General features: G+C 40.3%; 7 protein-coding genes and 2 pseudogenes across 7 annotated transcripts; 8 read left to right on the forward strand and 1 right to left on the reverse strand.

The window, feature by feature from the left end:
- The first annotated feature begins 1,203 nt into the window (after positions 1–1,203).
- LOC115524492 (tripartite motif-containing protein 34-like) lies at positions 1,204–21,458 on the forward strand. Its single transcript, XM_030330818.1, is given in 11 exon segments — positions 1,204–1,379; positions 7,708–8,197; positions 8,800–8,895; positions 9,703–9,933; positions 15,665–15,676; positions 15,678–15,688; positions 17,146–17,246; positions 17,551–17,577; positions 18,017–18,021; positions 18,023–18,135; positions 18,137–21,458. Coding segments are annotated over 10 exon segments (1,461 nt in total). The 5' UTR covers positions 1,204–1,379; positions 7,708–7,777; the 3' UTR covers positions 18,582–21,458.
- A 3,049-nt stretch (positions 21,459–24,507) lies between these two features.
- LOC115524494 (tripartite motif-containing protein 5-like) lies at positions 24,508–39,117 on the forward strand. Its single transcript, XM_030330821.2, is given in 8 exon segments — positions 24,508–24,580; positions 29,566–30,027; positions 30,659–30,754; positions 31,399–31,506; positions 31,508–31,630; positions 36,062–36,084; positions 37,131–37,234; positions 37,836–39,117. Coding segments are annotated over 7 exon segments (897 nt in total). The 5' UTR covers positions 24,508–24,580; positions 29,566–29,604; the 3' UTR covers positions 37,856–39,117.
- LOC115524491 lies at positions 24,514–61,993 on the forward strand (annotated as a pseudogene).
- Positions 61,994–79,045: 17,052 nt separating this feature from the next.
- LOC115525356 (olfactory receptor 52H1-like) lies at positions 79,046–79,998 on the forward strand. The gene has a single exon (XM_030332508.1). The coding sequence runs from the start codon at positions 79,057–79,059 to the stop codon at positions 79,996–79,998; it is 942 nt and encodes a 313-aa protein (XP_030188368.1). The 5' UTR covers positions 79,046–79,056.
- A 9,518-nt stretch (positions 79,999–89,516) lies between these two features.
- On the forward strand, positions 89,517–90,464 carry LOC115525354 (olfactory receptor 52H1-like). Its single transcript, XM_030332507.1, has one exon. It carries the CDS (start codon positions 89,517–89,519, stop codon positions 90,462–90,464), a length of 948 nt encoding a protein of 315 aa, XP_030188367.1.
- A 13,562-nt stretch (positions 90,465–104,026) lies between these two features.
- On the forward strand, positions 104,027–104,977 carry LOC115526033 (olfactory receptor 52D1-like). Its single transcript, XM_030333491.1, has one exon. The coding sequence runs from the start codon at positions 104,027–104,029 to the stop codon at positions 104,975–104,977; it is 951 nt and encodes a 316-aa protein (XP_030189351.1).
- A 10,246-nt stretch (positions 104,978–115,223) lies between these two features.
- Positions 115,224–116,201, forward strand: LOC115524919 (putative olfactory receptor 52P1). The gene has a single exon (XM_030331698.1). It carries the CDS (start codon positions 115,224–115,226, stop codon positions 116,199–116,201), a length of 978 nt encoding a protein of 325 aa, XP_030187558.1.
- Positions 116,202–130,014: 13,813 nt separating this feature from the next.
- On the forward strand, positions 130,015–130,992 carry LOC115524918 (putative olfactory receptor 52P1). The gene has a single exon (XM_030331697.1). It carries the CDS (start codon positions 130,015–130,017, stop codon positions 130,990–130,992), a length of 978 nt encoding a protein of 325 aa, XP_030187557.1.
- A 6,349-nt stretch (positions 130,993–137,341) lies between these two features.
- Positions 137,342–138,274, reverse strand: LOC115526298 (annotated as a pseudogene).
- Positions 138,275–144,179: the final 5,905 nt, after the last annotated feature.

A 144,179-nucleotide genomic window follows, 5' to 3' on the forward strand; every position in this document is an offset into this window, starting at 1 on the left:
CTGCCTGTGGAAATGAGTCTTGATGACGTGACGCTTGTCCACATCTTGTGGCCTTCTTCTGCTTACCTAGAGCTCCAAGTAGTGTCCCATGAAACTATTGGAGATTCCCAAACACAGCAAACTTGCTCCTCCTTCCATCCAAGGTGGGGATGGGTTAAATAAGTGATGGAGATTAGGAGTGCACTTGTTGGGATGAGCACTGGGTGATGTATGGTATTGTTGAGTCACTATATTGTACACCTGAAACTAATATTACACTGTATGCTAACTAACTGGAATTAAAATAAAAATTAAAAAATCAAAAAAATAATGAAACAGAAAACAATTTTCTTTTGAAATCCATGTTGTTGGGGTATGTGTTATGGGTATAACATACACCCTTTTAGAGTATGCAATTTGAGGGGCGCCTGGGTGGCTCAGTCGCTTAAGCTTCCGACTTCGGCTCAGGTCACGATCTCACGGCTTGTGAGTTCCAGCCCCGCGTTGGACTCTGTGCTGACAGCTCAGAGCCTGGAGCCTCTTCGGATTCTGTCTTTCTCTCTCTCTGCCCCTCCCCCACTCACACTCTTGTCTCTCAAAAGGTAAATAAACATTAAAAAAAATAATATAGAGTATGCAGTTTGATTAGTTTTGACAAAGTTTTTACACCTGTGTGACTACTACACAAATAGACTTCAGAGAATTTCTAATACTCCAAAAAGCTCTTCTGGTCCTTTGTAGCCAACTCTTCCAGAACCCTCCATCCCTCGTCTGCCCAGTCCCATCTATTTCCTAGGATGTGGTGGTGTGCTCTTTGGGGGCAAATGGAACATGGTACCTGAAGGGATAGTTCAAATTGGAAGGCCAAACTGAGGGCCTGTGCACATCCATGAAAGGGGTAGGAGACCCTTGGTTCTAGCTGGCCCAGGAAGCAGAGAGGGTTAAAACAGACTCTCAGCCTCACACTGTAGACATTTTGGACTGGATGTTTCTTTGCTGTGGGAGCTGTCTTGTGCATTGCAGAGTGGTTAGCAGTGCCTCTGGCCTCTACCCACTAGATGGCAGTAGCATCCCCCAGTTATGACAGCCAAATTTGTCCTCTGAGTTGGTTAAATGTCCCTTAGGGCAAACCCTCCCTCCCCACTAGAGAACCACTGAGGTAAAACATTTCATACCCAGTGGCCCTACAGGACTGTAGCCCCTTGGGCCCAGAAGCTCCTTCCCCTTCCTTCTCCTGCCAGCCCTGAGGTTCACTTTCACTTCCAGCCGGCTGGTCAGGAGCTGCTACATGCAGGCCCAGCGCCTGTTCCCTGTTCAGTCAGTAAATGCTGACCACGCCCGCCCTGGCTTTGCTTCGCCACTAAAATCAGGAGTCAAGACTTCTCCGCTGGGGCCTCAAGGTGCGTGGGGAGGTTGGGGGGAGGGGCAGAGGGTGGGAGACGCCAGAAGGAAGGTGCTACGCAAAGGTGTGTGAGTTCAGTATGTGGCTCAGACTTGCTCTGAAAGGAAGAAAAACCAGTCTTCAGGCTTCCTGCTCTGAGCGCAGACAGACTGAAGCCAAGATTCTGGAGACGGACGGCCTGGAGAGAAAGGAGTTCTCAAGAGGCGGAGGGCATTGTTTCTTTCCTGGAGGGGCCCTTCTTTCTCTGGGCTGTGTCCATCCTCACTCGTCCCTTTCCTATTCTATAATTTTAATTGTCTACCTTGCTGAGGAGAATTGGAATCCTCTCCCTTTCTCTCTCTTTCTCCACGATGAATAGAAAGTGTCTTCTCCTCTGCCCACCACTACCTCCTTGAAGAAAAGCTGGCAAAAGAGGTCCCTGTTTTCCAAACGTATAGAAACCCAAGCTCCTAGAGTGAGTGGGGCAGGAGACAGAATGGAGTTTTGGAGACATGGCTGGGATAATATTGAAGAGGAGGATTCTTTCACTCCCTTACGGAGAACCAGCTGCGGGGTGGTCTGCGGCCTTCCTGAATCTCAGCTGTTGGCCTGCCACCTGCCTCTGTGGCCCCCTTTTATCCCGTGTCCTTTGAAGTTCAGTCTCAGGAGTCTCCTGGCGCTTCCCTGAAGAGCGTACACTTCCTTCCAGTAGTCCACTGACCCCACATCCTTACCTGCCTGAGAGCTCTTTCTTCCTCATTCTTCTCTGAAGACACACCTTTGCATGCTTACCTCAATTCTCACTATTGTTCTTTGCTCAGAGCTAATTAATAGGAGCTGATTATTGCTCAGAAGGAGCCCAGAGATCCAATGATCTTGCTAAGAAATTTGCTCCATGACTGATGGTGACTGTGTCCCACCTTGAGCTCACCTGTGAGCAATTTGCACACTGATGGATTTGTTACATACCTTCTGACACACCCATTCTGTCCTGTATTCCCACTTTTCAGGAGTCATGGTTATGGTCTTCCTGGGAGCCTATGCTTTGCTCCTGAAATGGGTCCATTTTTGCCCAGACACTGATTGTCTCCCCAGGGTCCAAAACAAGGCTCAATCCATAGGATGAAATGGATTTATTTATTTATTCACTTAAACAGTTAATTCATAGGAACCAAAGCTGCTGTTGTAAAAAAAAAAAAAAAAAGTGCAATGAATATGCATTCAACTTGCAGTAAATGTTAAATACATATAAGAACTTACAGTCTGGTTGGGGAGAGATTGTAAACAAACAGATAACTGATATGTACACAAGAAGGTGACTAATATTACTGGGGAACAGTTTTTAAGTGTTGAATGTAGTGACATGGTAAAGGCCTTGCAAATTTAAGTAGTTTTCATGAAGGCTTCATTGTGAGGAGATATTTGAGTAGAATCTTAAGAATGTGAGGGATTTAAAGGCTTTAGCATGGGTTTCTTCCTGGGATTGAAAGGAGGCCAGTGTGGGCTGGGGTGGAGTATGCAGGGGGAAGAGAAGGAGGTGGCTTTGGGAAAGAGTAGGACAGTAGGAGGAGGTGTCTAATGTGGCCTTACCTAGAGCATAATGATGACCAGCTGATATTGGACGACATGCATTTGAATAGACAGGACTGGTGTCTGCTTTGAAGGGCACTCTGGTCCGTGATATAAGAACAGCCATGGCAGCACACTGAAGAAGGGCAATCAATGATAGTTTCAGGGAGAGCAATTTTCCAGAATTCAGGCAGGAGACACAGGTGGCTCCTTCCAGGATGATGGCAGTGGAAATGATTGGAACTAACTTGAAGAAAACACTCTTAGCAACTTTTTAAAAAAATTTTTGTTAATGTTTATTTTATTTTTGAGAGAGAGAGAGAGAGAGAGAGAGTGAGCAAGGGAAGGGCAGAGAGAGAGGGAGACACAGAATCCAAAGCAGGTTTCAGGCTCTGAGCTGTCAGAACAGAGCCCCATGCAGGGCTTGAACTCATGAACTGTGATATCATGATCTGAGCTGAAGCTGGACACTGAACCGACTGAGCCACCCAGGCGCCCCACTCTTAGCAACTTCTGATGAACTAATGAGGCCAGAAGCAATTTTATAAACAGTGGTCCTATGCTACAAAATGACTTTTTAAAAATATGATTTTTCAAAAACATATTTACCAGAGAGCTAGAGCTCTTGAAGAGAGGGTCATGAATAGTGTGGATTGGTGACATATTTAGTTCTGGATTCTAAGGAGTTCCTGAAGTAGGAACTCTGAATACAGAGGAATGGGGAGAGAGGATTGCATTATTTCTGAGTTGCCCAGGTCTCTCCATGTCAAAAACAGGTTCTGCTTTGTCCACTGGCAGTTTCTGGCCTAGGAAACCAAGGGAAGTGTCTAGGATGCCATCTGGAAACTTTAAGGAACATCCTTCCCTGCACTCCACTTCTTGGAGATATTTTATTTTACTATACAACCTGCAAAGAGGTGCAGAGTTGCATTATCAGAGTCCAGATGTTAGAAGAATCAAGTGTAGGATACGATCATCTGACACTTGTGGCAGTCAGCTGACCTGGGACTTCCATCAGGCAGATACTACTTGTACTCCCTTCCTATCTCCCTGATTGCTGCTGGGCTCTCGGGTCACTCTTGGACATTGGAGAGGTCCCTGCCTATGCATGGGGGCTTTTCCTCCTTCTGTGGCCAGTGTGGTGGCAACTGCTTTGATATCAACTTCTTATAGCCCCACTGCGATAAGAAGGTTTATAGCCCCATGGTAGAATCCATGATCCACACCCCTGTAGACTCTAGGTATTTCTCAGCATTGATTTGATACTGTGAAAGATAGCAGAGAACCCCACTCCTATAGCCCCACTTTTGGCTAATAGCTTCAGTTGCAAGCAGGGGTGGACATTATGTTGTGTAAACCTCTGGTCTTGCCAGTCATTAGAGCCTTGATCTGACCATTGTCACTGGAGCTAGGAGCTAAAATATGGTCTTTGGACAATTTTCAGTATCTGTACCATTGGCTAGATTACATTGGTCAGCCCACAGTTAGCTTTCTGTTTCACTTTATGGATGATTGGAGAAGTGAGTATATTTCTAGACCTAAATTTATCTCCACACAGCTTTCATTATGCCCTTATTCTCTCTTTTTAGAGCAAAGGTAAGATTATAGTTTGTTACAAACCTCGTCATCAGACCTTTCCAAATTATTTTCCGAAGGCTGTTGTAACAAATTATGGCTGGAATAATTTATTCTTTCACAGTTCAGGAGGCCAGAAGTCCAAAATCAAGGTGTTGGCAGAGTTGGTTTCTTCTGTAGGTATTGAGGGAGAACCTCTTCTACGTCTCTCACCTAGCTTCTGGTGGTTTCCAGCAATCCTTGGCATTCTTTGCCTTGTTGCTGCATTGCTCTGGTCTCTGCCACCATTGTCAAATGGCTGCCCTCCCTGTGTGTGGTGTGCCCTCTCTTATTAAAGGACGTTGGTCATTGGATTTAGAACCCACCCTATTTAGTATTACCTCATCTTAATTTGATTACATCTGCAGAGGCTTATTTCCCAAACAAGATTACATTCACACCAGTGACATCAGCGTGGGGGATACAGTTCAATCTATGAGAACAAGTATCATGACAAAAATCTACTGAGATCTTCCTTTTTCTTTTCTTCTTTTCTTTTTTTTTTTTTTTTTTTTTTTTTTTTTTTTGCCTCATAGTTCCTTGTCTAGAATGAGAGTCCAGGTTCTAAGAATCAGCAACATCCCCATGCCACCACTCTGTGATATGCCTTCTGACCGACAACCAGCAATAGTTTTTGGCTTGGTTTGCCATTCCCACTCATGTGACTTGGCAGGACATAAAGCAGTCAGGTTCACTTAGCTTAGCTGGGGCATACAGCACAGGAGACACAGCATATCAGCATGGCTGCCTCAGGTGAGCTCTCAATGAGGGTCTGTACAGTGCTGCAGGTGGTACCGTATCCCCTTCATCAGGTCATTTGTAAGATCTGGTGGATATGTTTGAAACTAACATAGCGTAGGTAAGTCTTGGTCCAATAAGCTGATTGCCTTGTATGAGCCTTGAGCATAGCTTCCAGGCCCCAACCAGCACAAATTTCATTACAAGAGTCACAACCCACTTGTGGAAGCTGAGGTCTGTGCTTACTGAAAATAGTGAAAAATAAAACAAAACAAAGTGCTAGGAGAAGGTAATGCCAATGTCCTTTTTATGAGAAGAAAGGACTTAAGCCTGACGATGACCCTTTGTTCCCATACATTCAACCCAACCCCAGTCCTGTCCCTTTTATCTTACCTTTTCTCTCATCCTCATCTGCTTCTCTATTTCCTCTAGCAGCCTTTCCTCACTGATCCCTGATCTTTGGAAATAAGCTGTCTCTTTTACATCATTTAGGAAGTCACATTTTTGGTCCCTGCAGGCATAGTAATGCCAAAAGCCTAGAAACCCTCTGCACACCAGCCATACAGGCATTTTATTTTATTTTTAGTTTTTATTACAATTTTTTTAATGTTTATTCATTTTGAGAGACAGAAAAGACAGAACACGAGCTGGGGGAGGGAAAGAGAAAGAGAGACACGGAATCTGAAGAAGGCTCCATGCTCTGAGCTGACAGTACAGAGCCCGATGTGGGGCTTGAACCCATGAACTGTGAGATCATGACCTGAGCCGAAGTTGGATGCTTAACTGACTGAGCCACCCAGGCATCCCTATTTTTTTTTTTTTTTTTTTGGCTTACTTGTTTATTTTGAGAGAGGACCATGAGCAGGGAAGGACAGGGAAGAGAGAGAGAGAGGGATGGAGAAGGAATCCCAAGCATGCTTCATGCTGTCAGTGCAGAGCATGATGCAGGGCTCAATCTCATGAACCTTGAGGTCATGAATTGAGCTGAAATCATGAATCAGACATGCAACTGACTGAGCCACTCAGGCCCCAAGCCATATAAGCATTTAAAAAAATTTTTTAAGTTTATTTGTTTATTTTGAAAGAGACAGTGCAAACAGGGGGGGGCAGAGAGGGAGGGAGACAGAGGATCCGAAGTGGGCTCTGTGCTGACAGCAGAGAGCCTGACGTGGGACTCGAACTCACAAACCATGAGATCCTGACCTGAGTTGAAGCCAGACGCTTAACCGACAGAGCCACCCAGGTGCCCCATAGGCATTTTAAAAGCTATAGAAGATGTATCTTCCATCAACAAGACATTCATATAGGTGACTTCTTCTCTCTCTAAAATATATTTTTCCTCTTTCTCATTCCATATCCCTTCTCACACCTTTTAGGTCAACCTTTGCTTATTTAAAGGGAGATATCTTTGATATTCTCCTATTTGGGAAATTATTAGTTCCCCCAAAACATGCCCCTGGGTGGTAGTGTTTATCATACTTTCCAGACCTCTGAAAGAAGATCCTGAGGAATTGTATTCACCCCAAATCAACTTACTGGATGAAATAATCTTCATAAGCTACTTCATTCAATTTACACATTTCGATAAAGAAAGTACTCTGATTTCTCAAGGACTTTGGTATAAAGAATAAATAGGTCATGTGATTTACAAATTGTAACTGGTTCTAAAATTCTTAGTTGTAAACGTCTTCTCTGTCATAGCCCTCGCAGTTTCTGTAAGTGTCTCTGGGAGTGAATATGAGGGAATGGAGGGGTTCCGAATGGGACAGGCACATTTGGAGGTAAGCACTTACGTTGAAACCATATCTGTGGTCCCAAAGTTTACCCATTGGAGAACAGAGAATCAATGAAACAAAAAGACAAAGTGCTGATAAAAAAAAAGAAAGAAAAAGAAAAGTTTTAATCATCTATGGAGAAACGAGGAGGGTCCTTATGTATTGATCAAAGGTTATGTTCCTGTGTTCTAGGCACTAGGGATATGGCAGTGAACAAAAACAGTGTTGGATCTATGTGCAGATGACGTTTTCGGAGTAGGATATTTAAGGAAAAGATATTATATATTATATAGTGATAATAAGAAAAAGATGGCAAATGTACAACAGAGAATATGTTGGTAATTCTGTAGATAAAGTAATCATATTAGGTCCTTCTGATGAGATGATATTTAAAGAGGGCGTTGAATGAAGTATTAAGAGGAAGTCATGCAAAAATCAAGGGGAGGTCATTTCCAGGCTGAAAGGAGAACAAATGCAGAAGCCTGAAGCATTAGCAGCTTACCCAGGCTACTGAATTTCATTTCTGTTTTATTTTTCCCCTCTTCTTTTTTGTCCTTTAATATTTTAGTCTTGGCCGATCCCTAATATCTGCACAATTAGAATCTTTGCTATTCATGCCATTCTTACCTCATCCCCTTTCAATCTGCTCAGCCATCCAGGAGTCTTTTAAGCAAGAAGAGCCTCGGGAGTAAGGACAGGAAGAAGCCAGGGGACACGTACTATGGCTTTAAAAATCCTGAACATACAAGACGAGGTGTTCTGTCCCATCTGCCTGGAGCTTTTGACAGAATCCCTGAGCCTAGACTGTGGCCACAGCTTCTGTCAAGCTTGCATCACTGCAAACACCAAGGAGGCAGAGATCAGACTAGAAGGGGAAAACAGCTGTCCTGTATGTGGTGTCAGATACTCCCTTGAAAACCTATGGCCTAATCAGCATCTGGCTAACATAGTGGAGAAAATCAGAAAGGTCCAGTTGAACCCAGAGGAGGAGCTGAAGAGAGACCTCTGTGTGCGCCATAAAGAGAAACTCCTGCTCTTCTGTAAGGAAGATAGGAAGATCATTTGTTGGCTTTGCGAGCGGTCTCAGGAGCACCATGGTCACCACACATTCCTCGTGGAGGAAGTAGTCAAGGAATGTCAGGTAGGCCCCAGGACGGAGGGAGAGAGGTAGAAGATGGTACTTGGGAAATGTCACCCCTCGGTCCTTCTTTACTCACCTTGGCACCCTGTAATCTCTTTCCACGTGTATCTCTTACGCTGTGCTCAGCTTCCAATGCTTGAAGGACATTTCTGTATATTCCTTACACTTACATAAAGAATAAGCCTAGACTCTAGAGCCTAGACCCTTGGCCATGAGTGGGAGGTTTTCCTTTTTGCCCTTTTGTTATATGGATGGGGAATTCCTTTCGCAAGCTTGGCTCTCATTTTCCCCCTCAGCAGGATGGTTGCTATTTAACACCGTGGATTGGATGTAGAAAGAGTGCCAGTAAGTATAGGATTTTTCCTGCTGCAGCACAGTCGATCTCTTACGAAAAGAGAGTATTAGGCTACTTGTGGTGAGGAATGGTGACTTCTGTCGCCCAGGAACAAAGGATGTATTCTCCTTAGCTTTTCTCCCATATCCTAGATTCTAATCACAATTTCTGTAACCTGGTCTCTTCTGAGATCAGCCTGATTTCTTCCCCATTTATTCTTTGCTGAGAAAACTCATAGGTTGACTTTGATGTGACTTTTTCCTCATAGGAGAAGCTCCAGGCTGCTCTGGAGAGGTTGAAGACAGAGCAGCAGAAAGTTGAGAAGCTAGAAGCTGACATCAGAGAAGAGAGAACTTCCTGGAAGGTATGAGGAGACTCTTTCTGAGAGGTTTTGGACAAAAGAATCTTGGCAGGACCTTCAGTTCAAATCACAAGGAAGACCCTTCCTCTTTGTTCCCCGGCACAGAATGCATCCAGAAGCCATTTAATTAGTTCTCCTTTTGTCCTGTCTCTGTTGCAGTTGAGGGCTAGAGAGTGGATATGTTACAAGTACACACAGGTATTTGGAATTGAGCACAAAGACAGACTGTTTGGCAAGGAAGGGTGGAAAATTCTGTCTTCAATTCCTCTTTTCCAATGAGGCTCCAACACTTCCAGTGGAAGACACTAGGCAAAGGACCAAGATTTTCCCCCAGGTTCAAACTTGGGAACATGGTAATGCAGGGAGGCATGAGTGTTCAGTACAGCTGTCTCCAACATAAACCTCATTTAGTGTTTTGTTTTTGTTTTTTAAGTAGGCTGCATGCTCAGCACGAAGCCCGATTTGGGCCTTGAACTCACAACCCTGAGATCAAGATCTGAACTTAGATCAAGAGTTGGACACTTAACCCAGTGAGCCGCCCGGGTGCTCCTAAATGTAAAAACTCACTTGGGTTTTGCATTTCATCCCAGGGTTGGCCTAGATAAGACAGTCTGAGGCCTGTTTTGGTATGTACTGAAAGGAAAATAGTAGGAAAAATACCCAGCTTTCTCAAAATTTGCCCCTGTGCCCTTATTCTCCTATCGGTTAGAACTCAATGAAAAATATTTCTTTTACTGGCTTCTAATCCCTTCCATGGTAGGCTTTCAGGCTAATAGACTCTTTACCTCTCTTGTGTGTCCAACCTTGCAGTACCAGATACAGACTGAGAGACAAAGGATAAGAACAGAATTTAATCAGCTTAGAAGCATCCTGGACAGTGAAGAGCAGAGAGAACTGCAAAAATTGGAAGAAGAGGAGAAGAGAATACTGGATAACTTGGCTGAGGCTGAGGATGATCTGGCTCAGCAGAACCAACTGGTGAAAGAACTTATCTCAGATCTGGAGCATCGCAGTGAATGGCCAACAGTGGACCTGCTGCAGGTAAGAAGAATCCCTCAGTCTGGAATTCTTCAAACATAGTCTAAGTTACCTTCTTTTCTGTGTCCTTGGGCTCTAATCCTGGTGTTGACACTAAAAGGTTCCTTTGGTCTTCCGGAGCCTTTCTCCATTGGAGATATATATCATGGGCAGTTGAATATAAGCATTCCAGGGGAGTGTCCTACTTTATTATTTTATGAAGTAAGGGAATACATTTGACCTTGGAGAGAAGATCTATGGTATCCAGTGATATTCTCTAGGCTCCTATTATCTTTGATCTAGTGTTGGACATTTGTCTAGTTCTTTTCATTCATCTTAGCCACAGGCAAATACATGTATTTTCAGCTTTAAGAAATATCCTTTTTTAATTAAAAAGTATGTATTTATTATCACAAACTTCTCTTGTTAGATTTTTTTTAACACAAAGAGATAGAATACTGAGCCTTTTCTTGTGAGGATCGGCACATACATGCATAGAAAGTGTTATACTTGAGTCGTGTGAATCTCTGTGCAAGTGTGAATGTGTCTGTGCCAGGAAAGGTTGCTGGTGTCAGGAAAGCATGCTGGTGCAAATCTTTATTATTTTTTTAATTAAAAAAAATTTTTTTAATGTTTATTTTTGAGACAGAGAAAGAGACAGTGTGAGCAGGAGAGGGGCAGAGAGAGAGGGAGACACAGACTCTGAGGCAGGCTCCAGGTTCTGAGCAATCAGCCAGAGTCCATCACATGGCTGAACTTAAGAGCGGTGAGATCATGACCTGAGCTGAAGTGGGACACTTAACCGACTGAGACACCCAGGCACGCCATTTTTTTTTTAATTAAAAAAAGTGTATTTATTTATTTTGAGAAAGACTGAGAAAGCACAAGTGGGGGAGGGGCAGAGAGAGAGGAGAGACAGAATCCTAAGCAGGCCCTGTGCTGTCAGCTCAAAGTCCGACATGGTGCATGAAACCACTGGAGATCATGATCTGAGCCAAAATCAAGAGTCTGATGCTTAACAGACTGAGCCACCCAGGCACCCCCTACTATATATCTACAGACTTGAGGGAACAATTTGAACTAATGTTAAAATTTAGACAGGTTTTTTTTTTTTAAGCATTAATAGTCTGACTATGGTCCTGAGCATGATGTATGATGGTCATTCAGGGAATTACAGACTTTTCATATTTTTGCTTGACTTCCTGTATATCTTCTTGCCTTTCTTTGCTGGATTTCCAAACACTTCTTTTGTTTTATTCTTGATATCAAGCAGAAGGATAGTTGACTTTCATGTGTTGGCTGGTTTCCTTTGTCTCTGATGCTTGCATCATACCTTTTTTTTTTGTATCAGAATAACCTAGAGTGCTATAAATAAAAGTAAAAATAATAATAATAATAAAAATTTAAAAAAAATTAAAAAAACCTTAGCTCCTCAGGCCCATTGTAGTAAGATAGCTTTTGCATTTTTTTACCAGGTTCTCTAAGTGATTATGATACCAAACAAATTTTGGTAAAAACTGCAATAGGTCTTTTTAATAAGTTGGGCTGGGAAAATAGAATATCCACATGCAAAAAAATGAAGTTAAACTCTTACTTCACATCATATACAAAAATTAACTCAAAGCAGATCAAAAATCTAAATGTAAGGGCACAAATTATAAGACTCTTAGAAGAAAACATAGGTATAAATCTTTGTGACTTTTTACTAGGCAATAGCTTCACAGATATGGCACCCAGAATAGAAACAGCCAAAAGATAAAATAAATTGTAGTTCATCAAAATTAAAAACTGTTGTGTTTTAAAGGACACCGTGTAGAAAGTGAAAAAACATCCCACAGAATGGGAGAAAATATTCTCAAATCCTGGATCTGATAAGGCCTAGTATTCATGATGTATAAAAAACCTCTAACAGCTCAATAATCAAAAGACAACCCAATTTAAAATGGATAAAGGGCTTGAATAGATATTTCTCCAAAAAAAGATATATAAATAGTCAATAAGCACATGAAAAGATGATTGATATCATTAGCCATCAAGGAAATGTAAACTCAAAACCACAATGATAATACCACCAAAAAAAAAAAAAGAATGGACATTACCAAGGATTGACAAATGTGGAGAAATTGGAACTTTTATACATTGCTAGTGAAGATGTAAAATAGTGAAGCTACTTTTGGAAAACTGCTTGTCAGTTCCTCAAAAGGTTAAAGATAGTTACCATATGGCTCAGCAATTCCATTCCTAGGTACATACCTATGAAATGAAAACCTATGTCCACAACTAAACCTGTATACAGAAGTTCATGGCAGCACTGTTCGTAATAGCTCAAAAGTGGAAACAACCCAATTGTCCATTAAGCGAAGAATGCACAAGCAAAATGTGTTATATCCAAACAATGGAATTAAGCACTAGCGGATGCTACAACATGGATGTACCTTGAAAACATAAGTGAAAGAAGGCAGACCCAAAAGTTCCCTATTGTAGGATTCTGTTTATATAAAGTCTGTAGTTGACAAATCCAAAGACATAAAAATTAGATTACTGGTCAGGGGGCTCTGGAGAGGAGGCAATTATGAAATGGTTGCTAGTGAGTGTACAGTTTCATTTTGCAATAATGAAATTGTTCTGGAATTAAATAGTGGTGATGGTAAATATACATTATAAATGTACTAAACCCTACTAAATTGTGCACTATAAAAGATGAATTTTATGGTATTTAATTACATCTGAGTAAAACCAAAAACTTTGTAGGCTTATTTTACCTTTCCCTTGTTTATAATTCATCCACAAGCTCTTCACAACTCTTTCAATTTCCAACTTCACACAACTATTGTGTTTATGTTACTTGTCCAGGCATTTGTTTCACTTAAGCTAGTTTAAGTTGTATCTGTTTACTTGTAATAAAAACAATACTCAGTAGATAAACATTATAAATTTTGTGGGATTAACATCCCATATTTAGATAAAATCTTCAAAGAATGACAAATGGGCCAACCAGGAACTTACTCTTTTACTAGATTAGGGAATTTGGATGTTCTTTTTCCAAAATGTTAAGATATATACTATTGATTGTGGTGCTGTCCCCTCATACCTGTCTACTGAAGTTCTTATAACAGCTCTTTTTATCCAGATCTTCATTGTTGTTCTTTGGACATTATATGTCTATTGTTTGTTAGAGGGGCTGTTGTTTGCATGAGGGCTACATTCAATACTGACTGGGAAGAATGAGCTAACAGAGATATGCTGTATTTTGAAAATGGATGAAAAATTAGATGAGATTTAGGTTCTTTCCCTTAGGAAAGGAGGTACTTCTTAATATTTTTGTCATAGTTATTATATTAGGTCATTTTCGTTTTAGAAATTTTGTAGAATTACACATGTATGAATGATGATAGGCAATTAAATGATGGAGTGAAGATGGCACTTATTATTTATCTGCTTAGTATCCTTTCTCCTTTTCTCATAACAACACCTGGGATTTTTTTTCTGATGACACACCAATATGTCTATTTTTGTACATCTACTTGTTTGGGACTGAGAAAATCAACATTATCCAGGATGGATGGGTTAATCTTACCTAAATTAGTTTATCTAATTCCTATATTCCCACAAACCACGCAGTTGAGCATATGACCCAATTTTGGTCAGTGGCTTGGAGCATCAGAATGTATTGTCACAGTGAAGAAAGTTGTTCTTTTGCATGGGAATTATATCACTGAAACGAATGTAAACCAGGAGATTTTAAAGTTGCTCTCAATTACAGTCTGAGATAAAGTCAACAGAGAAGAAAGAGAATTATGAGACACAGAAAGACTAGATACATGATAGTATTTGAGCTTCAAGATCCATCTGTGACTGAAATAATACCTCTCTGGCCACATCTTTTTTTTGGGGGGGGTGGGGTGGGGTGAGGAGTTTAAGGCAATGTTAGTTGGCTTCTTTGTCATGTACGACCAAACTATACTAATACAGAGAAGCAAAGCTATTCCTCTGATTTCGTTGTAAACGCAGCTGGTGGCATTTAAAGGTAAGGCCAAATATATTGGTATATATTGTTGAAAACAAATCCATAGTGGTGATGATGTGGAAATGCAAATTAGTTGAAAGAAGTTAAGGATGTGGAATGGACTGGCTTGGTAGGGTGTTTTAGTGTTTGGGACAGGGAGTGAATGAATATTGGTACCGTATTTGACAATGGACATAAGAGAGAAAACAATTAGTTGGTGAATAGTAGGTTATATTTTAGATACTTTGAGATTCTAGTACCTGTTTCTTCTTCATTGTGTGATGTATTATCCTGTATACATGATTATAGACAATAGGCCATGATCAGATTATGTAAAGTTTGGGATCAGTGACACCTGCATGTGAGCTGAAATTTAAGAAGTGGAAGAGGTTACCAATAAGCAGTACCAATAAGTATGGAACAGAGTTTGCTGTATATGAACTATGTATTCTGCAGATAGAGCTAGTTTTACTTCTTTCCAACATAAATGCTTTTTTTTTGTTTGTTTTTATTGGCTAATTGCCTTGACTAGAACCTCTAGTACCATAGTGTTAGGGGCTTTTTTTTTTTTTTGCGTTTAAAAAAAAATTTTTTTTTGAGAGACAGAGTAGGGGAGGGGCAGAGAGAGAGAATCCCGTGCTGTCAGCATAGAGCCTGATGTGGGGCTCAATCCCATCAACCGTGAGAGCCTGACTTGAGCTGGTGAAGATCAGCTGACTGAACCACTCAGGAGTCCCTCTAGTACCACTTGAAATAGAAGTAGTAAGAGTAGACATTCTTGCACCTAATTTCAGGGAAAAAGCATTTAGTTCTTCATTAATTTTGAGTTTTTCATAGACTCCCTTTGTCAGGCTGAGGAAGTTCCCCACTATTTCTAGTGGGCTGTTTAACTATTCTTTTTTTTTTTTTTTCATGAAGGGATATTGAATTTTATCAAATGTTTTTTTCCTTGTGTCTATTCATGTGGCTTTTACTTTTATTCTATTAATATAATGAATTACATTAATTGTTGTGATGTGCAATCAACTTTGCATTTCTGGGATAAATCCTACTTGGCCATGGTGTATAGATAATTTTCCATATTTTGCTGGATTCAGTTTTTTAGTATTTTGGTGAAGTTTACATCTATACTCATAAGAAATGCTGGCCTGTAGTTCACTTTAATTCTGATGTTTGTCTCATTTTAGTATCATAGTAGTACTGGCTTCATAGAATGAGTTGGGAATTGTTCCCTTTTTTTTCTATTTTTTGGAAGAATTTGTGAAGTTTTTTTTTTTTTTTTTTTTTTTTTCTTCTTTAAACCTTTATTAGAATTCACCACTGGACCCATCTGGGCCTGACTTCTTTGTAGGAAGTTCTTGATTTCCAATCTAACCACTACATGTGTTAGGTCTATTCAGATTTTCTATTTCTTCTTGAATCAGTGTTGGCAGTTTCTGTGTTTTTAGGAATTTGCCCATTTCATCTAGATTATATGAGCTGTTGGCATATAATTGTTCATAGCCTTTATATTCTTATTAATTTTGCAAAAGTCAGTAGTGATGTCTTCCCTTTTATTCCTGATTTTAATAATTTCTCTTCTCTTTTTTCATGGTGTGTCTGTATAAAATCTGTGCAAATTTGTTGATATTTTTAAATAGTTCACTTTTGATTTCCCTGATTTTCTCTAGTGTTTTTTCTATTTTTTCTTTCATTAATCCTGCGTTACTCTTTATACTCCTTGACTCATGTTTTCTCTCTTCTCCCTAGGACATGAGTGGAAATCATGAAATGGTGCGTATGGGTGACCAGGAGTGGTACTTTTGTGTGCTGAAGAAAGGTTGTAGCCGTAAGAGTGATCTGAATGGTCAATCAGAATGAAAAATCTTCCAAATCAGGGAAATTTGGATTGTAGTATTTTTTAATTGCTGGTCATAGACAAGGATTTAAGTGTTCCTTATCTATTGAAAATAGACGAGATTCTATGCTAGTGAATCAGTGGCTGGAGGTCCAGAGGTAGGGCCAGTAAGGGTAATAGGATCAGGGATTTCACTATAGAGTCTTGTGACTTCACTTTGTCCTTGCTCTTCTTCCTGTACTCCACAGGGCTTGTCCTATCACATGGAGGGCTTCATCAAGTCCTAAATAGGTTATAAGGGCAGTTCCTTATAGTTACTTTGCTTACATGGGAATATAAAAGATTAGGTCATTTGGGGAGCCTGGGTGGCTCAATTGGTTAAGCGTCCAACTTTGGCTCAGGTCATGATCTCACGGTTTGTGGTTTGAGCCCCACATTGGGCTCTGTGCTGACAGCTCAGAGCCTGGAGCCTGCTTCGGATTCTGTCTCTGTCTCTCTCTGCCCCTCCTCTGCTCATGTTCTGTCTGTCTCTCTCTCAAAAATAAATAAACATTAAAAAATTTTTTAAATAAAAGATTAGGTCATTTTACAAGGTTCTCTTTAGATTTCCAAAAACAAACATGAGCCCCAGGGTTAGTGACTTTGACCTTACGGATATAATTAATTTTTTCCCGTTCACACACATTAGAGCTTCTATGGGAAAGTGTATTTCTTGTGGCTTAAGTTGCCAACCCACCTGACAGCATTAAATTCCCTACAAACACATGAAATACTAACCTTTGTAGTTTGGTGGTCATACTTCTCCTTTACCAAGGGTTTTTAACTTTTTTCAGAACACCAGAAATCTCCAATGTTATTTGTGGGTCATACATATGAACTGGGGTTCAGGCTTTGGACTAAGGCACAAGTTCACAGGCTCTCAAAAAGAGACCTATGGATCTCACATCATAGATAGGATCCTCAGCCTCACTACTGATCTATCTGCCTGGGAGCACACATCTATGAACTCTCCATGAAAGACCCACCATGATGATTTCCGACATATTGCATACCTTTTTTAGAGGTAGCTAAGGCTTTTTTCTATACATTATTTCATCAAATTTTCTATTATGTCCACGAGGTATCAAGAAAAGGTTAATTATTCCATTTTTAGAAGAAGAAACTGTTTCTTTGAGATGAAAACCTCCCAAGGTCACACAGATGGCAAATGGGAAGGGAGACGTGAGCACATTGCTTCTGGCTCCAGCATCAGGATTCTCCCTTCCCCCCAGGTCAGGCTTCTGAGGGAGGAGGGATCAAGGGCATCAGTGGCATGGAAGGAGAGAGGAAGGCAGCTGTGTTGTTAGGATACAAGGAAAGAGATACAGGAACAACTTTTTTTTGTCATGCCTAGGAGTGAGATCTGGACACTAAGGAAGCCAAAAACTGTTTCAAGAAGACTGAAGAGTTCCTTCCATGCTCCAGATCTGAGGGCAATGCTGCGCATACATAGAGGTGAGGAGAGCCAGGACAGGAGGGCGGGTATGGGAGCCCTGTGGTTTCAGGGACTTAACTGGGAGCTGGTATAGTTTCAAAGAGAGGATAGAAAGGAGGAGGGTTTTCAGAGAAGGAGGGATATTGCTTTAGGAGATGTGGTTATATCTAAGGGGGAATAGCTAGGTGTCCAGTTCATCATCTCAATTACCAGTTTATGGTCTACCAGGGCTCCCGTCTGCTGGCCCTTCTTTGGAGAAGAGATAGGTATTGGTGCTTAATCATTTGCTTCTAATCAACATCATTGAATCTTTTATCATTTCAGAGCTAACACATGTCCAGTGCTACTGGGGTAAGAAGTTCTGGTTCTTCAGATCCCTGGTTCTGATCCCCTTTCAGAAATTTGTGATTTCAGGGCACCTGGGTGGCTCAGTCAGTTAAGCGTCCAACTCTTAATCTCAGCTCAGGTCTTGATCTCAGGGTCGTGAGTTCAAGTCCCATGTTGGGCTCTGTGCTGGGTGTGAACCTTACTTTAAAGAATTTTTTTGTGATTTCAGAGATCTCATGATCTTAGCCCCATGTGTTTATATATATTATATATGTGTATAATATATATATAATATATATTTCTCTCTCTCTATATATATATATTAAATACATTTCTCCAGTGTTTTGCCCCCTTCCCCAACCCATAATACAAGCTCTACCTGGTCTCTTCCCATGGTCCCTCTTCACTAGATAAACCTATCTCATCTATCTTACCTGATCTTATAATTTTTTTTTCCCTACAGTGGATCATCACACTGAATCCAATCAACCTAAATTTAAACCTTGTCCTTTCAGAAGATCAGAGACAAGTAATGCCTATGCCAATTTGGCCTGTTAAATCTTATAATTATGGTATCTTGGCTCCAAAACTTCTCTTCAGGGAAACATTACTGGGAAATAGATGTGTCCAAGAAGACTGCTTGGATCCTAGGAGTATACTGTAGAACATGTTTCCGTAATATAAATATGCTGTTAGACAAGGTACAGATTATCAAAATGTTCTTCTCCAGATACAAACCTCAATTTGGCTACTGGGTTATTGGGTTACAGAATAAATTTGAGTATAAAGCCTTTGAGGAGTCTTACACATCTGATCCCAAGGTCTTGACTCTTTCCATGGCTGTTCCTCCCTGTCATGTTTGGGTTTTCCTAGACTATGAAGCAGGCATTGTCTCATTTTTCAATGTCACAAACCATGGATCACTCATCTACAAATTTTCTAAATGTTGCTTTTCTCAGACTGCTTATCCATATTTTAATCCTTTGAACTGTCCAGGCCCCATCACCCTGTGCCCACCGAGCTCCTGAACCTTCTTAGTCTCTCATCCACTTCTGTGTGGCACCTCTTGTCCTGGGCTCATCTACACCTGAGCTACCCGCTTCCATCCTTTCTCCTTTTATTTAGAATGCCTTTGTGCATGCTTTTCTGCATGTATGTAAAATGAATGTGCACTTTTTACCTTTTTGTTTCTCATTTAATTCAACTACCTTTATAGTTTTGTTATTGTTGTACTTTAGTAGTTGTCTGTGGTTTAAGCCTATGTCAGTACCTGATATTTTTTTTTCAAGATTATTGAGGCTCTGTTCATTGTTTTCATATTGGATAATTTGTATTAATCTACTTTGAAGTTCCACTTAGTCTTTCTTTTGTGATCTGGATTTCTCTTAAGCCAGTCCTACATATTTTTTGAGTGATTGTGGCTTTTAGTTTTAGAATTTCAAGTAACAAAACTATTTTTATTTGTCTTTTGACATTTCCTATTTGCTCATTAGTAGAACCATATTTTCTTTCATAACCTTAACCTTAGATTTGAGGACTGCTGTTAAGTCCTTGTCTTTTTTTGTTGTAAATCCTTGTAAATATGATATCTGGATTATCTTGGAGTTGATCTCATTGATTGCTTTTGCTCTTGAGTATGGACCATGTTTTCTATTTCTTTGTATGTTAAACAATTTTAACATGTACCTAAAATTCCCCCAGGGAATTGTGAATGGGATGTAAAGGACATCTGATTCAGTAATTTTTCTGAAGAATATTTGTTCTTCAGGTAGGTTAACTTGGTTGAACTCAAATCCTAAATTCTCCCCTGCATTTGCAGCAGGTGAACATTGAATCTCTAGTCAGTTCTTGTAGCTCTATTTGGGCTACTTGGTATCTGTCTCAAACATGTGTTGTCTGATTGTTGCTGAGTGGTACGTACAGTTTGGGATTCCTTCTCTCGATCTCTCTTTTACAGACATTCTTTTGCCATTTTTCAGCTGCAGGTACATCCTCAAATTATTCTTCTTGCTCTTCAAGTTAATAAGTCTGTATGTTGCTGAGTTTAATGTACTACTTACTACTAATGAGGTTTGCTTTCAAATAAAAAACCCACAAAACCAGGAAACTCCTCCAGTAGTATTCCCTTCTTCCATGGTCGATTACACTGTAGATTCTAGTGTTTTGTCACTCTCTAGTGCCTTCATGTTCTTGTTTTGTTCTTACAATTGTTCAAGGTTCATAGTGTTGACGTATAGGTAACGGGTACTGTTTTGTTAGAATAAATACCTCTGTTTGTGGGAAACAGAACAAGTTTTGTTTGTCCTGGGTATCCTAAGCTATAAGTTCAATTGTTGACTTTTAGTATTTTTTTTCTTTTTTATACAAACTTCCAGATTTGTTCAAAGTGGTTATACCATTTTGCATTCCCACATATTTCAGAAAGGGAATAATAGGATGGAGTAGGATGGTTAATGCAGACATAGTAGGAATAGATGGTGTTTTAGGTATATCTGGTTAAAACTGGAGGGGACTGGAGAGCTCAGAATCTCACTGTGTGACAAGTGCAGCATAGTGGTATTGATTGCAGTGTTCACAAGAAATGAGCTTCCTCACCCAAGGACCTCTTCTCTACCAGTACTTCTTCCTTTGCCAATCCTTGCACAGATCCAACATCCATGGTTTACTCCTCTTCATCTGAATCTCTGAAATGACCCCACATCCATGGTCAGTATCTTGGGACCTTTCTTAGGAAAACATTAGCTTTGCAGCTGAGAGAAATCAGTGGGGAAGTCAGGTCCTGTCAAGATACCTGAAAACTTGGGCAAGCAGAACATCTGAATTTACTATGCTTCTCTCACCAAACATATTTTCTCACCAGAGCGGAGTACGTGTCTATGTTCCACATTCCATCTTATTATCTTCTGTGTTACCGGGAAAAAGAAATCTTTCTTAGGGCTCTGTATTTCCCCTCCAGTCATTACATCTCCTGCTTGCAGAGGAATCTAATGAAATATCTCCCCTTTGGCCCATGGATTTTTAATACTTTTTGCATTTGAGAAATCTTAGGTAAATAAAGCAAAACTTAACGTGGTTAAAGTATATCGGTTGGAAACAGATATAAAACCACCAATCCACGTAACCGTTAGGAAGAAAAGAGGAGATGTGAAAAATTGATTAAAATTTGTCAAATGTGGAAACAAACCCAGAGCCCATCAGTGGCTGAATGGATTAAAAAAGATGTGAGATATATGCAATGGAATATACTCAGCCATAAAAAGAATGCAATCTTGACATTCAACAACACAGATGGGCCTCTTGAGGGTGTAATGCCTAAGTGAATTTAGACAGGAGAAAGACAAATACCATATGTTTTCACTTATATGTGTAATCTAAAAAACAAACAAGCAAATATAAACAAAATTCATAGATACAGAGATCAGATTGGTGGTTGCTAGAGATGGGGGTTTGGAGGGTGGCCCAAATGGATGAAGGGGATCAAAGAGGTAAAGACTCTCACTTATAAATAACTCATGTAACATACAGTCTGATGACTATAGCAAATACTACTGTGTTGCAAATTTGAACAGTTGCTACAAAAGTAAATCTTAATACGTTCTCATCACAGGAAAGAAAACATTTTCTTGATTCCCTATGGTGATAGATAGGAACTTGATTTATTGTGGTGAACATTTCACAATGTGTACAAATGTTGAAACATTATGTTGTACACCTAAAATAATATAATGTATGTCAATTATACTTCAATTAAAAATGATCAAAGGGGAATCCAATATATGTTATTGATACCAGAAGAGTAACTGAATTCTATGTGGCAGCAACTGTGTTCAGAGCAAGAACAGTGTATAGAAGCATGATTTATCATCAAAATGTTCCATTCAATTAAAAATGTGTTTTTAAAATTATATATCTGTGTATCTATCTATTTCTCATTCTTTATATGAAATGACTTCTAATATATCTGAGGCAATAAAGCAACAAAAATAGGGAAAGTCCCTGCCTAACCTCATGAAACTTGAAGTTGGGGGTGGCACTGATATTGCCACTGATAATATCAGTAATACAGTAGGTTTCCTGCTGCATTTTTCTCTGTGCTTTGCACTTTCTGCATATAAATTAATTTTTTTAATGTTTATTTTTTTTTGATAGAGAAACAGAGCACAAGCCGAGGAGGGGCAGAGAGAGAGAGAGAGAGAGAGAATCCAAAGCAGGCTCCAGGTTTTGAGCTGTCAGCATAGAGCCTGATGCGAGGCTCAAAGTCACAGACCATGAGATCATGGCCCAAGCTGAAGTCTGATGCTTAACCGACCTGAGCCACCCAGGCTCCCCTAATTTTTTAATGTTTATTTTTGAGAGACAGAGCACAAGCAGGGCAGGGGCAGAGAGAGAGAGGGAGACACAGAATCCGAAGCGGCTCCAGGCTCCGAGCTGTCAGCACAGAGCCCGATGCGGGGCTCAAAACCCGGTGTGAACCTTGAAATCGGCACTCACCTGACTGATCCACCCAGGCGCCCTGCATATTCATTTTCTAACTCAAGGTATAGTGGCTGAGTCCTCACCTCCAGGAGTAACCTTGTTTCAGCAAGGACTGCCAGAGAGAAATTCAAGCAAAGGAAGCCCTAGATAAAGAACTTATGGCATCTCTGTGGGCCATGGCCCAGGACTCTGGACCAGTTGTGCACTGAGTGCAACAGAAGAGAGAGAGAGGCCTGGTTTTGCTCAGGGATGCAAAAGATGCTATGAGGAAGACAGTAGGGTAAAGTCAGAAAGTTCTTTGAAGCTTAACAATTTTAACGCCTGTCAGTTTTAATCATGTAGGATGTCTGCAGTGCTCTCCACATAAATTCCTAACACCCTGTCCCTGGGTCTGGGAACCTTAATGGTTGTGACAGTCAGTCCCTCTACAGCTCCTTTGGTGTTTTCTAGTCCTACAAGTTTTCCAAATTCAAACTCCGAGATCTCCAGCAGCTCACACACACAAAATTACTAACTTTGCTCATCCTTCTCCTTGGGTCATTGCTGCCACCCAGAAACTGAGCTCACCTGGGAGATCAGCCAGAGCACATAGGAAGGATTTCCATAAGGGGCATCTTGACGACTGTTAATGAAACAAAATGAGATGCTTGTTTGGTGTTAAATAATATGAAAGGACATCAGAAGAAGGGGCATGTTAACAATATCCTAAGACCCATGAGAAAGAGAGAGTAGGAAAGCTTCTTTATTTTAACTACCTTTCCTCCTGTGAATGACAGCTGCATCCAGACTGACTCATTCAGACTGCAGATCCATCAAACTCCTTTTTTTTTTTTTTTTCTTATTTTTTTTTACAGTGACTTCCTCTTATCTGAGCAGGTCTTTTGGATTAAAGTTGACTTTTTAAACATTATCTGGGGCACCTGATGGCTCAGTCAGCTAAGCATCTGACTTCAGCTCAGGTCATGATCTCGTTCCTGGGTTCGAGCCGTCTGTCTGCCTCTGCCTCTGTGCTGACAGTTCAGAGCCTGGAGCCTGCTTCAGATTCTGTGTCTCCCTCTCTCTCTGCCCCTCCTCCGCTTGCACTCTGTCTCTCTCCTTTAAAAATAAACAAACAAAAAAAAAATGTTAAACATTATCACCCTTACAACACCCTCCTTGTTACAGTTGGCTCTCCTACATCACTGTTTGGCATGCATTCTTTGAAACTGCACAAGCTCCCCTGTTTTGTTATCATTGTCATTATCACACTTCACCAATGCCACTGACATAGAATTTTAGAATTGTTAGGGTTCTCCAGAGAACAGAACCAATATGAAGGAGATTTATTATGAGGAATTGGCTCACATGATTATTTGGGGCTGAGAAGTTCCAGGATCTGGTGTCTGCGAAGTGGAGACCTAGGAAAGCTGGTGATGTAATTCAGTCCGAGACCAAAGGCTTGAGAACTGGGTGGGTAATGGTTGTAAATTCCAGTCCAAGGACAGGAGAGGACCTGTATCCCGGCTCAAGCAGGCAGGCAAGAAATAAAAGGGATGAATCCCTTTTTCTTCTCAGGCCCCGCAACAAATTAAATGATGCCAACAACACTGGTGAAGACAACCTGAGTCGACAGATTTGAATAATCTCATCTAGAAACAACCACTTCCCAGACAGACCCAGAAATGTTTAATCCGGGCACCTCGGGGCCAGTCGAGTTGACACATGACATTAACCTTCACGATTATTTCCTGCTTCGTTTTATTATGCTAGGATTTTAGAGATTATATGCTGAAAGTATTAGATGCGTTGCCCACGTGACACTTGAAACAGCTCCATCTTCCCAGCCTCCGTAGAAAAAGCGTCATTTTTGGCCGTCTTGAATCCAAAATCTGAAGGTCAGCTTCGTTGTGTTACCACTCTGTGACAGCCCCTGACTGACCACCTGAGTGAGGTAACGCCAGATTTGCACAGTCCTGCCCTCTCACACGCCGATGAGGACACACACCGGTCAGATTCACAGGACCCCAGCGGGGGGATGGGAACTGTAGACAGCCTGCCCATGTGGCCGCCCCAGGCCAGCCTCAAGTGCGGGTCCTCCTTGTGGGAAAGGAGAAATTGTATTCCCTCCCCATGACAGCTCATTTGTAGCGGAAAAAGGCAAGGCGGGTGTGTGCGAAGTTACACTGCTCGGGTAAGCCTCCTTCTCCAAAGGCCACCTTAACCCTGGTAAAGCACGGGAGCAGCAGGAGCGCAATCCCGGACCCAACCGGCCGCGGCTCGGAAACCTGGTTCATTTTCCTGGGGGCGGGAGGGGGGGGGCGGGGGTTCCTATGCAGAGGTCTCCCATTGGTTGGTGGCCTCTCCTCCTGTCCTGCATTCCCCCAAGAATTCAACTTCCGTTTTCACTTTGCTCCTCCGGGTCTCAGCGGAGGTTAGCGCCTGGTTTGGGGGCAGGATCCTGACCACGTCGGCCTCTACTCTTCTTCGGGGAGGCACGACTTCTCCCCTGGTGTCGGAAGCTGTGTGCAGTAGTTTGCGGAGGACAGAGGTGGGGAGAAGAACCGAATTTTGGGTGGAGTCTAACGTGGGGTCTCGCAGCTGCTGTGAAGGGCGGGCAACGCCCAGCTTGCAGCCTTCCAGCTGAGAGTGCCCGGTAGGGGTGCAAGGTAGGGGGAGGGGGTGTGGGGGGCGGGGAGGGTGGGGAAGGCGGCTGGAGGAGGCGCAGTCCTCAAAGAAGGGAGCTGTGAAGACTGGAATGGAAGGGCTTTGTTCTTTCTTGGAAGGAACCTTCATTTCTCCAGGCAGAGTTACCCTGGAGATTCTCCTTCCCATTCTGCAAGTGTGAATTGCACCCTTGCTGAGGACAAGCCAGAATCCTCCATTTTTCAGAGGTAGAAAGTTCCTGCTCTCCACAGCAAGAGCGAGGGCCGAAGGATCTTTGAATCCTAACGTTTGAATGCCTATTGCCTAACAATAAAGTATTTCTGCATGACTCTAGATAAATTTTCACTACCTTGGCTGTCTGTGCCTAGGAGCTTGGTGGGGTGATAACCGGCAGGCCCTGCAGCCTTCATCTGTGAACTCGTCTAGAAGGTCCTTGAGAATGACCAACCTTACTCATCCTTCTCCCAGGCCATATCTGCCTCGGAAACAGGTGCCCGAGAGATCAGGAGTGAGGGGAGCATTCTCCAGATGTGGGGTCTTTTCTAACTTTTAATAAACAAAATGAGTTTGATTGTTGTTAACGATGTAAAAAGATGTGGGAAGAAGTATGTTACAGAATCCTGGGAGCCAGGAGGGAAGGGAGTTTACAGCAGGGGAGCCTCTGTTTACTCCACCCCCTTCCCATAGGAGGTACAGCTGCATCCCCCTTACAGCGGGATGGGGGACACCCGTCACGTCAGATCTCTTCTCCCACCCTGCCTGACTTTACTTCATCTGACCAAACGTCACTTTATCAAAGCTGATTTTGGAGGTTATTACCTCTGCTGCATATTCCTTGTGCCCCTCTCAGCCACTGGTCAGTGACTGGCACCTGACTTCTGAACTCAAATAGTACACCTCTTGTCCTGCCAATGATCACAGGGTTTTAGAATCGATTTGTTTACTTTTTTGCTTCCTTTTTCATTTTGCTAGTTTTATAAGGAGTTCATATTAAATAGTATTAGATGACTACCTGGCAAATGAAACAGCACAATTTTCTTTTCCCATTCTACTTAGGCAAAGTGACTCTTTCCCATATATGTCCATAACTCGTGGCTTCATCATACTTAGAGAAACAGTTTGGTTTAGTCACAAAAGAATCAAATTTTGTGTGTATCTTTACTGTTTGGACTTTTACATAGTTGTCTTTTTATGTCCTTTTGCTTGTCCTTAGCTCTCGCCTCTGGAACATGTCAAGTTTGCATTCTCACCAGCTCAGATGTATGGAGAAAGACCCATGAGTAGGGTCCTGACACCTGTGGCAGCCAGCTGACCTGGGAGTTCTATCAGGCAGATACCACTCATGTTCCCGTATCTATCTCCCAGATTGCCACAGAGCCCTTGGGTCACGGCTTAAGTAGTAGTGAGCTCCTCCCCCATGTATGGCAACTCCAGCCCCTTTGCCCATTCCTCCTCCTGTGTCAGTGGTGACAGCAGCTGCTTTGTCATTAGCTCCTTATAGCCCTAGTGTGAAAATAAACCCCACAGCCCTACAGCAGGATGCATTCGCTGTTGCTCCCTCCCGTAGAAGGCTCTTGATGCTTCTCTGCACTGGTTGTATCTTGAATGGGATGAGAAATAATTGGAGGCCTCACTCCATGTTCATAACATAGCTTGGCTAGATATTATCATGTAATAGGGGTAGATTTTATCGTGTAATAGGTACATATAATATAATATCTACCTCTGATAAGATACCTACCTCTGATCTTCCTGTTTGTCAGAGCCTCATCTGACCCATGGTCTCTCCAGCTGGGGGCTTACTTCATATGGTCTTTGAACTATTTTCAGTATCTTTACCATTAGCTGGATTATATTTGCAGTGCATGGCTGCCTATTCTCATCAGGTTTCCTTTATGCATGATGAACGTGGCATGAGTGGACAGTTTTAGTAGATTTAAATTGATCTCCATGGTGCCTTCATAGCTTTCCCCTCCCTTGTGTGGAGCAAAGGGAAACCTTATGGGTTGTCTCATACTGGAGATCGTTCTTTACCATCAAACCTTGGCAGCCATCAAAACTTTAATCATTACTGAGATCTTCCCTTTCTCTGTTTTTTGCCACATACCCCTGTTTGCCTGGAGCTCCTGACAGAACCCCTGAATCTAGACTGTGGCCACAGGGCCATCAGAGAATGAGTGTCATTGTGCTACCACTGTGGGACACCCACCAGCTGCAGTTGTGGTGACTGACCACTGGCGGTAGTTTCCACTTGGGTCACCATTTCCATCCATGCAACCTGACAAGACGCAAACCTCCAGGTTCGTTTAGCTTATCTGGGGGCTAGAGGGACAGGAGACACAGCATGCTGGCATGGCTGCTTTAGGTGAGCCATCAGTGATGGCCCTTACAGTGATACAGGAGGTATTTTAGTCCTGGTATCTCAGCTTGTTAAGAAACCAGACTAGGTAGATGTGGGGTGAACCTGCCATCCATAAGCCTAGCGCTACAAAGGGCTGATTACCTGGGGAAATCCCATGAGTACAGCTTCCAGGGGCCTAAACAAGACCTATTTGGCCCTAAGAGTCACAATCCCCTTGTGAAAAGTGAGTCTTTGCTTACCAGCCGGCATTTAAGGTCTGTATAAAGTCTTCCTAGTCCCAATGCACTTACACATCAAGCCATTTTTGCTGTTAATATTGTGGCCTTGCAAGACAGCTGACCTTCCACTTCATTGTAACCTGGTAGGTTTCCCAGAAAAACGAACAAGAAACTACCCGCCAGAAGAGTAAACCAGTGTTACCTTTACCAGAAGAAAGATCCCAAGCCTGATGTTAACCCCTTGTTCCCAACTCCAACCCTATCCTTTTACCTCATCTTATCTCTCACTCTTATCTGCTGCCCTCCGTTTCCTTCATCAACTTGTCCTTGAGCTATCGTCCTCCTTCTCCGAGTTGCTGTGTGGGCATCCCACTTGACCTTCCCAGTTCCACACTGGATCCACCTAATCTGTCACACAGCCTGAGTGCAGAGCTAAATATGCTCCTACTCATCTCTGATAAGAAAACCTTGATAACTTCTCCCTGCTCTTGGAAAAGATTCCCTAAACGTTGTGTAATTTGGGGAGTGTTCTATTTGATGGCCACTGAAGGCTCATGTGATGTCAAAGGCCCAGCAATTTTCTGCACCCCAGCCACACTGACCTTTTAAACTCATACAAGGTGACATGTTTTCTGTGACCAGATCACTTCCTCTACCAGTACATTGTGTCCCCTGTCTCATCCCATCTTTCCTTCATTTTCTTCAGCTTTCAATTCAACCCTTCTGTTTTCAAGTTGGAATTCTTGGATAACCCTTTATTTACCCCATTATTTGTTTTCCCAACAGTATGTGCATCTCTCTAGTAGTGTTTTCCACATCTTCTTGCACACGCTGTGTATGTGTGTGTGTGTGTATATGTGTGTGTGTGGTCTATTACTTAATTTATGAATGCCAAGTCCATAGTGGTTTAAACCCTCTGTTTTTAAAAATTTAGTTCCAATATGGTTCACGTATAGTGTTATATTAGTTTCAGGTGTACAATATAGTGATTCAGCGCTTCATATGACACATTATGCTCATCACAGCAAGTGCCCTCCTTAATCTTCCTTGCCTATTTAACCCATCCCCCACTCACATCCCCTCTGGTAACCATCAGTTTGTTCTCTATAGTTAAGAGTCTGTTTCTTGATTTCTCTCTCTCTCTCTCTCTCTCTCTCAGTCTTTCTCTTTCTCTCTCTCCCACCCCCCTTGCTCGTAAACACCCTCTGTTTAGACTTGTTTTGGTGTTTATGGGTATTAGTCAAGTTGCTGGCATTTAATTCATCATTAATGATAATTAATTGAATAAACTTGCCCAATATTTTGAGACTTCTTTGTCAAGACTAACATTTCATCTGTGTTTATTTTTTTTTTTCAGGTATTTGACTTATATGATCCTATGAGTATATACCATCTCCCCTACTGCCCCCCTACATACACACCTTTAGGTTCCTGTTAATGTCCCTGGTTTATTTCCTGGCCACGCTGAAATCTCACTGGTTATAAACACTGGACTTCCCAGAACCTCTCAGCTGGTCTGGATCTCTTCATCCCCACACCTTTCATTGTTCTGGGTGTTAATTGGGTCCTTTTGTTTGCCTTTGATTAGCTCATTGGGATAGGGGACAGACCTCTGTAGGAGGCTTTGAATACGTTAAGTTGATCCCAACTCTGTATTGGAGATAAATGACCTTTGTAAGTCACTTACCACCTCTGTTCACACGTCTGATGAAGGGTTTGCTTTTACCGTGTACACAAACATACTGTCATATATTATGTCATGATAAGAGAAATCATTGCAAACTTCTCGTAAGTGATGTCAATGGTTACACTGTAAGTTAGAGCAGGACTTTTTGATAAGAGAACTGTTGAGAGTTTACTGAAGTGTAAGAGTGAGTCATACTGATGTCAGGGGCAGTATCCATGCTGAGTGAAAGACAGGTATAAAAACCCAAAGGCATATGTGGATGGGTGCTTTTTGCAGTGGGGCTGTGTTTTGGAGATGGCAAAGAAAAAGCAAGAGAGATGGTAGGTCACACAAGGGTCTTGGTAGAGGAGGCCTCAGGTCATCTTTTTGTTAGTAAAATAAAAGGAAAATAATAGTCGTCGCAGATAAAGATGGGATTTGTCCTGTCACATGAACCAGGAGTAATGCACTTGAAATTATTAAGAAAAGTCCTGTTTACCAGGTCCCCACGCTCCTTTCTTGTTTCTCCACCTTTCTTTCTTGTCCTTCGATATTATGATTTTGGCCTGTCCTCGATTTCTGCGCAATTAGTGTAATTTTATTCCTACCTTTCTTATTCTGCCCCTTTTAACCTTCCCAATCATGCAGGGATCTGTGAGCAAGAAGAGCCACAGGGAGCAGCTGCTATGGCTTCTGAACTCCTGAAATGCTTACAGGAGGAAGTGACCTGCCCCATCTGCCTGGACATCCTGACACAGCCCCTGAGCCTAGACTGTGGCCACAGCTTCTGCCAGGCCTGCATCACTGCAAAGACCAAGGAGTCCACGACAAACCAAGGAGGGGAGAGCAGATGCCCTGTGTGCCGAATCAGGTACTGTACTGGGGAGCTGCGGCCTAACTGGCATGTGGCCAACATAGTGGAGAGGCTCAGAGAGGTCAAGGTGAGCCCCGAGGAGGGGCAGAAGATAAATCTCTGTGAGCGCCATGAAGAGAAACTCCTGCTTTTCTGTAAGACAGATGGGAAGGTCATTTGCTGGCTTTGCGAACGGTCTCAGGAGCACCGTGGTCACCACACGGTCCTCGTGGAGGAAATTGCCCAGGACTACCAGGTAAGAGACCAGGATGGAGGAAATACAGGGCAGAAAACGGTACTTGATGAGCAATCTCCACTTGTATTCAACTTCATTCCCTTGTCACCATAGACCCGAGGGCTGTCCCCAAGTCTGTGATTTTGTCTTTCTATTCTCACCTTCCAAGACCTGAAAGACAGTTTGTTTGTTTTTGTTTTTTGCCTAAAGAACATTTTGGCCATTCCATTCAATTGCAACTTTTTGTAACCCTACCACACAGGTTTAACCAAAAGTAGATACTTTTGTACCTTGCGCTAGATGGGTGGAGATTTTGTGCCCAAGAGAGGCTCTCATCACTCCGTTGAACAGTAGGGTAGATTGAGATGTAATTTCTTTCCTGGCTGCAGGATTCAGCTTGTTCTTCTGGTACAAAAAGAATCAGTCACTCTCTTTTGACAAGGGGATGGTGATGTCCATCACCTGAGTCTTAAAGAACACATTCACCACCACCTCAAGTTTTCTTCCAAGTCATGGATTCTAATTGCTGTTTTCACCAGTTCTGTAAACTCTTGTCTCTTTGGAGATCAGCCTGATTTTTCCCCTCATTTATCCCCTATGCTAATGCTGAGGAATCTCATAGCTTGACTATGGTGTGATTCCTGTCTCATAGGAGAAGCTCCAGGAAGCTCTATGGAAGCTGAGGGAAGACCAGCAGGAAGCTAGGATGTTGGAAGCTGGTATCGGAGAAGAGAGAACTTCCTGGAAGGTAGGAGATGTTTCCTGAGGGAGTTTGACAAAAATCTAGACAGGACCTTGGGCCTTACTAACAAAGAGCCTCCTTCCTTTTGTTCCCTGATAGTTTCTATGTCCAAAAGTCATTTGATTGGTCCTCTTCTTTCTTTATCCTTTCCCTGATAAGGGTTGGGGCTGAGAAGTGAACCTATTATAAATGAACACAGATGTTTAGAAGCAGGTATTCACATAGAAGATGGCTAGTCAATTCTGTGCTACATTCCTGTTGTGATTTTGAGTCTTTGATCTTTCTAGGGGAAGACATTTAGCAATGACTCATGGTTCTGTCCGCACCGTTCAGTTTTCAGCCAAGGGTGAAGGGGTGGGGGTCAAGAATAATATGAGGAGACTTGGTTGTCCTGGACAGCTGTGTGAAAGCTAAGCCACACCCAGGGATCCCATTGGGGCTCAGGGTTAGCCTCAATAATGCAAACTTGAGGCCATTATTTTGGAATGTGATGGAGAAAAGATGATAGGAAAAGTCAGCTTTCCCAAGAATTGCTCCCTGGCTTCTATTTCATTTCCCTGTGAGAACTTTCCAAAGAAAAGAGTTCTCTTTCTGGTTCCTAGTCTCGGCCTGATAGCCCAGGTACCTCTCTCTCTTTCTCATTCCTGAAGAAACAAATGCAAACTGAGAGACAAAGTATCCAGGCACAGTTTAAAAAACTGAAGGACATCCTGGAGTATGAGGAGCTGAGGGAGCTGCAGAATTTGGAAAACGAGGAGGAAAGCTGTTCTAGGCAGGCTGGCTGAAGCTGAGGATGAACTGGCCCAGCACAGCCAGCTGTTGACCGACCTCATCTCGGATCTGGAACATCGGCTGCAGGCGTCAACGATGGACATGCTGCAGGTAAGACTCGGGAAGAAGCGCCAGCACCTGAGATTTGAGAAAAATGAAGACCAAGTTTCCTTCTCTCCCGTGTTGCTTTGCTCTTCCTGGTGGTGACTCTAAGGTTCCTTTGGCCCCGCAAAGTACCCCTTTCCTGCATCTCTGTCAGAGCTTATAGGAATAAATAGCAAGGAACAATTGCATATTTATTTATCAAGTGCAGTGCAGAAATCTGACTGTGGAGAGAATTTGCTTTGTATCCAGGGATAGTCTATGGGCCTCTGTTATCTGTGATCTAGTGCTAAGGACTTATCTGGTACCTCTTCCCGATTCAGCTTGGTCACAGACAAATGAACTTCACATCCTGAGACTTGTTCTTCCCTCATAGAATGAACTAAGATTTTTCTTCTCCCTCCTTTTCTAGTTTCTGAAAAACAAACAAACAAAAAGTAGGTGGTGAAGACTAGTATTATTTATTCTTAAAACATTCAATAGAATTCACCCAGTGAAGCCATCTCATTCTGGGCTTTTCTTTTGTAAAAGACTTAAAATAATATTTAAAAATATGTATTAGGTTTATTTACATTTTGTTGAAGTTCTTTTTTTTTTTTTTTTTTTTCAATGTTTATTTATTTTTGGGACAGAGAGAGACAGAGCATGAACGGGGGAGGGGCAGAGTGAGAGGGAGACACAGAATCGGAAACAGGCTCCAGGCTCCGAGCCATCAGCCCGGAGCCTGACGCGGGGCTCGAACTCACGGACCGCGAGATCGTGACCTGGCTGAAGTCGGACGCTTAACCGACTGCGCCACCCAGGCGCCCCTTTGTTGAAGTTCTTAAGTCAGCTTTTGTAATATATGTCTTTGTAGGGATCATTCCACTCTAAGTTGCCTGATATATAGACATAAAGGTGGTCATAATAATCACTTATAATACCTCTAGCTTTTCCAACACTCACAGTAATGTCCCCTCTTTGATTCCTGATTTTGGTGGTGTGCTTTTTTCTTTTTCTTTCTTTCTTTTTTTTTTTTTTTTTTTGGTCAGTTTAGTTGTCTTTGGTCAATTTGTCTTTCTTGATTTTCTTCAAGAATCAACTATTATTTCATTGACTTTAGGTTTTTTTTTAACCTTTCTGTGTCATTTGTGTCTGCTTTTATCTTATTGTTTCCTTTGTGTATGTATGTGTATGCACGCATCAATGCGAGTATGTGTGTGTTGGGTTTAGTTGCCATCCTTTTTCTAGTTTCTTAAAGTAGAAACATTCATTACTTATTTGAGACCATCTTTTCTGATAATAGTATTTAATGATATAATGCATTGCATTTATTTCGTTTAGCATAATACTCTCTAGTTCCATCCATGTTGTTGCAAATGACAAGATTTCATTTTTTTTATGGCTGAGTAATATCCCGTTATATATAGATATCACATCTTTATCCATTCATCAGTCAGTGGACACTTGTGCTGTTACAATAATTTGGCCATTGTAGATAATGCAGCTCTAATGCTACATTAGGGTGCATGTATCCCTTTGAATTTGTATTTTTGTATTCTTTGGGTAAATCCCTAGAAAGTGTGCGTTTAATTTAATAATACTTGATTTCTCACTTTTTCTTCTGCCGCAGATTTCAAATTTAATTTCTTTGCAGTCAGAAAACACATATTTTATTATTTCAGTATTTGAATGTATTGATATTTGTCTCATGGACTAAAATAGTGTATGTCCACAAACTTTTTCTATATGAATTTGAGAAGAACGTATATTCTGCGTTTTGTTAGATATAATAGTCTATAGATGTCAGTTAGGTCAAGTTGGTTGATAGTATCATCCACGTCTTCTGTATCTGCAGATTTTCATACAAGTTATTCTGTCAGTTATTGAGAGTGAGCTATTGAAATCTACAACTACTAATTGTCTATTTTGTTTAATCCTTTCAGTTTTGCTTTGTGTATTTTGAAGCTCTGCTGTTAGGTACACATACGTTTATAATTGTTATATCCTTTCTTGACATACTGAACCTTTTATCATTCTGAAACTTCCCTCTCATTCTCTCATAATATTTATTGTCTTAAAGTCTATTTTGTCTAGTATTAATATAAATACTTGAGCTATCTTGTGATTACTGCTTGCATGGTATATATTTTTCTATCTTTTTACTGTATTTGTGTCTTTGGATCCAAAATATGGATCATGACCTGAGCCAAAGTTGGATGCTCAACCAACTGAGCCACCAAGCACCCGTATAATCATTGCCTTTTAATTGGGATGTTAAAACAATAACATTTAATGCAATTTTTGGTGTTGTTGTATTTAAATTTATCATATTGCTATTTTCTTTCCATATGTTGCCTGTAGTTTTCATTGTTGTTTTCCCTTGACTAGCTTTGTTTGAGTTAAACAAATATTTTAAGTTTAATTTTAAATTTTCCTATTTCTGTGGGGGTTTTGTTTTGTTTTGTTTTGTTTCATTGTTAGTTTTTTTTCCCCGTAGTGGTTATTCGAGTGATTACAGCATGCCTCTTACCCTATCATCATCTACCTCAGATTAATACTAATTTTAATACCAATTTTAATTATTGGATAAATGATTTAAAAAAATTTTTTAACGTTTATTTATTTTTGAGACGTAGAGAGACAGAGCACGAACATGGGAGGGGCAGAGAGAGGGAGGCACAGAATCTGAAGCAGGCTCCAGGCTCTGAGCTGTCAGCACAGATCCCAACGCGGGGCTTGAACCCACAAACCACAAGGTCATGACCTGAGCCAAAGTCAGACGCTTAACCGACTGAGCCACCCAGGCGCCCCTACAGTGATACTTTTCATATGGGCACCTGATCCAATGCAGGGCAGTGCCATGCAGCCATAAGAGGTTTTTTTTGCTTTAATTGGGAAGAGAAGTTCTTTTTTCTTCTGGAGTTTATATCAGGAGATTCATGTTTCCTTTATGAACTGAGAATAAAGTCAATTAAGAGGGAATAAGTAGAATTTGGAGAAAGACATAGGGTCCTGATGACAGGGTTTGAGCTTCAAAATTAAGCTTTCATTAAAGTTATAACTGCCCCCAGATCCTTTTCTCTACTTAATCTAGTTTTGATTTTTGTCATATACAACACAAAAGCCCTAATACAGAGAGCATTTATTTTTAATGGCCCTTGGAGACCCACCTGTTGGCCTAGTTTTTGGTGACATGAGGGACGTGAAGTCTGAGGTAGAGGACATCAAATATACTGGTAGATATTTGTTCAAACAAATGAAGCAATATCTGTGATGATAAAGAAAATCAGATGGCTAAAAACTTTAAGTGGACTAAACTGAACTCATACTATGTATGAGTTATGTATGTATGTATTATGAGTATGTATTATGTATGTATGTTAACCAAATGGAATTTTAAATAAAAACTTGGGGCGCCTCAGTAGCTCAGTTGGTTAAGTGTCCAGCTCTTGATTTCAGATCGGGTCATGATCTCAGTTTGTGAGATCGAGCCCCGTGTCAGGCTCTGCACTGACAGCATGGAGCCTCCTTGGGATTCTCTCTCTCCCTCTCTCTGCCTTTCTCCTGTACTCTCTCTCTCTCCCTCTCTCAAAAACATTTAAAAAATTAAAAATAATTAAATAAAAACTTGAAAAAATTAGACAAAGAATGTGGACTGAATTGCTTGGTGGAGACTGAAGTGCGTTGTAAATATTGTAATGTTTAGGACAGTGAGTGAATGGATACTGGCAACCTTATGAACAATGGAGTGTAAGGGAGGAGACGGTTTGGTTGGTGAATGGTAAGTTACATATTAGACATCCTAACCTACTTGTTTCTGTGGCCTGTTTACTACTGAAATCATTAACCTGCGTTTAAGAGACAAAACTGAGTAAAAACATAGGGTTGGAAATTAAGTGGACATGGATGTGTGTTGAACTTAAGAGAGTGGACAAGGTCACTTACAGATAGCGTGTAATGAGAAGAGAGACTTGAAAAATGCCTACCTTCGTATATTGCTCATATCCTCAGCAAAGGCATGGAAACCTCTTGAGGGATATTATGATTATTTACTCATCTTTGATTCTCCAAAGCCTGTCCTGATGTTTGGCAAATAATAGCAAATCCCTTTACGTTTCTATTGAATAAATGAAAGAGCCATGCATTATTCATATCATCTCATGCACTTGGGGAAAAAATTATGGAACTGTTGTTTTCCTCGTAAATATGTCTCCACTCCAGATACTAGAAGCTTCATGCTTTACTTCCACAAGGCTCAAAGCTGTTTCTACCTTTTAGGAAATCTGACAACCTCACATGAGTCTTCTGGAATGATTAGCCTGGGTCTTATCTTTACTTATTTGCTCTCACATTGGGACCATCTTTATTCCCACCGTAGGGTTGGTGGGGATGAGATGATGCTTTGTAAGTGGGGAGGGCCTGTTACCTCTTGACTCATGTTTTCCCTTTTCTCCCTAGGATGTGAATCACCTCATGGAAAGGTATGTGTGGGGGATCAGAGATGGTGAAAGAGGTTTAAAGGCATTAGATTTCTGTGGTGATCAGTTAGAATAAAACATTTCTCAGGGCCGGACAATTTGGATGCATAGTTTTATGTGAAATTTCTGTTCACAAATTGTGGTTTGAGTGTTCTGTAACTGTTGAGAATAGACCAGGCTCTGTGGTAGAGAATTTGGGTGGTGGGAAGTCACACAGTTTGGGTCAGTAGCAGTATCAAGGCTAAGGCGTGGCAGACCCTTGTGACATGATAGCTTTTATTCACCTTGCGTGCCCATATCTAACTCAGGTTCTCATATTTCTTAGGCGCTTGGCTTATCCTGGGAATGTCATATCTTCTTTATCTGTCAAGCACCCAGAGTTGGAGACAGCTCCCTTATATTTAAATTTCTGCCCTTGGAATGGAAGAGACCTTCTATGCAGCTCTGAGATTTCCAAAAACAGACTCGAATCTCAAGAAATATTTTGGCCCTAGTATACACAAGTGATCCATCTTGATCTCATACATTGGAAGCCAGATTGGAAAGGTGGCATCCTTGTGTCTCAATTTTGCACACCTATGTGACAGCATCGAGTTTTTTCCTAACACAGGAAATTCAGGCCATCGTTAGTTTGGTGCTCAAGTTCCAAGTGTTTGCAAACGTTCCCAGAAAACCTGAAAGCTCAGATGTTATTCTGAGGGCTTTCCTGCTGGGAAGCAGAGTTTAAGTTTTTTTTAAAGGTACCAAAGTTTTGTTTTGTTATATCCATTATTTCATGTAATTTTATATGATTTCTAGGATTTAGAGAGGGAGAGGTTCATGATTTAATTTTGGAAACTGTGCCTCTGAGAGGTCAAGACCTTCCTAAGGTCACACAGAAGGCAACTGAGAGAGGGTAGGTGTGAACACTTTTCCCTGACTCTAAGGTCACAAGTCTCCTGTTCTTCTCAGGGTATTCAGGGTTCAAGCGCTTCAATGGGGTGAAGATAAAAAGTTGTGTGGAGGGACAAAAAGTCAGAAGTGTGGGGTTCAATTTTTGTCATCCCTAGGAGCAGGGTCTTGAGTCTGAAGAAACCAAAAACTTTTCTCAAGGGACAAAGGAACACATTCCGAGCTCTTGATCTGCAAGAGATAATACAAGCCTTTAAAAAAGGTGAGGAGTGTTAGAGCAAGTGGGTGGCTGTGGGAGTCTGTGATGGCAGGGGCTAAATGGGGAAAAGGGCACAATTTCTGGGTATGGAGAGAGAAGACAAAGGAGACTGGATGTCCTGTGCTGATGATATGGTCATATTTCATTGGGTGTCTGGTTCATACTCTCCTTCACCAGTTCACTGTCTCACCATCATCCCCAGTCTTTCCCTTGATCTTCAGGGGAAAGAGATTTCAGGGCTGCCTCCCTTGCTTATGTTGATTGTGGGGTTTTGTTTTGTTTTGTTTTGTTTTGTTTTGTTTTGTTTTTTGAGAGCCGACACATGTTTAGCACTAGCAAGGTAAGGAGGTATCAGTATCATCAAACCACCTTGTACTTACCACCTTTCAGAGTTTTTCATTCCTAGTAGGTCTTATGTTCCGAGACCCATATTTTCCCCTGTAACACATAACGTACATATTGTGCTTCTTCAGTGTTATACCTCTCCCCAAAGACAGATTTTTCATAGTTCCCACTCCAGTTATTCCCAAGATCAGATCCCTCTCACAGGGTCACAAATAAAGCTACGTCATATCCCTCACCCAACCCTGTACTTTTTTTGCAGCTCACGTGATTCCACACTGACCCCAAAATACGACGTATTTTGGCATTTCTACGGGACGAAGACCAGTGAGATATATGTGCTGGTGGAAATCAAATAATGCATGTAACAGCGATTATGGTGTCCCGGGCTCCCTGGTTATCAGTTCGGGGAAACATTACTGGGGGTTTGATCTTGGGGGGTATATGATAGAACATGCCCAGAATCCAATATGAAATTTCATGTTAGACATACTTAAAATTACCAACATGTTTACTCTGGGTATCAACCTAATATGGCTATTGCGTTAAAGGGTTAAAGGGTTGAATATAATGCTTTGAGGAGTCCTCCTTCTCTGACCCCTTCGTCTTAATCCTGGCCTTGCCTGTTCCTCCCCATTGTGTTGGAGTTTTCCTAGACTACAAGGCTGGCACCGTCTCCTTTTTCAATGTCACAAACCATAGGTTTCTCATCTATAAATTCTCTTCATGTTCCTTTTCTCAGAAAGCTTTTCTGTATTTCAACCTTGGGAAATATACTGACCCCATGACTCGGGGGGGACTGACTCTAGACTCTAGACTGACTCTAGAGTCAGAGTAGTAGAGTCTAGACTACTAGACTACTAGAGTCTAGTTCTTGTACTCGCCAAGCTCTTGAACCTTCTTACACCCCTACTTATTTCTTTGTAGTTGCGCTTGCCTTAAGTACACCTAATGCATTGAGTCTGTCTCACCGTGTGTCCCTTGCTGCTTCCCTTTTCTCTACGTGAACACCTATATTCATCAGCAGGGTGTACAATTTGCCTTGAATAATGTTTTTCCCAGTATGATGTTTGCATTAGGAAAGAATCTCTGTTCATAATTTTCCATAGTCCCAACGGAAAAAAAAAAAGGGCTGATGCCTCATAAAGAAAGATCATTATTGAGGGAACAACTCTGCCAGATTGTTACAATCCCATTTCCTCTGTCATGACTGAAAAGATGAAGGAAAGCTTTTCAACAATTTTGATGTATTATCAAAGACCTAAGCGTAGGAATTATTCACTAAAGACTGAACCCTTAGTGGTGTGTCTGTTCTCATGATGCCTTTTACTCATCAAAGAGTTAGGGAGAAAATGAGAAAATATCATAAATAGTAAGAATGGAAGTTTATGTTCAGCATGTCTGAGTTCCTGTCTTCTCTCCACACGTAGCAAATGCAACCTTGAATGACATACATTAACGTTGTGTTTATTTTCTTAAAATAAGCTTGGTGTAAAAACTGCACTGTACTTAGGATCATCGTAAGAAAATAAATGTCATTAAAATAAAGCATCTAGGGGCACCAGGGTGGCTCAGTTGCTTAAGTGTCCGACTTTGGCTCAGGTCATGATCTTGCAGTTCATGGGTTTGAGCCCTTCGTCAGGCGCTGTGCTGACAGCTCAGAGCCTGGAGCCTGCTTCAGATTCTGTGTCTCCCTCTCTCTCAAAAAAAATTAAAAATAAATAAATAAAACATTAAAAAATAAAAATAAAGCATCTAAGTGTCTCAAATTATTAATAAATATTATAAATAATTGCTCTACTAATTCCTAAAAATATAAGCTGTGTCAGTGTCTCATGAAATTCTGTGGGATTCAGTTTTCTCATTTGTAAAAAGAAAAGAAAAAAAAAAAGTACCTGATGTAGAATTGTGAAAATTAACAAACAGAATGTTTTCTAGTACATACTCAGGATCCAATAAGGTGTCTATTCATTTTTTGGCTCCCTCTCACTGTGACCAAAATAAATGATCTTAAGAATACCTATTAGCTTTCTTTCAACATTAGTATCTTCGTTTTGTTTTAAGAAATAAAATAACTTCATTAAAGAATTTCAATTTTCTTTAAATTTTAGCTGATTGTAAAATAAATTAATTTTTTTTGCATAGGTACCTAGTCTTTTTTTTTTTATTTTTTCTGCAGTAATTCTGTTTCATTGAAGTTAAATATTCATTTGAGATGTTGGCCCAGCTTTAAAAGTTATTATTCACAGTGATACAGTACAAGAAGTACAATCATGGGATTTCTTAGCAATGGTGTAGGTAAGTGTTTTGCTTGCCTGGTCAGCTTTCCTTTTGCAGTGACTTGAAAGTTCTCAGGAAGAGGGAAATCCTGCTTTCCTCCTTCAGTGAGATAGGAGGGGAGTTATCTCTGCAGTGGATGTCCATTTGAGGCTTGGTGGGATCCCTGTGTCTTTTAGCATTTTCATTTCCAACTCTTTCTTAACTACGTTCAGAACTACAGAGAGAAAAAGTGGGCTGTTGGTTAAACAGGATCTGCTCTCATTTCTGCTTGTCCACAAAATCCCTATCTGCTTCATCTCTGGATGACCTTTGATAACACAAGGGATTCCAAGGTGAACATTTCTAGAACCTGTGTGTGTGTGTGTGTGTGTGTGTGTGTGTGTGCATTCACACATCTCTATCAGCACTCATCCATGGAAACTGGAGGAAATTGATCTTCTAAATTTTCCCTTTGACCTCTGTTTTCCTGTCACCCTATTGCTACAATGAGTAATCTGGGGAAATACAAAAATATCTTCTAGAAGTAGCAGAAACTTCATAGGATCATAATAACAAAAGTATGTGCAAAATATGAAATTACAAGTGTCCAAAGTGTATCAGGCAATCCTCCTTTTGATAGCCTCATCTGGGTCACTTCTGTAGTCAGGGACAGCAGATGATGTCTCTGCCCCTCTTCAGGACAGAAAAGGAAATGAGGAGACCTCATTATCATTTTTCCAGAGGGATCTAGGAAAGCCAATCCAATTGCTTCCTCTCCCTTACTCTTCACACTTGTAAATATATAGTGTGTTTGTGATCCTGTAGAGAAATTCTCAGTGCTTTCTGATGTGGAAACGTGTTGGGGTTTAGAGCCCAAGGTCAAGGAAGAGTTCTTGAGATGTCTTCGGTGTAAAAAGGGGGTTTTATTAAAGTACAGGGACATGGGGCACCTCGGTGGCTCAGTCGGTTAAGCATCCGACTTCAGCTCAGGTCATGATCTCACAGTTCATGAGTTTGAGCCCCGCATCGGGCTCTGTGCTGACAGCTCAGAGCCTGGCACCTGCTTTGGATTCTGTGCCTCCCTCTCTCTCTGCCCCTACCCTGCTCATGCTCTCTCTCTCTCCCTCTCTCTCTCTCTCTCTCTCTCTCAAGAATAAACATTTAAAAATTTTAAACAAGAAATAAGGCACAAGGACAGAAACTATGGGCAGAAAAAGTTGCCCTGGAGTTATGAGGAGTGATTGATTATATACTTGGCAGTTGGGGGAGGTAAAGTCAGGGGGAAGTTTCCAAAAGGACTTTCATATGCTAAGAAGACTCATAGGATCCTGGAGGCCTGGCTAATAAGCTCAGGGTTTTTTTCCCTCTAGCAAAGCATTAACCTTAAGGCAGTAGGGAGTTCTGGAGGAATGTTGTACTCTCCGGGCCTCAAGCGTTTGTCAATGGGCTGCAGGTTATAAGGAAATTTTATTTTATCTGTCATTTCCTTCAGCCTTTGTTCCCCTACATCACTCTCTTTACCTGTATAAAGGAGGCTTGATGACTGGACCCCTGCTCAGTTCTGCAATCTCTCCTCTCTTCACCCAGCTCTCTTGAGCCCAGTGTCCAGTCCTCTGGAAAAACCGACAGATTTCTGGATACTTGTGCCTCTGCCTGGGCCCTGCCCACCTGGAAGCAAAGCTCAGCTGAGGATACAAAACCGAAGGAAAACTTGTACCCTAGAGAAGAATTTCCAAAATTGTCAACTTTTTTTTTTTAATTTTTTTTTCAACGTTTATTTATTTTTTTTGGGACTGAGAGAGACAGAGCATGAATGGGGGAGGGGCAGAGAGAGAGGGAGACACAGAATCGGAAGCAGGCTCCAGGCTCTGAGCCATCAGCCCAGAGCCCGACGCGGGGCTCGAACTCACGGTCTGTGAGATCGTGACCTGAGCTGAAGTCGGACGCTTAACCGACTGAGCCACCCAGGCGCCCCTCAACTTTTTTTTTAAATGAAAGGTAACTGTAGCTTCACATACAGGTGTGAGAAATAACCCAGAGACATATCTTACACGCTTTTCTCAATTCCCCCATTTTTCAGATCCTTAATGCTACTGAGAAGACTCTTCCAGTTCTGCCTTTGATACGCACACACACACACACACACACACCTCATAGGCATACTTGTTTTCAGTTTTTTAACAGCTTTGAGATAGTGAGATGTTATTGACATAAACATTATAAACTTTTAAGCTGTACAGCTTGATATTTGAATACATGTATCTGTTGTGAAATGATCACCACAAGCAAGCTAATAAACCTGTTCATCACCTCTACATAGTTACCAGTGTGTGTGAGTGTGAGTGTGTGTGTGTTTCCCCATTTCCTCCCGCGCCCAGCCCTTGACAACCACTATCCTAATCTCTACTTCCTAGTGTAACATGTAAGTGAGATCATGCAGTATTTCTCTTTCTATATCACAGGTGGACTTTTATTATAATTCTGGTGTTGCCACATACTGGCCCTTATCAAATAAAGTAAATTTAATGAGATACTCTTTCTCATTTATAAAAAAAAAAAAAGTAATGAAAATTACTTGATGAGTTATTGTGAAAATTAGTAGAATATTTTTAATAATTGCTGCTGCCTCCTAACATAAGCAGCCATCTAGAATGATGTCTGTTATTTTTCTGGTTCCCTTTCATGAGGTAGCGTGGCGCGGGCAGAGGACAAAGTACAAACTGGCACACCCGCTCCCCCCAAGGTGGGATGTGTGTGACATTCTTTAGGCACTCCTGGCTGCCCAAGGACAAAGGAAAGGAAAGAAAACAAGTGGCCAACTGATAGAGATCGCAGTCATACAGGACATGGGTCTCCATCAGTTTACAAATACCTTGGTAAATTACAAGAAAAAGGCAATCTTAATAGCCTAATCTCGAGAAACTTGTAGCCCCACATCACCCTTCCACAGTGATATGGAGAAGAAGGAAATGCAGCCCATTGACAAATGTTTGAGGCAAATACAAGTATAACAGTTCTCCAGGAATGCCCTACCATCCTACTGTTAATGCCTTACAAGAGGGAAAACAACCTTAGCTTGACAATAGCAAGGCCTCAGGTATCTTAGGAGTTTCTTTAGCATATCAAAGGCCTTCCTTCTGACTTTACCCCCAACTCCATAGTATAAAACCAGCCATTCTTCACAACCCCAGAGCAACTCTTTCTGCCCATGGGTCCCGTCCCGTGCTTTAATAAAATCACCTTTTTGCACCAAAGATGTCTTCAAGAATTCATTCTTGATCGTCAGCTCTGGACCCCCCACCTTACCCCAAAACCTCATCACATTTACCTGTGACTTTGAAATAATTTTAAAAAGTACATATTAGTTTACTTTCAAAATTATTGCCTTAGCTTTGTTTAACTTGCTTAAATAAAGATTTTTTAAAGAATCTTATCCAATTGTAAAATAAATATTTAGCATTATAGGCATTTTTTTCTTATCACTTTTATAGCTGCCGATCTTATTTTACAATTATTAATAGCCTCTTTAACTGAATATACTAATGAAAAGTTAATATCCTCTCCTATTTCTGCAGTCATTCTATTTCATCAGAAATCCCTTTCTGTGTTTACCTGGCTTTACTCAATTATTATTCATGGAAATACAGGAAGAGTCCAGAGTACTTTGTGGGATTTCCCAACAATGTCCTAGGCCAAACGTTCCTTTCTCCTGGTTTGCCTCCTTCTTCCCAGTGAGTTCCTAGACTATGGGCAGTTCTCAGGAATGAAGAAAAGCCAGGTTTCCCTTCTGAGGGAGAAAAGTGGAAGTTTCTGTAGTGGATGCTCATGCAGGGCTTGGTGAGATCTCCCTGTCCACTCTTCTAAAAATACAAACCAGTCATCCCTCCTGAGTGCATAATATAAGTTGACTTACTGGCTTTTAGGGTTAAAGTATATTTTGTGTCATAGCAAACTGTCAGATGTTTTTCATAGTGGTTGTCCCATTTTTCATTCTCACAGGTCAGAAAAGAAAAGAGGGATGGTCAGGAGTGTGGCGGTGAGGCAGAGATTTACAGTAGATGTGACTTTGGTATAGTCTATTTTTGTTTTGTATATCTTGCTGGCTATTGGAGGGGAGTGCAGGGCTTTGTGTGTGTGTGGGGGGGGTTGTTTATGGGGTGTGAACAGGGGCAAGGTAAAGGCGAGACAATTGTGAGGACTGAAGGAGAGGAGTTCCTTTATCCAAGGGCCTCTTGTCTCTCTAATACTCTCCTTTCTCTTGCCTCCCACAAGTCCCATATCCATCCTTTTATTCCCTGTGAATCTCTGATCTGATCCCACATCCTGGGCCCCAGATGACTAATGGGTTCCCTCTAGACTTTGTGTGAGAAGATTGTATGAAATACAAGAGCTTCTGGAATGTGAAGAAAGTGATGTTTGGCAGTAGGGGGAGTCTAAAAGCTGACTTTTAAATCAGGATCCCTTCTCTTCACCTTTCAAGAACTCCCTTTCTTCCAAAACACAGATCCCAGTACCCATGATGCATATCTGAGGAAGTTTTGATGGGACAGCTTTGGGCTATAAAACCTTGGATCAATCTATCATTTGAAAATTACAGTTAACTATAAAGGACAGGAACTGAATTCTCCCAGTTATAGGATTGAGACTGAGAGAAGAACCCAAGAACCAAATGAGAAGGCAGTCTGACCAATACCTTCACTGCACTCTTATGAGACCCTGAGCTAAGCAGTACCTGAATTTCTGATCTGCAGAAATTGTGAGATAATAAATGATTGTTATTTTTTTTTTAAAAAAGAAAATTACAGTTAATAGAGAACCTGATGTTTTTGAGCATGTCTGAGAAGAGATAATAAAAAACTTATCTGGAAGATGTGGGAGGGAATCAGAGGCCCAAGAGAGGGTGGGAGGGTGGGAAGATGGCACTGATGCCCTGGGAACATCCCCTGAGACATCAGATTTAAGATGGGAGAAACCAGTGAGGAAATCTGAGCATGCCAGGTAAAGGAAACATGGGTTGGTAGGAAAGCTCAATGAGCCATGGTCCTCCTGCCACTCAAAGTCTATCTCTGATGCTAACCACATTGCTGTGATCCACTTTCCAGTTTACTATGCTCCCAAGGAGCAGGGAATAATAAATCCTCCTTAGGGCTCTGTGTCTCCCTCCAATTCCTGTATCTCCTGTTGCAGAGGGATACAAATGAAAGATCTCCCACTCTGGGCCCATGTTCTCAGCCTGAAAAAACCACAAGCCACAGGAAGTAATGTGGTTCAAGCGTACCGGTACAGAAAGATTAAACAACAGGCATTGAGGTAAGTATCTGAGTAAATCTTAGGAAGACACAGAGAAGATAAGAAAACCTGTTGGTTAGCATTTTTCAAAGGAGTTCATATAGATGTTAATACCAGAACTTCACATTCAGCACAGCAATTGTGTTAACTGCAAGACCAACAAATGAACAGAACCATGATTGTCGTCAGCACACTCAATGCAACTAAAATTATATCTATGGCTGGGTAACTACATATTTTTCTGTTTAAATGTCACTCCCTGTATGCAACACTTTGTAATAGATCTGAGGCAAGAAGGAACAACGTAGAAAAGTTTCCTTCCTGTCTTCATAGAACTTGTTGTTTGGTGCAGGGCTGCATGAGGAGGGATACTCATTGATTGTGTCATATGATAACAAAGGTGATAAAAAATGCTAGCTCTCCAAATGTAATGTGTACAAAATTTAGATGATTATTATTGTTCTTGAGAAGCATCATAAAATTTATTCGCTGTTAGCAAAAACTTACTTCATACCCAAGAAAGTGAAACTGTCAGTATGGCTTAGTGATTATGCCTATATGATTTTCAGTTCCTGCCTCATAGATAAAAGTGATTCAAGGAGTTTATTTATTTTTAATATTTTTGGTTATTTTTTTTAATGGTTACTTATTTTTGAGAGAGAGAGACAGAGCACGAGTGGGGGAGGAGCAGAGAGAGAGGGACACAGAATCTAAAGCAGGTGCCAGGCTCTGAGCTGTCAGCACAGAGCCCAATATGGGACTCAATCCCCCAATGAACCTTGAGATCATGACCTGAAGTTGGACACTCAACCGACTGAGCCACCCAGGTGCCCCTGATTCAGTGTTTAAAAGCCATGATTAGCTCACTTTTCTGTGTGATATGGACAATAACAAAATATCTGTGCCTTAGTTCAACAAACCAGCTTCTGAGTCATGCTACATGCCTCACACCATATAATGTGTGAAGTTTACTGTGCTCTCCAGTTCTGCCAGTCAGGGACCCGTGATGGAGCTTCCACCATCATGCAGTTGCCCCATGAAGAGCATGTAATCTGAACAAGAACTAGATAGACAACAAAGCACGAAACTGTGTACAAAGTATAAAATATTTCAGATCTGCCTTTGATTGATAGTGTAAAAAAGACCAAATTTTTCCCAAAGGAAGTGGGGTAAGGTGGAAAAATTATGAAGGTGTGTTACTCAGTAAAAGATTATACTTGAGGGGCGCCTGGGTGGCTCAGTTGGTTAAGCGACCAACTTTGGCTCAGCTCATGATCTCACAGTTCATGAGTTTGAGCCCTGCGCTGGGCCCTGTGCTGACAGCTCACAGCCTGGAGCCTGCTTCACATTCTGTCTCCCTGCCTCTCTGCCCCTTCCCCACTTGTGCTCACTCCCTCTCTCTCAAAAATAAATAAATAAACAAACACACATTAAAAAAAAAAAAGATTATACTTGAGAGCTTGCTTGGAGGTCCTAGCAGGAGAGTGCAGATACTTGTGTCCCCTTAACCAAAGAATGGCCCTCCTCTATTATAGGGGCAGGTCATCCTCTTCCACTGAGCTCGCAGCTGTAGCTTCTGGAGGGACACACACGGAGCGGTGAGGGAGGAAGGGGACACCTGCCTAGCCAGCCAGATCAGCCGAATCAATTCTGGCAATCAATGGCGTGAGAGATGTCACAGGCAGATCACCCTCACATCGAAGATTATACTTGAATAGCACCATGTATTAAACTCCATGTTCTCACCTGCTTCCTACTCATTAGGTAACAAGGCACTGACTCAGTTCTACCATGATTAATTTCTGGAAGCCTTCTGTTTTTGGCCTGCCTGGATAAGAAACAGAAACTGGTTTCAATGATATTTTGGAAAGATTTTTTCCATAGGCTCACACTGAAGAAACTTTTAAATTTTATTTTTGCCATTTACAATAATGGCTACTAATGCTTACTAGGTCTGCTCATATTTACAGAGCTTTATAACTGATTATCTTTCCCATCACCCTCTGCATTACAAAAGCTCAGGTGCCAAGACTTTCTGGATGATTATTTTATCCTTTGTGACTTGCTTAGGGCCTGAATATAGGATAAGCTCAACAAATAATTATAGGATTGAATTGAAATGCTGAATATTCAGGCTATATCACTGTAATTCACATTTTTTTTCTTACTCAGACATTCTTGCTGGAATAAGCTGGAGGAGGAATAAGAATGTTGTGATTGGGTGCTTAGTGGTGCAAGTCCTAGGGCATACCCTTCCCTGGTATCGGTGCCCTCCCACTGTTACTATCTTACAAGTTTCTGTTTTGCTTCCTTTGTTTCATTTCCCCTTCTAAGATTTTGACTTTCATTTCTCACCTGGAGGGAAACCCCCTCACTAAGACCAGTGCTTTGACTTGGTGAGTGAATTATTGACCATACCTGCATCTGATCTCTGCTGAGTCAAGACTTCTCCACTTCAGCCTGAAGGTGTGTGGGGCAGTCTGTGAAGGCAAAGGGCAGTAAGTTTGGGAGGAATCGATTGAGTATGTTTGGATGAGTTCAATTTGTGGTTCTGAAGCTGCTCTGAATTCACCAAAGAGCCAGCTTGTAGGTTTTCTGCAGAAGAGAGGTGCATTGAGTGTGGGGGAGGCATGACCACTAAAGAAGGGAGGCTTGAGAATGCAAAGAACCTTGTTTTTTTCTTGGAAGGATCATTACTTCTCCAGGCTGAATTACTCTCATCTTCTTTCTATTCTGTAGTTTTGACTTTTTTTGCCAAGGTGAGCCAGAATAACTTTTTTTTTTCAGAAACAGAAAATCCCTTCCTCTTTTCCTCCAGAGAAACCTGTGAGATGGAGCCCTGTTTTCCCTATTCATAAAAGCCCAAGTTCCTGGAGACAGTTGGCAGAGATGACGACACTCATCTAGACTTGTGGGAGGGAAAGGGATCTTAGGGGCTGTGCCAGGGATAAGACCCCTTGAAACCTATCATTTTATACTTCTTGTCCTTGTAACTTCTGGGAAATTGTCTGCAGCATTCCTGATAAATCACCAGAGTTTTGGCCAGGCTGATGAGACAGACTGGATGAGCAATCTGCTGCTCATCTCTACAGCTCCCGTGTGGTCACTTGTCTCTGGGGCTCCAGCCACAGGGAATTTGTTCTCTTCTGAGTGAGGACAGCTTACCCTCACCTCAGGACTCTCTGGAGTCCTCTCCTGCTTTAGAACTTGTCCTCCATTAGGGCACCTGGGTGGCTCAGTCAGTTAAGCATCTGACTTCAGCTCAGGTCATGATCTCACGGTTTGTGGGTTCAAGATCTGCATCAGGCTCTGTGCTGATTGCTCAGAGCCTGGATTCTGCTTTGGATTCTGTGTCTCCCTCTCTCTTTGCCCCTCCCCTGCTTGCTCTCTGTCTCTCAAAAAAATTTTTTTTAATTAAAAAAAAAATGACAGAACTCTGTCCTGTTAGACACACTTTTCCATTGCTTTTTAGCTCAACTCCTAACTCCTTTGTCCCTGCTCAGAGTAAGGAAAGGAGTTGGTAATTTTTCAGAAAGAACTCCATCTTAATCTCACCTCTGAACACCTTGTACCTTGATCTCTATGTTATTTAATATTTTGATGTGCACTTTCCTTTCCTATCACTTTTCAGAAGTCATTGTTCTATGTCTTACATCTAGACCAGGTTCGTAATTGGTGTATATTAATTGCTTACGCAGAGGGCTAGCACAGGGTCCAATAGATGGGAGAAAATGGTTTAAAAATTTTTAAAAATATTTTTGATTAAATTCACAAAGGCAAAAGCATATAGCTGTGATGAAAAAAAATGTATTAACATCTACTGGACATTCAGTAGATATTAAGCATCTCCAAAAAATTATATTCTGGGTGAATGGAGAGAAAGTAAACAGTAAAAGAGTAACACGGTATGAGAAAATATGAAAACAAAGAAACAAGAGCACTAGTAGATCAGAAGTCCCACCACAGGGCTAGGTATCTACGCTGTGCTTTGATAAAAGGATTTGCAATTTAGAACAGATTTCAGGCTAGGTCTAAGTGTGGAGAGGTGATTTTGAGCTGAGTTTTCAAGGAAGTGATGGATTGAGGATGGATTTTTGCTGAGAATGAGCAAGGCACATATAAGGCAGCCAGTGTAGGCTGGGGAGGAGTAGGAGCTGGGCTGAGAAGATGAGGCATAGGAAGGGATGTGTTACGTCAACCTAACTCGACCATGATAAAGACTGACTCCAGCTGAATGGCATGTATTTGAGCAGAGGAATGGCAAGATTGATGGATGCTTTAAAAAAATCATTCCTGCTGGGATGTGAACAGTGATGAGAGCAGACTGCATGAGATGGATGACAGTATCAGGGAGACTGGTGCAGAAGCTACTTCTGGAATCCAGGTAAAAGACTCAGTTGGAGGGGACATAATTTGAAGAGAATGCTTACAGGACCTTCTGATGAACCGATGGTGACAGACAGTGATGAGCCTGCCATAGCCTTATGGACATGGACTTCTGTGACAAAATGACTACTTTGAAACAGGTTGACCTCAGAGCTTGAGCTCTTGGGGGCAGTGTCATTAATGTGGGGCAGATTAAACCCTGGACTCTAAGGGGTGGTAGAAGAAGGAGGCTCTTCTACTCAGGAACAGGGGCAGGATCAAGTATATCTACATTCCTCATAGGACTTTCTCCCCTTATTGTGGAGACACTTTTCATTTTTCTCATCTGTGCAGACACAGAAAGCCTCCATACAATCAGGATGTAGGGAGATAAGGAAACTTAGGATCTAGTTGGCCCTTACCCTACTGTAAAAACTCCACATTTGTACCATCTCCAAGGGGAGTATACATTTGGGCTCTGTATCTGTCTGTCTGTTTAAGGTGGAGAGACTTTCAATGGTGTAACACTTCTTCAATGACAGAATAAAGAATATACGAAATAGGGACGCCTGAGTGCTCAGTTGGTTAAGCGCCTGATTTTGGCTCAGGTCATGATCTCACGGTTCGTTGGTTTGAGCCCCGTGTCAGGCTTTGTGCTGATAATTCAGAGTCTGGAGCCTGCTTTGGATTCTCTGTCTCCCTTTCTCTCTGTTCCTTTCCAGTTCTCTCTCTCTTGAGTGCATGCAAAATAAATAAATAAACATTAAAAAAACACATGAATAAGGAAACATAAGCACTTATATTGGTTTTCTGGGGCTGCCATAAAAAGATGCACCACAAATGGTTGGCTTAGGTGAAATTCATTTTCTCACAGTGCTGGAGGCTAAAAGTACAAGATCAACTTGTTGGCAGGGTTGGTTCCTTCCATGGGTGGTGACAGAGGATCTGTTCCATGTCTCTGCTTGCCTTTGATAGCTTTCTGGCAATCTTTGGTGTTCTCTGTAGATGCACCACCCTCATCTCAGCTCTTGTCTTTATGTGGCCTTCTCTATGTGTGCATGTCCATCTGTGTCCCCAAATTTCCCCATTTTATGAAGATGCAGTCATGTTGAATTAAGGCCCGTCATAATGACTTCACATTAACTTGATCATCTGCAAAGACACTATTTCCAAGTAAAGTTACATCTACACATACTGGGGGTTAGGACTTTGACATCTTTTGGGGGAATATAATTCAAACCATAATAGCACTCAATGTGTTTGAAACAGGACAGACTTTATCTTTCTATCTATGGCCTTCATTATATATTGATTCTTTTCTCCCATGACCAACAGCAACCAGCGGTTGCCTCACTGGAATTTATGTTTCCTGAGTCTCTATCTTCTCAGGTATAGGTTGTGACCCTATGAGTATATGAACCTGTTCTTTCCTCCCTAAAAACATATTCCTTTCTATGCCCATCGACCTCCTTGTTGTATGTCCAGGTCAAGGTGAAATTCCATCTACAAATACAAGACTCCCCAGACCACCCATCTGGTCTTGAGGTCTCTATTCCTATACCCCCAGAGCACTGTGTAGCTGTCTAGTTCATACAGCCTTCCCCTCTGTTTGTCTTTGTTAACATCTGTGCAGTAATGGAGAGAATTCTGAAAGAGGATCCTGAGGATTGTATGTCCACTCAACTCTACCTTTTATAATAGAATGACGTCTGTAAATAGAATGTTCTGTAAGCCATGTGATTCTATGTACACATGTGAAGAAAGATTCTATGTACACTCTTATTTCTCAGGGATTCTTATATAAGGAATAAACAGGTCAGAGTGACTTGTAAATGGTAATTGGTTATAAAACCATTAGTGACAAAATTACCTCCCTATTGTGATCCTTGCTGTTTCTGTAGGTGTCTCTGGGGAACGAATTTGAGGGCATGGGGAAGGCTCTATGTGGGACAGGTGTGTTAGGAGATAAATTCTTCTCAGTTATTAGAGAACTACTAATAGATAGGAAGAAAAGCTTAAGGGGTACCTGGGTGGCTCAGTCGGTTGAGTTTCTGACTGGCTCAAGTCATAATCTCACAGTTCATCAGTTTGAGCCCCGCAGCAGGCTGTCCGCTGTCAGCCTGGAGGCTGCTTCAAATCCTGTCCTCCTCTCTCTGCCCCTCCCCCACTTGCTAGTGCACTTTCTTCCTCTCTCTCCTTCTCTCTCTCTTTCAAAAATAAACATTTGGGGCGCCTGGGTGGCTCAGTTGGTTAAGCTCCGACTTCGGCTCAGGTCATGATCTCACGTTTGTGGGTTTGAGCCCCGCATCGGGCTCTGTGCTGACAGCTCAGAGCCTGGAGCCTGTTTCAGATTCTGTGTCTCCCTCTCTCTCTGCCCCTCCCCCACTTGCACTCTATCTCTCTCTGTCTCAAAAATAAATAAACATAAATAAATAAACATTAAAAAAAGGAAAAAAAAGCTGAAAAGTTGATGAGAAAGATCTAATCATCTATGGAGAGATGAGGAGATTCTAACTTTATATATTTATCACATATTGTGTTCCTGTGTATGATGTACTGTTCTAGGTACTCAGGATCCGTCAGTGAACAAAATCTATGGGTTACTTTTTAGGAGGAAGAGGCAGATATTTAAAGAAAGATGTTTTGTATTATGTAGTAAAAATAAAAGAAATATAGCGAATGTACAGCAAACGATAGTATCAGCAGTTTTGCTATAGAGAAGTTAACAAAGCAGGTCCTGATGAGAAGGCATAAAAAGGAGACTGAATGAAAACTAAGAGTCATGCTGATGTCGGAGGAGAGTGATTCTATGTAGAGAGACAAACAAGTGCAAAGTTTCTGAGGTAGCAGTGACTTCTGTGCTTTTGACATTGAGGAACTGGAGAGAAAGGCAGGGTGGATGAAGCTCAAAACCAGTATGCTAAGTGAAGAAGTCAGCCTCAAAAGATCATATATTATAATTCCATTCTTATTATACATTATAATATAAATACACAAGATTGTAAAATATAAAAACACAAGATTGATGGTTTCCTAAGGCTCAAGTTCAGAATGGGGTGACTACTAATGGCATGAGGTTTGTTTTCATGTGATAGAAATGTTCTAGAATTGGACTGTGGTGTTAGTTATCCAGTTCCATAAGTTTACTAGAATCATTGCATTGTACTCTTGAAATTAATGCATTTGATAGAAATATTACTTGATGAAATTGTTTTTTGAAAAAGGTCATGTAAATATCAAGAGTGGGATCACTCCACTCAGGAGAAGAGCAGTGCAAAAGCCCAGGGGCCACAGTGGGTTTAGTGTATTTAACAGGAAGGATGTGTTTTGGGATGGGCAAGTAAAGACTGGAAAAACTTATGGGTTGCACAAGGTTCTTGGTAGGAAGGGCTTCAGTTTGTCCATCTACCAGTAGAAGAAGACAAACTAGCAAGCTTGCCCTGATGGGGTGAAATTTATCATGCTACATAAACTGAGAGTGACGTGTTTAAAATTATTACAAAGAGTGCTTTTCATTCTGCTACTGACCTACTTCTCTTGTCCGTTTTCTTCTCTATATTGAATATTAATGGTTTGCCCAATTCCAAATCTCTACATAATCAGTATCCTTTCTATTTCTGCCTTTCTTATCATGTCCCCTTCAACATTCCAGCCCTACAGGAGTCTGTGAGCAAGAAGAGCCTCAGTTGTCAGGAAAGGAAGAAGCCAGGGGAGCACTGCAATGGATTTTCTAGCACAGGTAAACTTTAAGAGGGAGTTGACCTACCCCATCTGCCTGGAGCTTCTGACAGAGCCCCTGAGCCTGGACTGTGGCCACACCTTCTGCTGAGATTGCATCACTGCAAAGAACAGGGACTCACCAAGGAGGGGAGAGCAACTGTCCTGTGTGCCAGTGCAAATATCAGCTTCAGAATCTCTGACCTAACCACCCTCTGGCCGGCAATGTGGAGAGAGTCAGGGAAAATAGGAGCCCACAGAAGAAAAAGTTCTGTGAGAATCATGGAAAAACACTCTGTGTCTTCTGTAAGGAGCATGGGAAGGCTGGTTGCCAGCACACTGCAGTGTCTCAGGAGTATCACGGTCATCATGTATTCCTCACAGAGAAGGTGGTCAAGGAATGTCAGGTAGGCTCAAGGGTGAAAGAAGATGGGGCACTTTTTAAGCCTATGTTCCTCCCCTTGCCATCATAAAACTGAGCTCTGAAATCTCTTTTCCATACCCTTTTCTCAGCTTCTGAGACCTAAAGGATATTTCTGTGCATTCTTTCATCTGATCAGGAATGAGTCTAGATTAGAGACCCTTAGCAAAGAGAAGTTGGATGAATGGAGAAATGCTTCCCAAGATAAAATCTGATAGCCGCTTTGAGCAGAAGGGTTTTTTGGGGAACATGGCTGGTTGGATGTGGAGAATGCTGTCAATGAGAGGAAAGGAATTTCCTTGCTGCAGGATCACTTCTTCCTCTAGGAAAAGAGAGAATCAGGTTACTCTTGATCAAGGGGTGATAACTTGCAGCACACAGGGATAAAGAATACATTAACCTCTTCATATTTTTGTCTACATAGTAGATTCTAATCATCAGTTTCATTTCCGTAACCTAGTCTCTTCTGTGATGAGTCTTATTTCTTCCTTCTATCCAGGTGCTAAGAAAGCTCATAACTTGACTCTGGTGATTCTTTTTCTCATAGGAGAAACTCCAGGCAACTCTGAAGAAGCTGAGGAAGGAGCAGCAGAAAGTAGAAGAGCTTGAAGTTGACATCAGAGAGGAGAGAGATTCCTGGAGGCAGGAAAATATTTCCTGAGGGAGTTCTGAGGCAGGAAACAAGGCAGCATCTTAGTCCAGTCACAAGGAGGCCCCTTTCTCTTGGTTACCTCACAATTAATGAGTTCAGAAGATATTTGATTAGTCCTCATTTCATTCCTTCCTCATTTCATTTCAGTCCTCATTTCATTCCTCCTTTCATTCATTCAGTCCTTGGAATTGGGTTCCAGAGGGTAGACATATCACAAATAAAACCAAATATTTGGAGGTGAAGGCATAGGAGAAAGCCATGTAAAAATGACTAATGAATCTCATGTTCCATATCCATCATCAAGTTTGAGGCACTAATACTTCCAGAAAACATACTGAGAAAAGCCCAGTGTTTCCTATTTAGGTGGTGTGGGTGGAAGGTCTTACTATACAGTGTGGCATGATTATCCAGGACAGATATCTGCAAGCCAAGCCTCATCTAGGTGTCATATTGTGTCTGAGGGTGGGCCCTGCTAAAGTAGACTTTAATATATTCCTTTGGAAGAAACCCAAAGGAAAGTCATGGGGAAATGGCTTTCTCAGTAGTTGCTCACTACCTCATTGAGAAGTCCCTGAGGAAGATAATTCTTGTCTTGGCTCCCAGGCCCAGACAAAGTAGGCCCTTGGCCAAACAGACTGACTGCCTCTTTCTCTTCCCATCCCCAAAGAATCATATGCAGACTGAGAGACAAAGGATTCTGAAAGAGTTTAATGAAATGAAAGGCCTCCTGGACAGCAAGGAGAAGAGGGTGTTGCAAAAGCTGGAGGAAGACAAAGTAAATGTGTTGGATAACTTGGTAGTGGCCAGAGACCAGCTGGACTGGCAGAGGCAGTACTTGAGAGGGCTCATCTCACACATTGAGCATCAGATATGGGGGTCCTCAGAAGACATGCTGCAGGTAAGGCTTCGGTTGGAGCGATTACATGATGAGATTTAGGGGAAACAGAGAGTAAATTTCCTTCCTGCTTGGATTTCTTCATTTTCTTCCTTATGGTGACATTGAAAGGCTCTTGGGCCCCTCCATACCCCCTCTCTATCATTTCAAAGCTTGGAGGGATAATTCAAAGAATGGCAAAGAAAATTGCCATTGTTAGCAATTCATAAAAGGCAGTGCAAAAATTTGAAGACAAGATTCTTTTAACGTTTATTTATTTTTGAGACAGAGAGAGACAGAGCATGAACGGGGAAGGGGCAGAGAGAGAGAGGGAGACACAGAATCGGAAGCAGGCTCCAGGCTCTGAGCCATCAGCCCAGAGCCCGACGCAGGGCTCGAACTCACAGACCGCGAGATCGTGACCTGAGCTGAAGTCAGACGCTTAACTGACTGAGCCACCCAGGCACCCCGAAGACAAGATTCTTATAAGCTCCCCTTATCTATGATCTACCATTTGTAAGGCATCTCTTCATTAAGTTTGGTCAAATAACACAAATCTCTATTTACATTTGATTTTCTTGTTGTTGTTGAGTACTAGACTGTGCAATATTTGTAGTTTTGATTTTCATTTCCCTAATATAGACCAATAATGTTGTGCATCTTTTCATGGGTTTATTGTCCATTTGTATATTTTCTTTGGAGAAGTATCTATTCAAATTTTCCCCATTTTTGAATTGGCTTTTTGTTGTTGTTGCATTGTTGTAGTTTGTTGTATATTCTGTGACTAATACCTTATCAGATATATGATTTGCAAATATCATCTACCTTTTTGTGCATTGTCTCTTCATAGTGTTCTTTGCTGCATAGAAATTTTAACTTTGGTGTAGTTCAACTTAGCGGTTTTTCTTTTATCCTTGTGCTTTTTTTGTTGTTGTATCCAAGAAATCATTACCAAATCTAATATTGTGAATATTTTTCTTTGTTTTCTTCTAACAGTTATATAGTTTTATATCTCAAGTCTAGATCTTTTAATTCATCTTGATTTATAATTTATATGTGATGCAAGTCATCTATGTTTAATGTATTGTAACCATTGTATTATTTTGAGCCATTTTGGGGGGAAATAATTTGGTAAAAAGAATGAGGAGATGGCAATCAGTGAAGGGATGGACTGTATGGGACTTTTGTTTGTCCAACCTCAATTCAATTACCTCCCTCTTTCTTTCTTTCTTTCTTTCTTTCTTTCTTTCTTTCTTTCTTCTTTCTTTCTTTCCTTCCTTTCTAGAACTTCTTTAATTACTCTTGAAGAACCATTCTTACTCCCAGTCTATGTAGTTGGTTAGGGTTGATAAAATCAGTAGCTTTAGGGATGTGTCTCTAAATTCTAGGTAAGTCAGAATATCAGATTCTTATGTTTACTAATAATGCAGTAATTATTTTGACATATGCATCTGACCCAATTCAGGTCAAAGATTTTTATGCCTTTGAATTTTACTGTTATGACTAGGAAAGAGAAATTCTCTTTTCACTAGGTAGTATATAAGGGATTATCATTTAAACCAGGAGATTCAAGTTGATGCCACACAGAGCCTAAAAGAAAGTCAATATTGCAAGTAGAAAATAGAATTAGAATTTTGAGAATAACAGATTCTGATGACAAGATTTTCACTTAAAACCACCTATGATGAAATTTACACCTGCCCCTGAATTTATTCATCTTTCTTTTAAATTTAAACCAGTTTTATTTGAGTTTTTGTCATATACAATAACAAGAAAAAGCCTAATTCAGAGAGTAAAACTTTATCTGAAATGTAGAGTCAACTGAAGGCCAGGTCTTCATTGGTATAAAAGGGGTTGGGCTGGAAAGAGGGAAACCAAATATATTGGTACATTCTGTTCTATGATGGGAATAAAAGATGGCTAAAAGATTTGAGACCATGGACTGGATTGACAATACAATATTGAAATTCAGAGTAAGATATTATAGTTTCTAAGACTATGACTGAGTATGTATTGGTATCATTTGGGGCAATGGAATATAAACATTTGGGAAATAGTAAATTACATTTTAGACTTTCTCAGGTTCTGGTTCCTCTGGCTTATTTCATGCTCAAATATTGATGAGATTACCTATAGGTAACGGAGAGGAGGTATATAGAATGAGTGAAAGAAAGCCAGAGAAACATTCACTTGAAGTGTTTGTTTGCATGTACCCTCAGCAAAAGAAAGTATACTTTTGGAGAACTATTATTATTGATTATTCATCTTTGACTCTCCAGAGCCTGGAATGATGTCTGGCACATATGTGTTTCACCTTTATCTGTCTCTGGAATAAATAAAAGCATAATGAATTAATGAGGTCTTCTCATGTACGTATTTGTTTAAATGTCAAGCCTCTTCTCTTCTTTTAAATATATCCCATCTCCAAGCACTGGAACCATCTTTCTAACATCCTCACATGAGTCCTCAGGATGGTTGATCTGGGTCTTATATATTCTGTCCTCCACATTCTGATTATCTCTTTTTTTCACACCTTAGCAAAGGATGTTAGGGGTTTAAGGTGGATAAACTTTTAAGGTAGGAGGGCTATAACTCCTTGGAGGGTTGCCCAGATCAATCCAGGATGCATCAATAAATTTGAATTTCAGATAAATTATAAATCATTTTTTTAGTAGAAGGATATCCTAAATATTGCAGCAGTCTTGCTTAAGCTAAAGTATATTTTTACTTAAAATGAAAATTTAACTATCCATTTTTATTTTCTAAGTATACCAATCCTGTACTTGAATCATGTTTTCTCTCTTCTCCAGGATTTGATTAATGTCATGAGAAGGTATGTGTGGGAGACCAGGTATGGTCCTTTTTTATGTGAAGACAGAATTATAGCCATGAGAGTTATCTTGGGATGAATAAGAATTTAAAAAAACCACAGAGCTGGGGAATTGGAAATTATATCATTTTAAATTTTTGATCACAGGTGAAAGTTTTCAATGGAATTTGGGTGGTGGGAGGTCACAGAGTTAGGGCCAGTAAGAGCATGATTTCACTAATTTTAGTCAAACCTTAGTCTCTGCTTCAGCTTGTTTCCATATTTCATAGGTACCTGTCTTATTTCAGGGAGGATCCTATCCTCTATCTTCCAGACCCCCAAGTTTTCCTCAAAGGCAGCTCCTTTCATTTATTTTTCTTCCTGAAGATAGAAGAAACAAGGTCTTTCTAGTGGTTTCATTGGGGCTTTGGAAAAAAACAAAAAAAAAAACAAAAAAAACAAAACAAACAAAAAAACCCAACCCCTGTCTTGGAGAACAGTGGCTTTGGTCCTGGTGCCAATAATTAATTTCTACTTGCTTACACACTTTAGTATCTTATAGAAAATATGGCCTTTTGTGTCTAAAGTGGCCTATCCACATGGCAGCTTCAAGGTCTTCCCAAATACATGAAATTCAAACCACTATTCCATTTGGTTGTCATAACTTCTCCTTTCCACATGTGTGTAATGTTTCCCCAGAGAATGTAACCTCAAATGTTATTCTCTAGACATCTGTACTGGGATACCAGGCTTTGGAGACCCTTCAGACTCTTAACATAGAGCTCCATACTTCATAACCTAAATCCCTCTGTAGCCAGGTTCTGGAGCTTCTTTACTGACCACCTGTCTGGGAACTCACATCTCTGGCCTCTCACTGGTGGGACCCTTAGGGTGGCAGTGACTTCTTCATGTATCAAATACTTGATTTTTTTTAGAGGCATCAAATACCTGTTAATGCATCATTATTGTATTATAGTTTTATTATTTTAAGAGGTAGAGAGTATGGGGTTAGTTTCGCCATTTTAGAAGGAAGAACATGAGCTTCATTGAGGTGAAGACCCCTTCTGAAGATCACACAGAGGGCAAATGGAAAGGTAGATGTGAGCAGATATTTTTTCTGGTTGCAGCATCAGTCTCCCTGTTCCCCTCCTCAGGACCTTCAGTGGAGAGGATTCAAGTACATCAGTGGAGTGAAAAGTGGGGGGAAGCAGTGGTCTTGCAGAGGGTCAGACATGTGGGGTGACCAATTTTGTCTTCTCTAGGAGTGAGAGCTGGATTTTGAAGAGGCCAAACATTGTTCCAAGAAACCGAAGAGTACATCCAAATTCCAGATCTGAAAGGGACTCTGCAAGTGTTAAAGGTAAGGAGAGTCAGAGGAAGGGTGTGGGTGTCAAATTGTTGTAGTATTGGGGCAAAATGGGGAAAAGGATGTGGTTTCTAGATGAGGATAAAAGTGAGGATGTAGGCCTGACAAGCGGAGATAGATATATTGTGTGGAAGATGAGATCATATCTAAGGGGGAATGGTCAAGGTGTCTGACTCATCATTTCATTCACCAGTTGATAGCCACACAGGGCCTTGTGCCTCCATTCTAGTGAGAAGCCAAGTATCAGGGTTTAATCCCTTTGCTTTTAACAACATCATTGAAACTTTTGTCATTTCAGAGCTGACAGAGGTTCAACGCTACTGGGGTAAGAAGGAGTTACAGGTTGTTCAAACTGCCATGTTCTGATCCCTTTTAGAAGTTGTGGTTACTATCAGGTCCCATGATCTTAGCTTCATGTGCTCCTCCCCAAACATGCATGCATACAACAGTTCTTAAGTGTGCTACTCATCTCTGACCCATCAACTGAGTTCCTCCCAGTCAGTTCCTGATGTTCCACCTCAAATGTCACGAGACACACCTGCTCTGTATCCTTCACCCAACCCTGTCATTTTTCCCACAGTGGACGTGATGCTGAAGCCAGTCAATGCTATTTTGAATATTACCATTTCTGCAGATCAAAGGCAGGTAAAAGGCATACAAGATTCTCTCTTCAAAATATACATCTATGTAGTTTCTCTCTTTTTGATGTCTTGGGTTGCCAGCATTTCTCCTAAGGGAAGTAGATGTGTCTGAGAAGATCGCCTGGATCCTGGGGGCGCACAGTAAAGCAAGAAGCCCCAAGAGAAAAGGGAGTTCTGGGTTTGATACCCAGAATTTGATACCCGAATGTATATCTTCCAGATGTTTACTCCAGATACAACCCTCAAATTTGCCTTCTGGGTTATTGGGTTACAGAATGAATCTGGTTATAAGGTTTTTGAGGAGTCTTCCACCTTTGATCCCAAAGTCTTGCCTCTTTGCATGACTGTCCCTCCCCGTATTGGGGTTTTCCTAGACTATGAAGCAGGCATTGTCTCATTTTTCAATATCACAAACCATGGGTCACTCATCTACGAGTTTTCTAGATGTCAGTTTTTTCAGACTACTTATCCATATTTTAATCCTTGGAATTGTCCAGGCTTCATCATCCTGTGCCCACCAAGCTCCTGAACCTTCTTGGCACCCCCCCTCACTTTTGTGTAGTGCTCCTTGTCCTTGGGGCTCATCTCCTACACCTGAGCTCATCTGCACCATTCTGAAACCTCTTCCTTCTTTTCTCCATCTTTTATTTTAGAATGTCTTTGGAAGAGTCTGCTAGCACTGGTGTAACAAATTACCACAGAGTGGGTGGCTTAAACAACAGAAATTTCTTGTCTCACAGTTGTGGAGACTGGAAGTCTAACACCAAGGTGTCAGCAAAGTTGGCTTTTTTCTGAGGGCTGTGAGGGAAGGGTCTGTTCCTTGCATTGTAGGTGGCTGTCTTCTCTCTGTGTATATTCATATCATCTTCCCACTGTTGCATGCCTCTGTGTCTAAATCTCCCCTTTTCTAAGGACACTAATCAGATTGGAGCAAGGCCCATCCTAATTACATCATTTGACTTAATCACCCCTGTAAAGACCCTCTCTCCAAAAGATCACACTCTGAAATATTGGGGGTTAGGATTGTAACATATGAACTTAAGGGGAACACAAGTCAACTCAACAGTCTTTTGCATGTCTTTGCCATGCAGCGAAAGATTTAACCTTTTTCTACATGATATTTTGTTCTCACTAGGAAATAATTTTTTTTTCTTATTCGTTTTTGTTTATTATGAGGAGAGGATGCTTATTTGCAAAGGGAATACATGTAATCCTTTCTGTAGAAAGACCAGTATTGCTGTACCACATCTGACATCTCTTTTCCTCATTCCCTCTGCTGTTTAATGGAATTAACAAGGAAAACTTATCAATTCTACCCCTATACATAGGATTTAGGACAGTGCATAGGAATCTGTCATTTGGTAGTGAATCCTTCAGAGTGTGTTGCTTTACAATGGCACCCCTTTATATGACGGAGTTAAAGCAGAAGTGCACAAATAAAATATTTACCAAGAGTGGATTTTTGGTGCTCAGAGTTTCTGAGGTCAAATCTCATGTCTTTACTTACAAGTTGTGTAAACTTGAACAAGTTACTTAGCACCTCTTGGTCTTATTTTCCTAAAATAAAAAATTCATGTTAAAGATTGTACCTACTTCCTAGGGTCACTTTGAGAAACCAGATTTTATTAGATGTGAAGCACTTATCTAAGAGTCTTACATGAAAGAGTAAACATTTGTATTGCTGAAAAAATATAAGCTGTATTAATGAGGAACAATTTTTTGTTTTGTTCTGGTTTAGTTTTGCTTTAGTAAAATGATAATTGGCTCACTGAAGTCTCATTTCCCAGATTCCAAAACTCCACCGCAGACAATATGAGTTTTCATGTTGTGTCGTGTAGAGAGCGTCATGTCTAGGCTCAGCTGTGCTCATGAAAGACAGCCTTCTGGTGTTCAGTCCTGTCCTTGTGGTGAAACATCTGAGTATACCTCTGCATTTACCACCCTATGCACTCTTCTTCTCCTTCTCCTCCTCCTTCTCCTCTCCCTTCTCTTCCCACTCCCCATCTCCTTCCCCCCTCCTTCTTCCTCCTCCTCTTTCTCTTCCTCCCTCTCCCTCCTCCTTCTTCTCCTTCTTTTTCTTCTTCTTCCTCTTCTTTGTCAGAATTTGAAATGAAGAATAGAACTACCTAGGATAGTGAAGACACAGATTGCTCTTTGAGAAGCATGCATTATAAAATAGAGCAGACTATGCCACTGTACAAAATTTGAATCAAGATTCACAGGACTTTAGAGAAAGATGCATACCTTGGCCATGCTGGATGAAAATGAAAGTGTCTGGCGCGGGATCAATATTTATATGTCTGTCTATATACACACATGCATACACACGCATGTACACCTATGGGTATATATACCTGTAACCATTTGTATAAATACGTGAATATATATTAACATCATTTTGGTTAGTCTTTACAAATATCCTAAGAGGAAGAAATTTATATCAGGAGATTAAAAGGGTTTACAAACGGAAGAAAAAAATTCTAGAAGTTTGTAAGCTGTTAGAATTTTTCCCTAAGGTTTCAAGGCTAATGAGTGACAGAGGCAGGATTAGTACCAGCTGTGTGCTGTCCTCTGCACCACACCACAGAGAAGGCAGCAACTTGACTCCCAAGGATATGGGGAAGGAGGGAGAGCCAGAAAATGCTGTCTGCAGGAGGAGCCTGGCCATCTTAGGGCAAACCTTAGGTGCCATGAAATTCAATTTGATATGCTCAATCCATATAGCCCAAATGAGACAGTAATAGGTCATAGATAATATTATGCTGAGCTTCTTCATGGCCACCATGCCACTGTGGATGACATGAAGAAAATGTCCCCACCTTTTAGTGTAGACGGTGAACACTATAATTGGACAGTTACAAAGCTGGACTCTGAAAACAGACCAAATTTTGTGTAATGATGATATAATCCTTTTGTGGCCCTTATCAAATTAATTTTTATTGGATTCAATTTTTCATGTATAAAACAAATAAAAGTAGTAAAACTTTCCTGATGGGGATGTTGTAGAAATTAAATAATAGGTTAGTTGTAATAACCTGCTGTTTTCTAGCATGTAAGCATTGACCCAGAGTGTGCCTATTGATGCTTTTTATTGGTTTATTTTCCGACTTGAAATAAATGATTTTAAGAAAGCACATTCATTCATTTCAAAATAATTAACTTTGCTTTCAAGAAATAGGATAGTTTGAGTAAAGAATCAGTGTTTTAATTTTTTTTCTATCCAGTTAAAATAAATATTACATTATTGTAAAAATTACTTCATTCTCATCACCTCCTGTAATTGTAATAGCCTCTTTAACTTAATAGACTACACAAAATTGTATTTATTTTCTCCTGCTATGTAACAAACTATCACAAATTTAGTGGTAGGTTTAGATTTTAGGCTTAAAAGAATACCCAATTGTTACGTCATGGTTTCTGTGGATCAGGAGTCTGGATAAAGTTTTTCTGGGTTCTCTCCTTTAGGGTCTCACCGGAATATGCTCAAGGTGCCAGCTGACATACAGATGAAAGCAGGGAAGTGGCCTTATCTAAACTGTTTTCAGATGTAAACAAGACTAGGAATTAAGCAGACCCCTGTCTCTAGTAGGGACCAGATGCTCTTTGCCAAGGTTAGAGTTCAATGAGAAGATTAAAGAGAATCGCACTTTTTAGGCATTTTATACATCCGTGCACTGGTTACTGTGATCCCTTATTCCCTGGCACCAAATGATGAATAAACAGACACTATGCTCTGATTTGGGGTCTGAAGCCACCACCATTTAAAGAAAAAACTATTCAGGACACTTGTTAAAGATGTAAGGTAAGGAGGACTTTATTCTAGGGGGGCTGCTACAATGGGGTTTTGTAGTGGGGAGAGAGATTGGCTCAACTCTGAGTACAATAAAGAAAAGTGGGGATGTAGAGCCAAGGAACAGGGTCAGAGGTTACTAGATGGGATACTAAGGGGCCTGAGTTCAGTTCAGGAGAGAATCTTTGTCAGCACCCAGGCCTTTGCCCAAACCTGACAATGGGTAGGTGTCTCTGGGACCCTACAAACTTCTACTGTGATGTCCCCCACTGCTGAAGGTATTATTGATACTGTTAAATTGTCTGCGTGCACCTTTGCTAGTCTTTGCCCCTGAGCCATGTTAGGGATATTTTTGTGGGGCATGTGGAGGACTGTAAGCCAACATGATTCCTGGGCAATAGTAAATGGCCAGGCTATTTGATTGGGCTGCTAGAGAACCTGAGCCTGGCATATAAAACAAGTTTCCCTGTGGAGATGGAACAGTTGGAGAAAAATTAGTTCTGCTCCTAATAAGTGTTTGTGATCCATGTGGATGCTCAGCAGAGAGGACCTACACTTGGCCAAGGAAACAATCAATGAGCAGACCATGATTGTCAACTAAATGTGGAGACTAAAGTGTCTTCTACCCCAAAGCAAACAGGTTTGTGACCAATCTTCTCTTGAATTCAGGTGAGGATGGCCTTGGAAAATCTAGAAAAAGCCTACATGCACAGACTGCCACTGTCAGAAGCAAATACTGAAATAGTATAACAAGCTTGTCCCTTGACTCTGGTCAAGGCTAAAATCACTGCCCAAACTGCCCAGGGGCCAAATATATTCTTGGCCAGTAGAACATCCTGCCTAACACCAAACCCTTTGTCCCATCAGAGCTCTCACTCAACCCTGTCTACAGTTGACATTTTCTTTGTATTTGTCCTAGCACTCCCATGCATTCCACTGACTCAAGCCATGGTATTCAGGCCCTACAAGGCCATATTTGTTTCCTGTTAGGTTTCCTGAGCACTTTGCCTCTGATAATGGCCCTGGATTAGCAGCCCAAGCTACAAATCAGTGGACCTAATCATGGGACACATGGTGGACTCTTCATGCTTCATGCCATACTCAAGCCACAAAGGAAACTGAGTATTTTAATGAACAATTACTGGATGGAATTTTGCAGCTGATGAAGAGGTAAGACAACCCCAGCCTGGACCACACATCTCAGACAAACAATCCGGGTTCTCAAAGCAGCGATTGCCCTAAATGACAATTCTCACTTGCACCTCATGTTTGATCAGGATGTCTGCTCCCTTCCTTCAATTGTACATCTGTCTTTTATAACTTTGACATTTCAATATTTGTGGAAGACCTTGCAAAGGCTTTCTAATCCCTTCAACACCTTTCTAAAATTTATTTATTTGTTTTGAGAGAGAGCAGAGCCTGACACGAGGCTCAAACTCACGAACTGTGAGATCATGACCTGAGCCAAAGTCAAGAGTCAGACGTTTAACTGACTGAGCCACCCAGGCGCCCGTCAGCCCTTTTCTAAAGATTCAAATAAGTGGGGCGCCTGGGTGGCGCAGTCGGTTAAGCGTCCGACTTCAGCCAGGTCACGATCTCGCGGTCCGTGAGTTCGAGCCCAGCGTCAGGCTCTGGGCTGATGGCTCGGAGCCTGGAGCCTGTTTCCGATTCTGTGTCTCCCTCTCTCTCTGCCCCTCCCCCGTTCATGCTCTGTCTCTCTCTGTCCCAAAAAAAAAAAAAAAAAAAAAAAAAAAAAAAGATTCAAATAAGTAAGAGATTAACATGACAGCAAGGGATGAGAGATCCAAGATTTTTGTGCTAACCAATTCTTCAACATGATGTGTCTTTCTGATTAAGTTGTACAAAAATGTTTCCTGTATAAATGTTTTCGCTCTTCTTGCATATAGTCCTTCTAGACTAAAAGGTTTAGATGAAAATACAGAATTACAAAACGTAAAAGAGACATACTGATAGCAACATGTGAAAATGAATAACAAAAAACAGAAAAGAATCGTAACACTCTGGTACCTTGGGAGGCATGGGGAAGGGGGAAGGGAAAAACATCAGTGGTCTTTCAGGTCTTTTAGAACCAGCCCTGGAAGCTTCCCCTTCTTCTTGAATTAAAACCTTGGGGTGTTGCCTTACTGAGCTGCTGTAAGTGCTTTGAACCTAGATTGCTGATCCCGCAGTCACACAACAGAGCACACACAGGTGTCATTCACATCACCAGGCTGATAAACTGATATCACACACAAATAAGACTGAAACAAACCATCTGTGGTAGTTCTGAAACCAAGGACTAAACTGAATTATTCTGTCTGGACTGGGAACCCCAGGGCAGGAGCTCTGTTAGTCTGCAGCCAGATTAGTATCTGTCCCCTTGGGGTGCCCTCACATTGTAAACCCTGTTTTTTAGGGAGACCACATTTGCCCCCTGGGATTATCCTTCTTGCATGTGAACCCTGACTATCCTGACACTGCCTCAGCTCCTCTGAAAGCTTCAGGGTAGCCTTCAGCTGTACTGTGGCCAAAGCTGTGGTGTGCTTGAATCAATGCCTTGGACCAGATAAGACAAGATCCTTATAGAAACTTAGTGTGGGGGGTTCACGCCTCAGTGATGCAGTTGGTTAAGCATCCAACTCTTGATTTAGGCACAGGTCATGATCTCACAGTTTGTGAGTTCAAGCCCCGTGTCCGCCTCTGCACTGACAGTGTGGAGCTTGCTCTCTCCCTCTCTCTCTGCCCCTCCCTGGCTTGTGCTCTGTCTCTATCAAAATAAATAAATAAACATTTAAAATAAAAAGGAACTTAAGGGGGAAGCTTTCCAGCTCTTTAAAGGAAGCCCTACTGGGTATGGGACCTCTTTTTCTGACTTGGTAAGTGAAGACTCATGGTTATATTCAGTTCTTCAGACAGGTTTCATCCTCCTCAGAATAATCTTGATCATTGCCTGGTCCGCTGTTGCGTCAGACTCATTACCGAGTTCTGACATAACTCCTCAAAGTCTCACCCATTAGAGTTCATGATAATGTCGTCTGTTTCCAGCTTAGGTCCTGAAAAGTCAGGGAGTGAAATTGAGGATTTTAGCTCTAGGCTGAAATCCTATGTGTAATTTCTTAGGCCCCTCTACTGGCAGTGACCAAAGCTTCACTTCATAGGCTGGACGTCACAGGGCAAAAACCTCCTCCCACACCAGACTTGGTACACAGCCATGCATGGCAGTCTTGGAAGGGAGTGGCGGTCAAGGACCCGGGCCCCCCACCTCCCCGGCAGGCCATGCTTTTGGTGCACACCTATACTGCTAGCCCGGAAGCCTTTGCTTGGAGGTGTCCTTATTTGGAAACCTGGAAGATACTGTACTCTGGCTCAACACTCAATACTTTTCCACTCTTAGCCCTCCTTCCTCAAACTCCTTCAGACCCCAGGGTTCACAAAACTGTAGGAACCTTTTTTTCAGGGTTCCCTTGGCAATGAGACAACCCCCAGGTCTGTGCTGGTCTATCTGACCCTCAGCTTGTGCACTCTTCCACAGGGGGAGACCTAATGAGGAAGTTGGCTGTTAAAATCAATAATAAACAGACACTCAGCCTTTTCCTAAGCAGACAAACCAGTTTAGTCATATATAAAGTTTAATTTAACTTATTTTGCAAGGCTACCTTGACCTGGGTCATTTCTTGCTTGTGTCTTTGGAAATCAGAAACAAAACTTGAACTGTTTCCCAAGGTTGATATCAGGTAACCACTGACCAATTCCATATCATTTATAAGAAAATTCTAATATTGGGGCACCTGGGTGGCTCAGTTGGTTAAGCAGCCAACTTAGGCTCAGGTCATGATTTTGAGATTCATGAGTTGGAGCCCCTCATCGGGCTCTGTGTTGACAGCTCAGAGACTGGAGCCTGCTTCAGATTCTGTGTCTCTCCCTCTCTCTGCCCCTCCTCTGCTCATGCTCTCTCTCCCCCTCTCTCTCTCTCTCTCTCTCTCTCTCTCTCTCAAAAATAAACATTAAAGAAAGTCTAATATTATAACCAATCATTGTGAAGAATAAACAATCACTGCCTTCTCACTAGATGAGCTGCTTTATATACTCCCACACCTCATACCGTGTTTTCGGCTGAGTGCTCTTGGTTTGCAAACTGTATTTTCTGGTGTGTGCATAATAAGCCCTTACTAATTACTACTTTGCCAATTCACCGCTTTCATTTCTGTTATTTATACAGCACTTTCCCCTGTTCCAGGCTCTTCCTCATGCTACTGTAGTAAATGTTTATCCTTTTTATTTTTAATGTTTTATTTATTCTTGAGAGAGAGAGAGAGAGAGAGAACATGAGCAGGGAAGGGGCAGAGAGGAGCAGAGGATCTGAAGTGGGATCTGCGCTGACAGCAGAGATGTCCCATTAGGAGCTGGAACTCATGAAAGGTGAGACCATGACCTGAGCTGAAGTGGTAACTGACAGAACCACCCACATGCCCCTGTAGTAAATGTTTAAAGGCTTCACTGTTACTTTCATTTTGGCTTGCTGAATTTAATCAGCTACTCTGATGCCTGATTGTTTAGTCCTCCCTAGTTCATCAGAGCTGCAGACACTCTCAGAGACCAGGTATCCGTTCTGGGGCTTTTCCCTCCCCACTACCTCTGAATTTTGAGTGGTAATTACACTATTCGTGTTTCTGGATCTTTAGGACTTTGCTGGGACATTAATGAATAAGGTGGGTGACCACAGTGGGAAGTCTGGGTGGGCTCAGGAGAATCTCAGTGCATAAGAAGCCTTCAGCTCTCAGGATTATCCACCAACAATGTACCTAGAACCATCACCAGAAGTGATCAGACATCTCTCAATGTGCTGATCTGTGATGCTGTTATTGGAAGACTGGCACGCGGACTGCCCCATGGTTTTGGGATTCCAATGGTTTCCTTTTTGCTCAAGGATAATACTGCACAATCTAATTGATCCAGACCCCTAATCTCTCTAAATTGTCCAACCCCAAATCTGTTTTTAATCTCCAAAGGCCTAAGCCCCTCCCCCTCTGCCATTCTCTCTGTCCTATCTCTCTCTCCCCTCCATCCTCAGTTCTGGTGACTGTCATCTAGTAGGTTGGGGGTGGTAAGTGTGGCTTCATTTTTTTACTGAGAGGTGCTTTGCTACTAAAACCCTACAGGTACATTCATAGACTCTAAGTATTTTCACTTGTTTTTGAGAATATTGGAAAACAATAACCCATATTGTTTTCAAGGTATGGAGAAAACAAATCCTCATAGCAGATAAATAAATGTTATTTTTCTTTCTATCAAACATGCCATTATGCTGAGCAGTCATCTTCAACAAACTTATACAATTTTATAACATTTATATTTAATGTGTAACAGGGGGGCCTGGGTGGCTTAGTTGGTTAGGCCTCTGACTCTTCATATCAGCTCAGGTCATGAACTCACAGTTCCTGGGATTGAGCCCTGTGTTGGGCTCTGCGCTGACAGCAGAGAGCCTGCTTGGGATTCTTTCTCTCCCTCTCTCTCTGCCCCTGCCCTGCTCTTACACTCATGTGCATGTGGTCTCTCTCTCTCTCTCTCATTCCCTCTTTCAAAATAAATAAATAAACTTAAACAAATAAAATAAAATAAAATAAAATAAAATATTTTTGGTGTTTAATATAGTCTAGCAAAACTAGAATGAACTGATGACACAAGGGGCACCTGTGCCCTCACTTCATTCTCGATGGTCCCAGGACTTCCTGTTCACTAAGAAACTCATGCACTGCTAAGTACAGATATATCTTAGTCTCCTTGTTTCTGTCTACCTTCATTAGGTAGAGTACAAGAATTTTTTTAAATAGTTTTTAAAATTTATTTTATAATTTTATTTTCTTTTTTAACTGTTTATTTATTTTTAGAGAGAGAGTGCATGTGAGTGGGGTAGGGGTCAAGAAAGAGAGAGAGAGACAGAATCCCAAGCACACTGCCAGTGCAGGGCCCTTCGTGGGGCTCAGTCTCACAAACTGTGAGATCATGACCTGAGCTGAAATCAAAGAGTCAGAACGCTTAACTGACTGAGCCACCCAGGTGCCCCTGGGATAAGAAATTAAAAAAACAAAACAAAACAAAACACTTCCATTTTTTTCTCAACTTTGGGCTATAAAAAATAGTTATGGTTTTTGTTGATCTGATAAAATGTCTTCATTTGCCTTTATTAAGAATATTTTCACTTCATACAGAAGTGTGGACAGATATATATATATATATTTTTTCTTCAATTAAAAAAATATCATTCCACTCCCTTCTGGTCTTTGATGTCTCTAAATAGAGGCCAACAATCATCTCACTGTATTTACTGTGCTGCTTCATCTGGCTGCTGTCAAATTTTTCTCAGAATTTTGACTATAATATGCTTGAAACTGATTTTCTTTGTATTTATTCTAATCAGGTCTATGTCTTTCATAAAATCAGGGCTTTTTTGGCTAATATCTCTTTAAATATTTTTCAGATATGTATTGTTTTCCTTTTGTTCTAATTCTGGAATCCCAATTAAATGTATATTATTCCTTTTATTTTGTTCCACAAGGCACTGAGATTCTGTTCTCTTCTTTTTTTTACTTCAGTTTTTAAAATATGCTTTTCAAGTTGGATACTATTTTCCTTCTTGGATAATTATTATTAATCTATCCTCAAGTTCCTTTACTCTATCTTCTCTCATCTCTAATCATTCTTTTAGCCCATATAGTGGTTTTAAAGTTTCAGTTATTGTTTTTATAGTTTCAGAGTTTTCATTATTTTAAAATAATTTTTATTTTTCTGCTGAGATTTCCTACTTGTGCATTCATTAGAAACATATTTATCCCTTCGTCTTTGACTATAGTTAAGGCAGTTGCTTTGAAGTCTGTGTCCACTAACAAACATCTGGCTCATCTTGGAGTCAATCTCCACGACTGTCTTTTTCTTTTTTTTTAAAGCATGGGTCATGTTTAAATATGTCTAGTGACTTTAGATTGTATAATGTACACTGGAAATTGTGAAGATATGTTGCAAAAATTTCTGGATTCTGTTACAGTTTTCTGAATTAAATTTTTTTTCAGGCAGTTTACTTGGCTGATGTCAAATTCCATGTGTCTTCTCGGCAGTAAGTAGCAGCTAAAATACCTCCTCAGGTCTTATAGTTTTACTTGAATTGTATAGAGTCTTCCTCAAACATGTGTACTTTAGAGATGTTGGCAGTATTTATATGTAGAATTTTCAAACTCTTTCTATTGTGGGTATTTCTCTTCACTTTCCGGTGTATGTGTAAACTTGCATTTTCTTTTCTAAATTATTTTTCTAGTCAACAAAATTGAGCTTCTCTACAAGTTTTAATTGTGTAACTTTGTGCTGACTGGGGTCTGTTCTCAGCTGAAAAGATACAAAACCAGGAAACTCACCCAATGTTATTTCCTTTTTACTAAGGGCATACTCCCTTCTGGTTTCTGACTGTTTTTGAATATTTTACAGTGACTTCAGATTCTTGTTCCCTGCTTGCCTCCCTACATCCCACCACTCATATGATTTGAAGTTTTCTATGGGAAGGTTGTTTTGATAGAATGAATTCCTCCCCTATTTGAAGTTCAATCTAAATTTTGCCTGTTTGGATCTTCTTATGAATGGAATCATACAGTATAAACTCCATTGGATAAGCTTTCTTTCACATAACATTTTTGTTCTTTATTCATATTGTTTTATTTATCAGTGGTTTGTTCTCTTCTATTATTGATTAACATTCCATCGTATGAATATACACAATCTATGTATCCAATCTCCTGTTGAGATATATTTGAAGTGTCTTCAATTTTTTTATGTTATTAATTAAGGTATTACTAGTTTTATGAATAAAGGTATAGACGAGTCTTCTTGTGGTGGACATGTGCTTAATTCTTCTTGAAACTATACATAAAATTTGAATTCCTTTGTTACAGGGTAGATATATATTTCACTTGAAGACAAGTGCTAGATTTTCTCCCAAATTTGTACCATTTTACACACCCACCAACAACATATGAGGATTCAGATTGCTACATACCCTTGCCAACATATGAGTCTGTAAGTCATTGCAATTCTAAGCACTTTAGTGATTTTTAGTGCTATTTCATTGTGATTTTAATGTGCATATTCCTGAACTCATCATGGCAAGAATTTTTTTCATATGCACCTTGGCCACTCATAACTTTACTTCCAAATCCTTCCCTAATTTTAAAATTAGAATGACATGTCTGTTCAAATCATTTGCTCATTTTAAAATTAGATTGTTTTGTCTTTTTTATTGTTGATTTGTGGAGTTCTGTATAGATTCTGGATACAAGTCCTTTGTCAAATATTTGTTGGGTGAATATTGGACTATTTTCTCTCTGACTTTGGCTTGCATATGGTGTCTTTTTTTTTAAATGTTCACTTATTCATTTTAAGACAGAGAGTGAGAGAGAGAGAGAGAGCATGGGAGGGGAAGAGAGAGAGAAAGAGAGGGAAAGTGAGAATCCCAAGCAGGCTCTGTGCTGTCAGTGCAGAGCTCAACGTGGAGCTCGATCTCACGAAATGTGAGATCATGACCAGAACCAAAATCAAGAGTCAGACACTTAACTAACTGTGCCACCCAAGCATCCCACATATGGTGTCTTTTTACTGGTGTCTGTGGTTGAGAAGAACTTTAAATTTTTTTGTAGTTTATCATTTAAAATATTTTGAATTGGAATATAGTTGACATGTAATGTTATATTAGTTTCAGGTATACAGGACCATGATTCAACAATTACACGTGTTACAAAATGTTCACCATGGTAATGTAGTTACCCTCTGCCACCACACAAAGTTATTACAATATTATTGACTATATTCCCTGCATGATTTATCATTTTTTAAAAGTTTATTATTTCTGGTTCCTTTCCAGAAAATCTTTGTTGAAGAAATGATTGAAGAAAACATTTTAGGTATACACATGAACTTTTTTAATACTTCATGAAGTGGATAGTCTGTCAGACAACTGCCAAATTGGGTTGAAAGCAGAAAACTTCTACAGGTTAGAGAATGAACAACAACGGAGAGGCAAATAGAAAATATCCAATTGGCAGGGGTCACATAGTCAGCTTTGTGTGGGGTGAGAAGGCCCAGAGTTGGAGTGGCGTTTGGGGGTTGGCTCAGTGGATATACTGTGTGTATGGTCAAGTGGAACACTTACAGGAACACAAAAGTTACCTGAGTTCTGTTTGCTGATGTGGCACCCTGGGCACAAGTGGCTCCATCTTGGGCCTAAATGGTTTTTTTTTTTTTAAACATCTTGAACTACTCAAGACTGTAAAAATGTTCTCCTCTGCTTTCTAGTAAAGACTTTATATTTGTATTTTTTACATCTAATATCTGGTTTGCTGACTTTCCTTAAAGAGTAATGACTTATTTTGACATGCGGTCACATTGCTTGTGGATCTTTCAATGACATTCTATTCAGAAGAAACATAGTATCTGTCTCCAATTTGTCCCATGTTCTGACACTAAGACACCCTGACATTTTATGTTGACCTGATATAGTTTTCAGAGAAGATGTAAGCAGACCCTCAGTGGCTGAGGAAACAGCAGTAGGATGCTGAGAATTTGGCAGGTGATATCACAGATACGATGTGCTGGAAGGCAGGGGAAGACTTTTCTGGACACTTTAAGTCTTTTTCTACTGCATTCCCAGCATCTAAGGACACCATCCTTGTGGGGAAGGGGGTCTGAGATGATTGATAGCGGTCATTTTAACAATGAACACAGGTACTTTGTGTTTAGTGTTTATGAGAAGTAAATGGTACAAATGAAACTTTCTCACTTTAAACTAATAAAAAATGGGGAAAATAGATTAGAAGTTTGTTTTTAGTCTCTGGGAAAATAAATGTTGCAGGATTGTGATACCTAGATACTAACAACGTTTTTGTGGATCAAGGAAAAAATAAAACAAGGATCATGGGTCAGGGGATTCACAAATCCATAATATCCAGAGTTCCAGATCTAGAAAAAGGTAGTAGCCTAGAAAGAAATATAGCTTCTGCAAGATTTTGACAAAGTTCTTTCATGTAGCAGACCCACACTGAGGTCACTACTTGAGACCAAGAATAATGAGAGATAGGGTTCCTGTTCAAAAATGTAAATTAAACACACACACACACATACACACACACACACCAAAAAACTGGTATCAAACCACTTCCTAGAATTACGTTTCTGGAAAGTGGCTTATCTAGAAATGTAAGGAGATAGAGATACATTCTGCCCCCAAGGAACTGAACCAATCTTCCTTCCATCTCAGTAACTAGATCTGTGATGTCCATGGAATCATCACTGGATCAGGATCAGAAGCCACCACACTAAGCTTTCATTCAAGACAGAGTGTCTAGGAGAACAGGTTGAGGGAACTGGAAGAATGAGCACAAAGAGGAAATAAAAAAGAAAGAGAAAAGTCAGAGAGAATCTCCCACTCAGAATCGTGTTAAAAAACCAGCAGGATCTGTGAATACATATAGACATTATGTATGTGTATTACGATGTAGCCTCAATATGTGAAATATTAATTAAGAAGCAAGGAGAAATGAGCATAACAAAATGAGACATTTAAATGCATCTATTATTGACAGTATATCTAGAGATTAAATTAATCAAGAATAGCGAGTGTGACAAACATCATTTACAAACTCTGAAACTTATTCTGCCTACCACAAGGCAGAATAATGGCCGAATAATGGCCACTCAAATGGCATCCCCATTGCAAACCTCTGTGATTATGTTAGGTTAGATGGTAAAGGGGGATTAAGATGACTATCAGATGAAACTAATCAGTACACCTTAAACTAGGGAGATTTTCCTGGAATATCTAGCTGGCTCAAATATAATCACAGAGATTTTTTTTTTCTTTTTAACATTTATTTTTGAGAGACAGAGAGAGACAGAATGTGAATTGGGGGGGGGGGGCAGAGAGAGGGAGACACAGAATCCGAAGCAGGCTCCAGGCTCTGAGCTGTCAGCACAGAGACTGACGTGGGGCTTGAACTCATGAGCTGTGAGATCATGACCTGAGCTGAAGTCAGATGCTTCACCAACTGAGCCACCCAGGCACTTCGAATTCTGGCATTTTAAGCTGTGGAGTCTGTGGTAATATTTTATAATAGCTATAGAAAACAAATATTCTGCATCCCACAAAAAAAGAATATTTGTATTTTTTAATTGAGGCATAACTGACATACAACATTATATTAGTTTCAGGTGCACAACACAATGATTCAATATTTGTATACTTTCGGGCACCAGGGTGGCTCAGCTGGTTAAGCCTCCAACTCCTTTTTTAAAAATTTGTTTTAACATTTATTTATTTTTGATAGACAGCAAGGGAGACAGAGTGCAAGTGGGGGAGAGGCAGAGAGAGAGAGGGAGACACAGATTCTGAAGCGGAGTCCAGGCTCTGAGCTGTCAGCACAGAGCCTGACGTGGGGATCAAACTCACGAACTGTGAGATCATGACCTGAGCTGAAGTTAGACAACCGACTGGGCCACCGAGGTGCCCCTAGCCTCCAACTCTTGATTTCGACTCAGGTCATGACCTTGTGTTTCATGAGTTCGAGCCCCAAGTTGGGCTCTGTGATGATAGCACAGAGCCTACTTGGGATTCTCTTTCTCCCTCTCTCTCTGCCCCTCCCCCACTCTCATTCACTCTCTCTCTCAAAATAACTAAACTTAAAAAAATTGTATATGTTACCAAATGATCACCACAATAAGTCTACTTAACATCTGTCACCATACGTAGTTACAAAATATTTTTTTGTTGTGATGAGAACTTTCAAGATCTGCTCTCTCACAACTTTCAAATACATAATAGACCATTATTAATTATAGTCACCATACTGTATATTATCTTTCCATGACTTATTTATTTCATAACTGGGAGCTTGTACCTTTTGACTACCTTCACCCATTTTGCCCACCACTCACTCCCCTCTTCTGGTAACCACCAGTCTGTTCTCTGTATTTATGAGCTTGTTTTTTGTTTGTTTTGTTTTTTAAGATTCCACATATAAGTCATATAATATCTTTCTCTGTCTGACATATTTCACTTAGCATAATGCCCTCAAATTCCATCTCTGTTGTCACAAATGGGAAGATGTCACTGTTTTTTATGGCTGAATAATATTTCACCATATATATCTATATATCTATCTATGTGTATTATCCACATCTATACCACATTTTCTTTTTCATTCCTCCATGAATGGACACTTAGAATGTTTCCATATCTTGGCTATTGTAAATAATGCTTCAATGAACATGGGCATGCAGATATCTTTTCAAATTAGTTTTTTAAACACATTATTAGTGAAATTAAAAATGACTACATTAATAGAGGAATATGTCATATTTATAATATAAGGATACAATATTATAAACATATCAGGTATTTCTGTATTAATGTGCAGATTCAATGTAATTAAAACAAAAACTCTAAGAGTGTGTGTGTGTGTGTGTGTGTGTGTGTGCACATGTATTTATAAGTTGAGAAACTGCTTATAAAATTTTTGGCAACGCATAGTGCAAATAATGGCTAAGAAATTTTGGGGGGGGGGAAGTCGAAGGTCTTACATCCCAATATCAAGACTAGAAAACTTTAATTGTATTTATATAATATTGGTGCAAGTTTATATAAATAGACTAATTAAAGAATACCACATATACAGGAACATTCTTAGGCCTCTGAGAATTCTGTCTCAACTTACTTACTGTGTCTAAATTGTCTAAACTGAATCTCCTAGGGATCTAATATCAACCCCTACTAAACTCACCAACTTACATTCCATCTCAAGGGAAAGGAGTTAATATGTTTGACCTCCTCCCTTGTCTGGGGATGAAACAATGGTGGGACCCATAAACCTGAGTTCTATCTCCTGGGAATATAAAGTAATGCATCTATCTCCTGGGAATATAAGGTAATGCATAAAAAGGTTGTTTTTACCCTTTAAGGCACCTCTCCTTTGTTAAAATTTCACTTGTTTCCTTGTTTTCCTTCCAAACAGATACTTTCTACTATTGTAAAGCAAGAGACAGAAGAGAATTCTGTTGAGTTGAAAACTACAGCCAATTAGGGAAGAGAAAAATGCTACACTGGCTCTTTGATCTTTATCAAATAATGTAGCCTTATGTTGTGTGCAAGTAGGGTCTGTGCCCTGGAGGACAGGACTCTGGGAGGAAGGAGTCCTTCTGATACCAGTGATTCCATAGAGACAGCTCCTGGCAGAAAACGATTGATTTTTTGTGCAGACTGACTAACGTGACCAGTAACACAGCGGAGAATCCAGAAGGAAAGAAGAGCTCTTTGGGTAAAAGAAGTGAAGTCAGAAGAGATTCAGGCTGAAGCAGCAAACTGTGGTTTGTATATTTTCTGTTGACCTCCTTTGTGGTTTTAATGATTAGTGGTTTATTTTTCTCCCCTTTAAATGTATCCCCTGTGACCCCGAAGAAGTGTGTTTTTTGTCAAGAGGCAGTGAGTCTGCGTTTCAAGAGACTCAGTTGCAATCTAGCTTAAATTATAGAGACATTTTGAGGCATTCTCAGTCTATCTACTTTTCATACCACAGGAGATGAGGTAGCTGTCCTTTTAGGGATGATTTTTATGAAGATTCTGTCATTACCATTATTTGAATAAGTTCGGTGCCCACAGGCATTTAACCTAAATCAGAGCTGCAGATGAAACTTCAAACACACATTCTTACGGCTTGGAGGATGAGTCGCGTTTGGGGCAAGGGTGGGGGTGCTGCTTTTGGACAGTGGTAACTGGTTACATTCCTCCCAGCCACATAGATGTTTTGTCCACTTTGGCTAATTAAGGACTCTGGCAGTGACAAAATCATCCCCTATGTGAGAGAACCTCACTGTGTAAAGTTTTGACTGGGGTTCTGGCGGAGATGTCACAAAATCCCCCTTTCTTGTCACAAAACTACAGATTCCTGCCAAACACAATAGTATAGAACTGTTACGACTTACCCACAAAATCCATTCCCTTTCCCTCAAAGCTTTCTGAATGGCTTTGTAGATTTGTTGGAAAGGGTAAGAACTAAACCTCTCCAAAACTGGTTGAAGGAGGGCCTCAGTTGCTCTGGCCTTTCCATGGCTGCACTCCCTGCTTATCACCATTACTGGCACCCTTTTCAAAAGTACTTTATAAACTAGATCATAGAATGGAGTTAAAACTAAAATGCAAAAACTAAAATGCACCTCCAAAGGCAGACTCTATTCAGCACAAAACTAGCAATTCCCATAGATGGGGTCCACGAACCTGTAGACCAGAAATGAAAACATTAGGGCAGCACTGCTCTTAATTTTATCTCTAAGAGGTGAGAATCTGCTCTGCTTGACTTTGCCCAAGCCAATCACACTGGTTGGTATCTGTTACAGAGGCACTGTCAGACTCACTAATGGGTAGAGTGGTCTCCCCTCCTAAGTTAGGGAGCAGAGATCCTCCAAGGTTTAGGGCATCGCCCCTGAAGCCATAAATCATCCTCTGACCTCACTGCCCTTTGCCTGAGTTGGGGGAACGCTGCTTACCTGTCCCTGGGCATTTTCTGGTAGATGCATTCTCTTATTTTCACATCCCAGGAAGCATCCCTCCTAATCGGAACCATATTTCAATCCCTGTGCAACAAATCTCCTGTACTACCCAGAGCCCTGGAACTTGTCCTTTCTTTTTTCCTTCTTTTTTCATTATTTTTCTACTGCTTTATTGAAATTCTGCAGTTTATTTTTTATCAAAACCATTGTTGGAAACATAATATTTGCTCTACAAAAGCCTATTACTCACAGCTCATCCCATTTCATAATTTTAATATTTCCTGCTTCTCTCTCTCCCCTGCCTTCCCTCTCCCTTACATACACAAGCCTTCTTCTCCTCATATACATATACTATGCTTTCTTTTTTCCATTTGAACCTGTGCCTATCCCACATAATCTACAGTGAGAAAGAGTCAGCATATGATATTGCTGACCCAGAAAAATAACCGTTCTTTAAGGTTTATTAATAAATGTATAAGGAAATGAATGGGGCCAATGGCAAAGAAAAGGCGCAATAACAAGTCAATTCTACAGGTGCCAACATCCAGGGAACAGAGGTTCTGTAGACCAGAAATGAATGTTCCTTCTCAAGCAGGAACACTGAATGTGACAGCTGCAGTCCCTGACCATGGTCAGTAGCAGAGTAGAAGTGTCTTTCACAGCCCCTTATGATAGCTGATTTCTCCTCAGGGTTCAGAAGCCAGTGGATCCTAGACTAAAGGGACCATGCGTAATTTGAGCTGCTACAATCCCAGTTCCTTTATCCTTGTGGGAATACCTGGCCTGGACAAGTTCCACATCTGGATTGGGATTCCCTTTTGTGTCATCTATGTTTTGGCTATTGTGGGAAACTTCATCCTCCTCTACCTCATTGCAACTGAGCACAGCCTCCATGAGCCCATGTTTTTCTTCCTAGCTATGCTGGCTACCACGGACCTCATCTTGTCCACTGCCACAGTGCCCAAACTGCTCAGTAACCTCTGGCTGGGTTTCCAGGAAATAACCTTCTCTGGCTGTCTCACCCAGATGTTCTTCCTCCACTTCAGCTTTGTAGTGGACTCAGCCATCCTGTTGGCCATGGCGTTCGATCGCTATGTGGCCATCTGCTTCCCTTTGAGGTACACCACCATCCTGACTCGGCAGGTGATCATCAAGCTGATGGTGAGCATTGTTGTGAGGAGCTTCTCTGTCATCTTGCCAGATGTTTTTCTGCTGAAACGGTTACCCTTCTGCGGGACACGCATCATACCGCACACATACTGTGAGCACATAGGTGTTGCTCGGCTTTCCTCTGCTGACATCTCCATCAACATCTGGTATGGATTTTCTGTCCCTCTCATGACTGTCATCTCAGATGTGATCTTTATTGCTGTTTCCTATACCTTCATCCTCCATGCTGTCTTTCACCTCTCATCCCAGGGTGCCCGCCAAAAGGCCCTCAGCACCTGTGGTTCCCATGTCAGTGTCATCCTCATGTTTTACACACCTGCCTTCTTCTCCATCCTTGCACATCGCTTTGGGCACAGTGTCCCTCGAAATGTGCTCATCCTATTTGCCAACCTCTATGTGGCCATCCCCCCTGCCCTAAATCCTGTGGTCTATGGAGTGAAGACCAAGCAGATCCAGGACAAATTTGTTCTCCTCTTTTCTTTGAAGAGGACACACTGAATGGGGAGGGCCACTGATGGAGAAAGTTAGGTAAATTAATTAGATGAGATTTTGAATAACATAGGAGCTATAAAAATAAAGCTGTAACTCCTATAGCTTGAAATTTTAGAGTTCCAGCCATGTGCAAAGTAGGGACAGGTGGGGGAAAAGGAAAAAGAAAACCTTCTAGACTTCCAGAAAATCAAGGGTTTTCTTGGTTCAGTTTTCTCACCACTTGTATGAAGAAGGTGATGATTGGTACAGAAGAGCACTAATACTAAGGTTTACCTCTTTCCTGTTGCTAATTGTGAGATATTTGAAGTCTACTTATTTCCTAATATACAACTCACCCCTTTGCTTCTGAGTTTCTGAGTCAAAGGCAAAGGCTCCTGTCTTCCCTCTTTAAGTAGCTATCAAGTCTGTCTACTACAACTACTGAGCTTGATGCTTTGCAGTTCAGTCCTGAGTCTGTACATGAGTAATCCCTCCTCCCGTGTCTTGTACTTGCTTTACTTTTTCCCCTACCCATCTCAAATTACATGGAGCTCGTTTTCTTTTGTATCTGTTTTCTTCAGTTGCACGCTCCAAGAAAATTTTCACTACCTCATATTTTACAAATATTAATCAATTTAATTAAAAACAGTTATGGTTCAGTCGATTAAGTATCCAACTCTTGATTTCGGCTCAGGTCATGATCTCACAATTTGTGATTTTGAGCCCCACATCGGGCTCTGTGCTGACAATGTGGATGGAGCCTGCCTGGGATTCTCTGTCTCTCCCACTCTCTCTGCCCTTCCCCTGCTTGGTTTCTCTATCAAAAATAAACAACAAAAAAATAAAAATGTTAAAAAATATTTTTTAATAAAAAAATAATTATGAGAGGGTAATATTAGTTCATTCATTTCACAGATGAGGAAATGGAGACCTACAAAGATTACAGAAAGACAATCAGTAGACTTAGGCTCCAAACCCAGGTCTGCCTGATTCAGAATTTTCTGTCCAATTGCTTCCTGGGTACTACTCACTTGAATGGCTTACAAACTCCTCAGACTTAATTTCTTCAAAACTGACCTGGAAGCTCACTAACTTCCTTCATGAAAAATGCCCTTCCTTTTTGGTCTTCTTTTACAGTGAATGGCACTACCCCAAACATGAGTTCCCAAGCCAGAAATCTGTGGCTTGTCCTTGATTTGTCTTACATCACCATCCAACAAAATTAATTCAATACTTGGGTTAAATGTTTGATTTGAAGGTGCTTATAAGCCACACCTGTAGATATATACATGACATTCTAACCTTTACCCTGACCATTGAACTCACCTGGGCCCCTTTCTATTATTCGTCCCTCTGAGAGTATTTCAAAGTCATCTTTTTATAGGAGCTCCATTCAATCCACTCTCTCTGTTAAAGCTAGAGTGATCATTTTACAATTCATATGATAGTGTCACTTTGTACCTTGAATCTCTTCAATAATTCCATTGCCTTCAAGATCATGCATAATATTGTTCTCGGTATCAATGCAAGGAATGGAAGAATTTAATAAAAAGAGCAATCTTGCATGAAGCTCAAAGCCTTACATGTAATTTACATTTATTTACACTTCATTTATGTTTATTTTGCTTAATTTGCACATCCCTGACTCTTTGAGCAAGTAATTTCAGAAGCAATGTTCTTTTTGTGTGTGTCATACTCAATGTCCTATTATTTAAAACAACAACAACAAAAATAAAAACAACAACAACAGCAGCAGCACAGGGTGTGTGGTGGCTCAGTCAGCTAAGCATCTGACTTCATTTCAGCTCAGGTCATGATTTCACAGCTCATGAGATTGAGCCCCATGTCAGGCTCCATGCTGACAGTGCAGAGCCTGCTTGGTATTCTCTCTCTCCATCTCTCTGCCCCTCCCCTACTCTTTCCCTTTCTCTCTCTCTCTCTAAACAAATAAATAAATATTAAAAAAATAAAACAACAACAATTTGGTGTGAATAGAGTGTGTATTGAGTGGAGTTGGGCAGGATTCATCTATGTTCCTCTTAAGAAACTATCCCAGGATAAAAACACCCATTTCCTAAAATCTTCACTGGAAGAGAAGCCATAAATTTAATCAAGATGAGCATTTTAAATTACTTGGGAGTAAGAAGTAAAGAGTAAAATTGGCATAATGAGATAAGATCCTATGTGTGTGTCTGTATGTGTGTGTGTGTGTGTGTGTGTGTGTGTGTCTGTGTGTGTCTGTGTGTGTGTGTGTGTGTGTTGACATTTTCTTTGCTGTCTGTAGTGCCCTTAGGCAGCTCAGAAGATACCCAGACGGGGTTGCTTTATCCATGCCACAGTTACAAACCATCATACTTATTTGCTCTTTAATTTATCTATCCACACCTACATTATGAGCTCCTTGAAGGCTGAAACTTAGTCCTAAGCATCTTCTTATGCCCTTTGGTATGAAAGTATGTTATATAACATGTGTTCTCAATAAATGTTTCATACACCTTCAAACTTTATCAGAAACCGCTTCCTTTCTGCCATTATCCGTAACTTTTCTTCCCTATTCAGTTTAGATTTCATAGTATATAATTGCAGTCATTGTCTTGTTAACCCTAAACTCAACTTGTTCTAAACTCAACTGTCCTCCTTACATATTCAGTTGAAAAAAAAAGGAATCTTAATGAATCTTAGTGAAGTTAGCTCTGTATTTTGGGGCAGCTGGATAAAACGACTGTGCAAGATATACTGATATTACTGTTAATATATTAAGACGGTACATCACCATACTTGCCAGATTTCAGCTTCTCAAATGCATCAGATTTCTCCTTTTCTCTTCTACCTGTGTTTTCTCTTTATTTATTTATTTTTGTTTGGCAATTCCTATTTAGGCTTCAACTACAAATCCCCTCAGATAATATTAGATTAGTATCTCTTATATACATTCTCACTGCACAAGGTACTTTTTATTTCAAGACTTACCACAACTTTAATAAGATGATTGCTTGTATAGTTAGTTGTTTAATATCTATTCCCCCATTATGTGTCATCAAGGACCAGGTTCACGCCTGCCTGCCTTGTTTACCATTGCATTCCTGTCATTTACAATCTGTTAGGTTGTAATAGGCATGCAATAAGCATTTGCTGAATAAAGGAGTTGAAATGTATAAGTTTTAATTAATGAATGAAATCCATTTGCTTCGAGGGAGTCTACTTGGATTTATAACTCTAAATAATCAAAGAAAAATTATGGAGAGTCATGGAAAAATAATTTTTCCACAGAAAGGTGATAGTTGTTTCCCCACTTATATCTCAGAGCTCTTCTTTAAATTAAGCATTTCCAAGTTATCATTCCCTTACTATAGATGCAGAAACTGATTTCTAGAACAGTTAAAGTACTTTGTTACAGCACAAGGGAGGGATGAGTAAAATAAGCGATAAATTCCAGATTTTTAGCCATAAGACATTGAAAGTAAACTTCCTTCTTGATCTGATGGGCAGTTGTACACAGGGTTCTATTGGAAGGTCTGAGACCATACCCTGGCTGGATAGCTATGATTTTCAGATTTGTGTGTGCTTTGTGTTAGAGGTTTGCTCTAGACAAATAGATTAGTAGCCTATAGTCTAAAAATTGACTGAACACAAAATTAGTAATGATTCTTCACTGAGGGAAGATGGACAGAATTGCCAAGCAAGAGTGAACATTGAAGTAAGTATCTAAAAAGAGAGGCCTCTTCACATCTGGAGAGATGCAGTCCCAGTGAGAAATAGCTTCAGGGTTTTGTTATATAAGGCTAGAAGTAGATGCATTTCAGACATTTATGGATTTTCCACTATGAAATACTCTCTGCTAGGGATTCACAAGAAAATGAAACAGTCCTTGCACCAGAAGTCTTAGGAGTTCTATACTGAGCCGACACATGGTAGATATGACTCTTTATCAAATTACTGATCAAACTAGATAAAGACCCTGGTGAGGCTCAGGTGTGCTGCTATCATGGATTCCAGAATTTCCAAGCCAACACTAATATGAACAAAGGTGTAAGTTCCTAAGCTGGGAAAGTGTTAATTTGGTTGAACCTTTGCTCATGGCCTAGACTGACTTGGGGCCTTCAGACCTGAGGCTTATAGGTCCCCTGGGTTCAGAGGGCCTCTGTTCTAACTTGTCTCAAATCCCCAGAGACATAAGAGACGTACATTTGCACTCCACTCCTCTGGGCTCTGTGTTGGTTCTTCCCTACTGTGAGCATGATCTTATGTCTATCCTTACTGCCCCAGGAACTGCTTCTTTTGTTCTTTGGTCTGATTTTTACCTGCTGTGTTTCTGCACTCTCTGATCATCACCTTGCCTTTGCAAAGTAGTTCCGGGACCAGGATCTACAAGGTATAAGCCGGTGGTGAGGAAAGCAGAACTATTAGGGAGTAATAGCTGGGAGCAGAGCCAATGAGAATAGGAGCTGGTGAAGAGGCGAGGAAGAGTGGGGAAAGACAGGGCTCTGAGGAAGAGGAATAGACAAGATTACAATTCTGCATATAGATTATAAAGCTGACACTCATGCTAAGAGAATGGTATGATAGAGAGGTGTCTATTAGGAGCTTAATTCTGAGCCCCTCTCACTGCTTTTCCTCAAATGTTTCTAGGTTTTTCTGGTTAAAATTTATAATGCTACAGATGTAGGTACGCCTGGGTGTCTCAGTCGGTTGAGCGTCCAACTTCAGCTCTGGTCATGATTTCACGGTCGGTGAGTTTGAGCCCCGCGTCGGGCTCTGTGCTGACAGCTCAGAGCCTGGGGTCTGCTTCAGATTCTGTGTCTCCCTCTCCCTCTGCCTCTCCTCCGTTCATGCTCTATCTCTGCCTCAAAAAATAAACATTAAAAAAAAAGAAAAAAAATATAGTGCTACAGATGTAAAAATAAATAAATAAAAGAGAATGAGTGGTCATGATACATTTAGAACTGACCATTTCAGCCTGGGGCCAGACATATGGAGATTGAAATTCCATATGCCACCTCAGAGATTATTAGGTTATATGTGTAAGCATCACTTTGTATTTGTGAGTGCATTTATGAATGCACTGAATGTCCTGTTCTTTTAGGATGATAGGGGCAAAATCCACCCACCCTACACACCACAGAGAGACACAAATACAAAATAGAGTTGAGCAGCTGCTTTCTGGAATGGGTCTCAAAAGAATCCTTTTGTGACCCATGGACCAACCATGGATATTCCTCTCCCTAAAATGAGGCAGAAGAAAGATATTCACATAGACACACTTAGCATAAAAAAGAGAAATAAAGGCAGGGTATGGATTATAATACTCCATGATCAAGGTATTGCTGAAGGACCTGTCCTGTGTTTAGTTTAGTGCTGGAGGAGACAGAGAACATAGAGATGTAGCCTATATTCCTAGCCTTAGGAGAGAGGAGAAAAATGCTCAGCAGTCAGTCAGAGACCAGTAAGTAAGGTGGGAATAGAATGCTTGCTAAATGCAAAATCCTATTCAGGAAACTGTAATCAAAGAGACTGTGATCAAAGAGTACTAATAGATTAAAGAGAATGTATAGTTAGTAACACCAGGGAGGTTTCAAGAATGGAAATGTAAAGCCACAGACCTCTTTTTATGTATCTAGAACTTTTTATGTATCTAGAACTTTCCTCTAGGTGAGGAAAGTGCTACTAATTTCCCACATTTAGCTGCGTCCTTCCTTCCAGACCATCTCTCAGTAGTGTGCGGTGACTGTGAATCCCCTAGGTTTGTTTGGTGGGAGTCTTCATCTCACCAAAGTATTTAATATGGAAGTATTTAATATGGAAAGCAAGTTTTCATGCTTTTCCAGATCTTTAATTTTCCAGAGTTTAAGTGGAGGGACCTACATTATATTATTACGGTAGGCTTTGAGGATATAAACTTGAGAGAGAGGTGGGTGAATGACAGGGTGTTCACAACACTGTTTGGATGATCCAGTTCATTAGTATCAAGTCCAATGGGCCTCTGCCACTCATTTATTCGACAAGAACTTGTTGAATATTCTGTGGCAGACACTGTTTTAGGGATAGAACAGTGAAATAAGCAGACATGATATCTATCCTCTTCAAGTTTACCATTTGTCAAGTAAGAAAGCAAAGTAAAATAAAAAGAAGAGTGTGAGAAGTGCTCTGAATGGTTACTGTGGAGTGCCAGGAGTGTACCTGGGAACATTACCTAATTTGGATATTGTTCAGGAAAGCTAGCTTTGGATATTGTTCAGGGAAAGTTAGCTAGAGAAAGAGAGAAATGGACCAAGCTAACAAAACTTCCAAGAACAAATGTAGGTGGAAAAGAAATCAGACAAGAGTGTTCCCCAAAGCTGAAGTTTAAATTGGGGGGTGACACATTCCGTGGACTAAAGGTATCTCACTTTTGACATGGGAAAGAGCTTTATGGCCCTATGTGGAGCTTGAACCCATGATCCTGGGTTCATGACCTGAGCCGAAATCAAGAGTCAGATGCTTAACCAACTCAGCCACCCAGGTGCCGCTACATATTTTTTACTTTTTAAAAAAATATTCTGAAGTTTTGTTACCCATGAATTATATTACCATGGGGCGCCTGGGTGGCGCAGTCGGTTAAGCGTCTGACTTCAGCCAGGTCACGATCTCGCGGTCCGTGAGTTCGAGCCCCGCGTCAGGCTCTGGGCTGATGGCTCAGAGCCTGGCGCCTGTTTCCGATTCTGTGTCTCCCTCTCTCTCTGCCCCTCCCCCGTTCATGCTCTGTCTCTCTCTGTCCCAAAAATAAGGTAAACGTTGAAAAAAAAAATTAAAAAAAAAATTATATTACCAGCTGATCTTCTCTGTATCTTTCCAACTTCAGTATGTGTGCTAAGGAAGCCAGCAGTATTTTGGTGTCTTTTGATTCCTATACACAGGGCTTTACCTCATTCTTTTTAGAAGTTATATACAGTAAATGTTAAAATCATTCCCACGTTAAAAATTAAAATGGTGCCAGCTTTTCAGTTTTTATTTTTTGATATTTTAATTTCACTCAAATTTTGTATTATAAATGTTGCTGCTGTGAATATCGTTAGGCCACTTATTTATTTATATAGCTGTATCTGCGGAAGCATTCATATATTTTGAACTTTTGGGACAATGGATATGTGCACTTTATGTTTTGATTCATATTGGCAAATTAGTATCTAAGAATGTTACACAGTAAACCCTTCTAAAAGAGTTGTAACAGCTCTTATTTCCTCAGACCCTTCACAGAATTGGCTGTTATCACTCATACCATCAATCTTTTTAAGTCTTTATTAATGGTAAATAATATACCTCATCATTCATGTTTTATATTGAACTTAATTACTTATGAGACTGAAAATCTTCTACATATTTATTAAACATTAGAGTTTCTTCTCATGTGACTTGATTATTCATATCCATTGCCACTTTTTCCACTCGATTAAAGGGCTTTGCTTTAGTGGCTCTAAGAATACTTTAAATAAATGTATTAAATGGAATTATATATTTTTCATTTGAATTAGTGCATTTGTCATGGAATTTTTTGCCTCCTGTTTAATTATTATTTCTCTGTAATAGTTTGTCCTTTCAGTTTCCAATATGGTAGGGGATGTGGGATGTAGGGCAAGGTGGCTTATACATAATTTTGTGGCAGTGAATAGGGAACTGAAATCTTAGCTCCTGAAACCTAGCTCAGTCTTGTCTATGCATTAGCCTCTGCTGTAACTGAATCTATTTTTAAAGAAGTGAACTGCACTTAGATTTGAGTACCGAAGATATTTACTGCTGCTGACTGCCGGACTTGCTATTTCTTCCTATCTGGAATTACAGTCTTTCCATCTTTTTTCCCCCTCTCTAGTTGGGATAGACTCTACATCACATGTACCTTTAATTGCTCAAGGAAAACTGGTACATTTGAGTTAGAATGCAGAGGTCTTGCTGACAGATGACGGCACATGGGATGGAACAGCCAATACAAGGGTAGCAATAAATGGATGTAATACAGAGATACTTAGGGAACAAACCTGTAACATGATACTTGTTTGGAAGATGAATAAGATGATTGTGTGTGAGAGGATATGATTAAGATAATTTCAAGGCTTCTAGATTGAGAAACTGTGTTATACTATCATTTGCTAAATTGGAAAACATTATAGGAGAAACAGATTTGAACACGCTGAGTTGGATGCGCATGGGATTTCTAACATGGCAGACATTGGGTAACTAATTCCAAAGCAAAGGAGAGAGGATTGTCTTCAAAATTAAAAAATTCAGAATCTTCAACATAGGAGTCACAAAGTCATGGCATTTGGGGTTATCAGCCAGGTGGAGTTTATTAACCTAGAAAGCAGCAGACATATATAGAGCACTACAGAATGCTAACTACTTAAGACCAGGTAGAAAGAAAAATGAGTGAATATTGAAGTTGGAGAAAAGATTTGTATATCATGTCACAAACAGAAGAGTTTTGGAAGAAAGGCCCAGCTGTTTCAATTAAGTCTCACAAGAATGAGTCATTGTATAGATTAGACAGGGGCATGAATGCTGTGGCATAACTCTACCCGGAGACTGGGCTCCCTCTGCTGGGATGTCTTCTGTGAAGGTTCAGAGCAGGGTTCCATTCTTTCCTTGAGACCAATGTGACAGAGTGAGTTATTGGAGAATACCTTTTCTTGGAAACTTTCCCAACCTGGTAATATCTGAAGGCAGAGTAAACCACTTAAACCTTAGATTCTAGGGGCGCCTGGGTGGCGCAGTCGGTTAAGCGTCCGACTTCAGCCAGGTCACGATCTCCCGGTCCGGGAGTTCGAGCCCCGCGTCGGGCTCTGGGCTGATGGCTCAGAGCCTGGAGCCTGTTTCCGATTCTGTGTCTCCCTCTCTCTCTGCCCCTCCCCCGTTCATGCTCTGTCTCTCTCTGTCCCAAAAATAAATAAACGTTGAAAAACAAAACAAAACAAAACAAACCTTAGATTCTAGGGAAGAATATTCTTTGTCACCTCTTTATGTTGGTGAACTTTGCTACAATATTGATGAGAACGAGGGCAGATGCTCCACTGCAGAGAAAGAGCAAAAAAGAAAAGAGACTGCATGGTCTATTTTGGTGTTGGACATTGGGCCTGCCTTTGTTTAGCCCCTTGGGACCCTACAGTTATTATTCCAGTTCCCTAGGGTGGGAACTTCACATTGAACTTTGTTGCAAATTCCTAACTAGTCATTGTTTCTCTGCCTAATAGTGTTTAGTGTACATATTTTCCTAGAAACCTTCCTGGGTTCCTGTAAGGAGGCAGGACTAAAATTGTATGACTGGAGTTATGTGACTTGTGTCTCTGTGAAAAAATTATTTTGATCCCACTTCTATTATGACTTAAAATTGTAACTGAAAGTTTGGCAAGTATTTTTAGTGAGGAGAAGAGGCAAAGGATAGCTTATCCCTTTACAGAGATGAAAGTGAGGGGATAATATTGAAGAAGACTCAGAGGTGGATGTCTGTAGATCATCGTAACAATCAGTTACAAAATTTTTATTTTCAGTCTATGAGATACATCCAGTCCAAGACCATAATGACCACATTCAACTTGAGCAGCTTCAATTCAGGCCCTTTCATCCTACTGGGAATCCCAGGGCTGGAGGAGTTCCATGTCTGGATCGGGATTCCTTTTTTCATTATCTACCTTGTGGCCCTTGCAGGCAACAGCGTCCTTCTCTACCTTATTTCCATGGAACGCAGCCTTCATCAGCCCATGTTCTTTTTCCTCTCCATGCTGGCTGCTACAGATCTCATCCTATCTAATACATGTGTACCCAAAACATTCAGCATCTTCTGGCTAGGTCCTCAGGAAATCACCTTTTCTGGATGCCTTACTCAAATGTTCTTTCTCCACTATAGCTTTGCCATGGATTCTGCCATCCTGTTAGCCATGGCATTTGATCGCTATGTTGCTGTTTGCTTCCCCCTAAGATATACCACTATTCTTACCCGTCAGATTATTACTAAAATTGTAATGGCTATTGTTAGCAGGAGCTTTTGCATCATCTTCCCATGTGTGTTCCTATTAAAACGACTACCTTTTTGCCGAACACTCATCATCCCCCACACGTACTGTGAGCACATAGGCATAGCCCAGCTTGCCTGTGCGGACATCTCCATCAACATCTGGTATGGCTTTGCTGTGCCTGTAATGACTGTTACATCAGACCTGATCCTCATTGGCATCTCCTACACTCTCATCCTTCGTGCCATCTTTAATCTTCCATCCCGAGATGCCCGCCAGAAAGCCCTCAACACGTGTGGTTCCCATGTTTGTGTCATCCTTATATTCTACACACCAGCAATGTTCTCTGTCCTCACCCACCGTTTTGGTCACAATATTCCTCACTCCTTCCACATACTGACTGCCAACCTCTACGTGGCCATCCCTCCTGCACTCAATCCAATCATCTATGGGGTGAAGACCAAGCAGATTCGGGAAAAAATCATCCTGCCCTTCTTCCCTAAAGGGAACCATTGACATGAGACTGAGAGCTTGGGAAAGGAAACAGGTAACTTTGTTTATTTTGGAATGCATTTTATTTTTTTACAGCTAAAATATCTACAATGGTGATTTAAATACATATGAAATCTTAAAAGTCTTCCATGTGTTATAGGAATCAATAAGACAAAGTAAGGAGGTAGATATCAAGAAAGACAAAAAAACTTGAAGAAGATATGTCTTCCTGAGACAATAGATCAGAGGGTAATTTCTGTCTTATTTTGAGATAGATTTCCAAGACTTATGGGATAAGATACTGATCATATATAATGTGGATAGATATTATTCTTAATAAAAAGGTTAAAAGAGATGACTAAGGGTCTAATAATTTAAGATACCTCTGTTGGATATTTTCCAGATGACAGTTGGCAAAGCTAACAGCAAATGATTACCTTCCTTTAAGAATCACCAAGGAAAATTAGTCATCTACAAACAGGGTTCTCAAACATTAGTGAGTATCAGAATCACCTAGGCAATTTGGTAAAAATGCGAAGTCCCAGGCTCTATCCTACTTTAATGGGACTCAGTGTTCTTTAACAGTTCTCTAAGTGATTCTGAGACCTAAGAAATCTTGGATCCTTCCAAATCAGAAAAGTCCTGCTCCTTTGAAAAACCCATAGACTTGATTCTTATAGTAATTTCCTGGCTTGGAAGTAACATAGCTCTCTTTTATACTCCCCATAACTTCTTCTTGCTCAGGTATTATTGATCCACCTTAAAATTCCACAACTCTAAGTCTCATATCTTCAAAAAATATTATCAATTATCTCTACTTATTACAGTCTTTTAAGGAGTTCACTTCTGGCACAAAGAATTTTTGTGATGATTATTGGTGATCTTAATGAACACAGAGATGACCCATTAATAACTTGGTGTGATAGGTTTATTCTCTAAAGATAGCCACAATACTATATTCCATCTCCCATGCTTTTCTGCAGTGTGAACTTGCAATTCCCACATTATAGTTGGAGTTTAATTCTACTTCTCTTGAATTGGGGCTAAACATAGGGATTCCCTAATCAACGGAATTCAAGGTAAGTGATATTGTGAGGTTTCTGAGGTTAGGCCACAAAAATCTTTGCAGTTTCCACCTGGGTCTCTTGAAATGCTTTATCTAGGTATGCTCCTTCTTCAAGCTGAAACACTGAGCTATGAGTATCCCAAGCAAATGGAGAAGCCATGTCTAAATATTCTGGTACACAGCCCCAGTTGAGATCCCAGCTGAGTCATCAGCAACTACCAGTCATGTTAGTAAGCCATCTTAAACATCCAGTCTAGTTGAGACTTTAGGTATCTGTAGGCTCAACTGACATCTCTCTATAATGTATAAGAGACTCAAGAGAGAACTACTCAACTGATTGAAGCCAAGTCATAGAACCACAAGAAGTAACAATTTGCTGTTTTAAGCTAATAAACTTGGGGATGGTTAGTTATGCAGCAATAGATAAGTGATGCAGAAATTGGTAACAGGAAGTGGGGTCTTTCTTGATGTAGCAAAAACCTAAAACATGTAGCATTAGTTTTGGAACAGGCAGCACATAGAAGCTGCAAGTGTCTTGAAGGAACTGTTAATGGAGGCCTGAAAGACAGTGAGAGAATTATTATTGGGGGCTGGAGAAAAAGGTATAAGTGCTATGCAGCTGTAGAGAGTTCAGAGATACCATAACTTAGAAAGTAGAAAATATACCTAATTAACTGATGTGTTTGGCCAAGGATATTTTTTAAGCAGAACACTGAAAATATCAACATTATTTTTATGTCACATATTTTTATGCCACATAAGATACAGAGAGATGTAAGCTAAAATGAAATTATTCAGTGTTCAAGCATAACTTAGAGTAAATACGAAGGAATCATGGCTGGCTGAATTCAAATAAAAAAGAAATTTCCTTCCAGCCTCTCCAAATTACAAAAGACTCTCAAAGGAAAAAAAATGTCCTTAGGGTGTAATATTATCTCTAGGATGAGACTATAAAATCTTTTGCTAAGAGTAAGAAATACTTAAGGGTATGTGTAATTAATCTTTTCAATTAGGCAAAGAATCTTCTAGGAATCTCAAGGATATTTCCCCAGAGAATCATTAACTCTCAAGCAAAATCAGACAGAGAAGCAATCTGGAAGATATTTGTGGGTATGATTTTTGTCTAATGGAGTAAACCCTAAAAGATTCACAGAGAACCACATTTTTTTTTATTTTAAAGAGAGAGAGAGAGCACCAACAGGGGAGAGAGGCAGAGGGAGAGAGGGACAGAGGGAGAGAGAGAGAGAGAGAGAGAGAGAAAGCGAGAATCCTAAGCAGACTCCACACTCAGCACAGAGCCTCATGTGGGGCTTGCTCCCACAACCCTGGGACCATGACCTGAGCCAAAATCAACAGCCAGAAGATCAACCAACTGATTCACCAGGTGTCCCAAGAACCACAATTCCACAATTTTTAAGAGAAATGAATAGATGTAAGCACCATCAGCTTGGACTAAAAGGGACAGAGTTAGTGCAAAATGAAAAGAGAACTTTAGGTCTCCAAGTTTATTAGGCAGGAAACAGATGAAGAAAAGAACTCAGATGTAAACACAGGTTACTACTCAATAAAAAGCAAAGATGACACAGAATACAGAAACAATTGCCTAGAGGTTAGACAAAAGCCATGGAGAATTATTCCCAGGGAGAAGGATCTTATCCTTGTTAAGAAACTGGTTATACTAATCTCTGGCTGGATTTTAGAAACTATAATGGCCTAGTGACTGTATTATGACTCTCCCAATATTTTGCATATGAGTATCTATTACAGTTACCCATCTCTGTATCACCATAGTGTGTTGGCTGTATAAATAGTAGATTTTCTTCTCATTTCTTCACACAACTTCAGATTGAAAGGAACTGCATTCAAGGATCTGTATACAAGGAACTGAACCGAAGGAGCTCTATTCACATTATGTCCTGATTTAGAGGCTGAGATCCTAGACTTTGAACTAGGGAAGAGGTGAATGTATTTTGTTTTTGTTTTGTTTTGTTTTGTGAGTGTATTTGGTATGTAAAGGGAGATCTGTGATATTATGGCCTAGGGTGCATTAGTGCAGGTTTTATTTTCCAAAGATGACCAAAGCAACATCTTTATATACAAAACAATATCATTTACTTTTCTGCCATGTGATCTTGCCAGTCTTCCAAGAGGTGTAGTGTAATTCCACTCCCCTCTTATCTGGGGTGGCCTTAGTGACTTCCCTGAAAAAATAATGTAATGGACGTGACATTTCAGGATATCCAAGTCTAGATTATGAGAACCCTTAACTCTTCCTCATTGGTGTCTTTAGATAGATATTTTCATTTTTGGACACTCTCCGTAGAACACAGCCACAGTACTGTGAGTATCCCAGACCACATGGAGAGCTCATGTGGTTAACAGCCTAGCTGAACTACTAGTTAATAGCCAGAATCAATTTTGTCACTTTTTATGAAACTTAGAGATAACCCCATCCAAAATCTTTTATTTTATTTTATTTTTTTTTAATTTTTTAATGTTTATTTATTTTTGAGACAGAGAGAGACAGAGCATGAACAGGGGAGGGTCAGAGAAAGGGAGACACAGAATCTGAAACAGGCTCCAGGCTCTGAGCTGTCAGCACAGAGCCCGATGCAGGGCTCAAAATCACGGACCATGAGATCATGACCTGAGCCGAAGTCGGCCGCTCAACCGACTGAGCCACCCAGGCGCCCCAACCCCATCCAAAATCTTATGGCAGCCACATGAGAGAAAGAGAAATGAGAGACCTCAAATGACAACTGCCCACATCATCCTTGGAGATCTACAGAATCATGGATTAATAAAATTGTTTTATACTTTTGGGGGTGGTTTGTTATACAATAATAAGTATTTGGAACAATTAGACTTATAGTACTCTGAATTTTTCTCTAAAGATCTTGACCACCCGGGGCGCCTGGGTGGCGCAGTCGGTTAAGCGTCCGACTTCAGCCAGGTCACGATCTCGCGGTCTGTGAGTTCGAGCCCCGCGTCGGGCTCTGGGCTGATGGCTCGGAGCCTGGAGCCTGTTTCCGATTCTGTGTCTCCCTCTCTCTCTGCCCCTCCCCCGTTCATGCTCTGTCTCTCTCTGTCCCAAAAATAAATAAAAAACGTTGAAAAAAAAAATTTAAAGATCTTGACCACCCTACCTCATCTACTGAATTCCTTAGAAACACCTTAGAATTTGTATTTCCATAAATATATGCAAATTGTTAATAATCCAAATTTTAGGCATTCAGTTCCTGATCCATCACCTTCTGTTTTTCCAATTCACTTTCTCTTGAATCCCAGAAAATAATCTCTCAACTTCTTCAATGAGTTTATCATAACTTGATCTTATTACCTTTTCACTTTTTCTCACTTTCCTCATTTTTCCTTCCTTGTCACCAGCTTTAATTTTCTGATTCATTCTTAGGATTACTGTTGAATACAAATTAGTTCTCCTCTTTCACCCTCCTTCCCTTTGTAACACACGTACCCACCCACACACACAAACACACACACTTTATTATGCTTTTCTAGTAAGTTTTTTTCTAAATCTAACTGTCCACTCTATGCCTGTGACTGTGGGATAAAAATTGTAAATATGCTGATTCACCATATTTTAAATTTAGCATTGCTAAACTAAGAATGTTTTTAGTTATAAAGGGACCATGAATAATTTGATAATGACAGGGAAACTATTCATAATTTCACTTAGACAACAACAGACCTAAATTGAGACTTTCTTGGGCAAGCTGGGATATATAGCCACCTAAATTTTGTAATTCATGGCAATTATATCACATTTCTCTATTTCTTCTCATACTGTTTTTTATTTTTTGGTTTTGTTTTAGGGTTGTTGGGTTTTTTCCCCCTCAGACTCTACAGTCCCTTGGGGCAAGTAGCTGCTTCTCTGGGCTGTGTGAGTGCCTTGGGCAGTTTTCTGACTCTGCATACTGCTTGGTGTTGCCACCTTTCACTGCCTGGAGTTATGGTGTCCTCATGCTCCAGGGCCTCCCAGGCCCAGTGTCAAACACAGCTGTCCTATTTAATTCTCCTAAGGAAACTATGAATGAGGGGCTATTATTATCCTCATTTTATAGATGAGGAAATGGAGGCCCAGAGAGCGTATCACTTTGCCTAAATTCACAAAGCTAGAAAATGGAGGAGTTGGGATTTTAACCCACATAATCTAATCTCAAAGTCCACATTCTTAACTACTACACCTTAATGCCTGGGAAAGGCACAGGGAGGAGTGTGGATTAAGTTTAAATGTGCATTCTCTTACCTTTACTAAATTTAGTTTCTTGGAAAAATATTTCCTGGCCACTGGTGTGTGTGTGTGTGTGTGCGCGCACGCGCGAGCGTGTGTGTGTGTGTGTGTGTGTGTGTGTGTGTGTGTAGGTGTGGTAAGGTGGATCTCATTAGCTTTCCTTGGCATGGCCATTGGGATTTTCCACCTCCCAGTAACAAAGGACCGCCCACCTGAACACCCTGAGGCCATGGCCACCCACACCTACAGATCCCCACCAACCCAGAGCCCTGCGGCTGTCACACTACCAGTTCATGAAGCATCCTTGCTGCCTCAGTGTCCATGCCTCTGGCCATGGACTCCTGCAAGCTCCCCTACCCTTTGCCCATCCAAGGGCCCTACGAGACAGGAGAGGGGCTGGTGATGGTGCGTGGTAGGGCCTGCAGCCACCTCCAGAAAGCTCTGGTACCTTTGCCAAACGACCAGTGATGTCATGAAATTTCTGCCACCCTACTGGCTGGCTACTCATTTTCTGAGCTTTGGTATCTCATCTGAGAAATGGGCAGGGCAAGCTGGAATAGACATTCTTAATCAAGAGTTAATAGATCAGACTGAACTTCTAAATTAAAAAAAATATTTGCAAAATGTGGGCATATACCATGAAGTTTGGTTTAGGATGTGGGGGTGCTAGAAGGAGAGGCCTCCTGGGTTCTCCAGACACTTAAACCATTGAAGTCGCCTCAAACAGAGGTCCTCTGAATCTTATAATTGTTATCTGTAAATGGAGATGAAGGAAAAACTGCAAGGACCGTGCCTACTAGCTGCTCAGATAAAGTATCTGAAAATGCTAGCTATGTCACATTTTCACCCTCTTTATTCATTTTTCACCCCCTCACCAACCACCACCAATCATCTGTTCTCTGTGTCCATAAACTTTTTTTTGTTTTGATTCCACATATAAGAGAGAGAAAGATCATATGGTATTTGTCTTTTTCTGAGTTATTTCATTTGGCATAATGCACTTTTGTTCTATCCATGTTGTTGCAAATGGCAAGATTTCATTCTTTTTTATTGCTGAATAATATTCTATTATATATACACCACAATTTCTTTGTCCATTCATCTATCCACGGACACTTAAGTTGTTTTATTTCTTATGTCCACAAAGTCTTACAACAGTTGATAATTCTCAAGGGTAGTTTTTCTCCATACAGTGACTCGGGGACCTAGGCTGCTTATAACTTGCCGCTCAGCAATGGCAGCATGGCCTCCTTGTCACTACAGCAGATGAAGAAAAAACATAAAGTCTACACATTTGTTCTTAAATATTTTAGCCTGACATGACATTTGCCACTTCTATTTTCACTGTTGGCCATAAAATGCCACATGGCCCTGGTCTAAAAACATCAGGAATACTTTTATATATAGAAAGGAGAGAAAAACAAGATAGATATGAGAATGAGAAATCTATTACAGAATCCAACATGACCTTGACTTATTGTCATCTATTCTGGTCTCATCTACTACTACATTTCCCTGACTGATTTGCTTTTCGCCATACTTGTCCTCTTGAATCTTCTCATCTACACTAAGTACATTCCTCCTCAGGGCCTTGATAATCCACCTTCTGTCATGCCCAGGTTTCATGCTGTATCAGTTAAATTGGCATGACTGTGGGTAAGATGAAAGCATCAGAATTTTTCAAAAGGCCCCAGGAAGTTCCAGTGTACAATAAAGTTTTGGAACCAGAAGACTTATGGTGTAATTAATAGCTCTATTTTACACATGAGACACCGAGTTCCTAAAAATTAAACAATCTATTCAGAATTTCTCAGCTAGTATATGCCAGAGCTGGGATTCAAATCTACATCTCTTTCATTTTATTTTGCTTTATTTCCTATAAAGTAGATTCCTCTGTGTGGTAGTACTTGATTGAGGGAAATCACTTTTTACGTCTCTTTATACTTTCAAATCACTTTCTAAAAATCTTGAGCCAATTTACACACCAACTTGTATGAAAGAAGTCATAGACAAATTGTAAATATTATTGTATGTATGTATTGTATGTATTTATAGTTCAATACCAATGTGTCAGATGCTTAGGTCTGGAGTGAGGGAGGAAGAAGAGACATAACTAAGATGTTTACAATTCTGTGAGATCTGCCTGGTGAGTATAGTTGAAATGAGTCTGAATCCACCTTGTCCATTCTTCTTCCTTGGAAAGGTATCTTCCCATGGCTCAGATATACCCTAGTCTTGGATAATTCCAGATGACATCCAGTTCTGGGAGGAAATGCTATCATCCCCTTTCACATCTTTCCCAAGTACACACTTTCCATGTTGCCTTAATTTATGGGAATCTCTCCTGACCCAATCAATTCAACATATAATTTTGTATCTTCATTCCAGGTGACCTAGATACTTGGCCCGAGTGAGACTTTGATGGGTGAATAAAGAGAAATATTTCAAAGGACCACTCTGTCATTCCCTCAGTGCGTTATAGGAGAAGAATGTATCTTACACCAGACTGTAACTAGCAGTTCTTTGAATCAGAAGTTTACAGTCTGGGGCGCCTGAGTGGCTCAGTCAGTTAAGCATCCGACTTCGGCTCAGGTCATGAGTTCCAGCCCCGGGTCGGGCTCTGTGCTGACAGCTCAGAGCCTGGAGCCTGCTTCAGATTCTGTGTCTCCCTCTCTCTCTGCCCCTCCCCCACTCACACTCTGTCTCTCTCTCCTTCAAAAATAAAATAAACATTAAAAAAAATTAAAAAAAAAAAAGAAGTTTATAGTCTGGTCTAACTAGTTGAAGGAAAAAAGACAAAGAATTACCCTAATGAAGACACAGACTGTTAAAGGGCTATAAAGGCTTGAGCTCAAGGTCAATGTGCAGAAATTCAGATTAAGCAGAAAGATTATTTTCTTGAGAATAGGTAATATGTTGTATTGAATTAGGCAACCAAAGGAAGCCATGCAAATTCCAACTCAAAGTATATCTTTTCCCAGTCTATCATTCTGTGTCACCTTTTTCCCTGAATTTCTCTTCCTAACTGTTTGACACAGTTTGGCTACATTTATTTTATTTTATTTTATTTTTTTGGCTTGAGAGATGAGCAGGCAGTAACTTACTGTAGGATAGTGATGACTCTTCTCCTGCCTTAAAAAAATCTTTAGGCTTTAAGAGAAGACTCTGGTATGACTGGTGTGTCCCCTCAGGGATCTTATTTGCAAATTCACCTTTCCTTTTAGCAGCTGTGACCATTGGTGCTCTGAGCCACACCATAGCCTCACTGGGTCAAAAAAGCCTTCAGAGGGTGGAAATAAATGAGACCAAATCATAGATCCAGGAGTTATGCTACTTATGCTGGATCAAGATTTCTCTAGTATGGCTGACTACTGACTGAAGTGGGGGTGAGTGTTAAATGGATGAGATGGACAGAAAATAAGGTTGAGGACAGTTCTATAAAGCCAGGGGCAGAAGTAGGGGAAGATACAGAGGGATGACAATCATACCAAGATATTGACGTATTTGGCCACTCTTGAGTTCATATCAGATTGTCCCCTTCTCCATTATGAGAGGTGCAGTTCCTTGAATCCCTCTGATGTTTGCATAGCCTTATTGCATATCAAAACGTATTTTCAGGGGCCCCTGGGTAGCTCAGTCGGTTAAGCGTCTGACTTGGCTCAGGTCATGATCTCGCGCTCTGTGAGTTCCAGCCCCGGGTCGGGCTCTGTGCTGACAGCTCAGAGCCTGGAGCCCGCTTCAGATTCTGTGTCTCCCTCTCTCTCTGGCCCTCCCCCGTTCATCCTCTGTCTCTCACTGTCTCAAAAATAAGTAAATGTTAAAAAAAAATTAAAAAAAAAACGTATTTTCAGTAAGTCTTTTTCTTTGCACCTCAGTCCTTTCTGTTGCAGTTAGACATTTCAGTCTCTTGCTCTGTTCTTTATGGCCTCAAGACAAACCAGTCAGATAGAACTCTAGGAATAGCCTTTCTTAAAGCAATGATGAATTCAGAATTTCTTGACAATAGCTGTGTCTTGTTCTCACTCACAGCAGTAAAGCAGAAATGAAGAAGTGTGTGGATAAGTATGTGTGTGTGTGTATATATATATGTATATATATATGTGTGTGTATATATATATATATGTGTGTGTATATATGTGTGTGTATATATATATACATATATATATATTAGAGTGTCACCCTGTTCTTACATACCTAAAACCCTCACAGTGACCCCAGAAAACCTAGGAGATCAACAAACTCATCTAATTTCCAATCTCACTGAGGTTCTAGTACAGCTGGCACCATCCCAATCAAATTCTCTAATTCTGTCCTGTAATTTCATATGCAGGGAACTTAGAAGCCCATTAAACCATGAATCTCTGCTGCAGTATCCCCAGGTTTTGTTATCTTTTCTGGGGAAGAATCAGGAGACTGTCTTATTGAACAGCCTAATCTAATTTCTTCCTTTAACTCAAATCAGATACACATTTTTCTTCATCTTTATTGTCTCTTGGTGGCAACTCGTTCCTGTTGTATTGAAGGACTCCCCATATCACAACTGTTTCTCAATCCCAAGGAAGATGAATGAGGGGAAATCAATGAGACAGATCATTGAGGAGCCATTCCATCTCAGGTCTCGTGAGACACCACCTAACCTAGCTAACTGAGAAGTGGTCTTGGATAACTCTGAAGATAGTTCTTGATTTCAAAGTGGATGAAACTTAGTGCCTTCACCCTTGGATTACAGACTCAGGAAAAGCCAATATGTCTTTCAACTTGACTAATTAAATGAAGTTTCCTCTTCTGAGAGGCAGGTACCTAGTTATTTCAATGCACTCAGAGATGTGCAAAAGCATGAGAAATATCTGTGAGTATTGTAACCAATGCTTATTAAATTACAGAGACTGTATTATGTACTTTGCATGATTTTTCTCAATTCTCTGACAACCTTACAAAGTAAGAATTATCATCAATCTTATATTAGGAAACTGAGGAGAGAGGAATAAGACAATTAGCAAGTAACTGCAATCAGGCCAGATTTTGAACCCAGGCAGTCTGAATTTAGTTTCTGATGTCTTACTTTCCAGACCACACAGAGAAGGTGACAATCCTAGGAAGTGAGTTGTACAAGAGATGTTTGGAGTATTTGAGGAAGACTTAGATTTGGAAACTAAATTTTATTTCCTTAGGAAAGCTCTCTCTCTGAGTAAGAACTGGTTATATACCTTTTCCTTATAGCATACATCAACATATCATTTCCACACATATATGGGAGGTTATTTGATTGATCATGTCTTTTCATTAGCTCTTCTCATTAGCTTCATATATCATGGAGCATGCATATTCTTACTCTTTGGTGTATATAAGACATCCAGATGAGGGCTTAGTACATAGCAGACAGTCAGTAATGTATTTTTTGAGAAAGTAATAAGATGAAAGAGCAGACTTAAAAGATATATTAACTTCATAAAATTGAAAACCTAAGACACTGCAGAGGAATAATGCTTGTGTGATGTGGATTGTGTTTACAGACATTGACCTAAGGAAAGGATAAGTTGTCTCAGACTTGGAGGGTCTGAAATGGAAAATGGTTTCCTCAAGAGAGTATAGGCTTTCTGTCACTAGACTTGTACAAGCAACTTCTAAGTGACCACATTTCAGGATATTACATTTGGGAGCCAAGCATCATAGCATTATTAAATTATACATGCTTTGTAACTAATTTCTCAAATAGATGATAAGATCATATTCCTATGGTTTAAAAACCACAGGTATTTCCAGGATAGAAGTAAAAAAATAAAATATTTATACCTTCTAAGATGGACTTTGAAATATTTATAGTCACTTGCCATTATAATTTGATTATTGAATTTTTAAGGGTATAAAAAATTACAATAGAATCGTGGTAAATTCTCTTTTATGGCTTAAAAATTTAAGCAAAATAACAATTTCATTAGTAATTAAAACTTATAATAACATTATAACCTATACAATTTATAGCTGTAGTAATTGTTAGCACGAAGTAATAAACTTGCAGTAGCATACAAGAAATGCATATTGCAATTAATAAAACAAACAAAATTAGTTGGTCTTTTAATAATACAGGTGGATGTGAATAGGGGATTGAAGGAAGGATATTCTTTTTAATTATTACAAAACTTTTTTATCTTATCTTAGGTGTTTCCACATTCTAAAATTCTTTTGAGGTGAGAACAATTGGATGAAATTAATGTTAATGTCCCTTCTAAAAAAGAGGGTCTTTGAGACTCGAATTCAATAAGGTAAGAATGATGACTTTGACTTCACCTACAAGGATCTCTCATGGTGAGATGTCTCCAGTGAAAGATGCCTCTTTTACTCTTTTCTCCTTACCTATTGGCATAATCTCAATTTATGGCCCAGTCACTGCCAGAAACCTTCCCTGATTTACCTCACCTGTAAACCCCTGGTCTCTGACTTTCTACTTCCCTTCCGATGGCGTGCTTCACTTGGAGACTTTGGGGAACACATACTTGTGTGCTTCTGGTCTGACTGATCATATCAGAGCTCATACTGTAAAGCAGACAAAACAGACTAAGGCAATATATTTTATAATCCAACTGAATCACGTGGCCAATCAAGAAAAGAGATAAAAATTTATTATATAGATACATTAGGTTAGACTACATATGTACTGAAGAGCTAAATAAGATCGTGTCTTGCAGTATATTGAGTGAAAAGAACATGATGGGGATCATAGATCTGGTGAGGGAAGATCTCGTCTGATTCATAAGGAAGACTTGCAAGAAGATATGCCATTCTTCAGACACGGTCACTTATAAAAGTCTGTTAAAAAACTCATTTGCTGGGTTCAATCCTTTATCTATTTGCCTATTAAACATTATTTATTGGTCCTGTGTATATAAAGCATTAATGCTGGTTGTAGAGAAAAAAATGAGATGCAATTTTCATAGCGTAATGGGGCAAGAGACATACACATAATTATAGAACAGTTTATATTTCCTAAGGGAGGTATGCTGAAGATGTATGATGCCCTTAACACAGCAGCAAGGACCCTAGAAGGGCTTCAACATATTCATGTTTTTTTTTTAATTTTTTTCAATGTTTATTTATTTTTGAGAGAGAGAGACAGAGAGACAGAGCACAAGTGGGGAAGGCGCAGAGAGAGGGAGGGAGACATGGAATCCAAAGCAGGCTTCAGGCTCTGAGCTGTCAGCACAGAGCCCGATGTGGGGCTCGAACTCATTATCCGTGAGATCCTGACCTGAGCCGAAGTTGGACGCTTAACTGAAGGAGCCATCCAGGGACCCCTCATGTGGGTTTTGAATGACTATTAGTAGCTTTCCAGGTGACCAATGGGAATAGCTATTCTGTGCCCCCCAAGAAAGCAGTGTATGAAAAAGCATGCAGATGTGATTAAGCATGCTTTTGGACATTTTGAAACACTCAGATATGGCTGGAACATGAAATACGTGATGGAGTGTGATGGTAAATAATATGAGATAGGTGAGCAAGAGCAAGAACAGAAGCAAGAAGAGCTTTGCACATCATATCAAGATCCTAGCAGGAAATGCAGCACACACCTACATTAGGACATCTCAAGACAGTGAAATACAGAAACCATTTTCAAAGATGTGGGTAAGTGTAGGGAAATCACAAAGTCTTGTGAAGTTCCTGGATTAGTGACCGTGGGCACTATTACAGTCCTTTGTACTGAGAGGAGGACATGGTTAGAAGAAGAAACCAAATCCAGAGGGAGATAAAGCCAGTTTGCAGCAACCCTGCCGGGAGGGAGCTAAAGGAAAAAAAAAAAATCCTGACCTGCCTTTAATCCTTTGTTGCTGTTTCCTATAGTCAAATCCAACCAGAAGTGAGAGAGCAGGGAAGTCTCTGGATGTAGTCCAGTGTCCCAGGACCAAGAACATGATGGAAAGTGGTGGAGGGTAGACCAGAGGAAGGTAATACAAGATATTCTGAACAGCATACACTAAGAAAGGTTATATTTGTATTATTGTTGATTATTTTCACATGATAGAATATTTCTACAGCAATGTGGAGGTTTCACTGGAAGATGCAAATCCTAGAAGTAGGCATATTAGTTACAGAGCTATTTTAATACCCCAGGAAAGAAATGAGAAAAGCATGAAGTGGAGTCGAATTGATGGGAATGAAAGAGAGGCAAGAAACTGAATGGATATGTGGGGGGAATAAATGACATCGAGGATGACTTGATTTCATTTTCTAACCACTTTTAGGAAGATAAAGCCTTGTGTTCTCTTCATCATTATGCTGTCCACATCTGTCATCAATAACACTGCCTTTCATCCTTCCACATTTATTCTACTTGGAATCCCTGGAATGCAAGATCAGCATGTGTGGGCTGCCATCCCCTTCTGCTCCATGTATATCCTTGCTCTGGTTGGCAATGGCACCATCCTCTACATCGTCATGACAAATAGAACTCTACATGAGCCAATGTACCTCTTCCTGTGCCTGCTTTCTATCACTGACCTGATTCTCTGTTCGACCACATTGCCCAAAATGTTAACAATATTTTGGTTTAGGTCCCACATAATTTCCTACCAAGGCTGCCTCACCCAGATGTTTTTTGTTCACACCATTTTTGCCACAGAGTCGGCTGTTCTACTGGCCATGGCTTTTGACCGCTATGTGGCTATCTGCCATCCACTTCATTATACATCCATCCTCAATGCCACACTGATTGGGAAGATTGGTCTGGCATGTGTGGTCCGTGGCCTTCTCTTTGTTTTCCCCTTTGTCATCCTCATCAAACGTTTACCCTTCTGTGGACACCACATCATCCCCCACACTTACTGTGAGCACATGGGCATTGCCAAGCTCGCCTGTGCCAGCATCAAGCCCAACACCATTTATGGACTCACTGTGGCACTTTCAGTCACTGGCATGGATGTGGTCCTCATCACCACCTCCTACGGCTTGATCCTGCGGGCTGTGCTGCGCCTGCCCTCCAAGGATGCCCAATTCCGAGCATTTAGCACTTGTGGAGCCCATATTTGTGTGATTCTGGTTTTCTATGTACCTGCCTTCTTTTCATTTTTCACCCACCGCTTTGGCCACCAAGTACCTCCTCATGTCCACATTGTACTTGCAAATCTCTATCTCCTCGTGCCCCCTGTTCTTAACCCCCTGGTCTATGGCATCAATACCAAACAAATCCGCCTAAGAATATTTGGCTTTTTTATGGGAAGGAGGTAGCTAGACTCTCTATATACCCCAAGGACCAATGGGAAAAGTTTTATAATTAATCTTTCATCTTCTCTAGTACATCTTATCCTTGGACTAGAGGTTTCTGTTTCTGCTAATTCTAGCAAACCAGTATCATGTATTATCTGAAAGTTTCTGAAGTATTTAGAACAACACATTTATACTTGCTCAATCTACAGAAGACTATTTTCCTGTAAGGCTATTATGTGGCTCATTAATTGGCCTATAGGTTTTGAATCTTCCTAGGAAAAGGTAAGGAGGCATTGTAGTACTTTTGATAGTAAGAACCAGTAAATTACTCTATGTACAGAAAACTCAGGGCTGGAAAGAGGAAAAGTGATAAAAAAAGATCCACTTACTTATAGCTTCAAGAAATTGAGAATCACACACACACACACACACACACACACACACACACACACACCACTGATTGATTAATTGATTGATTGTCAGCACTTTCTTAGACCAAGAGTGTTTGTAATAAGAGTGTCAATGCAAGACCAAAGATGGCCATGGTAGCCCAGGTTCCTCTGTATCTGGCATCAGATTTAAACAGATGGAGATGACTGCTATGTAAATTATTTTGTGGACTACTATGGAGAGGTAGCCTGACCTTTTGTTTAACCTCATTTAGTCAATAATGCTTTGGGTATATACGAATTCCCAGGACACAGAGTTTCCTGCTGATCCTCACCAGGGTAACCCAGGTTACTCAGGCTTGACAAGTATCTTTCTCCAAATAGCTGGCCTTCATGCCCTAGCACAGGCTTACCTTCCCTAGGAGCTGAGGTTTGTTACCTTTTTTTTAAGGTGCATTATAAATGAAAAATCTTGTGCACATCAAAATTTCCTCCAATGGCTAACTTTTGTGCAGCTTATATTAGAGCATTGAGTAAGGCTTCTCTACAGAATTTTGTATTAGTCAGGCTTTCCAGGGAAATAGGACTGATAGGAGGTAGATAGATGATAGATGATAACAGAGGTAGATAGATAGATACATAGATAGATACATAGATGATAAAAGAGGAGATTTATTGTGGAATAAATTATGTACTAGGTATAATGGGCATTGAATTTCACAGGCGAATAAGGCACAGTGTGTGACTTTAGGAAACTCATGCTGTAGGGAGAGAAGTTAAGTTAAAAAAAATTGGGGCACCTGGGTGATTCAGGCAGTTGAGCATCTGACTCTTGATCTCAGCTCAGATCTAGATCTCGGGGTCATAAGTTCAAGTCCTGTGTTAGGTTCTATGCTGGGCATGAAGTCTACTTAAAAAAAATTTGTTCCTACAATTTTAGAGACTGTGAAGTCCCACAATCTTCTGTCTGTAAAGTGGAGACCTGGGAAAGCCAGTGGTGTAATTCAGCCTGAGAATGAAGGCTTGAAAACCAAGGAGCCAATGGTGTGAGGGTCAGTATGAGATCTGAGACCTGAGAACTAGGGATGCTGATGTTCAAGGGAAGAAAACCGATGTCCAAACTCAAGCAAAGAGAGCAAATTCACCTTTTCTCTGACTTTTTGTTCTGTTCAGTCCCTCGATGGATTGGATGTTGCCCACCCACATTGGTGACTATTATCCTTACTTAGTCCACTGGTTCAAATGATAATCTCACCCCCACCTCTGAAACACTCTCACAGACGTCCCACAGATAATGTTTTACTAGCTACTGAGGCATCCCTTATCCCAGTCAAGTTGACATATAAAATTAACCATCACAAATTCTTATTAGGTTTGTAAATTATGCTTGTGCTACATTATTTTTTAAAAGAATCAAGGGTATTAACTCCTTACTGGGTATATCATTTGCAAATATCTTCCCCTATTCAGCAGGTTGCCTTTTTGTTTTGTTGATGGTTTCCTTTGCTGTGCAGAAGATTTTGGATTGATGTCGTCTGTTGCCATGCGCTCAAGAAAAAGTTCTGAGACACCAGACTAAGCGGACATACAGGGCTGCCTCTGCAAGAAAGCAGCAGCAACAGGGGTCTGCACAGTCTTTATTTTATGTTGCGTAAGATATAGATATCAAAGAATGTCAAAGCATGGAAAGAAAACACAAAGAGCCTCCAGATATCAACCAGACACACATCTGGTGTTTACGTGAAAGCGTGGAGGGAAGATGTGCAGTTTCAAAGACTACCAGGCAGGTCTGTTTCTTAACCGGCTCCTGGGGGATCATGGAGCTCTGTTCTCATAATGCTATCACATTCGACAGCCTTGAGACCAGAACATGGCTGATGTTTCAGCAATTACCCCATTCTCCTTCCCAGGGCTTACAATACACTCTCTAGAAATAACTCCACAGAAGTCCCACTTTTTTTTTTTTTTTTTGCATTTGCTTCCCTTGACTGAGGAAACCTATCTAGAAAAATGTTTCTACTCTCTATGTCAGAGAAATTACTGATGTGATGGGGGACCATAAGGCAAGCTGAGGGCAAAATACAACCTAGCATACCCCCCATCCCAGGTGGGATATGTGTGGGATATGTGTGACATTCCTCAGGCACTCCTGGCTGCCCAAGGACAAAGGAAAGGACAGAAAATAAATGGTTAAACTGATAGAGTCTCCATCAGTTTACAAATATCTTAGTAAATTACAAGAAAAAGAAAATCTTATCAATAGTCTAATCTCCAAAAACCTATAGACTCTATTTCCTGGAGCCCCACATCACCTCTCCATAGTGATATGGGGAACAAAGGCAAGAAGGAAATGGCAGGTAAAATTAAATTTCCTTATAACCTGTAGCCCATTGACAAATACTTGAGGCAAATACAGAGTTTAACATTTCTCCAGGAACTCCCCACTGTCTTAATGTTAATGCTTTGCTAGAGGGAAAAACAAACTTAGCTTGATAATAGTCAGGCCTTCAGTAATCTGTGAGTCTTTAGCATATAAAAGCCTCTTTGGAAACTTCTCTCCAAGTCCAGAGTATATAACCAGTCATTCTGCACAACCCCAGTGCAGCTCTTCCTGCCCTAGGTCCTGTCCCTGTGTTTTAATAAAATCACCTTTTTGCACCAAAGATGTCTTCAAGAATTCTTTTTTGGCCATCAGTTCCAAAACCCATGAACCTCACCATCACCCCAAAACCTCATCATATGTGATCTTCTAGGAGTTTTATGGTTTCAGGTCTCCTATTTAGGTCTTTAAACCATCTTGAGTTTAGTTTGTATATGGTGTAAGAGGATGGTCCTAGTTTCATTCTTTTGCATGTAGCTATCCAGTTTTCCCAGCAACATTTGTTGAAGATACCATCTTTACCCATTGTATATTCTTGCTTCCATTGTTGTAGATTGGCCATATTGTAGAAGGATTCTCGCACAGAGGGACGGGACATTGAGGCCTTTCTTCCCAGGAAGCAGCTTTATTCACGCTAGCAGGGATTCAGTGGGCTAAAACTCAAAAGGCTGAGCGCTGAGCAGAGCAGGGTATAGGCTTTTATGCAATTTCTACTTCTTTGTCTCCCATATATGGTGACACATATAGTCTGATTGGATACAGTCCAAGTTACAGAGTTGTGTTAGAGTTATGCATATGTGTATAGGAGTTGATTGGGCCACTTTGCCTTTCTTTGTTCTGAGAAGGCCTCCATCACATTCCTTAGGGAGGGGCTCTACCTCTATCACAATATAATCATGGGTTTATTTCTGGACTCTCTCTTATGTTCTATTGATCTATGTGTCTGTTTTTGTGCCAGTACCATACTGTTTTGATTACTACAGATTTGTAATCTATCTTGAAATCGGATTGTGATACCTCCAGCTTTTGTTCTTTTTAAAGATTGCTTTAGTGATTTAGGGTCTTTTGTAGTTCCATGCAAGTTTTAGGATTACTTATTCTAGTTCTGTGAAAAAAATGTTGGTGTTTGGATGTGGATTGCATTAAATTGTAGAATGCTTGGGGTCTTATGGACAGTTTAACAATATTAATTCTTCTAACCCATGAGTATGGAATATTTTTCCATTTGTTTGTGTTATCAATTCCTTTCATCAATTTTTTATAGTTTTCAGAGGAAAGGTCTTTCACTTCCTTGATTATGTAAAGAACTTATAGAGTTGTGAAAAGTAAGTGAGATGATTCTCAGAAATACCAAAGAAAAGCTGTGCTATCTAGTTAACAATAGGTTTACAAACTATTGGAAATATGTATGAACCCCTCCTCTTCCCACAGTGGAGTCCCAAACCTTTAGACACTTCACTTCCTGATTCTTCTTCCCTTCTCCTTTTTGTGGGCTTTGCAATGAGCATGCACCAAAGAACTGAAGTCTCTGTGTCACCTCAAGGAATGTATATTTGTTCCAATCAGACTACTTTTTGGCCATACATGGGCATAGGTGACTTCTGAGTAACACTGTAACCTCTGTAGTACTCGGCCAAAGAGGAATCAGGGGAGGGACTTCACGCTAGAAGATTAATTGCCTGCTGTAACCTTCCTGAGTGTGCCTTTCCATCAGACACCCACTCTTGCAAGAATGTTAATTAGAGCCTCGCTTCACTGTGCTCGGAGTTTCTTCATCCCTTCTTTCATTGGGCCAGTAGGATTATTTCTCACAACATCTCAATACCAAAAAAGCAAATAATTCAATTAAAATAAGCAGAGGACCTGAATAGGCCTTTTGTCAAAGACGTCCACATAGCAAACAGATACATGAAAAGATGTTCAACATCACTATCATCAGGGAAATGCAAATCAAAGCTACAATGAGATATTCGCTCACAACTGTCAGAATGGCTAAAATAAAAAAAAAAAAAAAAAAGAAGAAGAAATATCAAGTTTTGGCCAGGATGTGGACAAAAAAGAACCCTCTTGCTCTATTGGTGGGAATGCAAATTGGTGTAGCACAGTGGAATACAGTATAGACATTCCTCAAAAATTAAAAATAGAAGTACTATACAATTCAATAATTCTACTATTGGATACTTACCCCCTAAAAAGCAGACACAGTAATTTGAAAATGTTTATTGCAACATTATTTACTTTAGCCAAGATATGGGAGCAACCCAAATATCCACCCATAGATGAATGGATAAAGAAGATGTGTGTGTGTATATATAGATAGACAGATAGATAGATAGATATAGATATATATAGATATGTATATAATGAAATATTACTCAGTCATAAAAAAGAATGAAATCTTGCCATTTGCAACAACATGGATGGACCTAGAGGGTATTATGTTAAATGAAATAAGTCAATAAGAGAAAGACAAATACCACATTGTTTTACTCATATGTGGAATTTAAGAAACAAAAATAAATGAACAAGGTGACATAAAAAAAAAACATGCTCTTAAATACAGAGAACAACCTGCTGGTTTCTAGAGGGGAGGTGGTGGGGGAAGGGTGAAGCAGCTAAAGAGGATTAAGAGTACACTTATCTTGATGAGCACTGAGAAATATATAGAATTGTTGAATCATTATATTGTACACCTGAAAGGAATATATATAACATTGTATGTTAGTTATACTTTTTAAAAAATATAATTTATTGTCAAGTTGGCTAGCATACAGTGTATACAGTGTGCTCTTGGTTTTGGATTACTGTGATTCATCACTTGCATACAATACCCATTGCTAATCCCAACAAGTGACCTCCTCAAAGCCCATCACCCATTTTCCCTTCTCCCCCATGGCCCCCCCATCAACCCTCAGTTTTTTATGTGAATTATACTTTAATAAACCAAAGAATCAGGGAGATGGTTTGAATCAGGATTGGGAATATCATAATCTCTGTGTATATATATCTAAATATTCATAACTATGTATCCAATTCACCTTAGAAAAAAAATTTAAATTTAATGATGTCCATGGCATATGATAAAAACATAATTACACCAATGTATCCTATTCTGCATGCTCTTCTTATGAAATGATATTGACACTCCAATGAAAGATACAAGCTATGTTCCCTTCACATAAAGCTGGCTTTAGTGACTCACTTCCAGTAACAAGAATATGTTGGAAGTGATAGAATATGACTTACTTCTGAAGCCAGGTTGTGGAAAGAAATACAGACTTGTCTCTCTCCTTTCCACTGCCCTTTCACCTTTGCCCTCCTTCTCCCCTCCTTCTGGTTATTTCTTTTCTTTCATTCACATGTAAGTATTCCAATTTTCTTGAAATTGCCATGATATCATCTAGAGATGAAGAGAGATTAATGAGGATTCCTGGCTGTTCCAGCCTTTAGCTATTAAATTCTCCTGGCCCAGCCCCACACCCTGGAGTAAGCCAGTACCAGATGATTCCAGCACCTTCTCTGATGTTAAGTAGAGCCAGTAGTCAAGATGTCCTCACCAGCTCCTAGAAGAGAAACAAGCTGTCTTTACTGAGCACTGACTAAAATTCCACATTTGTGAGCAAAATAATGTTGGTTTAAGCTACTAAGTCTGGAGTGATTTGCTATACAACAGCCTAATCAAGCTGGAACAATGTCTAACTTAAACAATTTTCTATATGATTAATAACAATCTAATAAAACAGAAAATCCATCTCTACCCAATGCTTAGAATTACCTTCCATTGGTCAAACTGTAAGGTCTGAGAGAAAAGTCCCCAGGAGACCACCCTTACTTCAGATGCTTCCAATGAACTCAGGGGTCCCAGGACCTCCACAATTTTATAGCTGGCTATAAACTTGGGGGGGGTCATCACAATCACCATTGTGTTTAATGATGTATTAGACAAATTTACAAAATTCAGAAAAGCACTATACTCAGAATTAAAGTTTTATTATAACAAAAAGATACAGATTAAAATAGCAGAAGTAGGAGATGCATTGAGCAGAGTACAGTAAGCGTTCAAAGTGTGAAGTTTCTGGTTGTCCTTTCCCTGTGGAGTCATGGATGGGTGTTAGCTCCTCTTGGTCACCATATGTGACTACACAGTGTTACTGCCAACCAGGGATGCTCATTTGAGTATTTGGTGTCCAGAATTGTTGTTGGGGCTTGATTACATATTGCTCATGTGGTGGCTTTTATTCTCCTGTCCCTCCAGGAAGTCAAGCTATACCTCTAGTCTTCAGCTATTGTTGAGGTCAGAACTGATATGATGTGACCCAAAACCCTCATCGTAAATCACACTGATAGACTGTCCAGTGGCCAAAGCCACCAGGCAAATTGGAGACCCTTTTGTAAGACAGGACATTCCAGAGGTCTAGAGATCACCATCCAGGAACTGAAGACTTCTGGTTATGTATTATGCATCCTGAGTGATGTGAGATATACAGATTTATTTATTTTTGTATAATTATATTATTTAATATTTATCTTTTCTCCACTGTTTTAAGTTATTGTCTTTATTGTATAATATAAGGCATATATACTTGGGCATTTGTAATGATGCTATTCTGCTCAAATAAGCTGTCTTTTCCTGAAATTAGCTTCATTTTTTGCAACATTTTATGATACATTTTAAATTCTAGTAGGGCAGGGGTCCCTGGTTATATCATTTTCAATGATTTGTTCTTCCACTTCAATTTCAGAATTATTTTGTCAAGATTCTAATAATGAATCATTGAAGTTTGTTTGGATTGGCCTTGATTTTATGAATTCATTGATGGAAAAAGCATGGCCTTCAAATATTGTTGGTTATTGGTTTTTATTAACGCAAGAAAACAAACCATGTAAGATCTCATAAGCTAGGATACATAATTAGTTCCTATTTAAAAGAACTTAAAATTTTTTTATTGTTTATTCCTTTTTTGAGAGAGAGAGACAGAGATAGAGCATGAGCAGGGGAAGGGCAGAGAGAGAGAGAGAGAGGGAGACACAGAATCTGAAGCAGGCTCTAGACTCTGGACTCTCAGCACAGGGCCCAACGCAGGGGCTTGAACTCATGAACCGTGAGATCATGACCTGAACTGAAGTTGGACGCTGAAACGACAAAGCACCCAGGAATCCCAAGAAAGAACTTATTTGGTTCATTTATCATTAACTTATTCATTTATTTGACTCTTCTAATCCGACCATTAATGCCAAACATGGTGCTAGAGATCAGGATACAGGATTTGTGGAGAATTCCGACCAGCACCATTCTCCATGAGTAGTGTGATTATCCAAAGAACAAGCTTAAAAGTTGTGACAGGTCGAGGATTCTGTGCAGTACTATGGCAGCACTTGATAGGACTTTGGGGACACTCTACAAGAAGAGATTCTTTAGAAGTTCTATGCAGAGGGGTGCCTGGGTGGCTCAGTCGGTTGAGCGTCCCACTTCGGCTCAGGTCATGATCTCATGGTCTGTGAGTCTGAGCCCCGTTTCAGGCTCTGTGCTGACAGCTCACAGCCTGGAGCCTGCTTCAGATCTGTGTCTCCCTCTCTCTGCCCCTGCCCCTATCATGCTCTCTCTCTCTCTCTCTCTGTCAAAAATAAATAAATATTTTAAAAAATTAAAAAAAATAATAATTAAAAAAAAAGAAGTTCTATGCAGGGAATTCACCGGACCATAGATGTAAAAGTGAGAAAGCAAGGCTAGGAAGAAAGGATTCTTTCTGGTTGCTACCTGTCATTATCATCCATCAGGATCTCGCAGGGACAGAAAAAAAAGAATGACTGATGCAGGATTCTGATGTGGTACCAGAGCACAGCTTTCTGCAGGGAAGGCTGTGTGGATATGACTATGAGCAGGTACCCCATGCTTGTCTACATTTGTTGATGATTCTTTCTGTTGATGTATTGATTGTTCCAGGCTCTTCATTCTGCCACTCCTTCCCTCAGCCCCTGCTTTCCTTCTGCTGACACCTGACTTTGAACAAGTCTCCCTACAGGACCTGTCCTGTAGGCACAACTTGCAGAACCATTTGGACATCACAATTTAGAATCCAGCCATCTGAGTCGACTTATGAATGGTCTTTCATGACTTTGAGAGTGGTTAGTACTGTCTTGTGCATTCTGCAATGGATGTGGAAGATTGTTTTGGACAAACTTTCTTCTTTTGACTTAATGAGAAAGACATATGCTATATCTGGACCCAGAAGTTGAGAGGATACTATAACACATGAGAGGGTATTTCACAAAATACCCTGGGGAGAACATCTAGGGTAAAGCCATTGGCCTAGGAAACACGTTAGAGTAAAAAACCTGGAAGACAATAAGGATAGATGGAGCTAGAGCTGCTAACATTTTACCAGGGTATCCAACAACAGGGGCTGTACCTCTGATGCCTTCAGGAGCATGACTACCCCAGTCATGGAGTAAGGTCCTACTGGCTTCCCACACTTATACATATCTGGGAAACAGAGCCTTTGGAACACAAGTGGCCAGGATCTCCTCTACTTCCAGATTTAGCTTTAATTTCACTGTCTCCTCTCAGGCTCCTCCAGGACTGCCAAAGACTGGAACATGCCCAGAACTGCTAGGGTCAACCAGCCTCATCCCCTGGGAGCTTAGGGAAACCTCCAGGGTCAAGTTTATCCAAAATAGCAGTGGTGCCTTGAGAGTATGCATTTGGGAAGGAGGGAGTAGCAAAGAGCTAATTCTGGGCACCTAGGGGGACTTTCCTTAGGTTACTTAAAGGGCCATACCATGGATTGTGTGTGCCAAGAGTCATGAGTGGAGACATGCCGGGCACAGAGTGTGTTCCCCACGAGCCACACGGATGTATGTGTAGATATAGCAACATACAGCCACACAAACTCACACACACACATTTGAAGAAGGTGTCCAGGACCAGCTTCCCACACTCTGCCTGCCTCCTATTCCGGTAAGTGGTTCAGGTGAGGTGGCTTTGCACTTCCATCCTGGTATCCTGGTCTCAGGTTCCCAGAGCCCTGTCACTTGCTTCATTCCTGGTCCTCACTGAATAGCTCTTTTGTGGACTTATTTCATCTTAAGTGAGCTGAGAGTGGTTTTGAATACTCTGTCACAGTGGTTGGTATTTCTATCCAGGTTTGCCTCACAGGCTTCAAGTGACATTCTCTAAATGGATACACATTCAAAATTACACATAATAATTTTTGTGAAAATGATGTCTTGTGTGAATAATGATTCAGTTCATCATGAATAACACATTCAAAATGAAATATGTATTTGTCAGATGTTACATCACATTATTATAACTCTAACACGACAGCATTCTACTATACTACATGACATATGTTAGCTTGATTCCAGAATCATTTTTGAGTGTCTACACATTCCACCTTTTGAGTTTTCCATTTTGAAAACATTGATTCTTTTGAAATTTGAGGCTCATGAAGTTTTTTTTTATTGTTCTTCTCAGGTATTTCCCCAAAGAATCACCATGACCGTTTGCAATGCGTCCCTGGGTCACCCACCTTTCTTCATTCTCCAAGGCATTCCTGGGATGGAGGACAAGCACAGATGGATCTCTGTCCCCTTCTCTTCCATGTACTTCATCACCATCCTTGGGAACTGCACCATCATCTTCACCATCTGCACCGAGCGCTCCCTGCACAAACCCATGTTCCTTCTCCTCTGCATGTTGGCCCTCACAGACCTGGGCATGTCCACTACTACCATTCCTAAGGTGCTGTGCATCTTCTGGTTTGGCCAGAGTGAGATCAGCTATGTGGGCTGCCTGGTCCAAATGTTCTTCATCCACTCCATATCAGCGTTGCAGTCAGCCATCCTGATGACCATGGCCTTTGACCGCTATGTAGCCATCTGTGAACCTCTGCGTTATGCCACCATCCTTTCCAATAGTCGCATTGGGCTCATTGGCCTGGTGAGTTTAGTGAGAGCCATCCTTTTCATTCTGCCCATGCCTGTCCTCCTCCAGAAGATGCCCTTTCGTGTAAATCACGTCATCCCCACCACCTACTGTGAGCACATGGCTGTGGTGAAGATGGTGTGTGTGGACACCACAGTCAACAGGATATATGGTCTGGTGGTGGCCTTGTTGGTTGCTGGGCTGGACATCTCAGCTATTGCTTCATCATATGTGCTTATCATCCGGGCTGTACTGCGACTGTCTTCTAAGGAAGCCCATCACAAAGCAGTCAACACCTGCACCACACACATTTGTGTCATGCTTATCTCATACACTCCCTCGCTGTTCTCTTTTCTCACTCACCGCTTTGGTAGGGGAATTGCACCCCATGTGCACACCATTCTTGGGAACCTCTACTTCCTTGTTCCTCCAATGCTCAATCCTATTATTTATGCAGTGAAAACCAAAGAGTTTCGGGACAAACTGACCAAATACGGGTGCTGGAAGAAGGACCCTGTAACCATAACCCATGGTCAGAAGCCTGTCTGATCATCCAGCAGTAGTGGGTATGAGGAAAAAATGTTTAGTGGAGGCAGTTCCTGGGAGTATTGACTAGTGATGAGATATGTCGTATTGGGCAGATTGACTGCCCCACTCTTGGACAGAGAGGCTATGTCACAGGAGACCTCCTTGCTCTCAGTAACTCTAAAGGTCTAAAGGAAGAATCGTTCCCTATGAAGTTAAAATAATGACATATTCTCTCCTTTCTTGACATGCCAGTTGGGAAAGTTATATTGATCATGTTTTTAAAAGCACTTTCAACAAAACACACAGAGTGCATAGAAAATAAGTTAGGATGCTTCCATATGGAGACAACATTGAGCAAAAATAACTGGCCCACAACTTTACCACGTATGAGCGAGAATTATGTGGGTGTGAGCATGCATTTGTATTTGTTTGCTTCAGGGGAAACGGGGGATGGAGATTGGGGGCAATGAGAAAGGACAAGGAAGAGTAAATTAATATTTACAGTCACTGCTTTATTTTCTCTGCTAGTTCACCTTACGTTTGGGTAAGAGACTGGTTATTTCCATGAAGAACAAAGGAATATGCACAGGAGACCTGAGCTGCCAGTCTCAGACAGCTCTCAGAGGAAAAGGTTAAAGGAGAAGCTCCTGACCGTAAAGGTTTACAAGCATTGGACCTAATTTCCTACTTGTAGAAACTCCCAGAGTCAACTGTTCTGCTCCTCCGAATGAATTCACTGTTTGACAAGATTCTCTCACAAAGAAAATGTCTGAGAATGCCCTCCTAATAGTGATAGCTACAAAAATCAATTTTATGCTGGAAACCTTTGAATGCAGACCTCTGTAAGGCAATTTCTATGGGTGCCCAGGAGGACGTCCTGAACAGGTACTCATGGCAGCTGTGGAGTTCAGGTCTTGTGCCCACGTGTGGGAATTCATTAATTCAGAGGATATCGTTTCTCATTCTAGAAGGTTATTGTAGATATAGTGGTGAATCTTGTAAATTTCATGAAGCTGAAACCAGAAAGATTCTGGTGTTGTTCATCATATTGTATAACTAATATATGAGGCAGAATTCAGTAAAAATGATGCCTATGGTTAAAGCCACATGACCACTATTTAAGTGAGTGTCTTACAATAGTTTACCAGGAGGGAAAGAAATGAACCTTCTCCAGAGTGTTGTGCCTGCGGTCAGAAATAATAACAAATGTTTCCAGCATGCTGAACCGTTGGATACCAAGGGCTAGGACATTTCAGAACTTGAAATAAAGGGCACAGGCTTGAGGCGGATAAAAAATGAGGATTGAACAGGAAGTGCCTTTTCTATGAATGGAAGAAATAGGAGCAGTAGGTTTGAGGAAGAGTCCTGCCTGTCTGGTTAGAGGACCAAGGTCAGATAGTTAATCCTCCACAAAACATAGAGAAAATTCAAACCAAAACTAAATGACTCAGCACAATGTCTTATGATTAGTATTCTAACTGACAAATAAATAGCAGAGAGTGAACAGGTCCGAGGGGCCCATTAGCCTGAGGAGCTATGGTAGTAGGAGGCTTTGTTTTTGCTGGGTTCTGAGACTGATTTTCTTCAATCTGATTTGAATGGATGTGAGGTATAGAAAGGTGTCTACATGATGTAATATTTTTCCTTTGTGTTTTGGTGAAATGTTCTGTAAACATGAAAAGACTTTTTTAGTTTATTTATTTATTTATTTATTGAGAGAGAGAGAGAGAGAGAGAGAGAGAGAGAGAGAGAGAGAGATTCCCAAGCAGGGTCCACATTCTCAGAACAGAGCTTGATGTGGAACTCAGTCTCATGAACTGTGAGATCATGACGTGAGCCAAAATTAAGATTTGGCTGCTTAACCAACTTAGCCACTCAGGTTCCCTGAGTGGTCTCTTTAATGAAATAATAGGCTAAAAATTTACTAACACCTTAACACAAGACATCTTGGGAGAATGTGCAGGGGACACTGGCAGCAGCAGCTGAAAATAGGAAAACTTGGGGAACTGGAAGTCAGAGAAGCCACCAGAAGGATGCCTGAATGTGTCTGCCTTTCTCATTGGGCTTTTTTCCTTTTTCACAAATGTATTAATTTATGGTTGATTGTTTTTACTGAAGGATGACCTTGATTTGTCTCTTGTGGACTTGCTGTAAATGGGACAGAGACACACATGTTAATTGCCTAGTTTTCTTTTCACATCTATAGAATGATACCTAGTCATGAAAAACTAGAAAAATGTTTATACGTTTGATATGTTAGTTAAATATAAAGCATTTTCTTCTTTCTATCAGGCATTTGGAATTTGAATATAGGCCACTTCACTTAACTATCCTTATCTCAAGTTTTAGAGAACATGAGGTTTGAGATGTCCTGTCAAATAAATAAATTATAAATATTTGTATGAATGATTATATAATGGTTTTATAAATAAAATGTATCTCCGAAACTATGAGGGAGGCAATGTCTCTGAGTGGAGTCTCAGATATTGGGGCAGAAGAATTTTCAGCATTGGGGAAGGTAACCCTGGTGTCCCCAGAAAGCAGGGCCTATGATAAAAGCTTGCATATTGGAGTTTATTTAGAAAAGTGATCACAGGGACTGGGTGCACAAAACAGGTGGAGTAAAATGAAGAAAGAAGAAAAGACAGTACAGGGATTTTCTATCCAGTTGTACAGGGCTAGCACAGACTGGTTTCCACCCTGTGTGGACCAGTTGAAGAGCCTTAGAAAATGCATTTCAGAACTGTCCTCCCTGAGAGAGAAGATTCTGCCCAGTGGCTCCTGTGGGGTGCCTGTCCTCAACCCCTTTACTTCTGGGTTGTGTACCCATGACAGCATAGCTGGTGCCTGGGTGTCCCATGCCATGAAGTTGGGGAAGCCCATGGCAAGGAGCTCCAGGTACTGAGTATGACCTGATGTCCACTATCTGATTACACCTGCATGGAACTGGTCACAGCACCAGTGCCTGAATTGAAAGTGTGACCCAGGGCATTAGGAAGTGGCATGGGGATTACCTACTGAAACAGTCCACATGACAGAGGCCTCACAGTAGGCTGTGGGCTTGTTTTGAGATTAATAGGGAGCTCATACCTTGAGCCCATCCAACAGAATTATTATTTTAATTTTCCAACTTTTCATAACAAAATTTTCTATCTTTATTATGATAATTAAATGTCCACAATTATAGCTAACTCAGGTAACCTTGGCAGATATTGTCTAAAAATATTCTTGGGGTGCCTGGGTAGCTCAGTCAGTTAAGCATCTGACTTCAGCTCAGGTCATGATCTTGCGGTCACGAGTTCGATCCCCATGTAGGGCTCTGCACTGACAGCTCAGAGCCTGGAGCCTGCTTCAGATTCTGTGTTTCCCTCTCTCTCTCTGCCCTTCCCCCACACATGCTCACTCGCGTGTGCTCTCTCTCTCTCTTTCAAAAATAAATAAGCATTAAAAAAATAAAAAATAAAGATATTCTCAAGTGTATGTTAACTAAATGGAATTAAAATAAAAACTTAAAAATGAATAAAATAAAAAATAAAAATATTAAAAGTATTTAAAAGAGCTCCTAGAAAGAGCTCCCCAAAGATGTGCATGGTTCTCCTTAATCCTTATTTTTCTCTGAGTTTTCTTTTTCACAGAGAAGTGAATGAGAATATTATTTATGTTTGGTATTGTATTTTCTGTTGTTGCTGCTAAAATAATACATGCACTTGGAAAGTAATCAAATGTGGTAGGATATACAAAAATCGTTTTTCTACTTCTAAGTGATCCCAGTCCATGAAGTCAACCCCTTAAACATGTATTAGGTGTACTCATAATTGTCTTATATATTTAAAATATTAGTGCATATAAACAAACATGTGGGTATAAGTCCCTCTCTCACAATTTGTACTCTCCTATCCATATTCCTAGACATTTACTTAGCTTTGATCTTTTACTTGCAACAATTTTTTTTCTTAATTTCTCCCTGTTGCCAGTTATGAATTCTCTTTCCTGTTCCTTGACATGGGCCAAGGGACACTTTCTTTCTTTTCTTTTCTTTTTATTACTATTTTTAAAGTTTATTTATTTATTTTGAGAGATAGGGAGAAAGAGACAGAGAGAGAGGGAGGGAGAGAGAGAGTGAGTAGGGGAGGGGCAGAGAGAGAGAGGGAGACAGAATCCCAAGCAGGCTGCATGCTCTCAGCACAGAGCCTGTTGTGAGGCTCGAACCCACCAACTTAAACTCATGACCTGAGCCTAGACCAAGAGTCAGACGCTCAACCAACCAAGCCACCCAGGCTCCCCTTATTTTCTTTTTTGACTCATTCAGTCCTGGACGTTTCTCCTTTATTTCTTTGGTAAATCACACTTTCTTCCCCATGGGCAGTCTTCTCCAATGCAAATGTAACAAAACAGACCTAGGAGAAGTGAAAAATAGAGACAAATGAAGCTGGTGGTGTCCCTCCCTTTGCTCATTATGTCCCCAAGTCACTGTCTTGTAGTTCTGGGAAAGACCATGTTTCTTCTCTCACTGCAGATTCCTTTTCCTAAAGTGCTTTCTACATTTTCCTTTGGTTGTGAACACTTCCCATGTTGAGCTCATGCTCCATTTTGATAGAAGTGAAAGCACCACTACAACCCTCTCCTGAGTGTCTTGCATGTGTGCACAAGAGTGGACACTGGGGGGAACTTGGTGGTATTCTTTTCTTCTTATCTGTGTGCCAAATGTAGCTTTGTGAGCTTATTTAGTTTGTATTTTTAAATAGTTTCTTTCTGCTTGTGTGATACAAAATTCGGTACTCTGAGGCTGAAAATGCTTTTTCCAAACATACCTACTATCAGTGTTTAAAATGGGTTTTCATGGGGTGCCTGGGTGGCGCAGTCGGTTAAGTGTCCGACTTCAGCCAGGTCACGATCTCACGGTTCGTGAGTTCGAGCCCCGCGTCAGGCTCTGGGCTGATGGCTCAGAGCCTGGAGCCTGTTTCCGATTCTGTGTCTCCCTCTCTCTCTGCCCCTCCCCCGTTCATGCTCTGTCTCTCTCTGTCCCAAAATAAATAAACGTTGAAAAAAAAATTTAAAAAAAAATGGGTTTTCAGGAGTATTTTTTCTTCCTCTACTTAAAATACCACTGCTTTGAGGTTCTGTTCTTAAAACTTCAGTCATGTGGGTGTTTTAATAGACCAATACACCTGAGAATATGCTAGCATCTTTACAACTTCTTAGCTTTATTGAATTCACATCGGCAAACCAAAGATACTTATTCACTATCCTTTGTTGCATTTTGCCTTAGTGTTTTTAAAATATCACGTTCTTGGGTCTTGGAGTCTTACATGCCAGTAACTGTATCAAACATGTCAATACTCGATTCTGTGGCAATGATGTCTGTATATATATAGAGAGATAGATAGAGAGAAAGAGATTTAGACATTTATATATATGTGCACAAAGATACACACACACACACACACACGGTGTGTGTGTGTTTAAATTTGAGACATTAATAGCTTGAATACGTGCCACCAACTGAGGGTCTTGTGTTCCTGTTGTCAGTTCTTCAGCTTTTGACAGTTACTGCTTGCATGTTTATTTAAACTAAGAAAGCTCAATGCCAAAAAAAAAAGTGCTTTTACTGTTTTAGGGATTATTAGGAAGTTCTTAGCGCTTATATGTTATCGTTCTATGGAAGAAGCTACGGATTTGATACTTTGTCAAATGTGTACAGGACAAAGGACAGACATTGAGTATTTAAATATTCATTCAAATAGTTAATAAAAGAATGGAAATACAGTCAAGCAGGTCATGCAAAACCATGCTGACTGCAATGGAAGGAAACTGCATCCGACCTCAGTAGATTTCGATGGGAACTGTGGGCTGTTGGTACCCATCATGTGTAGCAGAGCTGTCTCAGAAGTGGTCTGATTCCAGGGAAGTTCCACTTTGGATTACAGAGCTACCTGCCTAGAATTTGGTGAGAGAAAGTTTAAGCAATGTTTTTCAGGTGACAAGTAAATGATTTCAATTTGTATCAAGTCTTCCTTTGATCCCATTTTATTGAATGGTCTGCCAAAGGGTCTGCCAATTTCTTAAATCCAATATTTAGGGCAAAATCAATAAATTGTGGATTTAGATATTCTAAAAGGTTATTTTAAAATTATTTTAATAGCACAAACATTATGAACTCAATAACTCAATTATTCTTCCAATTCATGCACATGGAATGTCTTTCCATTTTTTGTGTCATCCTCAATTTCTTTCACCAATGTTTTATAACTTTTGGAGTACAGGTCTTTAATCTCCTTGGTCAGGTTTATTCCAAGGTATTTTATTATTTTTGGTGCAACTGCAAATGGGATTGTTTTCTTAAATTCTTTTTCTGCTGCTTCATTATTTGTGTATAGAAATGCAACAGATTTCTATAACGTTAATTTTGTAGCCTATGACCTTACTGAATTCATTTGTCAGACTATTTTTTCTTTTCTTTTTTTCTTTTTATATGTTTTTAAATTTTTAGTTAGTTAATATACAGTACAATATTGGTTTTAGGAGTAGAATTCAGTGGCTCATCACTTACATACAAAACACAGTGCTCATCGCAAGTGCTTCCTTAATACTCATCACCCATGTAGCCCATCTCCCACCTACCTCCTTTCATCAACCCATAGTTTTTTCTCCATCATTAAGAGTCTCTTGTGGTTTGTTTCTCTCTTGTCTTTTCCCCCTTTTCCATGTGTTCATCTATTTTGTTTCTTACATTTTACATATGAATGAAATTATATGGAATTTGTCTTTCTCTGATTGACTTATTTCACTTAGCATAATTCATTCTAACTCCATCCACGTCATTGCGAATGGCAAGATTTCATTCTTTTGATGGCTGAGTAATATTCTATTATATATAATGGAATATTATATATATGCATATATATGTGTGCATATGTATATATATATATATATATTCATAGAGAGAGATTGGCTATTGTTGATAATGCTACTATAAACACTGGGGTGCTTGTACCCCTTCAAATCTGTAATGTTGTATCCTTTGGGTAAATACTTAGTAGTGCAATTCCTGGATGATAGGGTAGTTCTAGTTTTAGTTTCTTGCAGAGCCTCTACACTGTTCTCCAGAGTGGCTGCACCAGTTTGCATTCCCACCAGCAGTGCAAGAGGGTTCCCCTTTCTCTGCATTCTCACCAATACCTGTTGTTTCTTGTGTTGTTAATTTTAGCCATTCTGACTGGTGTAAAGTGGTATCTCATTGTGGTTTCGATTTGTTTTTCCCCGATGACGAGTGATGTTGAGCATTTTTCATGTGTCTGTTGGCCATCTGGATGTCTTCTTTGGAAAAGTGTCTATTCATATCTTCTGCCCATTTCTTAACTGGGTTATTTTTTGGGTATTGAGTTTGATAAGGTCTTTATAGATTTTTGATAGCAACCCTTTATCTGATATGTCATTTGAAAATATCTTCTCCCATTCTGTAGACTGTCTTTTAGTTTTGTCGATTGTTTCCTTCCCTGTGCAGAAGTTTTTTATCTTGAGGAGGTCTTTATAGTTGATGTTTGCTTTTGTTTCTTTTGCTTTCCTTGATGTGTCTAATAGGAAGTTGCTACCACCAAGGTCAAAGAGATGGCTCCTTTTGTTCTGTAGGATTTTGATCATTTTCTGTCTTAAATTTAGGTCTTTCATCCATTTTGAATTTATTTTTCTGTACACTGTAAGAAAGTGGTGCAGTTTCATTCTTCTCCATGTCACCATCCAGTTTTCCCAATACCATTTGTTGAAGAAACAGTTTTTTCTCTATTGGATATTTTTTCCTGCTTTGTTGAAGATGCGTTGACCATTTCTGGGTTTTCTATTCTGTTCCATTGATCTATGTGTCTGTTTTTATGCCAGTACTATACTGTCTTGGTGATTACATCTTTGTAATATAGCTTAAAATTCGGAATCTTGATGCTTCCAGTTTTCTTTTTTTTTTTCAGGATTGCTTTGGGCATTCGGGATCTTTTTTGGTTCCATACAAATTTTAGGATTATTTGTTCTAGCTCTGTGAAAGATCTTGGTGGTATTTTGATAGGGATTGCATTAAATGTATAGATTGTTTTGGGAAGTATAGACATTAAGCAATGTTTGTTCTTCTAATCCATGAGCATGAAATGTTTTCCTTTTTTTTGTGACCTCTTTAATTTCTTTCATAAGTGTTCTATAGTTTTCAGAGTAAACCTTTTTAGTTAGGTTGATTCTTAGGTATCTTTACAGAATTTTTACAGAACTTTTGGATCTTATCTCAGGTAAGAATTCTAAAATTCTTTTGAAGTGAGAACAATTGGGTGAACTTCACGTCCCCTCTAAAAAGGAGGGTCTGTGGGGCACCTGTGTGGCTCAGTCAGTAAAGCATTGGATTTTGGCTAAGGTCATGATCTCATTGTTCATGAGTTCAAGCCCTGCATTGGGCTTTGTGCTGACAGCTCAGAGGCTGGAGCCTGCTTCGGATTCTGTGTCTCCCTGTCTCTCTGCTCCTTCCCTGCTCATGTTGTCTCTCTCTCTCTAAAAAATAAATAAACATTAAAAAAAAATAAATAAAAAGGAGGGTCTGTGAGTCCTCAAGACGACTTCAGTAAGTTAAAAATGATGAATCTGACCTCACTCATAAGGATCTCTCAAGGTGAGATGGCTCCAGGAAGAGATGCCTCTTTTACTCTTTTCTCTTTTGCTATTGGCATAATCTCAATCTATGGCCCAGTCACTCCCAGAAATCTCCCCTGGTTTACTCACTTGTAAACCCCTGATCTATGGCTTTCTTCTATTCCCATGGCACGCTTCACTTAGAGACTTCATACTCTTGGCCTGACTGGTTATAATTTAAAGCAGACAAAATAGACTGAGATGGCTAAGTTTTATAATTCAACTAAAGGATGTGGCCAATCAATAAAGCAGGAAGACAGCTTTATATGAGAATATTAATAACAACATTATAATTATAAATAATTGTAAACCATAATTATAAATAATTGTAAACCAACTAAATATTCAGCAAAGAAGAATCAATGAATAAAGTATAATATCTGCATTCAAATAATTTAATTAATTGTGGTATCTTCACTCATTAAAATGTATATGTCTCATAGTACCTCTATTGAGTAATAATAAATATACAATTTTAGAAGTAATAAGTACTTCACCAGACCTACATGCAAAACATGAGTGTATCTCATAAATATAACGTTGAGAAAAATAAAGATTTGTAAACTGGCATGGCATAACACCATTTACAAAGAGCTTAAAAATATATGTTCCAAAAATATATGTTACAATGTTATTCATTAAATTAGGATTCACATTTATGTGGTAAAAATATTTTTAAGAAGTATAAAATGTTGAAGGAGTTATAATGATACAATTCATCTTTCAAAGATAAAAAAAACTCCACAAGTAAACTACTTGCCCCACAAGTAAAGAGCCCCAAGGCTCTTACTCTTTTTGTAACATTTCTTATTTTTTAAATTAATTAATTAATTAATTAATTAAATGTTTAATTTACATCCAAGTTAGTTAGCATATAGTGCAACAATGATTTCGGGAGTAGATTCTTTAATGCCCATCCCCCCTTCTACAACCCCTCCAGTAACCCTCTGTTTGTTCTCTATATTTGAGAGACTCATGTGTTGTCCCCCTCCCTGTTTTTATATTATTTTTGCTTCCTTTCTTTTATGTTCATCTGTTTTGTATCTTAAATTCCTCATATAAGTAAAGTCATATGGTATTTGTCTTTCTCTGACTAATTTTGCTTAGCATAATTCACTCTAGTTCCATCCACATAGTTGCAAATGGCAAGATTTCATTCTTTTTGATTGCCAAGTAATACTCCATTATATATATAGATATATATATCACATCTTTATCCATTCTTCCATCGATGGACAGTTGGACTTTTTCCATACTTTGGCTCTTGTTGATAGTGCTGCTATAAACATTGGAGGGCATGTGCCTCTTCAAAACAGCATACCTGTATCGTATCCCTTAGATAAATACCTAGTACTGCAATTGCTGGGTTGTAGGGTAGTTCTATTTTTAATTTTTTGAGGAAACTCCATCCTGTTTTCCAGAGTGGCTGCACCAGTTTGCATTCCCACCAGCAGTGCAAAAGAGATCCTCTGTCTCCACATCCTTGCCAACATCTGTTGTTGCCTGAGTTGTTAATGTTAGCCATTCTGACAGGTGTGAGGTGGTATCTCATTGTGGTTTTGATTTGTATTTCCCTGATGATGAGTGACGTTGAGAATTTTTTCATGTGTCTGTTGGCCATCTGGATGTCTTCTTTGGAAAACTGTCTATTCATTTCTTTTGCCCATTTCTTCACTGGATTATTTGTTTTTTGGTTGTTGAGTTTGATAAGTTTGATAAGTTCTTTATAGATTTTGGATACTAACCCTTTATCTGATATGTCATTTGCAATATCTTCTCCCATGCTGTCAGTTGCCTTTTAGTTTTGTTGATTGTTTCTTTTGCTGTGCAGAAGCTCTTTATTTTGATGAGGTCCCCAAAGTTCCTTTTTGCCTTTGTTTCCCTTGCTTCCAGAGACGTGTTGAGTAAGAAGTTGCTGTGGTCAAAGTCAAAGAGGTTTTTACCTGCTTTCTCCTCTAGGATTTTGATGGATTCCTGTCTTGCATTTAGGTCTTTTATCCATTTTGAGTTTATTTTTGTGTATGGTGTGAGAAAGTGGTCTAGGTTCATTCTTCTGCATGTTGCTGTCCAGTTTTCCCAGCACCACTTGCTGAAGAGATTGCCTTTTCCACTGGATATTCTTTCATGCTTTGTCGAAGATTAGTTGGCCATACATTTGTGGGTCCATTTCTGGGTTCTCTACTCTGTTCCATTGATCTGAGTGTCTGTTTGTGTTGCCATGTAACATTTCTTAATCTATATTGTGAATATATGGATACATCCTATATTATTCTGTATAACCTTTCTGTTTCTAACAGATGAAAATAAGAGTAACCCATATTATCATTGACAGGCTTGAAAATATCATGAGTTATATGAAATATACAGAGTTATTTCTATATAGTTATATTATCTATAATCCATATTTTCTCCATGGTTTGGAGATACTGTCTTTATTATGTAACGTATGGTATATGGACTTAGGCATTTGTATTGATGCTATTCTGCTCAAATAATCTGCCTGTGCCTGTACCATACCTTATTTATGGTATGGTGCCTGTACCATAAATTATTTAAAGTACAACCATGTTATGATACATTTTAATATCTAGTAGGACAATAGTCCCTCTGTTATATCATTATTATTTTCAGATATTTGTTATTCCAGTTGAATTTCAGAATTATTTTGTCAAGATTACAAGGAAAGTGAATAATAGAAATTTGTTTGGATTGGCACTGATTTATGAATTCATTTGAAGGAGAAGGCATAGCCTTCAAATATAGTTCTGTTTTTGGTTTTTATGACACTAGAAAACAAAACCATGTAAGATCTCATAAATTATGACATATAATTAGTTCATATTTAAAATAAATTATTTTGTTTGCTTATTCACTAACTTATTCATTTATTTGACTCTTCTAATCTGCCCACTAATGCCAAGCATGATGCTAGTGACTGGGATACAGGATTTTGGAAGAAATCAGACCAGGGCTATTCTCCCTGGGTAGTGTGATTATCCAAAGAACAAGATTAAAAGTTGTGAAAGAGAGGTCAAGGATGCAGTACTATGTCAGCACTTGATAGGACTTTGGGGACACTCTACAAGAAGAGATTCTTTAGAGGTTCTATGCAGGGAATTCACCGGACCATGGATGTAAAAGTGAGAAAGCAAGGCTAGGAAGAAAGGATTCTTTCTGGTTGCTACCTGTCATTGTCATCCATCAGGATCTCGCTGGGACAGAGAAGAAAGAATGACTGATGCAGGATTCTGACGTGGTACCAGAGCACAGCTTTCTGCAGGGAAAGCTGTGTGGATATGACTATGATCAGGTACCCCGGTGCTTGTCTACATTTGTTGGTGATTCTTTCTGTTGATGTATTGATTGTTCCAGGCTCTTCATTCTGCCACTCCTTCCTTCAGCCCCTGCTTTCCTTCTGCTGACACCTGACTTTGATCAAGTTTCCCTACAGGGCTAGGCTAAGGCAGAACTTGCACTACAATTTAGATATCTCAATTTAAAATTCTATTTTAATGTTTATTTATTTTTGAGGGAGAGAGAGAAAAATTGCATGAGCATGGGAGGGGCAGAGAGAGAGGGAGACACAGAATCCAAACAGTCTCTAGGCTCTGAACTGCCAGCATTGAGCCCCATGTGGGGATCAAACTCATGAACCACGAGATCATGAGCTAAGCTGAAGTCCAATGCTTAACTTACTGTGCCAGCCAGGTGCCCCAACAGATTACAATTTAGAATCTAGCCCTTTGAGTCTTACTTCTGAATTGTCTTTGTATGATTTTGAGAATAGTTGGACCTGTCCTTTGCATTATGCAATGGACGTGTTAGATTATTTTGGGCAAATTTTCTTCCTCTGACCTAATGAAAAACAAATATGCTATATCTTGACCCAGAAGCTGAGGGGATGCTGGGATATGAGAAGTGGGATTGCAGAACATACCCTGAGGGAACGTCTATGGTAAAGCCATTGGCCTAGGAAACACGTTAGAGTAAAAAACCTGGAAGACAATAAGGATAGATGGAGCTAGAGCTGCTAACATTTTACCAGGGTATCCAACAACAGGGGCTGTACCTCTGATGCCTTCAGGAGCATGACTACCCCAGTCATGGAGTAAGGTCCTACCGGCTTCCCACACTTACACATATATGGGAAAGATAAGTATAAGTATCTTTGGAATACAAGCGGCCAGGACCTCCTCTACTTCCAGATTTAGCTTTAATTTCACTGTCTCCTCTCAGGCTCCTCCAGGACTGCCAAAGACTGGAACATGCCCAGAACTGCTAGGATCAACCAGCCTCATCCCCTGGGAGCTTAGGGAAACCTCCAGGGTCAAGTTTATCCAAAATAGCAGTGGTGCCTTGAGAGTATGCGTTTGGGAAGGAGGGAGTAGCAAAGAGCTAATTCTGGGCACCTAGGGGGACTTTCCTTAGGTTACTTAAAGGGCCATACCATGGATTGTGTGTGCCGAGAGTGACGAGTGGAGATATGCTGGGCACAGAGTGTGTTCCCCACGAGCCACACGGGTGTATGTGTAGATATAGCAACATACGGCCACACACACTCACACACACACATTTGAAGAAGGTGTCCAGGACCAGCTTCCCACACTCTGCCTGCCTCCTATTCTGGTAAGTGGTTCAGGTGAGGTGGCTTTGCACTTCCATCCTGGTATCCTGGTCTCAGGTTCCCAGAGCCCTGTCACTTGCTTCATTCTTGGTCCTCACTGAATAGCTCTTTTGTGGACTTATTTCATCTTAAGTGGACTGAGAGTGGTTTTGAATACTCTGTCACGGTGGTTGGTATTTCTATCCAGGTTTGCCTCACAGGCTTCAAGTGACATTCTCTAAATGGATACACATTCAAAATTACACATAATAATTTTTGTGAAAATGATGTCTTGTGTGAATAATGATTCAGTTCATCATGAATAACACATTCAAAATGAAATATGTATTTGTCAGATGTTACATCACATTATTATAACTCTAACACGACAGCATTCTACTATACTACATGACATATGTTAGCTTGATTCCAGAATCATTTTTGAGTGTCTACACATTCCACCTTTTGAGTTTCCCATTTTGAAAACATTGATTCTTTTGAAATTTGAGGCTCATGAAGTTTTTTTTTTTTTATTGTTCTTCTCAGGTATTTCCCCAAAGAATCACCATGACCGTTTGCAATGCGTCCCTGGGTCACCCACCTTTCTTCATTCTCCAAGGCATTCCTGGGATGGAGGACAAGCACAGATGGATCTCTGTCCCCTTCTCTTCCATGTACTTCATCACCATCCTTGGGAACTGCACCATCATCTTCACCATCTGCACCGAGCGCTCCCTGCACAAACCCATGTTCCTTCTCCTCTGCATGTTGGCCCACACAGACCTGGGCATGTCCACTACTACCATTCCTAAGGTGCTGTGCATCTTCTGGTTTGGCCAGAGTGAGATCAGCTATGTGGGCTGCCTGGTCCAAATGTTCTTCATCCACTTCATATCTGTGTTGCAGTCAGCCATCCTGATGACCATGGCCTTTGACCGCTATGTAGCCATCTGTGAACCTCTGCGTTATGCCACCATCCTTTCCAATAGTCGCATTGGGCTCATTGGCTTGGTGAGTTTAGTGAGAGCCATCCTTTTCATTCTGCCCATGCCTGTCCTCCTCCAGAAGATGCCCTTTCGTGTAAATCACGTCATCCCCACCACCTACTGTGAGCACATGGCTGTGGTGAAGATGGTGTGTGTGGACACCACAGTCAACAGGATATATGGTCTGGTGGTGGCCTTGTTGGTTATCGGGCTGGACATCTCAGCTATTGCTTCATCATATGTGCTTATCATCCGGGCTGTACTGCGACTGTCTTCTAAGGAAGCCCACCACAAAGCAGTCAACACCTGCACCACACACATTTGTGTCATGCTTATCTCATACACTCCCTCGCTGTTCTCTTTTCTCACTCACCGCTTTGGTAGGGGAATTGCACCCCATGTGCACACCATTCTTGGGAACCTCTACTTCCTTGTTCCTCCAATGCTCAATCCTATTATTTATGCAGTGAAAACCAAAGAGTTTCGGGACAAACTGACCAAATACGGGTGCTGGAAGAAGGACCCTGTAACCATAACCCATGGTCAGAAGCCTGTCTGATCATCCAGCAGTAGTGGGTATGAGGAAAAAATGTTTAGTGGAGGCAGTTCCTGGGAGTATTGACTAGTGATGAGATATGTCGTATTGGGCAGATTGACTGCCCCACTCTTGGACAGAGAGGCTATGTCACAGGAGACCTCCTTGCTCTCAGTAACTCTAAAGGTCTAAAGGAAGAATCGTTCCCTATGAAGTTAAAATAATGACATATTCTCTCCTTTCTTGACATGCCAGTTGGGAAAGTTATATTGATCATGTTTTTAAAAGCACTTTCAACAAAACACACAGAGTGCATAGAAAATAAGTTAGGATGCTTCCATATGGAGACAACATTGAGCAAAAATAACTGGCCCACAACTTTACCACGTATGAGCGAGAATTATGTGGGTGTGAGCATGCATTTGTATTTGTTTGCTTCAGGGGAAACGGGGGATGGAGATTGGGGGCAATGAGAAAGGACAAGGAAGAGTAAATTAATATTTACAGTCACTGCTTTATTTTCTCTGCTAGTTCACCTTACGTTTGGGTAAGAGACTGGTTATTTCCATGAAGAACAAAGGAATATGCACAGGAGACCTGAGCTGCCAGTCTCAGACAGCTCTCAGAGGAAAAGGTTAAAGGAGAAGCTCCTGACCGTAAAGGTTTACAAGCATTGGACCTAATTTCCTACTTGTAGAAACTCCCAGAGTCAACTGTTCTGCTCCTCCGAATGAATTCACTGTTTGACAAGATTCTCTCACAAAGAAAATGTCTGAGAATGCCCTCCTAATAGTGATAGCTACAAAAATCAATTTTATGCTGGAAACCTTTGAATGCAGACCTCTGTAAGGCAATTTCTATGGGTGCCCAGGAGGACGTCCTGAACAGGTACTCATGGCAGCTGTGGAGTTCAGGTCTTGTGCCCACGTGTGGGAATTCATTAATTCAGAGGATATCGTTTCTCATTCTAGAAGGTTATTGTAGATATAGTGGTGAATCTTGTAAATTTCATGAAGCTGAAACCAGAAAGATTCTGGTGTTGTTCATCATATTGTATAACTAATATATGAGGCAGAATTCAGTAAAAATGATGCCTATGGTTATAGCCACATGACCACTATTTAAGTGAGTGTCTTACAATAGTTTACCAGGAGGGAAAGAAATGAACCTTCTCCAGAGTGTTGTGCCTGCGGTCAGAAATAATAACAAATGTTTCCAGCATGCTGAACCGTTGGATACCAAGGGCTAGGACATTTCAGAACTTGAAATAAAGGGCACAGGCTTGAGGCGGATAAAAAATGAGGATTGAACAGGAAGTGCCTTTTCTATGAATGGAAGAAATAGGAGCAGTAGGTTTGAGGAAGAGTCCTGCCTGTCTGGTTAGAGGACCAAGGTCAGATAGTTAATCCTCTACAAAACAGACCAAATTCAAACCAAAGCCAAACTATTCAGCTCAATGGCTTATGATGTAAGTGACCTATATATGTCAGTAGTGAAGGGGACTGAGGCATTCATTAGCCTGAAGAGCTGTGATAACAGGAGGCTTAGTTTTTGCTGAGATCTGAGAGTGATTTTCTTTTAATCTTATTTGAAAGGATTTGAGGTTCAGAAGGGAATCCACATGCTGTAAATATTTTTTTGTTTTGTTTTGGTGAGATATTCTCTAAACATGAGTAGCCTTGTTTTGTTTTTGGGTTTTTTTTGTTTTTTGTTTTTTTTTTTTTTGCTGAAATTATGGGCTAAAGATTTATTAAGGTCTGAACACAGCACACCTTGGGAAAATGTACTGGGAAATTGGCAGCAGCACCTGGTTCTGTGAAAACTTGGGAAACTGAAAATCAGAGAAGGCATGGAAAGGAAGCCTGACTGTGTTTCTTTTCTCACTGGTATTTTTCTTCTTCACAAGTGTTATTAATCTATGGTTGATTGTGTTTACCGCAGTATGACTTCTCTCCTGTGGCCTTGACTTCTCTCCTGTGGCCTTGCTGAAAATGTGACAGTTGATATTACTGGACAACGAACTGGTTCCAAACTCCGGTTCAGCTGCATGCTGCTTGAAAAATCAACACTGGAGAGATAAATGATGGTGGGTGAGGAAAGATTGCTTTATTCCAGAAGCAAGCAACCCTGGAAGATGGTGGACTAATGTCTCAGAGACTGTCTTTCTTGTCCAGGTATAACTAGAGGGATTTAAAGGAAGGCATAGTGCAGGTAGGGGGGCTATGTGCAGGAGAAACAGGTGCCCAGGCATTTTTTTTGTATGCAGACATGACCCTGAACAGACCTGCTGGCATCCCTGGTGGCTGTTTTGAGTATAGTTAAGCCTTATGTGGGAAATTTCTGGCCCTTTATTCCTCAAGGCCAGTGGTCTGCAATTGTCAAGGAAAGCAAATGAGTTCTGCTGCAACCAAAGGACTTATGTCAGCACACAAGGTGTGCATTAGCTTGCAGCAATTAACCCTTGAAACTGGTTGCAGTGCTGTTAATGACAAATATGTTAACTGACTAGTTTACCCTTCATGCCTATAGAAGTGTTCCTAGCCATGCAAAAATTAGAACAATGTTCATATGATTGATATCCTGGTCAAGCTTAAATCACTCTCTGCTTGGCTTTCAAGTCTTTGGAGGCTAATTTAATGCCAAGTCCTCTTCATTTTCATTATCTCCACTGAGGAATTTTTGTCTTGAGATGTCCTAAGTCTCTCAAAACAAATTATAGATAACTATGCAAATGTTCGTATAAAAAATGGTCTTATAAATAAACAATTTTCTCATAAACTATGAGGGAGGCAACACATCTGAATGGAGTCTCAGGTATTGGGGCAGAAGAGGCTGAGCAAGCAAACTCTAGCTGGAGTTCCTTGACTAGGTTTTATGTTTTACAGCTAATTCTCTAGGACTCTTGGCTCCACCCTGTGGGGAACTTAGTTCTATCTTCTCGGTTCATGGTTTCACCCTTAGTGATCCTTACTTTTTCGTGAATGGTTACATATGTTTGCAGCTGAGTAATTTTTAGCCTGTTTCTTGCCAGTAGAATTTTGAAGGTTCAGGGCTTCCTTCCACTTTGAACCTAATTAGCAGGAAGAGGTAAGGCTTCTTTCTCAAGTCAGCAGGAAGGAATCATGTGAAACCAGGTGATTTACTTGGGTACTCCCTTGCCCTATCATAAGACTAAATGAACATGTGAAAACATCCTGAACTAAAAAGGAGATATGACCCTCAAGTGTTTAGACACTTTCAGAATGAAGTTTGGGGCCACACAGGTAAGTCACAACACCTGCCTTGGAGATAACCAATGGTGAGGGAAATCCAGATTGGAGAGTGGAGGAAGGCAATGATGAGCATTAGTTGCAGCCCTGAGATCAACTGCAGAATTCATCCCACTATTGTCTTCTGAGTTTCCCCTCTGGGGAGAAGGGAACTTCTTGAACCCATGGGGAGTAGAGCTGAGCTGTATAAAGGGTAAATTATGGCAGCCAGGAGCAGGTAGATTGTAGACTTCATCCTACAGAAAAAGTAACCAGATGAGGGCCCCTCTGCTTGCCAAAGTCATGCCTACCAGAGATTGCTTCCAGGCAATGATTAGGACTGACCCTGGAGATACCAAAACTGGAAGGTTAAGAAAAAAAAAGTCTTCTGACTTTAGCTTCAAGACTTCCCAGTGATTTTGCTGCACAGAAATCCAGATTGCTTTCACGCAATATTTTCTCCCTCCTTCACTCATGGTCAAACCTGGATTGTAGTCTGATGATTTTCCCAGTCTCCCCTGTCTCCCTAGCTTCATCCACACAGGTATTTCCACTAATGAAATTCTTCCATGTTTAATTTTGTCATAGAGTCTCCTTCTCTGAGGACCCAGACTAACATAGTTCTCTTGGGCAAACCCAAAAAGAAGGCAGGTGTCATGGTGACTGGCTGATGCATCCCATCAAAGCCAACTTCTAGGGGTACAACATGTATCATAACAGTGGAGATTGGATGGAGGTGAAGTGGGGCATTAAAAACAGTGTAACTAGAAAAGGAAGATATTTTCAGTTTTCCAAATAGTGACAACTGTTTATTCTACAACGTACATACTCTTACTTAATTATGAGTGTTAGGAATGAGGTAGGCACATAATAGTTGCCATGTTTTTATGATTAACACCATTCTTGATCAATGTTACACTTAGTCTTGCTGCACAACTTCTTGGTTATCTTTAAAGAGACAACATGGGCATAATAGCATGGGAAGACATTTTATCATCAAAAAGAGAATTTAGGATCAATCACTTACTACCTGTTTAATTATGGGAAAATTACAAAGAAATTGAACTTCTGTAAATTTACCTGCAAAATGGATATTATTACATAACGAGTTAAAGTTGAAATGGTTCCCTAAGCTATTATATATTAAAAAAACCCAGCATAACTAGCCTAGTGGCACAGAGCCACTTAAACAGATGGTGTTTCTGCTGAAATTGATAGAATGTGAGAAACATAAGAGAGGCCTCTTCCATTCACTCCTATTCTAGGATAGAACTACCTCAACCTTAGCTATTGCCCTGAACTTTATGGTTTCTTATTACCCAGTATCCTCACATGTTTATACAAGGTTTGAATGTTATCATTCTTCTCCATCACTCATATTATATTGGTGACAGTAGAATACTCAGCCCTTTATTTTCTTGCTTTTTTAAAACTCTGACATGTTGACCATGATGGTGGCTGAAAGTCAGTATCAGGCATAAATCCTCTCTCTATGCTCCAACCTTCGATGGGAAATCTGGGTTATGAAGTACAAAAAGGCCAGGGAAGCCTTTATAGATTAGTTACCTGACTCTCCCCTTTTTCCTTCCCCTCAGTCCAAACTTACCCAACACACTCTCTACAAAAAAATACTTTCATAGTTAAGAATGAATTAGGGTATTTCTTTACTAAGAGAGACAAATAGCAGAACAGGCTAGAGATAATGGTTTCTTTCTTTTCTTGTGTGGATAATATGATTCACTCCCGTTTTGTAGGCATCCCCCTACACTGAAAGCTAGGCAAGACCAGTGGAAACTGAAGGAAAAGGAGTATTTAGTACAGAGGGCTCTCTCTGTCAAAGTCACATGAATTGAGGATGTTCTTAAGGTTTATAGACTGGTGAGCTGAACAGAGTAGAGAGGAGGTCAGGATTGGTCAGAAGTCCTGGCTAGGGATAAAAAGTACATGCACAACTCCTTCTCACAGTGTCATTATCTTTTTAAGAATATCAAGCACAGGATAGAGATTTAAAAAGGATTTAAAAATTTAGGATTCTTTTTCCTGAGTTTACGATAATAACAATTATTTAACTTTAAAACTGTAACTATCCTATTTTTTACTAGTTCTTATATTTCATGGATTCATTAAAACTTTTTTTTTGGAAATGGAGTCATTTCTGCTTAAATATCCAATCTTGTATTTGCCTTATTACATTATGCAACTGACCCTATGATGACTATGTACTTAAAATGATTAGATAGAAAGCACTACAATGACTCAAATATTTCAAAGTGGCAAAGCTTCATCACATAAGTTGGTCTTTGTTCATGATCCGAGTTACCCTGGAATATCACTTAAGGAACAGGTAGCTTCCTGTTAACATATATCTTTTTTTTTTTAAGGTAAATTTCCTGGTCACAGAAGTCTTTCGAATTAGGCATCTAGACACATGTTTTCCCTTGCAATGAAGCCTGTGATATGTATTTCAATAATCCCACAACCTGTGTCTATATGTCATCTTCAAATTCATCCATTTTTGTTATAATCATCGCAATCATCTAATTAATATCGTGAACATGTTGCACTGCTGTTGCATTAGAAATAATCCTGGTGAAAAGACAACTTCCGTGTTAAAGTGGTATCCAAAGATAGTGAGTATGTTAGGTGCTTTCAGTAGTAAGACATTCTTTGGAAACAGACACAGAATTTAAAAATTAGAAAATAGAAAGCCAAAGTAAGTATAAACTTTCCAGCAAGACAAGGAAAGATCTTGGCTCATCTACAGAAAAATCTTGTGTGTAGCTGATGAACGTGAACACAGATGTGAAAGTCATCAGGAGACCTGTGCCATAAGAGTGCTTCTGTTTAAACAGACATAGAAAGAGCCATCTTGGCCTCTTCCTTTTTTAGTTCATAGCTCAATGAAAGGACAAACATCGGTTCTTCATGCAAGCCAAAACAAAACAAAGCAAACAAACAAACAAACAAGCCAAAATGTGGGAAACCACCATACACAAACATTCCTTCTGATCTATTTGTTCCACAGCCCATTTAAAGATATAACTGGGTCTTGGATGGTTGGGCAAAGCACTGTCAGTTGTTCTCACTGTTTATTTACTCACAGGTATATTGTCAGCACTCATAGTCTATGCAGGTCCTCTGCAAAGGCATTTGGTCACCTTGTGCCATATTTCCTTCATTTTTCTACCATAGATGATGGGGTTGAGCACTGAGGGTAGAAGAAGGTAGAGATTGGCAAGGAGAACACGAGCATGAGGTGGGATATTGTGACCAATGCGGTGCATGAGAGACGAAAAGAGTGCAGGAACATAAGTGACAAGAATGACAAAGAGGTGAGCTGAACAGGTGTTGAGAGCTTTATAGGTAGCATCTTGAGAGTTGAGACATACCAGAGCCTGAAGAATGAAGCCATAAGAGAAGCCAATGAGCAGCAGATCAAGTCCCACCACTAGCAGAATCACAAAGAGCCCATAGATATGGTTAGGTCTGGTATGGTCACAGGCCATTTTCACCAAAGCCATGTGGTCACAGTAGGTATGAGGAATGACCATGTGGCAGAATGTCAACCTTTGAAGTAGAAGTGGCATGGGTAGGATAAGAATCACACCCTTGCCAGAGCCATCAGTCCCAGGCATCCAACTAAGGAATGGCTCAGAATTGTGTTGTAGCGTAACGGCTCACATACAGCCACAAAGCGGTCAAAGGCCATTGCGACAAGTGAGGCTGATCATACCACAGATGTTCCATGGGTGAAAAACATCTGGGTGAAACAGGCATTGGCAGCTATATCCCCATCATTGAACCAGAAGAGGCAAAGGAACTTGGGCAATAGAGCCAGAGTAGATATGAGGTCAGCTACCATCAGCAAGGCCAGGAGCAGGTACATTGGGATGTGAAATGTGGGCTCTGTGGCCACCAGAAAGAGAATAGCACCATTGACAATGAGGACAGCCAAGAACATGGAGGAGAAAGGAATAAATAACCAAGTGCTGTGACTCTAAGCCTGATATGCCCATCAAAGTGAAGTTTAGGATGCTGGAATGGTTGAAGATTAGCATCATAGATACTGTTGGTGGTTGTTAAGTGAAATTTAGACATCTGTCAATGAGACGTGCATGGTGGTTGTTTTTTTGTTTTTTTTTTTTTTTTTTTTTTTTTTTTTTTTTTTTTTTTTTTTTTTTTTTTTTTTTTTTTTTTTTTTTTTTACCAGTTTGGCTTTTAATGACTTGCTGAGATGGGAAAGATGGAAAAATACCTCTCTGGGGAAATGGAGTCTTCATTCTGGCTTCAGATCTATCTCTAAACATCTATATTGTTTTCACACTCATTTCTTTGTGAGGTGAGCCTCAGGCTTCTTTTCTGGATAGAGGATGTTGTAGTGGACCTTTCCTCTCACCTGTCCCAGTTCAGCAACTCTACACTTCAAACAATTTTTCTGGACTTCTGAGTTAGAAAAGGAGAAAATATTTTTATTCTTGATTAAAGGATGAACATTTTTGATACAAGACCCATGATCATATCATTGGGAAGCTTCCCAGTTAGAGAAGAAATATACTTACTCACCCCTTGTTGTAAGAAGGCTTAGCTGTTGGGGGAAATTTCCTTTGAGTTTCTTTGCTTTCACGTGTTGTCCATCTTCCAGGAATCCACTCTCTGGTTATGATCCTGTTTCTCCTTCTGGGTCTCTTTGCTTTTCAGACATGTGAAAGATATATTGTTCAAATAAGAACACCATCAGATGGTTGCTTCCCACTAGCTCCCATCAATGCACTTGATGGACAGTCCTTTGCAGTTTTTTTGTATGAATTGTGCATATTTATTTCTTTTCAACTAGCCCTCATTCATGTATAGATTGAATTGCCTTTAACCATGAGGGATTTACTTCAAATCAGCCCACTGTCCTCTTTCATTCTTCAGTTCCTATCATGAATTAGCTGAATTTCTCTTTCCTTCCAAAGACCTTCCATAGACACTCTAAGCAATAAAGCAAGAACCCCTTTCACAAATACCTGCCTGTACTGTATCTATTTTTTTTCATCTTCCACATGTTTTCCATTTCATGTATTTTTCAGGTCATGCAAATCCAATTTGTGCCTATAGCCACTACTCATAGTCCCACATTTTAGGGAACTTAATATTATCATGTAAAATATATTTAGAAAGTCCTCATAGCAGTTTCACTCATGGAGATGATTTATGATTCCTGTAAGAAGTAGTATGCATATGTTTGCATTATGGTGGAAATTTGTCTTAAACTTAGCCTTCTAAAAGGAAGCTAACTTCTAAAAAACGTTTTATTTTATTTTATTTTGAGAGAGAGATATATAGAGAGAGCACAGGCTGGGGAGAGGGGCAGAGGGAGAGAAAGACACTATTAAGCAGCCTCCATGCTCAGCACAGAGTTTGATGTGGGGCTCTATCCCATGACCCTGGGATCATGACCTGAGCCCAAATCAAGAGTCGAATGCTCAACTGACTGAACCATCTAGGCTCTCCAGAAGCTAATTTTTATAATAGAGGTGTGTGTGTGGTGGGGGGAGGGGAAGACAACCGGGACCAATAACACAAAGTGAAGAATCTTTGCCCAAATAAAGTTAACACTGTCACTAGCATTTTGTAGAATGTACTAGATGGAATAGTCCTCCTTGGAAAGTAGTGATAGAGGGTGTAACTTAAAAGGACTTTGCACTCTTGCCCGTGCAGACCCTGACAACAGCTAGTTCTGATACAATCAAGCAACATCCCAGATGGGGTTTGCTGAAGAGAGTCTGTAGATCCTGTACAATTCAAGGAGAAGAGGTTAAGATGAAAACAGAGACATTTATCTAGTCATAAGGCTAGGAGCTTCTTAGTTAGAAGTCCATTGTAGAGGATAAATCCTGAGAATTATTTGTGTCACTAATACTATCACAGGTTATTATTTTTATTACACAATTCAGGGAAATGCCTGTATACTTAAGGTACTCCTTTAGAACATATGATTCCAGAAATACATGTCTCAGGTTATCGGCAGTGTTATTGAAATGCACTCTGCACTTAAGCTCTGTACCACACACCAGGACCGTCAGGACTTTCCTAAATGTAGTAGGAACACAATTAAATTTGCTTATACTAAGAATTTTGTGCATGATTTAAAAAACTATAGGCATGCCTCATTCTAATTCTCCTCCTAGGATTTGGTTCATTCATATTATCACTATTGTTTTTATACAATCAAATTTATACAAGTTGCATACATTTATACAATTTTATAAATTGGTTCATACAAACAAATACAAAAGATTAAAAATTTCCTTTGCTTTTCATATAGGTATCTGACCCTAACTGACTACTACAGTTAAAATGTTTATGATCCAACAGTTAAAACTCAGAGAACAACACCCTTTACAAATTATTCTTAGTCATACTTAGTTCAATTAAAATGTGACACTCAAAATCAATTTGTTAAATTTGCTACAAAAAGACTCCACAAAATTTATGTTGCTAGATTCTTCCACATTCTTGAAACTTGACTAGGTTTGGTTTTCTAAGTATTCAAAAGAGAGAATAACAGGGCATTAACTAGTGTCTATGTATTCCAGAGCTAATAAGACCCAGAGGCAGAATGAGAATGGAAATATGAAGAGAGAGGTGGGAGGTACCATTAAAGAGACAGAAGAATCTGAGGCACCTGAGTGGCTCAGTTGGTTCAGCGTCCAACTCTTGATTTCAGCTCAGGTCATGATCTCACAGTTTGTGGGATCAAACCCCGTGCAAGGTTCTGTACTGACAGCACAAAGTCTGCTTGGGATTCTCTCTTTCCCTCTCTCTCTGCCCCTCCTCTACTCTCTCTTTCTTTCTCTCTCAAAATGAACATTAAAACAATAAATTAGATCTGAACAAAATAATTAAATTCTATCTGAACATCCATTTTCCCCTCAGATACCTTCAGAACAAATCTCATCATAGTTCCCATTCCTGTTTTCTATTGTCATCTTAAGCCAACTTAGCCTTCGTAGTCAGTCTTTATGATCAGAATTTCAATTACCAAATAGTTATGACATCTCCTAATTATATTCAGCTCCCTATCTACTCATCACTTCCCAAATCTTTACACTGTACTTTTTGGAATTTATAGATTATTGTCAAAAACTTCCCTTTTTTTTTGAAAATTCACTTAATTTCTTCTTCTAACAGAAACCAGACTATGTTCTGAGCACATTACATTCTGTGCAGCCACATCAAATGGAAGCTGTTTTTATAAGTTTTGTTGTTCACAGTCTATAGAGTCTGAAAATGAGGAATGTGTTAGAGCCCTATTATTTCTCATTGTACTTTCTAGATCTTTGTCCTTCCACTTGAAAAATACAGGCCCCTTTGAAATTCAGGCTGTCAGATCATACTACCTTTCCCTACTCTCTTAGCAATTACCTATTTTACCTTCAGCCTCCTTCCCTATCAAGTTATGTTTTGTACCTTTCTTACTGCCTTTCCCTCTGTTACTACTTCTGCCATAATGATTGCCTATAATTGGTTCATATAGACAAGCTGATAAAAAGCTTAGTCTTTTATTTCTTGATCTCAATTCTCAATGGTTGTTCTGTCTACACTACTTCAGCCATTCACAATATCATAAATAGAGCACTAGAATAGCCATCTTTAATATTTTAATTTTTTTGAGAGGGAGAGAGAGAGAGAGAGCAAGCAGGGAGGGGCAGAGAGAGAGAGGGAGAGAATCCTAAGCAGGCCCCATGCTCAGAATAGAGCCTGACACAGGGTTTGATCCCATGACCCTGAGATCATGACCTAGCTAAAATCAAGAGTCAGATAGTTAACCAACTGACCACCCAGCTGCCCCAAGAATAGCCATCTTTAAAATCTTGTTCTAAGGATCCATTCTCTTATACCTAAGCTTACATTTTTCCTGTTGACCCTCCCTAGTGCCTTCCACTTCTATAGTCCTCTGATATTAGGCTTTCTAATCCATCAAAGCTACCATGTTTTCTTATCACCATCTTACCTCCTCACAGGTTAGAAAACACTTTCTATCACTATAATCACTTCCTTGTGCTTATATTCCACATCTTTGCTCTTATTCCCCTAATTGTACTAATATAATAAAAGACTAATCCTTGTTAAATCCAACTTGGTTTGGGGGCATCTGGGTGGCTCAGTCGGTTGAGCGTCCAACTTTGGCTCAGGTCATGATCTCGCCGTCTGTGAGTTCAAGCCCCACATCGGGCTCTGTGCTGACAGCCAGGAGCCTGGAGCTTCAGATTCTGTGTCTCCCTCTCTCTCTGCCCCTCCCCCACTCATGCTCTGTCTCTCTCTCTCTGTCAAAAATGAATAGACATTAAAAAAAATTAAAAAAAAATCCAACTTGGTTTTATATCTATACCTGAGCAGCTGAACATGACTTCCAAAAAACACACAGCATGATCATTGATTCTGGTTTACACAGTCCTTAGATGAGTTCTCAGTATAGCCAGGCAGCCATAATGTATTTCTATTCATACTTCATCCCGTTAGACATTTTATTGCTTTTATTATTAATCTCCCAATATGCATACCTCCTTCCTCAAAATTCAGAAGATGATCTTTCTTTTTTGTAAGAAAAACAAGAAACCCAATGATACTTTACTCATCTTCCCACCACAAAATAGACTGCATTGGTACCCATAGGTTGTGCCTTCCTATTACAGTGGATGTCTGCCTCATTCCTATTTAGAGTTTACTCATCTGCTTCTGAACTGAATCATACTTCCTTTCCCTCATGCAAAAACTTGTTCCTGCAATTGTACTCCTCTTTCAGGCAATGGACTTTCCCTTTTTCTAGTGAGACTTCTGACTATTGTCATTTACACCACCACCATTGTAGCCAATACACATTCTGTTTTCCTTTGGACCACTTAAATAACCTACTCACTGGTCTTTCTGCTTCCCTTTCACCTACATATTGTTTATTGTCTAATAAATTGCCTAAGAGAGTGGACCTATTATCTTTAAAAATATGTAAACATGATATTACAATTCTGAAGAGCATCCTACTGTATAAAGAATAAAATCAAAAGTCTTTGCCATGATGTACAAGGCACTCTGAAGTACTCCCATCATGCCTTGTGCCTTATTCATGACACTCACGATATACAAAGTGTCCTTCAGCCTCATTATCACCTCTTTACCTTTAAGCTTCTACCACTCTCTCCCTTCCCTCACATCACTCTTGGCCATTTTGCTCTTCTTTAAGCATGCTGAGTTTGCTTCTGCCTTAGAGTGTTTCCCCTTGCTGTTCCATCTCCCCACGCACCTTCAAATGACCCACTTCCTAACTTTATGTGTGTCTGTGAAAATATAATTGCTTCTTAAGCTTCTATTTTTGATCATACGAAACCACATACCACCACCTGAAACAGCCAGTTTTTCTTTCTCCCCCTGATACCTTCATACTCCATAGTCAAAAGAGTAGTTCACAGTCCTGGCTGCATATTGGAAACACCCGAGGAGTTTAAAATTTTCCAATAGTTAGAAAGCTTAGGTATATTTAAGTGATAGCAGGAAATTCAGTGTGACCTTTATGTCAAGTGCGTGGAATTCTGGAGACAATGTCAGAAGCGGACCCATGAGTAACAGTTCCTTTTGCTTAAAATGTTTTCCACATTGCTTTCTTCTTTGCTTGACAAAACTCCTATCTTCACTTCTCTGCTCTTGCCCACGGCATGAATCTGCCTATGTCTGTGTTCTATTGCATAGCACTTCAGCTAAGTTTCCTTTCCTTAAGCAATTCCACTCATTTAACGTGCATTTATTAAGTACTCACTATGAACCAGGATTTGTATATCAGCTCTATTTTGTCATATCTGACAATGTTTCTGCATTATTTCAAAACCATCTAATTCTTGAATCTTTAGTCCCTCATCTTCTACATCCTCTGTAAACTTGCTCAATTTGCAGAAATGAGGCAGTATTTTCAGATATCTGAGGTAG

The sequence above is a fragment of the Lynx canadensis genome, chromosome D1, assembly GCF_007474595.2.
Source record: "Lynx canadensis isolate LIC74 chromosome D1, mLynCan4.pri.v2, whole genome shotgun sequence".
Taxonomy (NCBI): Eukaryota; Metazoa; Chordata; class Mammalia; order Carnivora; family Felidae; genus Lynx; species Lynx canadensis.

Bases quoted from the DNA above. Each gene is read 5' to 3' on its own strand.
- LOC115525356 (XM_030332508.1), top strand. From the start codon at position 79,057: ATGCGTAATTTGAGCTGCTACAATCCCAGTTCCTTTATCCTTGTGGGA.
- LOC115525354 (XM_030332507.1), top strand. From the start codon at position 89,517: ATGACCACATTCAACTTGAGCAGCTTCAATTCAGGCCCTTTCATCCTA.
- LOC115526033 (XM_030333491.1), top strand. From the start codon at position 104,027: ATGCTGTCCACATCTGTCATCAATAACACTGCCTTTCATCCTTCCACA.
- LOC115524919 (XM_030331698.1), top strand. From the start codon at position 115,224: ATGACCGTTTGCAATGCGTCCCTGGGTCACCCACCTTTCTTCATTCTC.
- LOC115524918 (XM_030331697.1), top strand. From the start codon at position 130,015: ATGACCGTTTGCAATGCGTCCCTGGGTCACCCACCTTTCTTCATTCTC.